The sequence below is a fragment of the Kryptolebias marmoratus genome, linkage group LG8 (assembly GCF_001649575.2).
Source record: "Kryptolebias marmoratus isolate JLee-2015 linkage group LG8, ASM164957v2, whole genome shotgun sequence".
Lineage (NCBI taxonomy): Eukaryota > Metazoa > Chordata > Actinopteri > Cyprinodontiformes > Rivulidae > Kryptolebias > Kryptolebias marmoratus.
The window spans coordinates 15,923,646-16,032,864 of NC_051437.1; the positions used below are offsets into that span (position 1 = coordinate 15,923,646).

The 109,219-nt window shown below is 40.8% G+C and overlaps 9 protein-coding genes and 1 long non-coding RNA gene across 17 annotated transcripts in view; 1 reads left to right on the top strand and 9 right to left on the bottom strand.

The window, feature by feature from the left end:
* cacna2d3a (calcium channel, voltage-dependent, alpha 2/delta subunit 3a) overlaps positions 1-15,341 on the bottom strand; it is a 114,648-nt gene extending 99,307 nt beyond the window's left edge. For both annotated transcript variants that reach the window (XM_017415113.3, XM_017415112.3), the window contains exons 1-2: positions 14,856-15,341; positions 14,449-14,530 (exon numbers count right to left, since the gene is read on the bottom strand). In XM_017415113.3, coding sequence (XP_017270602.1) covers positions 14,449-14,530; positions 14,856-14,977 — 204 coding nt within the window. In that variant the 5' untranslated portion in view covers positions 14,978-15,341. The remainder of the gene's footprint in view (positions 1-14,448; positions 14,531-14,855) is intronic.
* Positions 15,342-26,679: 11,338 nt separating this feature from the next.
* LOC108235297 (V-type proton ATPase subunit S1-like protein) lies at positions 26,680-40,107 on the bottom strand. Of its 2 annotated transcripts, XM_017415220.3 has the most exons (7): positions 39,902-40,107; positions 32,308-32,345; positions 31,680-31,762; positions 29,649-29,887; positions 29,356-29,406; positions 28,967-29,210; positions 26,680-28,612 (listed from the first exon to the last, which is right to left on the bottom strand). In XM_017415220.3, exons 1-7 carry the CDS (start codon positions 40,033-40,035, stop codon positions 28,376-28,378), a joined length of 1,026 nt encoding a protein of 341 aa, XP_017270709.1. In that variant the 5' UTR covers positions 40,036-40,107; the 3' UTR covers positions 26,680-28,375. The 2 variants fall into 2 exon arrangements, with proteins under 2 accessions (XP_017270709.1, XP_024861502.1); XM_025005734.2 differs by lacking the exons at positions 31,680-31,762; positions 32,308-32,345; positions 39,902-40,107 and adding an exon at positions 30,547-30,676.
* A 3,197-nt stretch (positions 40,108-43,304) lies between these two features.
* On the bottom strand, positions 43,305-52,672 carry b4galt3 (UDP-Gal:betaGlcNAc beta 1,4- galactosyltransferase, polypeptide 3). 2 transcript variants are annotated; one of them, XM_037976999.1, is made up of 8 exons: positions 52,358-52,672; positions 51,737-51,828; positions 50,341-50,849; positions 50,004-50,239; positions 49,156-49,346; positions 48,947-49,069; positions 47,985-48,089; positions 43,305-46,937 (listed from the first exon to the last, which is right to left on the bottom strand). In XM_037976999.1, the coding sequence occupies exons 3-8, from the start codon at positions 50,624-50,626 to the stop codon at positions 46,589-46,591; spliced, it is 1,290 nt and encodes a 429-aa protein (XP_037832927.1). In that variant the 5' UTR covers positions 50,627-50,849; positions 51,737-51,828; positions 52,358-52,672; the 3' UTR covers positions 43,305-46,588. The 2 variants fall into 2 exon arrangements, with proteins under 2 accessions (XP_037832927.1, XP_017270618.1); XM_017415129.3 differs by having other exon boundaries at positions 51,737-51,832.
* Positions 52,673-54,746: 2,074 nt separating this feature from the next.
* Positions 54,747-70,428, bottom strand: bgnb (biglycan b). Its single transcript, XM_017415130.3, has 8 exons — positions 70,177-70,428; positions 62,478-62,742; positions 59,353-59,465; positions 58,113-58,326; positions 57,865-57,975; positions 57,462-57,555; positions 56,097-56,235; positions 54,747-56,009 (listed from the first exon to the last, which is right to left on the bottom strand). Exons 2-8 carry the CDS (start codon positions 62,725-62,727, stop codon positions 55,812-55,814), a joined length of 1,119 nt encoding a protein of 372 aa, XP_017270619.1. The 5' UTR covers positions 62,728-62,742; positions 70,177-70,428; the 3' UTR covers positions 54,747-55,811.
* LOC112450474 lies at positions 55,908-58,231 on the top strand. Its single transcript, XR_003039117.2, has 2 exons — positions 55,908-56,040; positions 58,045-58,231. It is a non-coding gene; the product is annotated as an uncharacterized LOC112450474 (long non-coding RNA).
* A 6,127-nt stretch (positions 70,429-76,555) lies between the features above and the next one.
* si:dkey-32e6.6 (extracellular matrix protein 2) lies at positions 76,556-85,955 on the bottom strand. The gene is made up of 7 exons (XM_017415056.3): positions 85,806-85,955; positions 85,390-85,505; positions 84,459-84,591; positions 84,229-84,386; positions 83,745-83,884; positions 77,696-78,022; positions 76,556-76,916 (listed from the first exon to the last, which is right to left on the bottom strand). The coding sequence occupies exons 1-7, from the start codon at positions 85,858-85,860 to the stop codon at positions 76,745-76,747; spliced, it is 1,101 nt and encodes a 366-aa protein (XP_017270545.1). The 5' UTR covers positions 85,861-85,955; the 3' UTR covers positions 76,556-76,744.
* A 46-nt stretch (positions 85,956-86,001) lies between these two features.
* Positions 86,002-87,298, bottom strand: LOC119617292 (mitotic apparatus protein p62-like). Of its 2 annotated transcripts, none has more exons than XM_037977127.1 (3): positions 86,751-87,298; positions 86,479-86,621; positions 86,002-86,320 (listed from the first exon to the last, which is right to left on the bottom strand). In XM_037977127.1, the coding sequence occupies exons 1-3, from the start codon at positions 86,941-86,943 to the stop codon at positions 86,057-86,059; spliced, it is 600 nt and encodes a 199-aa protein (XP_037833055.1). In that variant the 5' UTR covers positions 86,944-87,298; the 3' UTR covers positions 86,002-86,056. The 2 variants fall into 2 exon arrangements, with proteins under 2 accessions (XP_037833055.1, XP_037833056.1); XM_037977128.1 differs by having other exon boundaries at positions 86,479-86,618; positions 86,751-87,285.
* A 1,462-nt stretch (positions 87,299-88,760) lies between these two features.
* tktb (transketolase b) lies at positions 88,761-95,519 on the bottom strand. Its single transcript, XM_017415196.3, has 14 exons — positions 95,294-95,519; positions 93,309-93,426; positions 93,078-93,191; positions 92,869-92,966; positions 92,037-92,228; positions 91,670-91,797; positions 91,372-91,568; positions 90,962-91,126; positions 90,539-90,695; positions 90,321-90,451; positions 90,153-90,236; positions 89,973-90,069; positions 89,729-89,848; positions 88,761-89,476 (listed from the first exon to the last, which is right to left on the bottom strand). Exons 1-14 carry the CDS (start codon positions 95,398-95,400, stop codon positions 89,304-89,306), a joined length of 1,881 nt encoding a protein of 626 aa, XP_017270685.1. The 5' UTR covers positions 95,401-95,519; the 3' UTR covers positions 88,761-89,303.
* A 522-nt stretch (positions 95,520-96,041) lies between these two features.
* On the bottom strand, positions 96,042-99,120 carry lrrc23 (leucine rich repeat containing 23). 2 transcript variants are annotated; one of them, XM_017415054.3, is made up of 8 exons: positions 98,713-99,120; positions 98,111-98,220; positions 97,866-97,986; positions 97,624-97,765; positions 97,319-97,449; positions 97,094-97,230; positions 96,582-96,786; positions 96,042-96,448 (listed from the first exon to the last, which is right to left on the bottom strand). In XM_017415054.3, exons 1-8 carry the CDS (start codon positions 98,791-98,793, stop codon positions 96,416-96,418), a joined length of 960 nt encoding a protein of 319 aa, XP_017270543.1. In that variant the 5' UTR covers positions 98,794-99,120; the 3' UTR covers positions 96,042-96,415. The 2 variants fall into 2 exon arrangements, with proteins under 2 accessions (XP_017270543.1, XP_017270544.1); XM_017415055.3 differs by lacking the exon at positions 96,582-96,786.
* Positions 99,121-99,255: 135 nt separating this feature from the next.
* On the bottom strand, positions 99,256-108,306 carry rbm10 (RNA binding motif protein 10). Of its 3 annotated transcripts, none has more exons than XM_017415068.3 (23): positions 108,150-108,306; positions 107,699-107,792; positions 107,095-107,617; positions 106,836-107,006; positions 106,671-106,740; positions 105,250-105,323; positions 104,236-104,322; positions 104,078-104,138; positions 103,824-103,982; positions 103,439-103,599; positions 103,079-103,176; positions 102,861-102,948; positions 102,543-102,732; positions 102,348-102,454; positions 102,159-102,240; positions 101,911-102,002; positions 101,604-101,795; positions 101,314-101,499; positions 101,123-101,179; positions 100,796-100,987; positions 100,291-100,338; positions 100,127-100,179; positions 99,256-100,004 (listed from the first exon to the last, which is right to left on the bottom strand). In XM_017415068.3, the coding sequence occupies exons 2-23, from the start codon at positions 107,713-107,715 to the stop codon at positions 99,914-99,916; spliced, it is 2,799 nt and encodes a 932-aa protein (XP_017270557.1). In that variant the 5' UTR covers positions 107,716-107,792; positions 108,150-108,306; the 3' UTR covers positions 99,256-99,913. The 3 variants fall into 3 exon arrangements, with proteins under 3 accessions (XP_017270557.1, XP_017270558.1, XP_017270559.1); XM_017415069.3 differs by having other exon boundaries at positions 107,699-107,766; positions 108,150-108,283; XM_017415070.3 differs by having other exon boundaries at positions 107,699-107,763; positions 108,150-108,278.
* Positions 108,307-109,219: the final 913 nt, after the last annotated feature.

The window sequence follows — 109,219 nt, forward strand, 5'->3', positions numbered from 1 at the left end:
AGGCGATCATGTAATTGCCCGTGTGTGTCCAATTGTTTGTTGGTCTGTTAGCAAAATATGAACCAGTGGATGGATTTTAATGAAACGCTTAGAAAGTATTAATTGAAAAACTAACTAACTGCTGTAGTCAACCTCATTCGAGATGGCTGCCACAGCTAGTCAGCCTTAGAAAGCACAAATAAATGGCTATAACTCTGTCACTTTTAAAGATATTAAGCTAAAATTGGGTGTGGTAGTAGCTGACAGTTATTTCCGAGTGCTAACAAATTGCTTGAGATTTTTGTTTTATACTTTGGCTTGCAGGGTGGTGGGTGATATGCATTCTTTCATCAAATGCTAGTTTTGTTACCTATGTTCCAAAATATTTCAGATGTCTTTTTTTTAAAAGGCATCTAAAATAAATTTATTCAAGCAAGATGACATTAAAAATGCTGCACATGATCGTACCTTGAAGTGTGTGAAGTTTCTGAATCAAATCACAAGTTCAACCAATTCTCTCCTGCTGAATTTTAAAATAAGCCACACTGTGTTTGTGTTGAAATTATAGGCAGGCAGTGCTAACATACACATTCAGACGAGACAGAACCTCTCCTTTCATTTCCTTTCATCTGTTTGCATGAATGAGCCTCAGCTGATACTCTGCTCTGGCTCTGTGACAGTAGAGGCTGCAATTTTTAAATGAAGGTTTCGATTCAGTGCACACAAACAGAGAAATACAAGCATACATATGCAGACATGTGCTCTTATATTTCAAGAAAGTTATTTAATTAATTATTGATTATGCCTTAGACAGTCGCTATTATACTATTTGACTTTCTTGTTTTTCTTCTTTTGTTGTTGTTGGCTTTGTCTTTTCACAAGTTTTTGCTTTTTTTTTCTCTCAAAGCTGCGGGCTATTGAAAGCCTTTTTCTTGGAAATTCAACGATAAAGTAAATACTGAAGAGGAAAGCCTCCATTTCCCAAACTTTAAGTTCTAAAGCTGTTTTCATGCTCCATAAGAAGTCACGAATTCGGCTCTCATTCTCGTTGTTGCGTGACGAAAATTCTGCCATTTTGTTCTTGTAGCAGCTTCGTCCGCAGCTTCACGACACGAGGCCCTGGCCAAACTGTTTCATTCAGGCGTTTGCGCCAAGTGTTGTGTGATTGGTCAGAAGTTGTTGTGGGCGTGTTTATGCGGAAAAGCCGGTGAGCTTTAATGGAGTCGTTTTGCTTCTGCTGTTCCGCTGAGAAGCAGCTGGCCGAGGCTGTTAGAAAATACAGCCGTCTTTAAGACTGTTCCAGCAAAACTTATAAACCTATGAACTTTAAAAGACAGTCAGCTGACAAGGAACTTGTGAAAGGAGCTATCGCAGTTATGGTGCATGGAGGAGACCGCAAAGACACACACAGCTCTTTGTGGCAGTGGTTATACGGTATTAGTGTCTCATTCAAACTGCACTGCTAAGTTTTTGTCATTCACAAAAAGAAAACACTTAGAACAAACAAAAAAATTACTTGAGAACTCCAATAAGATCACTTAACAGACTATCAGATGTGCTGAGGTCTTCAAATAAGCAAACATCTGGATAACAAAATGAAAAACTATAGCTGGAAAAAAACATTCTATTATTCAAGATGAAAGATAAAGAGAAGAAGAAAAAAAATAGCAAAAGAAAAATAAAGCAAACCTAGTGTCAGGGCTTCAGTTCAACTATTACTTTTTTGGTGTTCCATATTAAATTGAAATTAGAATTATTGCTTTAGAACAATATCCAAAAATCTCTCAAAAGTGCTAGTATAAAATGTCAAAATTTCACATGTTATTGAGAGCGGTTCTGTAAGGCATTATACTGTAATTAATGTATTAATAAATGTATTGTTTAAAAGAAATTGACTTACAATATAAACTATATATGTAAAAAAACAACAGGTGCTCTTGTTCTCTTTCCATTCAGTGTCACATACCAAAATGATCAGAGTGTATTATTTATAAAACATTGTAATGTATAAACCATGCATAGTTTATATCCATTTTACTCCTGCACTGTTGTTGTTGTGTCAAACAATAATATGGTATGACAACAACAGCAGACACATTTAACCCTGCTTCTCTACTCTCTTTAAAATGTGTTTTCATAAACTTTTAAATGTACATGTAAACATTTTAGTTGTCTTAGATTTTACTAAATTTACTGTATTTTAAAATACAAAACTGATATAGACCAGTATACACATTTGTGGTCTGAAAGCATATATATCTAATGTAATTAATTGTTAGAAACTGTATAAAAAAAACATTTAATTGTTTTATTAAATTGCAGGACAGAAACTGAAAATAGGGGGGCAATTTCTTTTTGAATAACTTGCACTGTTTAGTTTGTGAACTATGTTCTACCAGGTGCATGCATGAGTTCTTTAATTTAAAAAGCTTTTTGAAAAACATGTTCAGGGGAACAAACATCTTGCAGCTTCACGATTTAACATGAATAGTCACAGATTCCCCAAAGCCATGTTTGTAATTAAAGCGACTGCGACTCAGCGTGGAGTAGGAAACGGGGTGGACAGACAAATAGACATGAGGTGAGGCGAGGGAAAAAACAAGAGGAGACCTCAGGGAGACGAGCAGCTGAAGTTAATTCTGTTTTCTGCCACAATGTCAGTGGGTCAGTGCTGCAGGTTTCTATGTGTAGAAACGTGGAGAGAATGGAGGTTGTCTGAAGCCTTCTGAGCTTTGACTGATGTCACATTCTGCCTCCTGTGAGCATGCAGTTCATGTACTGGGATATAAGACAAGAAGTAACCAGCAAAATCCCCAGCAAGATATCACTACCGCCTCACAGAATCTACCAAGAACGTCAAATTGTTGCACTTCCACCTTTCTTTCTTTCTTCCCTGCCTTCTATGTGAGCCGACAAATTGTTCCTCTAAAAGAAGAGCGCTGGTCGGAGATGAAGTGGAACAATTCATTTCATGCTTGTCCTCCTCGCCTCAAAAACCCGTTGGTCTGAGTCATCTGTAAAACCGATTGTAAAACACATCCAGACAAAATATAAATGATTGTTAATCAAACATAAATAAGATAAAGACATCATTTAAAAAGCCAACAATCATAGATTGCTCTTGCCTGAATGACTACACTCTTAACCGCTGCCTCATTTACCATCCATCAGCAGGGGTGGATGAAGAATTAATCTTTATGTCTAGAAATTCAATTAATCCACAGTGGAAAGGGGAGTTGTGAGAACACATGCAGGCTGACAGAGATGTGACAGACCACTAAATCAAAATGCGCGAGGAGGGCAGATACCGACGGGAAATAGACTGTGTCGTATGGAGCAAGGTAGGAACATTTTCATGATGGTAAGACACTGGCCTCTTGACATGCACATGGCCAAACTTATTTTAAAAATCTTCAGGAGGTGTTGAGCTGCCAACCTACTCTCAGTTTCTATCATGTAAAAAAAACTCTGATCTGCATTACTGCTTACTTAAATCATGTTTCTGCAATTGTAAAAAAAAGCCCAAATTGATAATAACACACTTTAGCTCTGTAGTTAATAAAACATAAGTAAATTCTGCCGTATGTTGAGGGTTCATAATTATGTTTCAAACTGCGGAACCTCTTTGATTTGATTGATTATTGTTCTGTTAAATCTAGACAGATAAGAGCAGCAAAATAAGGATCTCACAAGTCTCTCTTTATCATCAATTCTACACACTGATTTGCTTTAGTGTGACAGCAGCTGCAAATGTATCATTTATAAACTTCCATCAGAATCGGCTGATGGAGACAGAAAACCATTTCAGTTAAAGCTTGAGTAAAATGTGTTCATTGTTTGGGAGATGTTGTGGTTTCCCAATCACGAGAGCCCTTCCAGTGCATTTACCTAAAAACAGAGCTGTAACAAAGCATGATCCTCAAAATCTATATTCTAATAATTTTTCTTGGTTTAAGAATGATTTAAGACACCACTTCACAAAAAAGTTAATTATCAAATTCTTCTTTATTCTTTATTTTGTTTATGTTTGTTTTTTTTTAATTTGGTTGATCTACATTAAAGTTTCCAATTCAAATGTGAAAACTGAAGAAGACAATGAACAGCTTTAAAAGGTGAGTTTAAGATTTATTATTATAATTGTGAACATTAAGCTCTGAAAAGCATAACACATTGTTTGTTAAAACTTGAGTTGAGTTGATTTTATACAAAATACTCTAAAATGACATGCAACATAAATCCACCAGATGATAAAAAAGTTTATGAGCATATATGCAACAAATTTTGCATTTTCATTCATTATGTGATTTATTTACTAGCTTGTGTCTGTAAAAGCTCACAGGAAGCTGGTGCCTGTCTCCAGCAGTTATTGGGTAAAGACACGGTACACTCTGAACAGGTCGCCAGAGTCACATTGAGACAAACGAGACAAGACAACCATTCACCCACCCACTCACTCCTACTGACAGTTTAGAGTAGGCAATTAATGCAACGTGCATTTTGGACTGTGGGAGGGAAACATGGTGTCCAGAGAAAACTTCCGCAAGCATAAGAAGAGCCTGCAAACTCCACAAAGAAAGTAGAACACGCAACCTTCTTGCTGCAGTGACACAAGGCAAACCAAATGCACCACCATGTAGAAAACAATTTCAAATTTACATTTGACTTAACCAAGCGAAACGTGATGGTAAATCTTGCAAAACTTACGTTAAATTAATGGCCTAGCATTACGATGAGAAAAGACAAAGTTACAACTATTTTAAACAAATCTTGCAAATTATATTATGTGTATTGCATTATGAAACTCAGATAGATATTGAAATTAAATGACCTTGCAAAATGTGTTTGTGCTCAGAGTACGTGTTGAGAATGATTCTCAGGTACTACCACATCAAACTTGTAGCTGTTTTTGTATTGGCTAAGGTTGATTAGCTGTGACAGCCAAAGTGAACTGGACTGTTTTCAATACCTAATCAGTTGTAGATGTACATCCAATCATTACTTTGTAAGGGTTTCATTAAAATCCATCCCGTTGTTCATGAGATATTTTCCTAACATGACAAATGAACACACACAAACACAGGTAAATACATTATATCCCTTTTGCCTTCAGCAGCGGGCAATAATTACAGCAAGTCCAAAAAGAAAAAACCCTGTCTTCTGCAGAGTCACCACTTTAACGTGTAGGTGAAATGAAATCTGGACAGGTCGTGTTCAAGGCCTCTGTTGCAATAGAGCTGTGGCCAGAAGGTCACTGGTGCTTGTTCCAGCAGCAACTGAAGGACCAGCTGGTGGACATCAGAGGTCATGGAAGCTATAAAGCTGAAAAAGGATGCCTTTAGGGCTTGGCTGCCACAGAGGACTCCTGAAGTAGTCTTCCAGAAAACATGAATGAAATTACTGTACTCATAATTCCTTTATGTAAGCAAGACAGGCGTGATTTTCCTTTTAGCTTTGCACAACTGAAACCACGTTCACACCTCATTCGTTTCTTTCGTCAATAAAAGTCATTCCCTCACAGCTCCTTCACATGTGCTTCTGCAGTGATAGTGCTGAAATACTGCCTGAAGTCTTTAGATTTGAACAGCAGAACAACAGCTGTAGACTAACACAAACACACACAAAAGACCTTATTGCATAGCTGGTGGCTTTGCTGAGGAGTCTGTCACAGGGGGCATGGCGTCTGTTAGGTATGCACCATTGCCCCTCTAAGAGGGTGCCAAATCCATGCTCCCCCTAATGATCGCAATCTTTCACTGTCCTCACATGGCGTGCCATCATGGCGTACACCCACCACCTATAGTGTTAACACACTTACAGAAGCTTCTAAAGGGCTTAGACTGTCATCATTTTTGCCAGCATGAAAACGTATTTATGCAAAAATAATTCATTTATGAGGCAAATGCAGATTCTCCCCCTCAATGCTGAAGAGCCGAGTTCAGGAAGTACCATCTTAAATTCGCTTTTTTTATTCTTTCACAAGCCATAATTCACATCAGCAAAAGCAGAACAGCAGCAAGAGCAGGTCTAATCTGATCACACAGAACTGATTAATAGTCCAGCATCTATCTGCAGCTGCTTCCATTGAGTTGGTTTCAGTGGAGTCTTGAAATACATTTTTCAAGCTTAGCAGCATGCACATTGTGCCCTGCTGCTTCCCTATTCCACTCCTTGCATTCTCACGGTCTCAAACTGATTCGAGCGTCAGTTGGCGTGAAAGTGGAATGAGAAAGCAAAACATTGTGGTGGATTTATAAAGGCAAAATTAATCCTGGCGAGGAGAGATTTAAAATGGGAAGTTACACTTTTTGAACCACAGTTTTATTTGAGTTTGCTTTGATGCATTCAAAGAAAAAGATGGGGGGAAATTTGCACCACACCTACAGTGGAGACCTTTGAAAACCACAAAGCATTTATCAGTAGACACCTTAAAGCTGGGATGTGCATATAAATATAAAGAACAAATTGAAACGAGTGTAGACTAGAAGCTAATGGTTATGTAATCCTAAAACTATAAGGTCATAGAGCATTTGCATAAAAACCCATAGGAACAGCATAAATGCAGCATTGTGTGGGATATCATGTGGGAACCAGTGAAAAATGCCTGGCAATCAGATACTAAGAAATGTTAATAGCTGAACATCCAAAACCAACCATAGAGGTTTCAAAACTACATTGACAAATTTCTTTGGTGGACATCTGTGAGGCTGGTTTAAAAAATCTGAAAGACGCTGGCATCGTGCCAGAGAAAAAACTCCTGTAGCAGTGATGATACAGATACATATTGTTACTTTGGAGCCTTGTGTCCTACAGTTTCAGCACGTGTAAAATGACACCATTTGATCAATGCTGCTCGATTGACCAATGCTGCTTTTCTGTTTCCTGTGTAAGTAATTGTTTCTCACTTTCTCACTGCTCAGCAATACCTCAGGGTTGTCAACACACTGGCCAGTGCAGGATCACGGCCAATAAATGTATTACATCAGTGTAGCAGTGAGTCAAGGAACAAATATGCACAGATAAAATACTTTTTTTTTATCAAATTTATTAAAGAAGTTCTTGACTGACTAATATAGGTTTTTACATTATATGGTTGAATTTATCCACATTGCGTTGGCTGGAGACTTGTTTATGTAAGATGGAGAAAGTGAAGGTCAGAAGGTGGGGCCACTGCTGTCCTACTGAGTTGGATTTGGCAGCAGCACTAAGAGAAATGTGTGTGTGTGAGTCAAGTTGATGTGGATGTATCATGAGTTACACGATGGCATGCCATTTTTTTTGTTGGCTAAAGTTAATCATTTGTAGATGTACATCCAGTGATTAGTTACTCCGAGTTTAATTAAAATCTGTCCAAAGGTTCATGAGATATTTTGCTGACAAACAAACACACGCACACAGAAACAGGCGATTATGGGATGGCATGCTTTGCTGTATATATTTTCACTCCTGAGTTGTTAACAGCAAGAGCAAACAAAAAGAAAACATTATTGATGAAATGTTTCTTGAAAAAATAAAAATCAGTTCAGCTTATCCTGATTTAATAAATCAAAGAATGATCAATTTTGAACTTGGGTGCCCAGACTACATGTGTGTGAATGAGAGGGAGGCAGGTGGAACAGTGAGGCTACAAGGAGGTCAGAGGTCATAAAGGTGCAGGACTTTCTTGTACTTAAGGTCAAAAATGGGGTATGTGGTAAAGAGGTGAAGAAGAGAGTCCAGGCAGGATGGAGTGGATGGAGTTTCAGGAGTGATTTGTGACAAAAGGGTGGCAGCAAAAGTCAAAGGAAAAGTTTATAAGACAGTGGTGAGAGCAGCTATGTTGTCTGGTTTGGAGACAAAAAGACAGGAGACAGAACCGGAAGTGGCAGAGCTGAAGATGTTGAGGTTCTCCTTGGGAGGGACGAGGATGGACAGGATTAGGAAGGAGGTCATCAGAGGTACAGCAAGAGTTAGAGAGGCCAGACTGAGATGGTTTTGACATGTGCAGAGGAGGGACAGTGGGTATATTGGTAAAAGGATGTTAGCGATGCAGCTGCCAGGAAAAAGACAAAGAGGAAGGTCAAAGAGGAGATATGAGGATGCAGTCACAGAGGACATGAAGGTAGTTGGAGTGAGGACAGAGGACAAAGAAGACAGAGTTAGATGAAGGAGGATGACTCACTGTGGCGACCCCTGAAAAGGGAACAGCTGAAAGACAAAGAAGAAGAACTGGGGTGCCCAGACTATTGCAAACCACTGCATAGTGAGGCAGGTGAAAAGTGCAGCGCCTGTAGGACATTGTGCTCTGCCAGCAGAGATATTTTCTGAGGGTTTTTTGGCACCAACACTTATCCCAAATACCGGTGAGTCCCAGCATCCCCCTCCATGTATTCTTTAGCACCTTAGCTGCATCTTATTTATTATTAAAGCAGAGAGAGAGAACTTACAAAGAGGAAACAGGGAAGGAGAGAAAGAGAACAATTAGATGATATGCAAAAACACAAGGGGGAAACATTGACAAAGAGAGGAGTTGACAAAAAGTTTATGACCAAAGTAAAAGTGAAAGAAAGCGAGTCAGTCTAAGGCCAGCATGAAGAATAAAACAAAATTATCTGGGCATGCAGGACTTTAGGACCCAAAAGTTGGACTTTGTGATTGATGGGGAATCTGTAATGAGACCTGATATTCTTCCATCACTTCACAGGTAAAATCATAACCTACAACAGAACAGGGTGGATCCAAACAAGTGGCCAGATGATTGATGTGGACAGCAGCAAGTCACAGACAGTCCTTCACACCATGCTGCACACAGTAATGTGCTTAATATTATTAGCCAAGCGCCCTCACCAGTTGGAGAATGTTTGCGGGAAAAGTCTGGAACAACAACAGGTGAACAATCTGTCATAATTACCTATATCTGAGCGAGGGTGTGTGTGTGTCATCACATTCATCATCCTAGGAAAAAGTGTCATGGAATATCCAAACACCATGTGAAATTTTAGGGAAAATACACAGGAAAATTTGTTTTTGCGTGAATCAAACCCTTTTCATTCCGAGCAAGTTAACTTGGAGTGGTTGAGGATAAATCAAGAAAATATAATAAGTCATCAAAACTCACTTACTTTATAAACCAACAAATACAGAGTCAGCAGTTGAGCTCTTTAGGAGTTTAAGTCATTTAATCCGGTTGCAAAGACCCCTCCCCATCCTGCTCCCTGCCTACTGAGCTCTCAGAAAATTCAGTGTTTGATTCACACAGGCTTTTCTCACCAACAAAGCACTAATTACACTAAGAGTGAGTGTATGTGGTGGTTAAAGCTGCCCGGTTAGTACATGAAAGGATGGCAGCACACGCTGCACTGCTAACGGTGTAATTAACTCTCTGACAAGACCTTCCTCGTTCTTTTTCCCATTCTTCCTACCTCTCTGTCTCTGTCTCTCTCTCTCACACACACAGCTTTTTCTCCCCTATCATTCTTTAAGCAGATCGAATTTAGCAAGATCATGCTTTTCTCAATGAGAACCCAATGAGGAGGGAGGGAGGGAGAGGGGAGCAGGAGAGGAGATGGGAGGGTGATGGGAGGGAAAGGAAAGAGTGAAAGTCAGTCAGAACACACCCCTCCACACACCCTCCTTCATTCACCTCATTGCCAGCCATCCTGAACCAAACCTGACAGCTATTCAATTTTCCCAAAGCTGAATCTAATCTGCGACTGTCCTCCGCTCACCACCACACTGTTACACTGGAAGGCTTCAGCCATCACCGAGCCTTTGCAGCAGATTGGTGCGATTACTGACACTTCCTTCCTTCCTCTGACACAAAAACACACACAAATCGCACACAGATCAATGCATAGAGAGCAAGTAAAGTCAAAGAGTGAAGTAAACAAAAGTGGTTCTTAATTTATACTTTAGACATTTGTTTTTTCATCTGCAAAATAAATTAATATACCAAACTTTATATGCTAAAATTGGAATTTTATCTAATATGTATTTGATACATCTATTTTATATTTTATGCTGATTTTTGTAATACTTCTATTATAAAAGTTTTTTCACTTGTCACATTTGGTGGAAAGTCAGGTGTTGGAAGAACCCAAATTCAGGCACAAAGGAGGCAGTTTCAGTCGCTCAGGAACTCTTCTCAAATCTTTTTTACGTGGAGTTCTGTGGAAATGTTTATGAACAACTACTAGCTTACCAGTTGTAGATAGCTGTATTGGAGATCAGCTTGGATAAAAATTTAGTCTGGACAGATGAATTAACAGCTAGTCTGCGTGAAGCCAAGAGCAAAGTGGTGTCTTAAAACAAATCAATCAAAATATTTCATAGTGTTTCATGCTCATTTCTTTTATAAACCAAACATTGCTGCCAATTTCTCATTAAACCGTTTATTTTCCTACTGGAAGAAACCAGGCTGTTCAAGACAAGCCACTAGCCTAGACCCAGCTGCTGCTGCCGCTATTCGCACTTGCAAATAATTATAGGCTTCCAAGTAGATAACCATAAAATAATGTAAAGGTTTATAAAACAGCATTTGCATGAACTGTTATGAAACTTTTGACATAGGAGTTTTTACAACAGCCAAATTCTTTTTAGTCTTATAGCTCCTTTTTATAAAAAGCGGTGTGTCATTCACAGGCATATCAGCTCTACACACTGGCACACAAGCAAGCAATGATTGCGACTCTCATCTATGAGCTCTTTTTGTTTTTTCTCCTTCCCTCCAATAGCTAATATAATGCTTGACACTGGTCTGAACTGTGTTGACATCAAGCAGCATGAAACCAATCAGGTACAATAACACGCAAGGATTATACCATTAATTTATAAAAGGGTGGGGAGGGTATAATGGTATAATCCTTTTGTGCTATTGCAACTGCATGATGACAACACAGTCCAGACCAATGTTTAGCACTGTATTGGTTAGGGGGAAAACGGCGTGCAGACAGGAGCTGGCTTTCATCACTCATGCAGAGCCGTACAGTACTAAATGAGGAACTGGATAAAGTACCCTGGATAAGAGTATGTGTTCAGGAGGATTCTCAGCTACTACCAAATCGGATTGTAGCTCAGTACCTGCAAATTCGCAAAAGGTGTCCCTTTTCTTCCCTCAGTCCCAGTTTCACTCAGTTCCACTCTTTCTTTAGGAATATTGACAACAGACATGTCAGTGGCTTGTGGCACAAAGCTGTTGGGTTGTAAAAGAAAATAGTATGGCTCCACTTGCACACACCACTCAACACGCACGCACACACTCTTCCTTTTTCCCACCAAAGCAAATCGATTCCAGCATAGTCTTGTCACACATCATTACACCTTCCTCCCATCTTCTGCTCTTTAGCTCTGTGTTTGTACGAGAGAGATGGTGAGAGATGGTGTGTGTGTGTGTGTGTGTGTGTGTGTGTGTGTGTGTGTGTGTGTGTGTGTGTGTGTGTGCGTGTGTGTGTAATTGAGTATGTTTTAAGTAGGCATGCAAACCTAACACATGCAGAGCAGGCATGTGCCAATTCTTCACCCCTCTCATCCAACTTATGCTTTTAAAAATAGACAAGCAAACATGTACGGACAGCCACAGCCACAATGAGTGATTGGTTTGCTTTTTTTTTTTTCATTAGGAAGATTAAAGAAGTTATTTCAGTGCACCAAAATATCTTTCCAGCTTGATTCCTGAGAAGTACAACATCATTTTAGAGGAAAGCGAGGCCGATCATTAGAGAACACACAGACTCAACCACTGCAGCCAGGCTGGCTCGTCTGGACAGGTTGCTCAATGATACATGAAATTAAAGATTTCAGCAGACTAGCAGTGAAGAGGCTAAAATACACAAAGCTAATTCTTTCTGCCATTTGTAGGCATTTAAAACAGATGTCTCCTTGGCTTTATAGGGATGTGTAAGTCTGTGAGTATTATGACACCACTGTATTTTGTTCTTCAGGATCACACTCAACAGTGTGGTTCTGACTGGTAGAACCCTGAATAAAGAGACGTTAACAACAGATGAAGGAAATAAGCAATGATTTGGATACATTCAACAGATCCACACAGGTAAGACAAAGTGTTATGTTAGTATAGTAAATATCATAATAATGTAAAAAATAATATATTCTATGATTCCGTTTCTTTCACAGTAAAATGATTAAAAGCAACTTTGTTGGCGAAATATCAATTTAAGTTTTTCTTTATTTTGATTAGGACTGCACCTCAATTAAAAAATAATTAAGATGTTTATTGGAAGAATTTGTGTTATCATTTATAATTAACAAGGCCTTTTGTGCTTGTTAAGAGTATGTTGTATTAAAGATAATTAAATCGGAAGTCAAGCATCAAATTAATTTAATGTCAACACAAAGGAAGAATCTAAATCAATTTGCCGTGTTTGAACTTTGTGCAAATGAAACAGCAAGAGCTGCAATCTGCTACTCTTTCATTCACCTAAATAACAAGTCTGTTGAGCCTTTTGTATTTAAGATACTTCTGTGAAACTTTCATAGAGATTTGAGTAATGTGTGTTTTGTACAAAAAGTTATGCAATTTATTCATCTAATTTTGACACTATGGTCTTTCCTAATTTTCCTAATGGTTAAATCAGAGTTCTATAAAGCAATAGCTTTGTGTGTGTGTGTGTGTGTGTGTGTGTGTGCAACTCATCCAGAGGTATTGCTATTACCACAGGAGTTTAGTTACACTAGGGTCAGAAAGATAACTGAGGAGAGACTGAGTCCATCTGTCCTGTGCCCAGGGGAAACCTGCACACAGGCTCACACTAACACACATGCCCACACACACACACACACACACTCAATAGTGCAGAGTCTTTTCTCCTCAGTAGTGGCCTCTCCTCCAAGTACAACAGTGTCTGTTGTCTATTTAAAAGCATATGTGCCCTTGGGTCAGCTGTTGGTCCCTCCTCAGCATTTCTGCCCTGTACCAGACTCACAATAAGGCAGAGCATAAAGGATGCTGCCGTGACACACTGTCATCGCTTTTGTTTTAAGCGCATATGTGCGTTCAGACAACCTGCACATCTGCGAAGAACCCCGCATTTACATGCCGACAATCTGGTGCAAAAGGATGCACTTAACCAACAAAGTGGTCCTCTGTCTTTTCTTCACTCAATTAACCCTGCGGCCTTCATTTGCATTTCATAAGGAGGTCGTCATTCTGTGGGAGGGTTATCTCTTTTTCGGAGGCGAACAAAAAAAAAAAAAAAAGATGAGGAGGGTGAACAGTTTTCATCCTGTCAAAAAGATAACACCACTCATCTGCCTTATCAGCGTCTGATGAAATGCACACTGTACAGGCTCCGGCATGTGTGTGTGACTGTGCCTCTGAGTATGTGGCGCCTGGTCGTGTTCATATGCAGTTTGATTCTATGTGGAGATAAATGTGACAGACAGATGTCTGTGAATCATGTCAAATCTCTTGTTTGTCATGTGTAACGCACACACCACAGCGAGTGTTCATTCACAAGAACCCTGAGCTAAACTGGCTCCCATGCCTGCGCCAAGATGTTTGTGTCATCTTGGCCTTTCATCCACCAATTATCCATTAGCCAGTTTTAACTCAAGCTTCATCAACTGACCCTCCATTAGGAAAATTTGCATTTCATCACACTCAAATCTTGCATTAAGGCTGTAAAGCAGTGAGGAAGAGTGTCGAGAGAAGGCTGCAAAGAGGTATAAAAGGAAGTAAGGGGGTGTTTTAAATGCAGGAAACACTCTGCTGGGTAGCAATAAAATTTGCTCTTTCCTTAACAGCCATTTGTGAACGTGGTTGTGCATATGTGCCAGAGTGCTTTAGAACCGACTTCTATTTAAATGGCACTGAATAAGCTTTTAAATCTGTGCCTACATGGTCGACAGGCATTACCAGTTCTCAAGTGGCTAAATAGCACAGGTCCTGAAGTTTAAGAGAAGAAAATATCAGAAATTATCCAACTCAAACCATTTCTGCTCATAAGCTGGTTTTTTTTACATCAACAGAACAGTTTTAATAGACTAAAAAATACTGTTGCGCTTTTAAATGATAGTTTTTTTTTTATCCAAAGTGTATAATTGTTTCTTTGCAAAATAATATTTATACAAATTACAAATGATTACATTTTGCGGCCACAATCTTGTAATTCTGAGGCTGCAGGTTCAAGCCCAGGTTGCGGCAAGAAGGGCATCTGAAATAAAACAATTACTAAATCTTTTGTGCAAGTATGCTTGATGTGGTGACCCCTTATGAAGGAAGCAGCCAAAAGTACAACAAATAAACACATCTGGATTATAGAGTGCTCTTATACTACTGTAACAGCAGCAACTAAATCAAACCCAGCACTGTTTTTCAAATATTTCAACAATCTTCGAGGTCCTATAATTGTCTAAACGTGGGGAATAAAGGGGCTCCAGCTAAGAAATCTGAGAACCTGTAGCGTTCAGCGTCTAAATATTCAAGATTCCTTGAGTTTATTTTACACCTGAAGAGTTCCTTGAACAGCTCCTCACCTTCTGCAGCAGCTGGGAGCCAGAGTACTTTGCAGAGATGGATTTCATTTCTCCTCCAAAGGCTGATGCCCATAACTTCACCCTGTCGACAGAACATGTGCATGCAAAAAAGAGAGCAAATAAAAAGAAAATGCAGTCTTACTGAGAAAATATAAACAAATCTGTCACAACTTTAAGAGGTAAAAACATCACTTTAATACCTGTTTAATAGTCTACTTTGGCTACTGCCCACAGGTTTGTCCTAGAACACGGCTGAAACTGACTTTTTTAAATAGGTAGAAATTTTGAAAAAAAAAGAATTCAGAAAACTTACTCTACAGCTAAGTTCTGTTTGGGAGATTCCCTTGAAAACTGAACACATTTGCGTAAAAAAAAAAAAAAAAAAAAAAAAAAGCAGCCATACTTACACGGACGCAGGGATGCTTTGGTGGCCTCCCACCAAGGTTGTCCCGATGCTTAGAGTTGAGAAAAGTAGGAGCAGCCAGGTAAACCGAGCACAAGGACCCGCGCAGCTCCGATCCACCTGCATCTTTGATACTGACACCCCTCCTTGAGCGCGCACAGTGCGAGTTCGTATTCTTATATTTTGGGGGCGTTTTTTGCTCCTTCAGAAAATCTCCAAATAACGAACAAACCAGAAGAAAGCGAGAGTCACCTGTGCTGAGTGACTGAACAAGTCATGACATCACGCTCGGCTCCTCAGCTGGTGCGGGACGCGTTTTGGGGGGCTCCGGCTGCTGTGGAACTTCTCCGGTGTTCCGCGGACGCTGTGGCTCCGCTCACCGGCGCGCTGCGCACTGCTGCCTGTGCCTCCAGACTACCTCCCCCCACCCTCTCCCCAAATAAAAGTCCACCTCCCGCGAGGAGAGTCTGAAAACCCACTGTGGAGGTTTCAGGGGGGGGGAGAAGAACATCAAACGATGCAGGCGCACAAGGCACGCCTATCCTCCTTCAGAGTGACGCGCCTGTAACCTTCGCTCCCTCGTTTTCCCTCTCCATCTCTAAACACTCAGGAACGCACCCAGTCTCCGTCTCCTCGCCCCTCTCCGGTTCTGCAGGATAGGCTGAAGGGTGTCGGTATTGTTGTTGAATTACGCCATGCTTGGGACTTGCCTGACTCATTTTCTCTCGCGCGCACCCCCCCTTCCACGCTCGTTCTCTAATATGGCAATAATAGCTAAAGCCTTCAGCTTTCAGGTCAGATCATGTCATACACTGTATGCCCAGTTCACTGAAGCAGGACGTACTAAGTGCTGGCAAAAGAGGAGGAAGAGAAATAAAAGTGTAAAAAAAAAAGAAAGAAAGAAAGAAACACTGATAGGTAGGAGGGAGGGTGGTGGGGGTGGTGGTGTCCAGCCTCGTGGTGGAACGGGGGGAAGGACCAGATGACAAGTCAGTTCTGCTGCATTAAAGCATGCCAAATGCACTTTGCAGCAGTGATGTGGCACTGGCAGCGTGTGGGCATCTGGGTGGTGGAAGAGGATGAGAGCCCCCAGGCGACAGAACCCTGTGTGATGGATTGCATTTCACAAAGAAGGAGGGATTCTGGCAAGGAGCTAGAAGGGGATCAACTTTGAATAGCCAGTGTCTAACCCAGCCTTTTTGCTTTTTTCAATGTTTGTAAACCTAGAAATAACAGCTGACATTTTTCTTTAACAGCTGGTTTGGGCTAATCAGACCCTCATGAAAACATAAACAGGAGTGAGAAAAAGGTCACATTTAGTGTCTTTGGGTTTTCAAAATTTTAAAACGTGCATGATTTCAGTAAATTCAGGTCAAAGAATTATACCAAAAGTCTGTTTTCCTAATAAGAAATTAAAAATTCACTCATATAAAAGGGAACAAAATGCAAATCAAAGTGTTTCCATTACTTCATTTAGCAAAACAGTTATTGCCTTTTTAAAAACGGCCTGTGCGTAGACGCTCGAAATAGTGTTGTGATTCCCATACTATAAAACAGAAACGTTTCTAATTACAGTTTAATAGAGATTAAAAAGCCAACATGAAGAAATGCACTTAAGGTTGCCAGGTTTCATTTCTCCTGATCGACCAAGTGACAAGCTGTTTTTCTTTTTAAAAAAAACACTTTCTGTTCAAGTGGTATCTGGGAAAAAAATGCACTGATTAAAGATGACAACCAACAGAGTGCTGAAGTGAATAATTAATTAATTAATCACCCTTTCACAAGCCAACGCTTTGCTGGGAAACTTGGATCCTGACAATAGATGTTACTCACTTTAAACTGGGGCACACTTTTGAATTGTAGAAAGTTACCCAGAGAAATCCCACTCGGGCACAGGATGAGGATGAAAACTTTACTTCTTGCTGTGAAGGGCTGTTCTGACCACCACTACACTCATTCATCCCATGATTCATTCAGTCATGAACAAAATGCACCGAACTCAAGGGATGAATCAGAGTCGTATTTACACATAACAGACAAAAAACTTTGGTGTTAGTATCCTCTAAAGACACAATTTCAACTCATTATTCAACTCACTAATGAGATTACAACTCATTAGTTGTATCTAAAAAAATGCAAAATAAATAAAAACAGTCTGAGAATCATAAAAAGTATTTTTATATCAACATGTGATTCAGCTATTTGCCGTAAAAAAAAGAGGTAAATAGGAAAATGTGTGCACATCATGAAGTAAAATGAGCAAACATCCTTTTATTGTAACAAGTGCTTCTGCACAAACCTGATCTAATCTTATTTTAGTGACAGATAATTGTTTCCAGTTGTTCTCAAATGGTGAATTTAAATGTGGAAATAAATAGTGACTATAAATCCAAAATTACACAGTAAATACTTGTGTGCCTGACGTCCACACTAATGTAATCAGTGTTGTTTTAAAAAAAGTATTTTTATGAAATAGGCTTTAAAAATTTAGATTACAAATTATACGTCAGGCATCCTGACATAGCTCCATAATCTGAAGAAACAAACAAACAAAGAGAAAAAGTCCTTTAGCTGCAGTTAAATAATTCATTCTGATCATTCTAAACTATTTGGAATCATTTTTTTCTTCATTTATTAAAAAGTCTTCATCTACACAGTTATAACAAAAATGTCATACAACTAGGTGGCAAAAACGACACGTAAAACTTTCTGAGCATGGCTAAAAATGATCCAAAAACAGTTGTAAATCTCTTTATGTTGTTGTTGTTTGCAAAGTTTGCAGTTTCCTCTCAATTATTAATCCTTTCAGCACGCCATCGTAGGTAAATGGAAGGAACAAGGAGGCGCAAACGCATCCGAAAATCTCTGTTTTTAATAACAACTCTACATGCTAAAATTCCCATTTCATATAGGAAGAACAACATTGTAGAAATGGCCTCATATACTAATCTACAAAAATACCTGCTTTAATAACTGGCTTGGAGACGAGCAGATTTTTCATTCAGTTCTTTACGTCTCAGCAGAAGGCAAGTCCTGAGAGATTTTCTGGATGAACTGAAAAGCAATGTAGGAGGTCAAAGTGATTTGTTCATGTAGTCAACCTTAAATCCAATAAAGAGCTTACAACTGCTGTTACAGGGTTGGCTATTTATGTGGCAAGCAGGGGGTATTATTAGACGATAAAAACTATGCATCGATGCCAAAGAAGTCCTGTAGACAACTTCACGTGAAAAACAATAAGAAATGTTAAAGAGACATATAGTGGGTTACGTCAGACAGCCTTAAAACTTAAGCATAATTATACAAAGACTCCCTTCCCATCTCCAGTCACCCATTACAGCTCTTGTTTTCTTTATCTTCTGTTCTCAAGGCTGTAATCACATCCAATTTCAAACAGCAGAGTATACCAGAGATACTGATAATCAAGCTGTTCTTGACATTACAGCAAAAAAGACATTAGGGTGTCAGCAACGGTGAAATATCTATGGATTAAAACCTTGCCTTGTCTTTTATTTGGATTCTTGCTTAACGGATTGAAGAGTAATGGGACGGCAAGATGTGCTTTCTCTTTCATTTATTAAAAAAAAAAAAACAATCTAAGTACAAATAGTGTTTTTCATTTGTCTTATTTTCATCCGACTTAGTTTTGTTGCCACTGTTGAACTAATTTGCTTCTGAGCAGTCGGTGGAAGCTTCATCCCACATATTGTGTCACTTCTGTGGGTACATACAGTACGGCTGTTGATGAGCCATATTTGTTTTCAGATCCCGGAACAAGATAAACTAAAGAGATGCCACAGACCAATTATTAAAATAAATCATAGCAGAAAAAAAAAGAATTCAATCAAATAAATGAATAAAAGCATGATAAAACATTTCAACGGTGTACAATCTGCTCGTGTTTATGTTTTTTTTCCAGACATGTCCCTGTAGTTTAACTTGAGGGCTAACTCCTATTTTGCTTCTCTGCAACAGCTCATTAGCCCCAAAGTCAATTCTGCATGTCATTACGGACTCACAGATCATTGGAACAAAGATAGGAAAACGCTCACGACTGAGCAGTCCCGGACACGGTGATGTTTCAGTGAATTTCACCTGCAACCCAAACACATTTGCTTTTCCAAGAGGCAGCAAACTGTGTCTGTGTTTGAGCATTATCGGGGAGGGGGGAGGGAATTTGTTGCTTTTTTTTATCAGTAAAAAGCATTGAGTTCTTCCCCATTTGTGCTTGGAAATTTCAAATTATAAATAATTCTGTCGCCTGGATCAAAACGCACCAAATATCTTTCTTAAATTTAATCACCAATGACCTGAAGAGAGCCTTCTTCCTTAAAGAGAGCACGGCCACTCCTCAGCCACGGATCATGGATCACACATGGAAGATTTGTAGCTTTGGAAAACAAGATAGAAGTGAGGAAGCGTGTGTCCCGTCAGCTGTGAAACCAGCACCGAGAAAAATAAATGAATAATGTGGGCATTTCTACCATACTGGCAAGCTGTGCTTATAGCATCTTTTATCTTTTTGCTTTGTTTTTTAATACATGTTAAAGTAGATGGGAAATAAGTAGACAAATGTCATTAGTGAAATAATCTCAAGTTACTGCTTTTCACACATAATACAAGTTCAATATAGACAAAATGGTTGGAGTCTTACAGATTCACCTCTATGTTAGCCTAACATTGTCAACTAGTATCTAATATTCAAGGAAAGACTTTGAACGTTTAGATGACATTCTAATTAGCAGTAGAAAAATATTTACATTTTCTCACCTTTTATTTAGATATTTTACATAAAACTTAAGACTGAGACCTTAAAGACAAACACAGCTCAAAAAATATACCCAGAGTAGCAAGGTCAGGCTACTACTTTTGTCATTTAAAGGGGAAATTTATTTATTTATTTTGTGCTTGCGCATGTATGTTAAGGTTTTTAAAGTGCATAACAATGTGAGAACTTTGCCGTAACACAAACCTGTCACTTTATGTCAGGGTCTCTATAAAAATATAGTTGTTGGGGTTTGCAGCCAACTCAGATGTCACAGCCAGACCTTATTATACCTGCCTGCCCAGTCAAACCTGGCAGAAAGACATATTTGTCTTCAAAGTTGGAAGTAAACTTCTTTTTTTTTTACCTCTGTTTATTCAGTGTAGGGTATGTGCAGCAGTGTATGCTCTTGCACAGGATATGACGTGCTTTGATAATTACTGAGTGTGATGGCGTTCGGCGTTCAGTTCAGCGTGTGAACAGCTCCACCTAAAACAGGACGTCAAAAACAGGGCTGTTAAAGTCTGTTGGGAAGGCTGCTGTACTGCAGTCTTGTTGTTTTGACTGGTCAGACATTTCATTAACGTCTGAGAAACTTGAGTAAAATAGCAAAAAAAATTGTCTTCAATTGACAATAAGCCACCGGTGATGAAAAAAAATAGAAAGATTGTACTTTGATTATTATTTCAAAGCCAATGTTTCTTTTTTTTCTTTTTTTACTTTTCATTTCAAAATATCTGCAGAGGTGGCCTGAGGCATCAATGAACAGTCATAAACTCTGTATAATTTTGAATTAATAAAAAAACAAATATTAGAGGAATTTAATTTTTGTTATCGCTTTCATTTTACTCTTTTATGTTTGAGTATATATATTTTTTTACTTTACTCAACAGGTGTAGTTTGACAAACTCATTTTCTGCAAGAACCTTTGAACAGCGGGCAAATGGAAAAGGAGAGGAACTCTTGACAGCGAAGACTGAAAGACAGAAACAGCTTGTTCAGCGTGGAAAAGAAATAGAATGGGAAGTAAGAAGGCAAAGATGTTCTTCTAAAAGGAGAAAAGAGATAAATTAGTGCTTCAGGCTCTCTTAGAGGACACCAAGAATGAATTTGAATTACATAATGGGATGCATATTAGTGAAAGTAATTTTGTTTAAAAGCAGTTATGCCCCAGTCATTTTCTTTGCTCAGAGATAAGAATCAGAACGCTGATTGGACCATTTATGACAGAGAAAGGAGCTGATGGAAGACAAGGTCCCACAATAACCAACCTGTAATATTAACCATAGTTAAAATTGGTGGGGGGTGGGGGGATCATGCATATGTATGCAATCAAATATTTTATGTATATTCAACAGAATAGTTCAGATTTTCTGAAGTGATTTTATGGTAATTATAAAATCAATATCAATAACATAAGTAAATATTATGTCTTACAAGCAGTAGAAATTGCTCAGTTTGCCATATTAGGCAGATGTTCTCTCAGGGAGATGAGCAGTTCCAACAAGATTTCTGTACCCTTATAACAAGTTTGGTCTCAAAAGTTTCACAGTGGTTTATTTAGCCATCTTTTTTTAGATCTTTATGCTTAACACTTAATAAAAGACAATTTAGAAGTCTATGATTGAAGTCAATCTGTGTCTTGCCCAAGGACACGGTGGCTGAGATGGATGGAGCGGGGGGTTCGAACCTGCAACCTTCCGGTTACAGAACGAACCCCTACCTCCTGAGCCGCTGCATGCCATTAAAAAGAAAAAAAAAGTTTTAAAAAATGTTGGTTTTTGTATTCATAATTTTGTGTTGGTTCAGGGCAGAGAAGAGGCAGCTGAAGTGAGTCACTTTACCTCTCACCTTATAGTGTCTGTCAAATATAAACACAGTTGGTTTGAAGATATTAGCAAAGGTCACACTAAATCAGTGTTGACTCCAACAGCTAACGCTCAGGTTTTAAGCAAAGATGTTGCTCCACAGTGAGTTGCACTTGGAGCTCGTGTTGTGGACAAACTTCAGCTACAACCACACCTAATATTAGCACAATACCTGTAAAACTGACTGAAACATTGACATTTTTGTGTGTGGTGGCCATCTTGAATTGTGCAGGTTCCGAAAGTTAATCAGTTGTGTAGGTACATCCAATGACTATTTCCTGAAAGTTTCATTCAAATACATCCATTCATGATATATTTTGCTACACGCACACCCATGACACAGGCAAAAACCTTATCATCCTTCTTGTGGGTGATCATAAAGGACCAGGACAGAGAAAGTATAGAAACAAGAGAAGGAGGACAAAATGAGAGGGTTTATGCAGGAGGTGTGAAGCAAGTCTGAGGGATTTATGAATAAAAACATCACAATGTACAAACTGTGTGAATAGTCTGGCTATTTTTATTAGAATCAACTTGTCAATTTTCTTTTCTATCTTCAAACAAACCGTGAAATGCCTCAAGCAGCCGGCTGATTGCTATAAAAGCAAAAGAAAGAATTGATGGGAGAGGCGACTTCATTACTTGGAGGAATAACAGGCAGCCAGACGAGAGGACTGTGATATTTGCATTGTTTGGTACACCGGACTCAAAATCACGCTAAAGTGATGCATTACATTCAAAGCATGTTCACAACTAATTTGCCCAGAGCATTCAATTTCATTTTACATTCCCTAGCCACTTCAATTAAAGAAAAAAAATGTGGAAACACCTTGCTGTTACAAGCGCTTTTTATTCTCTTTTTTTTTCTCCCTCCTCCAGTCAACAGCTTTTTTTTCAGATATGCAATCTCCTTTTTATCTTTCTCTTGAGCCTCATTGGCCCTTCCTCAGTGCACTTTATTAAAATGTATATTTTCCAAGTATTCTTCAAAGACGAACTGTTTGCGCGTAGAACTAAAGCAATGCACCATGTTACAGGAAATTACCGTGTGAAGGGGGCATAACTAGAAAGTTCACATCTCCCTTGCTGTTTGCTTTTCCTGCTCTGATTTGCAGCACTGCGTTACAAAATAAAATTATTACATATTGTAGTTTATCATTATCGCCTCCCGCCAAAAGGTGAAGCAGGACAATAATGTTTTTGTCCGTGTCTGTGTGTTTTGATTTTGTATGTACTGTCAGCAAAATACCTTCTGAATCATTGAACAGATTTAAATGAAACTCTCATAAAGTAATCATTACATGTTCATCTACAGATGATTAACTTTTTGAGTCAACTCAATTCAAGGTGGCCACGACAGCTAACTGATCTTAGCCAACACAAAAACAGCCGTAACTCAGCCAGGTTTATAAATATTAGACTAAAATTTGGTGTGGTAGTAACTGAGCGTCATTCCCAACACATACAACAAGAGCTAACAGATCACGTAAGATCATGGAAAATTGCATGAGATCGCCCATAATGTTATTTTTAAGGTTTTACCAAAATGGCTGCACCTCTGTCATTTCTTATCATAGGATGATCTAAGCTTAAAGCTCTGGCATGAAAGGCAGTGAGTAACATACCAATAAATTCTAGGTCTTTAATTTCTTTCTGAAATGAAGTCCAGACACATAGCGCATCAGATATGGCAATCTATTTTCAGGCTTTTCTAACAGCAAATATCCATGCTTTTAGCAATCAGTCTGTCCAAGACAAAATAAAGATTTCTATTTAACAATCTGTCACATTTTTGTATGAAATGTGTGTGCTACAGTAGAGCTGCAGACTTTTTCTGATCCACCCTTGAACAGTTTATTTGTTTAAGCTCCATAGCCTCCGCGTTCTCGTTGATAACCAACTCATTTGCAATGATAACGTGCCCAAGAGGCTCAAATGAGGCCATCCACTGCGGCTGTGCTGGTAGAGGATGGGGAGCTCAGACGCCGTGATTGGCTTAATTGTGATGTTCAATTAAGAGTCAACTCACTGAGTTTCTGACGTACATCACAGAGCCACATTGGGCCAAGCCAGTGATTGATGGCCCAGGGTAAATTCACACATGAAGTGCTGTGAAAGAGACACATCACCTAAAACAAAATAATAAAATAACATAAAACAAAACATAAAGTGCTCATTTACAGGAGGAGGTAAAATTGTGTTGTATTGTTTGCCACCCTCCTGTTCATCTGTGTAACAAACACATTATCAGAGATTCATTAAACAGGCAGACTTAACCTTACCGCTATCCCGGGTGTCTTTTTGATCTCTCGTGCATCCAGAACGAAAAACGGCTCAGACAGTACAGGACCCTCGCCACAAAGGAGTTGTGCAGAGTACCCTGTGGACTGTGCTTTCTGACGGGAAGCTTTACATATAAAACAGGCGTGCCTATCTGTCTCTGCACAGGCTGCGGCCACAAAGTCAGAATTCCCAGCTTTGAGCACTCTGAGGATTCTCGCTCCGGAGTTCTGCAAAGGAAGAGATTAACGCCAAACACCAAACGTGATTCTACTGTTCGTGCTACAGACAGGAAGAGAAAGAAAAAGTATGAATCACTGAAAAGTTTGGTCAAATAAAGTCTACAAAATTACTAGCAAGGCTTTAAAGGATATTTGCCTCATTTGTTCAGTAAAATATGTCATGCAGTGAGATAGACCAATTTAAGTTAGTTGTTTTATCGTTAATTAATCGTTTTCCTGTTTATTGTTTTTACTTATTAATTATTTGGACCAAATACTTCAGCATTCTTTCAGCTAGTCCAGTATCAAAACATTCATTCATTCAGGACATTAAATCTAAGACTTTCAATTTGTAACTTTTATACTTTTTGATTCACTTGTCTTTTTTTTCTCATAGAAATTAATTGAGCTCTCTTCAAATCCTTTAAAAACTTTATACTCTTTGAAAGCTTCTTGAAAGCTTCGTGCTTGCCATATTTTAGCTTTTAGTTATAGTTCTGCTAATTTAGGTTTTTAGCTTCTGTTCTGCAGGTTTTAGATTGTTGTATTCATTTTTTTAGCTTTTGCTAATTTTAGCTTTGATCTGATAGTTTTCACTTTAAAGATTTAGTTTGAGCTTATTTAACAAATTCAAGCAAATCAGCACTAGTTACTAATTCGTTTTAAGTCCACTGTTTACATTGGACTTTATAGAGAGCTTTATTGGGTATTTTGTGTAAAAATGTAATGTTTCAGAAGTATTTGTTTAGAAATTACAGAAGATAGAACCAAAAAAAAAATCTTGACACAAGTATATACTGACACCTAGAGCATGCCTTTTGAAGTTACACTTCAAATATAAAGATAAATACACAGTTAGTTAAATTATTGACTTTTCTGACAGAAGAAGCAAACTTTTAATTACTGTCTGCCCCCAAAGCCGAAGCAGCCATAATGTTTTTGTTTGTATCTGTGTGTGTGTGTGTTTGTCTGAAGCATTAGCAATATATTTCATAAACCACTATACAGACTTGAATGAAATTCTCAAAAAGTAGCTTTTGTAATAGGAATAGTAACTTCTGGAGTTGGCCCAGTTCACCACAGCTAATAGCTATAGGAGTAGTAAAACCCTACGTGTGTGCCTACAAACTGAGATTTCATTCAGTACTAATTTAAATGTAATTCATGTGCTGCAACCACCAGATGTCCCCATTCACCACTAAACAAAAGGGCATGTGTCACAATGCAGACCACCTTAGTAACCACAGAGATGGGTGCTATAATCTCAGCACTGAGAGAGCAGAGTCAGTTTCACATTGTTATTTTAGTTTTTACATGTGGAAAATACCTGGCACATGATGTTCATTGGTGAGAGAAGTAGTCAAGTAGTGTTTTAGGTCAGGATATGCAAGTACTACCAGCATACATTATTAAAAGATGAAAATTTCCTGCAGAAAAATTACCCTCGTTGTCCCTAAACTATTACATTATAATATTTTAGTTGAAAGAGAAACACTGATAGCTTATAATTGCTGAAGATGAAACCCAATCATGCTTTAAATAATTATTTGTACTATGAACTGAACTCCTAATTTTCTCTTTTGAATAATTGGCTTGTTGAAATTCAGAGCACAGAGCTCCAAATGGCAAGATCAACACTAATATTACATCAAAACACAATCACGTTCCATTATTTGGATCACGTTCATTGGATCAGAAGGTGGAATGCTCCCTCCGGATTAGCAATGAGTCTCTAACTCAAACAAAGAAGTTTAAATATCTGGGAGTCTTGTTCAAGAGTGATGGTAGGATGAAGCAGATCAGGGCCTCATCTGCAGTCATGCAGGTGCAAAGAAAGAGCTTCGTATTTCGGCCCAGCTCTCAATTTATTGGTTTATGTTTCATTTATGTTCCTCACCTATTGTCATGAGGCCTGTATCATGACTGAAAGAAGAAGATCCCGCATACCAGTGGCTGAAAAGAGTTTCCCTCTCAGGAATCTGTCATCCGGGGGGAGTTTAAAAGAGAGCCGCTGCTCTTTTGCATTGAAAGGAGTCAGTTGAGGTGAATCAGGCATCTGATCAGGATGCCTCCTGGGTGACTCGCTTTGAAGGTTTTCCAGGCACCTCCCACTGGTAGAAGACCCTGGGGCAGACCCAGAACTTGCTGGAGAGATTATATATTCACTCTGGTCTGGGAACACCTTGGGATCCCTCTGAAGGAGCTGGAGAGTGTCACTGGGGAGACATATTTCTGAATTTCCTTCCTGAACCTGTTGCCTCTGTGACCTGACAACGAATAAGCGTTAGAAGATGGATACATGGACTGAGAGAGAGATAAGACTGAAATTCTTGTTTAAAATTAGACATTCTTACAAATGTCTGCTCCTGATTGAGATGTTTTATAATGTCAACTGTTCCAGGTTGACAAAGACAATAACGTGTCTGCTCAGAGAAAGCTCTGACAAAATTCATTTGGAGCAAAAAAATAAATAAAAATATGATTATACAAATACAATGCCAGTGTGTATAGATAGCAACAAAGTGTTTGACACAAAAGCACAACAGACCTTTCCCTCAGAATATCATTTATTGTTCATTTTACATCAGTTAGTCCTGGGACAAACTGCCTCCAATCAATTCAAAGTTTTTGGATACATTTATGACCAAAGAACACATTTCACACTGCTACAGACTGACAGAACTGCCATATCGAATGTTAAGATATCTATTTACTGTCATGCTGAGTGTTTTTTTTTTTATCAGTAGTAATGACTTACTGATGCTGTTACTGCTGCTAGTGTGGCTTCTGGCATAATAATGGAGTTTATAGGTCCCGGTGGGTAAACAGCATTCCATAGTATCTTTTGTCTATGGTAAAAATTTGTACTGTAATTTACAGTTAAAGGAAACTGAACCTTACATTGTCTGGCCCAGCTTAAATAGAAAGAAGGTGTAACGTGTTAATCCTTGTAGAAAAAAATTGTATGCATTGATACGTTAACCAATCCCCATAGCACAATTGTTCCTATATTTATTAGTTGTGCAGTTACTGAAGATAGTTAACAGCTAGGATCAAAGAGATCTTTATATATTTACAGTTTTGTTATTTTGTTTATGAGATTTAGCATTTTCAACCTGTACCTAACAGTTTTTCATGATAACACTGAATATAAAAAAAAGACCTCCGCAGAGTGAAATGTCTGTACATGAATGTGTGATGGTTTTTGTTGTTTGTTTGTTTATTTTGTTTTGTTTTTTACATAGCTGTGATGGTTAGCGTTCATTTTCACATTGGCTCACTCTGTCTCTCACCATATGTTATGGCAACTCAGTTATATCTTTACTTTGGCAGTCAGTTCCAGTGGTCTAGATGGAAGACCTAATTCCTTCCACGTTCGAACGATTGACCCGAACAGGGTGTGGCATCTCAAAACTTCACTGCCATGCCCTTAGACGGGCCGTCGTATGCAGCATAGTTCCTCGGAAATAGTCTTTTACAGTCTGTTGTTAGTGCTTTTTGCTACTAACAAATGTTGTGCTAGTTTGTAGAATCCCCTTTGTCTGTTTGGTCTGTTGAAGGCCATTTCACAGTTAAGTTCCAAGCAGCAGTCCTGTTCAAGGGTGGGGTGAGAAAAGCCAGTGGCTCTGAAGGGCCAATTGTGTTGGTCCATTCACTCCAGGCAGATGTTAGACCAGTGGTTCCCAAAACTCCCCACTGCTTACGCTCTTAGGCTTTTCCGTCTTCTTTTACTTTGTGCCATATTTGATTTTTTTAAGCTGAAACTCAAGCAAGTAACTCTCCATATCCCTGTTAATAGGAATCTCTACTAGACCTGGCTATTATTATGACATGCAGCTAATAAGGCTATCTCAGCTATAAAATTGACTATTTGAAGTTTAAAATTCTTGCAGCATTGGTAGACAAAGTATACTCTAATGAAAGCTAGAAAGACAATGTCCATGATTGATGCTTGTAATATGACACTTGTAAGCCATGTGATACATACATTTAAGCTGGAGCGTCTGAGTTAGCTGTATTAGCTACACTTGTAAGCCTCTTGGTTGGATTGGACAAAAACCTGTAGATGTTGTTACCCTTCAGGACCCTGGACAGTCGCTGATCTTGGACATCAGGCAATGAGCCGTTTCTAGGAGAAGTTTGGACATCCAAAGGAGATGCAGGTCAATGAGGAAAGAAGAAAAAGTATCCAGCCACATGTTGTTTTTCTTAAAGTGGTTAAGACTTGAGATCATAAAATGTCACATGAACAGGCAAATGTGTCATTTTGTTGAATAAATTAAGTGGAGGATACTTTTTCAATCTTGTAGTCATTTGCCCTCTCTGGAGCCTTGCTTTTTTTCCTCTTTTTCCATTTTTTCTCAGTCATCCTCAGGCTCCTCGTTCTCCTTCACAGGCTGTTTTTGTCTGGTAACTCTGCCTCTGGACTACGGGGAAAGTAGACGGTGGCTTTGTGCTCCTCGTAGCGATCAATGTGCTTGAGATGTACCACCATGTGCAGGGCATAGGCTAGGACAAGGAGCAGGATTAAAGATGTCACCAAGCCCATCAGGATGGCTGGCGTCAAGAAAGTAGCACAGTCACTGGCCGACGCAAACTTGTCAGACTGCACATTGAAGGCCTGGATCTGAAAGAGCAAAGGGCGAGCGGAAAGATGAGATTAGGATGAGGTAAATAGGACAACTGGCTCTTACTGGGCTTACCAAGCACAGAGACACTGGACAGATGGACAAGTTGAGACATCCTAGCAGATGGCTAAATAGACAGCGTAAAGACAAATTGACCGACTGCCAAACAGACGGCAAACTGACTGACTGACCGTCGGCCAAACACATGACGCACAAAAGGAAATAACTGGCAGATATACAAGTGCATGCGCACATGTAGGAAAACGGGGGCAAACAATACAGCAACAGTGAGCATGCTGACATTAACATGGGAGTGACACAACAAAAGCTGTGCCCCTTGTGCGACAGTGTACCTGGAAATCTGTGAAAGTTATGTGCCAGTTAGCGGATGTGTCAGTGTGGGAGCTGGGCACTAGCAGGGTGTCATATTTGTGCAGGCTGCTGACGTGCTGGCAATGGTAGGATGAGGTGGCAGGAGCGTAGACCTCACTGGCGTTGAACGTAGCCTCCTGGGTCCAGTTGTACTGGATGTGAACGCTGTCTAACGTGAACCAGTTTTGACCCGCTGCTTCATAAAAAGTGTTGGACATCTGAAGCCTGGTGGAGTAGACAGTGCAGTTAGTTAGCCTGTCTAGGTACGCTTTTAATGTGTTCAAATTTGGTAGAAGGAGAATTTATGAGTTGATACCCATTTTTTAAAGATGTTTTAACCAGTAAAAGTATTTGATTTAGGCTTATTTACCTGATTACAAGACCTCGCAAGTCCTCCACATCACCAAACTTTAAGGAAAGTCTATGACAAAAGAAAACCAACATGTCAAAAATTTATCACACCTTAAAATGGAAAATAATGCTAGAATGGAATTAGGTATATCTTAATATCATTTTAGTTCTTTGGCTGGCAAGAAATAACTGAATTGTCAATATACTCTACTGTAAATGCATGAACTGTTGCACACCAGATTTGTCCATCGTATCACACAGTGTATGAGCATTCAAAAATTCCTTCAGCATAACTGGTTTGTTGGGACTTACGTAGCTTTATCCTTGGTGCAGATAGAGCCCTTGGTGTCCACAGGTGAGTTGGGACTGAAGACCTTCTCAGTCAGATCTATGAACGTGTGGTTCCTGTAGCGGATTGCCAGGCGTTTCGCCTTAAACAGAATGCAAGGCTTCCCATTGTAAGACACACTAAGTGGGCCATAGGGCCCCATCAGCGACTGGAGAAGCTTCCTTTTACTGAGAGCCATCCCAGACTGGTGCCATTTAAAAGGCTGCAAATGTATGAAGAAATGGTATTCAGTCAGAAAGAGGGAAGAAACTGCAATGATCTTGCATACATTGTTTGAGGTACAACAGTTTTGCATTCTTTGACTGCCATCTAGAGGACATCTAGGTTTGTCTCAATCAGGGACTTCTTCCTGACTTGCTTATTCCTCTTCAGGGTCAAAGGGAGGGATTTCTATTTACTAGCAGCAGACAGGACAACACAGACAACCAAGACAACCATGACAACCACAACACACTCACACAAATTGCCAATTAGCCTAACATGTATGTTTCTGGACTGAAGAAGGTAACAGGACAACCTGAAGAAAACCAATGCATGAAAAGGAAGAACATATCAGCTCCACCCAGAAAGGCGTGGATGAGCTGACTGATAACCTTGTTGTAATGCAACAGTGTTAACCACTACACCATCTGCACATTGTATGTAATTTGTGCAAAATGTTCATACCCTGAAGAAAGGTCATCATGCTATGCATCACAATCCAGGATATTACACAAGAGCCACAGAATGGCTACTTCAGATATTTTGTCTTAGTAATTGTTAGTGATAATAAGTTTCATATATAGATGATCAGAAATGTCAAATACTAACTCACGGTGCTGAAACACACACAGCTCAAAGCGGATAATGTCAATTGCTCACCAAAATTTGAGCAAGTTCCACATAAATGCTCACAGAATCTAATGGTATTAAAATAAAAGTTATCTCAGAAGACTGTGGGGCAGTGGTCTGCAATCTTAGTCCTCGAGGGCCACTATCCTGCATATTTTACTTGTTTCTCTGCTCCAACACACCTGATTTGAATCAGTGGGTGATTAACAGGCTTCTGCAGAACATGAAGAGGTCCTTTAACCACTGAATCAGGTGTGTTGGAGCAGGAAAACAAGTAACACATGCAGGATAGTGGCCCTCGAAGACCAGCATTGGACACCCCTGCCATGGGGGACTGTGTTCATGGTATTCTACAGTACACATTGGTATGTGGATATGAATACCTTCCTACTCTTGTTTTATCCTCCTATATATGCAGTAAGTTTGCTTAGTTGCACATCCCAGAGTACCTCAATCACCTTCATGCTGTGATATTTAATTTCAAAGATCATTTTAGGAAAACAGATTCAGCTGTCTTTTCAGCTCGCCCGCATGTGTGATCATAAAATGTCAGCAGTGTGTAAAGTTCAGTGTTTCAGCCACCCCTTGAATCTCAAATGAGGAGAGAGCAGTATGTGGAGAGCAGGAGCTTTCTGAATTTGCGTATAATGGTGTGTAGTGGCTGAGTTGCTCTGATGGTAGAGATTGCATTAGAGGGCAGAGAAAGAATGCATCCTGTAGTTTTTCAAATCATTTACTCAAAGTCTACATTCACTGAAAGGTATTAAGTTGCTTCACATGTTAACGTTTATTCATAATCGCTGTTACAATGTGATAATTTTTCAGTACAAAATATCCAAAGAACACTTAGATTCTATGGTAACATTACAAATACACAATTCAGTAGTTTTAAAAAAACATAAATTAAAAGTATTTAAAACTAAAATAAAAGCCTGTAAGCCCCAGCTAATAAACCATTTTCTAGGATTTTATTGAATTTTCAGTCCTGTGTGTGGGCGGTAATGATGTTTTTACCTCTGGTGAATATGAGACCAACATTATTCCTTCGTCCAAGGTCATGCAGTGTGGCTGAGTGAGCATGCTCGGGCTTTGCTTGTGTGTTTCAGAGCATGTGCATTTGTATGTGCTGGAGCTAGGGAGGGAAGAACATCGAGGCTGTATACCTGCAGTATTCTCCTGAGTGGGTTTTCATCCTCAGGCGTCAAAAAGACCTCTTCGCTTTCTAAGCCGTACTCTCCATCTTGACCTGAAAATGCAAACACACCACCTCATTAGTACAGATTAGATCAACATATATGTTAAGCCAGTTGACATAGTGTAATGCAGATTACAATAAAATATCAGGGAGGTTCGGGCGATTTCAAAGAACAAAGAGAACCTGCATGCACCTTAGTACTCAGGCTCATATCTATTTCCAGTAGTTTGCGTCATTGCACTGACTCATCAGCAGTTTTTTGGTTTTTTTAACTTCAAAATAACAGTGTTTCAGTGTTTACAAATACAGCCCATCTTGTTCTTTTTTTTTCTATCACACAACTTAAACATATTCTCATTCTTCTCCTTTTGTGACAAAGTGTGCAAATATAGCCAGACAGTATGCCACTGAGGCGCTCGAGTTACAAATGAGCCAGACCTAAAAAAGAAAATCTGATTAAATTGCTATTTAGCAGAGATGTTTCCAGATTTAAGAAGAAAAGGCCTTGGTCAGATCTCTCCAATACATCAGTGTCAAAATTACTGTGGTGAGCTAGATGAAATCAGACCTGGTGCCACAATAGATTTGTTACTTACTTGATGAAACTCTTGTGGCTTGATGGGGGTTCTCTTTGCTGTGGAAAAACAGAAAACAGGAGGTGTTACCATGATAAGATGCAAGTAAAGGCTTTTTCTGAAAAAGTCTGCACAGTGTGCACAGGAAACTTGATTCTGGATTGGAAAGTTTACAGTTAATCAAAACACACAGGGACCAAAAACGTCTATGAAATATATCTGACTCAGTGTCTTTTATATTATGGTTTATCCTCTCTGTTTATGTTTTTAAAGATTATTATACGCAATATTGCAAAGTGTTGCAGTTGTCAGCACCACTTCCTGTGGACACAAACCTGCCAGCACATTACAAAATAAAAGTGAAAAATCTATTGCGTACAGTACACATTGTGTACTGTATTTGCTATTTGGGCAGTGTTTAAAAAATGTATAACTTGAGAGCATACTAAAACATGTAGATGTTGCAGTCTATAAGTTATGTATAAAAATAATGGTAAAATGAGTGTGGCCGGTTAAACAAACTGAATCACAAAAATGCTGTTACTAACAGTAATTAAAAAAGACTAGAAAAGGATTAGGGCTCTCTAAGTATTATAGAATTACTATAAAGATTGTTGTCTTTCAGGAAAGTAGAAAATGTGAAAAACTGAGATTACTTCTAATCTAATCAGGTCTCAGTGTTTAGACGTAGATTGTTTGGACTGTCTAGCATCTAATTACTATTAGAAAATAATAAAATAAGTCTCTATTTTTTTCTCTTAACAAGAACAATAAAATAAATGGTAAGAACAGGAAAAAGACAGCTGATTTAAAACTTAGGGTTTTATAAAGACTTTGACTCATTAAAGCTTGTTTTAAGATTTAGCAGCAGTGTGAAAATTAACTGATGACCACAAGAGAAGGCCATAAGAACAGCATTGAACTTTCTACATTGTTACAAACTTCTGAATAGTTGTTTCTTTCTCACTTTGTGTTGAAATGTAAAAAGAAATGACAGAAGTTATGTGTAATAATAACTTTGCTGCTTTATGACAGATTGGCAGAAAAGCTCTTTAAACCTCGTGTTCAAAACAATGTGAATTTCCCTGCTTAGGGGTGAACAAAGATTTATGGTATTTTAATTCTGTTTTATTCTCTTCTATTCTATTATATATTTGACTGCAGAAAACCTTCAGAAAGATTCATCAGATTCTGAATTATTGATGCACAGTTCTACTGTGGAGCCACATGTGTACGAATGCAACTTCATGATGGATCAGAAGAACATCTGTTCTTCATCTTCACAACAAAAATTGATGCTAAAAGTTTGCAAATGAACAACAGTAAATAAGCTTGGTGTCTCATGGACTCCTGAAGTTTAAATAGAAATTTCTGGCCTCACTGAGTATTATTTTAACAAAATAAAAAGCACACATTTTATGTGAATGACATAAATGAATGACAATATTACCTCTTCATCCATTTAAGCTCAGGGGTGCATTAATTATGTTTTCTTGTTGTCTCACAAATACCAAATCAAGAAATGTCTAAAGGAAGACACTGTAAATTCAGTCTAAGTCCAGATCTAGGTTTGACCAGAGGTCCAGAATCATTGACCCAAATTTGCCAGTGTCCAAACAATTTAAGTCCAAGTCTAATCAAAATCTATAGCCTTTTTGGGACATAATTTACAAATTAAGTCAAATTGTTTGTGCATGTTTACTTCAGTCTTTGTTTACTCTGACTTTCAATAATGGCTGCACTTTGACCAGGGACTGACCTGAATCATGCACATACGACAGAGAACAACCCGTTACCTTGTCGTTCACATGTTTGTCTCAACTGTCCTGCTCTATGTCTAAGACTAAACCACAGGTAGCGTGGACTTCTTAGGACTAATCCTAATCCCTCTTTAATTGTCTAATCACAAACATATTGTGCCAACGTGCTTACTGGGCAGCACTGACATTGGCCATTTGGGCTTTTTGTGGTGGTCCATTCAATGCTCTGATCAAATCGTCTGTCCTGAACTGACCTTTGTGATCATCTGGGCTGGCTTCCTAATCTCAAACACAATAGCCAGTTATAATGAGCTTGTGAAAGGTAAACCCTAAGACCTGTGGGAGAAGGAATGACAATTGTCTGTCTGTTGTGTCACCAGGAATCAGCTCTGTCTGGTTTTTTTTTTTTTTTTGGTTTTGACAAACAGTTTTATGAATTCCAGGAACCAAACTAAGCAGTAAAGAGCTGTTTCTTTCATATTGGAATGGTGTGTTTTTAGAAAGTAGCCTGAAAAAGACTGTCTACATATTAGTTAATGGTTCCTATAACTGTTGTTCAGGACTTAGCACATAAAGTTTCTCTGAAATGGTAAACCAAGACTGTGTTATGATGGTCAACAATGCTAACTTAGCTCCATCCATTTCATTTTTTTATTATTCAGAAATTACCTGATCTAAATTTACAGCAGAACTGTCTGATTTTGTGCTGATAACCCTGGAAGTTGCAATTTGAAAGTAGGCTGCCAGAGCATGACAGTACTTGCAGCCTGGAGCAGTTATCCACCCGTATGCTGCAGTTTCCATCTGGGCAATATTATGCTGTTTAGTGCCAGATGGATTAGGATTAGTGGTAAGAACAGGCCAGGTCCATTTTAGTCCAAATATGGAGAGACATTGGCCCTGGGACAAGGTGAACAGATTAAAGCATGATGTCAGAACCAGCAACAGTCTGGACTGTTTGAGTGCTAAGTACTGAATCTCTGCTGACCTCTGAAACACAATGGAAGCATCTCACTTCTATTCACTTTAGGCCTTTTATATGCTCAACATTTTGACTATGTCTAAGCTTACGCCATTTCTTTTTTTTTTACATTCAGTTATGGCTGTTTATATAAAAGGCAGCTCTTTGTGTACATCAAAACCTGTTTGAAAAAAAGCTGATGTCTTTATACATTGAATTAAACTCACAAAAAGACAACATCATAAGTTGTTCTTTCATTGCATGATCCCACATGACATGTCTATGAAAGCGATCAGATGGCCCTTTACAGGAAATCAATGATTAGAAGTAAGCCTAAGCCCATTTGCGCAGCTAACAATGGCTGCGTGATGACATCAGAAGAATGTGAACGAGCAAGTGATCAGCTGGAAGGTACCGTCATGCCATTTCCTGCAAATAGCCTCTCCAGCCCACATTCCAGAGTGTATGTGCCAAGTTCAACGTCAGCATCATGATCGGCTAAACGCAAGAGTGCCTGTCTGTGTCTATGTTCCCATGAACACATGCTAATCCACATGTGTGGTGTGTGTGTGTGTATATATATCCCAAAGCTCTCTATGCATAATATGCTGTTCAAGGAGTAACAATATAAGAGTTTATTTATATAGTAAATGCAAATATTTGTATTTTTGAGTCTGGATGCTGGGTAAGCATAGATATTTAAAAGAGCTGCCAAGTTCAGTAAACCTTTGGCAGCTAGTGGGTGTGACTGAAACCTCAGCTGCGAGGTGGATACTTGGACACTACGCACTCCCTCCAGCACTGATATGTGAGACATTAGAGTCGCACAAAGGTTTTGAAAACTCCGTAGCTGCTTTCTAGGTTTCATATCGGACACAAACATTTGGTCACAACAGTGAATGACAGATTCACAAACTGAAACAATCACGAGGGAATAAGCACTTCTTCTTGTGCACCTGCAGGGGCCTCAGCTGGCTGTTGGCGACCTCAGGAGAGTGTGAGTATATGAGTGATAACCAAAGCCCGGCCATTTGTTCCTGTGGCAGTTTCGCGAGGTCAGCAAGCCAACGCTGTTGCAGCCTCATCATTGGTTCAGCCTGTCACACAGAGCTTGGGTGCTGAGCAGGCCCTTTACATAATCAAAGCTGGAGCCACTCCTTGGCTCACCTCCCTTCCGCCACATATACCCACTGATATGTGTGCACGCAACTGAGCAAACATAGCAAATATGCGTAGGGTACCAGAATTAAATGAAACTTCAGACAGCAGGCTGATACCAATGATAGTACCGGGGTGATGATGTTATTACTGCAGTTATTTATAAATGCTTGGTTTTAAATATTAACAACAGTGCTTCTATTGGTATCGCAATCAATACATTCATACAACGCTGGACGTCCTTCTTAAAGCAGATGTAAAGCTGATCCCTTATTTGAGCCTCGGTTGTGCACGGCTGAGCAGAGAAAGGTGTGGTGCCTGCTCCCAGAACTTGTAAACAAGTCCTGTCTGCCTCTGTAACAAAGAGCGCTGAGCCACTGCATTCAGTCACTCAGTGTACTAGAATCCATCACAACTCCTACATCCTACAGCAGGGGGTGCTTAGGACAAATTTAATCCTCTATGGAAGATAGTTGTCATTTCACAGTAGATTACCCTTATTGTAGATTTTAGGTTGTCTCAGTGTGTATCAGTTGTACATTTGTCTGATGTTGTTGTACTCCTATTTCCTTGTTATGTCTGCATGAAATTCTAAACCCAACTTTGACAATACTTTTTGAGAATACATGAATTTAGCTTAGTTGTGTTGATCTGCATTTAGCATCACTCTTGAATAATGTGTGATACATACTTTAATTTAATTATTTGCTGAATAAGTGACTGTGCTTCTGATATGACTGGACAGCTTGGTATAATCCCACACAGCACAGGTGCTGTCCTATTGATAGATTTTTGTACAGATTAAGATTTAACTGTATACTGAGAAACCAGTCTGTGCCTTGCTGCCAATTTCAGTGTAGCCTTGATTGTCAAATTAGACCTCAGGTCAAGAGCTCGACTTTTAAATCTTCCTACACAGTAGAGATAAAAGGGTTAAGATTAGGGCACCTTAGCCAGGAGCTTTACATTACAGCCATACCCAGACAGTGAGTTGCACATATTATAACTCACATACATGTGTTTTTGACTTGATCTTTACATTATTAGATCAATTTAACAATGTGTCACTCAAAAATAAAGTTGCTTCAAAGAAAAGTAATGCTTAGAATAAACTGTTAGTCTTTAAACCCTTTGGTCCTTCTTAAAATAACTATCACTGGTCAGTTATCTAAAAGACAGAACAAGATCTGATACCACAACCCTTTTTGTTTTGCCTTGAGTTCAGATTGTCAATAATCAAATAAATCTGTGCTTATTATCACAACTGAATCAGAATATTGAGTTTCACAGCTTTATATCTTTGATATTTCAAGTTTCACAGGATTTTCTTTCTGAAACAGACATATTTCAACTTAGAAAATATGCAGACAGGGCTAAAAAAAAACTGCTGGTCTTATAACCTTTTTAGGTTTCTTTAAATAGAGCTCAATGATTGATCTCCCTCTTTAAATCCCATGCCTTGACCTGAAATCTGTGCCTCTGTTTGACACAGTTTAACCTTTTTAAAATGCATTTAGGTACTACTTGTTGACTGTGTAATGTGTCAAATGAAACTGCGGCCAAATAAACTTTGACACATCTGCTGAACCAATACAAAGACGTACGCAGGAGGGAGTGGACCAAAGTGCTTTTTGCTTCTCATGCGATCGTTTCAAACTCCATTACATTTTGGAGAATGAATGAGGCTGTGTTCACATGCAGTTGGATTTCATTTCATTAACTTGTCAGTTTGAATGCATTCTGAGTTTGTTGCAGCACATTGAAGAATTGGGTCAGATCTAAGTGACTTTAATTGTTTTTGAGGTTTAGTGGGGCAGTTTAACTTCACTCCGATTTTCACTGATAATTAAATGAAATTAGGTGTAATTAAAATGCGCGACTCGCTTCCTTGAAGTAAAATGTTGCCGTTGATGGGGTCTGTCTGGATGCGTGACGAAGTAGTTTCTAAAATTGCAGCTTAGTCTCTTGGTCTCTAATCTGTACCCATTTATGAAACCTCTTTCATCTTCCTTGGAAACATGTTATCCTTAAAATGCTTTATAAATGCTGTACCTGTGGTTTTAAAGTCACTACATACTATGTCCTTAGTTTTTTATTTTTATTTTAATCCATCCTGACTTGATGCTAAAATTTATTTTAATGAAATGCGAGCTTTGAATCATCATTTGTACAACAGATAACAGTAATCGTATTTATAGCAATGAACATAAGAGTGATACTGATCATTTATATAAAAGCTGAAGGTTTCACCTCTTATTCAATACAAGCTAATAAAAACTTTAAATAGTCAAGATTTCCAAAAATATCTAAGAGTCCTAACTGGCAAAATGTACTGCAGAGATATTTCTGAAATGCACCATCCTGCAGAGTAAATACTTACTTGACGATGATGTCACTGAACCACACAGAACTACTACAGAAAATGTCTCTGCTGACTGTTTTCTTCCTGCGAGTTTCCTGCCGCTCTGTGAGCCCTTTCAGCTGTGGAAGCCTCGAACTTACTGCAGTTTTTTAGATTTCCAACAGATATTCAGCTCCCTTCGAGGCGTCTGATATATTGAAGGCATAAAAAGTTGTTGTTGTTATATAACAACATCTTTGTGTGAGTCAGAGCTGAGATCGGAGTGTTGACCTATGACTGGAACTGTTAGATACAGTGTTTGATCTGGGAAATAGGCTAAAAACAAGCAGAGAAATGAATTTTGTTTCTCTTTGTCAGGGGGAAATGTGGTCAGAAGTTGAAAGAGAAATCGGTGAACTTTTCCCCAACTGAAATTAAGCTGAATGAAAGGTCTGAATGTTTAATTCAAGCTACTGGTGACCCAGAAATGTAAATGTGTGACTGTGTTAGAAATAAGAGGATCACAGAAGTGTCCATACATTTCCTTGAAATTGTAAGTTCTAGCAAAGAATAAGGAGTGTTCAGTCGGACACTGCAGCATAACATGGATTAGAAGCGCGCATGCATGGAGGATTGTGTGAGCCATCCTGCGTGGCATAGTTTCAAGAGCCTTACATGTCTTTGGCACAGTTTGACAGAGTTCTTTGCTGTGATGTCTCTGCAGGAACTTGGTGCTAAAGGCCTTGGCTGTCTGCTCAGCGCTGTTCCTGGGACACAGCTGTGTTCCTTGAATCTTATTTGTCCACATTTGACCTGCAAGTCTGCATGTGCTCTATGGTGACATGGCCGGCTAGGATTCCGTTCTAATGGCTGCATCAGTAAACAGACCCCAGCAGATGCGTCTTCTTCTCCTCCCCACAATCTCCCACACTTATTTATCATTCCTCGCTGCTGCTCCCCTTTTCTTCCCCCTTCTCTCCTTCCCTTCCTCTGTACAGCTCTCCTGCAGGCCCGCTGCTCCAGCCCTATTTAGCTCCTTATTGCCAGACCAGCACTACTGTAGAGACAACGGCCCCATCTGTGATCGATGAACAGCGTCTGATGCGGTCCCCCTGTACTGAGACAAACAAAGCCTTGAAGCTTGGCCCTCTCTGACACAGCAGCGCTGCTTGAATTCAAAATCTGAGATAGACCCCAAGGTGAGCTGTAAGGGAAGAAAGGGTGGCAGAGGAGAGAAAGACAGCCCCCACCCTCGTACCCCCCTTAGAGAATACAAACACATCAGCATCCCAGCATCCCTGCGCGCATCTCCCTGTACCCCTCCCCCCTCATCCCCCTCCTTCTCTCTTCCCTGCACCCCTCCACTGTTCACAGTCATACAGAGGATGGACTTACCTTCTGTCCAGGATCACAGGCACTTCGTCATAGATGAGTCCCGGCTGATAGTCGTCGTCAGAGAAGGAGAGCCCAGGCCGGCTGAGAGCGGACAGCAAAGCGAGCGAGCAGAGGAGGAATGCGTGTGCAGCCATTGAGACAATGAGAGGAGACTGCCGCTGGTTGAGCACCGCTTCATAATCTGCTCTCCTAGCAGTGCCTGAATCCCAGCTCTTCTGACTAGCAGCCGCCGTGGCCAATCAGCAGCCGGCAAAGCCGACGAGCGTGCGTCACCATCCCCACCACCTCTAGACTTCTCCCTCTCCTCCCCNCCCCACCCCCCTTCTCTGTTATCCTGCTCACCCTCCCACATCCACTCCTGTCTGTGCCGCTCTCTGTGCTCTCCTCTTCTCTTTCATAGCTGCAGGCGAGCCTCAAGTATGGGCATCAAAAATCATTAAAAATCTCATCATACCTGCACTGTCCACAACAAAAGCTACACTTAAATGGCTGCACATGTGCAAACAGCCTAGACACCCAGAGCAGGCGTTTTCAACAAACGTGCACTCATACCTCTGTGGAAAATCACCTGGTGATGTCAAGGTCAGGTTCAGTGGGAGAGGATGTTTGTGAGAGACATGTCTTTAGGTGGCCAGAAAAAAAAACAGAGCAATGACTGCATGACCTAGATCTCCACAGTGCTGCCACAGTAGCAGAATTAATTCACTTGATGTGTTGTTGTGAGCACTGAAAAGGGCCCACGGCTGAGGAAATTGTCCACTGAGGCTGCAAATATGGATGACAGCTGAGCAGGCGGAGGATAAGATGAGAACGAGGGTCCAACGCTTACGACCCTGACAGATGATCCTGCTTCCTCCTCATTGTTTGGGCTCAGGATTTTTGAGTTTGTCCTAATATCTGTTATTTCCATATCCGATGACGTGATGATTTTCAGAGCAGAGCGTGAAGAGAGCTTATATAACTAAATGTTGTGACCTACTATCATGGGAGGTTTTCACATGAATGTGTGGTAACGGGTTACGCTGAAAGAGTGACTGCAGTGCAAAACTGCAGCTAACTTATAATCCCCTGTTGATTTTTACCAGGAAGCAGGCATTCAATCTGATGCCTCCCTCTAGAATTAAACCTCTGTCATGACATAATAGACAATAAGATTTTGTCTGTCGATATAAAACAGAGAGATTAATGATTAGTACAAAATGTTGTTTTTTTTTTTCATTTGTAACCCTTCATCTTAATTTACAACATTTAATATTGTACCTTACAGGTGTTTCCTATTGAATCCTCTTGGATTTTTTAAAAGGTAATAATAAGGAATAACCATAAGCATTCAAAAGAAAAAAAAGTAAAATAGGGTCAAAAGTAGTTAAGAAAGAGCACAGTCTGAGAGTCTAAAAACTACAGATTTCAGTGAAGACATGCAGAAAATATTATAGCAAATTTCTGCTTTTTTTTTCTTATAACTATTGAACAAAAATAAGGACAAGGGCTTAAAAAAAACTGCTGAAAAAAGATGCTTGTTTTTGATACATTATATATATATATATATATATATATATAGAGAGAGAGAGAGAGAGAGAGTTAAAAACATAATATTCAAAGGAGATAAGTGAATAAATGAACTACTGTTATTATGCTCAGGGGTCAGAATTTAGATATTTGAAGTTATAAACTAAAAAATTCAGAAAAAACAACGCAGGAAATCAGTTTGTTGACACAAAATGACACAGTAACTAATACTTATATAATTTGCAATGAATGAGTAATTTTGTATCTTGTGCTGTTTGTGGTAACCAATCAGAATTACAATCATTTTCTACTTTTAGGCGCGCATTCTTCTGCAGCCCTTGTGGGATGTGATTCAGCGTGCACTAGTTTGTGAAAGTGTCATGTGAGTTTGTGCTGAGGCTACGGTATTGTTGTGTGTGAAAGAGGTCAGAGCTAACAGGAGGTGACTAAAGGCTGTCTCAGCCCGCTACATTACGTCTGCTCACCACGGTCACTTCAGCAGGCCAGTGTGTCAGTCCACTGGAACGAAGGCGCAAACTGCTAGCATCACCAAAAACATACATACAATATATGTCATGCTAACACTGGTGTTTTCTTTGTGGCACACTGTGATGAAAGCAGAAACATCAATTAAGTGTAGAATTTATACAGACACTAGACCAACTACTTTATTTTGGCTGTCATAGCAACAACAAAGCACACTCTTCTGAGAGGAAAATAAAAGAGACTGGGAATACCCAAATTATATTTTTATTTCTTCAAACCAGAGTTTAATGACGAGGCCTTCAAAAGGAAGCAGAGATCTTTATTCAATTTTGAGGAAACGGGTACAAGGCTTACAGCTGTTCTCCAAAGACACAAGCCAACATCTGAGGACCTGTTTCGACCTGGAAGTTGTATCAGAGATAGAACAATTTGACCTCAGCCAAGTTCAGCCTCTTCGTGGTGTTCCTAAATGATACCACACCCTGAATCCAAGAACCTGAAGCTATACAAATACTTCAAGCACATTTTGAATCAAATAAGCCAGAATGTAATATTTATATTTTGGCTGCTCAGAAAACTAGACATTATCAGTATGCTCCCTTTTCAGGTATTTCTACACTGCCACCATCCTTACTTTCACCTTGATGTCTATTGTAGCTGTTGTTAAACATGTTTGCATCAATCTTATTACTGAGTCGGTTCAGTAAATTCATATAAAGTGGAGGATATTGTGAAAAAATCCTGCCATTCAGGGAAGAGACAAATATAAGAAAAAGAAATTCAGGGTTATGTGATACAACCGTACTACATCAACAACGCATACCGTATGTGCTTGAAAGCTTGTAATAATCCCATTTTGTTGAGAAGTTCATGTCTGTTATTCACCTCTTCATTCAGTCCTGAGGTTGCCGCTTGTGCTGCCGCTGGGATGACGTAAGCTGCGACGTGCCCTGCTGGTCCACCTATTTCATAAGTTTTGTTTTGCCCTCTCTCGGTGACTCATACAGCGTTTTAGATTATGAAACAGATCGAACCGAGAGCCAGGGGGGTTACCGTCTATTTATAGGGAAGAGCTCATATCCAAGTTTTTAATCCAGCTCTTTATGCCCACATGGGCTCGCAATACACAGCGTGATGTAACGTGTTTGTTCGGTTAAATTGCTGTGGAGCATGTGTTTCTTCCTGCTGCTGTTGAAGTGCCACTCTGTCAGCCTGGTATGAGCATCTGATCTCTGCAGTGTTCGAGCTAAAGCAGCGCTAATTGAAATGCTAACCCAGATTCATTAAGATGCCTTGAGTGTTGTAGGAAGCAGATCACTATAAGCCCTCTGTGCAAACAGCCTGCTATACGGTGCATAAGTGTAGGGTTGATACATGAATGGTGATCACAAAAAAACATGATACGAGATACATTTTTGATTATGTGTTTTTATTGGTTTATATATTTGCTTTCTATCACAACGATGTCCATGAAATGTCATTGTTTCTGTTGCCTTTTTGTTTTGTTTTGTTTATTTTCTCTGTACAAACACACATATAAATGCACATTTGTCATCTTCAAGATATGGTCAGTAAATAAGGCAACCTAAAACAAAAAAAAAAAGGAATTAACACATTATAAGTGATGTTATGGATCAATAGTATTTCATTTACCATGAATGCATACATATCCCAGCCTCGGTTTTCCAACTTTCCCACACTTCTAGAAAAAAAAAAATCTAATATAATCTTTTAAATAAAACCTAATGTTACCATGAAATGCCAATCCAGTTTACTGGCTGTGCATTCATCTGCACAATATGTATGTCCACCACTTATACAAAAGCATCCTTTATAAAAACTAGCCTATTTTTAATAAATATAGAACAATCTTAAGGTAAGCACACAGTTTGCTGATTAATCTGCTGGGATTCTATAATGTCCTTAAAAGCTCTCACTTTGTCACTGAAACATGGCGTATAGTCTCAGGAAATATAATAATGGGAGGATATTTGTGAGCAATTAAATATTCATATCGCATAATAATGAGAAATTAGGCCTCATTGTCTCCCAGTTTATACCGTCAACACAGTCTGTTTGCACGTTGCTCTTTGTTCAAAACAATAATTTATTGTAGACATAAATCTCTTCTATAAAACAATATTCATTCATAAAACATCTGGGGTTGTTTTTTATTAGTGATTAAAAATCTACGAAGCTCTACTCCTTTAAGATGATGCGAGACTGCGTTCCTGACAGCACAGTGCAAGGATTTGATTGGCTGCAACCCCCGTGAATGGCGAACGCTCATGATTAACATTCAAGTCACAACACTGCAGTTTTCATTCAGTCCTTGGGTGCTCTCGACTGCGGCTCCTGCCAGACTTCGCCACACGAGAGCGCTCACGTCTGACTGCGCAGTAGGCCTTCATGTGTGGGCTTATGTCATGAGGCACAACGTTAACAAAAAGGAAATGCAGACGCGTGATATACGTGTAAAAGGATATCAGTCTGACATGCACCGAAGGATCACTTCAGAAGTCTTCCAACCTAGTTCTAGCAGTGACACGATTAGCAAGTCAACGAATAAAATACATTCAGTTTAGCCTAAACTCTTACAATACCTGTTAGTGTGAGAGCAAAATTCCACACCAAGTGTTACAGTACTTCATTTGAAGCGAGAATTACAGTTTTAAATAGCAGCGAAAAAATCCTAATGCCTTTAAGGTTCAAGTCCTCATCCACTGAGCTAATTTAACACGGCTTATTAACCCTGGCACAAAACAGAAACTGGGATGAACAACAAAAGAATAATACATTCCAAATAAGTGATAAGTTAAAGGGATAGCTCAGGTCATTTTGAAGTGGGGTTGTGAACAAGTAATATCTTACCTGTTGTAGATAGCTGTTTGAGCGGTCCAAGTTTGGAAAAATAGTTTAATTCTGACCTTATAGATAAGCTATTGACTAGTCTGGGGGCCAAGACCGTCCTAAAACTATCTTAGTGGTTCGTGTGAATGCTATTTTATAAATCTTTACTCTGCTGCCAGTTTAGGACTATAGAATTGAATTATTCTGGAAGTATAATGCAAAACTCACCTCACTGTAAATATTTATAAAATAGCATTTGCACCATGAGAACTTAGTGATTGGAGATGTTTAAAGACAGGAGCAATCCACTTTAGGCTTGTCCCATCTTGGACTAGCCATTAGCACATCAATCTGGTCGGAATTAAACAATTTCTCCAGACTGAGGACTTTTCAAATAGCCATCTACAAAATGAATATTGTTCTTAGCCTTTCAATAGAACCCCACTTCAACGCAGCTGAACTACCACTTTAACAAATGACTGCCAGAGAAATAAAGTTGCTGTTAGCCTCCACAACTCTGACAACAAATCAACAAAATACATGTGAGTTCCCAATGCGGCTGGCTTCTACAAAAAGTAATTTTTTGCTTCCTTCTTTTTCTCTCGTCTCCGTCCCTTCACGGCACAAAAGCTTCACTGCAGCAAATGAAGACACACAAACGGAGGCGAACACTCATTCGCAGCTTTGAGATGCGCAGAGGCTGTCTAGGTAAAAAGCTGGCCTAAATCTATGCACAGTGCTTTGTTCTAACCTCAATCACGTTAGACAATAAAACACCATCCTAACCTGGCAACAGTGTGGTCACACGTCTCACAATACTGTCTCCTTTCATACCTGATTAGTCTGAAATAATAATATTATTAATAACAAAAAGCACAGATAATATTTGGAGCACATGTCTACCCATGTATCGAGATTATAGTCAAACTAGACAACAACTATCATGCCACGTCTATGTTCATCTGACAGCCACTTTTGTTACGTGTTTGGATACAGTTATATTCTCGTTTTGTTTGATTGTCTATAAACTAAATGTCATAGAGAGAGGCACCAGACAGTAATGAAGGACAGTAAAATAAAGCAGTACACAAATAAACGTCTCTCTATAGAAATATAAACTCTAGTGTTGTCCAGTAACTATGAAGTTGGTCGGTGATTGATCAATGCAAGCAAATACAAAACAGCAGTCCTGGAACAAATGATTTGTTCTGATCCAGGATCAGCTTTATCCTCCCAGTCTTTTATTTTATTTATTTTTTTTTCTCTTTATTCTTCCAACATGGCAGGAGAGGAAAAACTTACCCCGGCTCAGCGCCTAAAAGCATCTATGTCCGTCTATAAAACGCGCAGAAAAGGGAGAAGGCACAGAAACACGAACCCACTGTAGGAGTGAGGTGGACAGACAGCAGCAGCTCTTCTTTGTTGTTGTTGTTTTTTGGAGGCAGGCTGGTTGAAGCTGCCGGTCTGCTTGCAGCTTGCAGAGCCTGACTTGCTGAGGTCTGTATAATCACTGCCTCGTTTTCGGCGAGTTTGTTTTGGACCTCTACTTGGACACGACTGAGTTGTTTGTCCTGCTCCTGGTCTGGCTGTGGACACAACCACAGGTCTCTGTCAGTCAGTAGCGTCTGTGTCACATTCAGCGGATCGTAAACGCAGATGATGTGACTCATCGGTGTTCCTGAATCCACTTCTGTAAACAAAACAGGCTTTGTCTTTTGATCCAGTGTAGAACTACTCTCAGATCTAAGCTGCTTTCCATCATTTTGTCTCTCAGATCAAAATGAACGGGGAAGCCACTTTTTTTTTGCTACTAATGCAAAGCTCTTTTTTTTTATATACCCCTTATTTCACCACTCCAGTCTGCTCCTGTGTTGTCTGATTTGCTGTCTTTGACCGGACAGGGTTTCTCTTTTCCTCAGACAGCTTGGCCACAGTGTTGTTCGTCGATGGGCTTCCTACTAGCCTCTTTTCTTCTTTAGCTGGGCCTCTGATATTGCTGGTGCTACGTGGGTGGACAGGCGTCGTTTTCACGGCCGTGGGAGCTTTGCTCAGGGTTAGACGGGGGTCTTCTCCGATGTTGACAGTCAGGTTGGTGTAGAGCGGCTCCAGCTCTTTGGAAAGCAGCTCGTAGGTCAGAGAACTGAGGCCATCGGCGTGCCAGTTGAGTCTGGTCCTTTTGAGAAGGTCAAATCTAGAATAAAAAAACAAAAAACAAACATCATAAATATGTTAATGTGCGCTATTTACTCAAGCTTTACAAATATAGTGCAAAATTGTGTGAGTTCCCTATTAATCTCCAGTTTATTTTCTGCTATAAAGCGAGTCAGCATAATTTCTGAAATGTCAGGGTTTTTTTTCTCTCTCTCTCTAAACAGGCCTTTCCATAAAAGTTAATCAACTCCTGCAGGCTTTTAAAGAACAAGGTTGTTCTAAAAGGCCTGCAAGACTTTTAAGTTAGATTAAAGCAGAAAAATAAGAGAATGATGCCAAGAGGCAGTATCTTTAGTTGGTACCAGGAAGCGGTTGTTTGTGTGAGCCAGAGTTATAAACTATGCTCGTCTTATCTTGAAATAGGATGCAGACATAGGCCTTCTGGTCAAATCCTTAAAATACTGTTATGGATAAATGCACACAATATCACAAGCTCACGTGCGATCTGTCAGCACTCACAATATGTGTTGGGATGACTCTCAGCTACTTCCACAGCAGATTTTAGCTTGATGTCTGTAAAGTTGACTGTTTTTGACCTTTTTTGTGTTTTCTAGCTGTAACAAATATGTTGACTTTAAAGGTGAATGTGTTATTTTCTGAGGGTTTCATTAAAAACTGTCCAGTGGTTCATGAGAAATTTTGCTAACAGCCAGAAAGAGTTGATGTCAAACTTTAAAAAAAAAAAAAAAGTCACACAATCTGTAGCGTTCCAAATATGTGCTGGAGATGAGTTTCAGCGACTACAACACCAGATATTAAAACTGACTGAGACATTTGCTGTGCTGAAAAGGTCAGTTAGCCGTGGCAGCCATCTTGAATCAGGCTGCCTCTAAAAGTTAATCAGCTGCAGATGTACATCCAATAATTACTTTAGGGCTTTTATTCTAATCCGCCCTCTAGGTATGAGATAGTTTGCAAACCGACAGACAAATACACACGCAAAAGAAGGCAATTACATGATCACCCGCCTTTCAGTGCCGAGCAATAAAATGAAGGAAAGTGTGTCTGTGGCTCTGTCCTTACGTACCTGCGTGGATTTTGCTCGTTGCCCTTGTCTCCTTTGTGCTTGATCATCTTGTAATGACCGATGGCCACTGGGGGGCGCACAATCTTCATGCCCGACAGCCGCACTCTGGATTGGCAGCAATCAGCAGTAATCAGAAAAAAAACAGGAAACTCTCAGTCAAACACTTCCAAGAAAATGAAAAGTCTTCTAAAATAACAAATCTGATCTCTAAGTAATAACAGTTCCTTCTGTTACATCTACAAAGGAAACTATTCAGTCTAAGGGTACCTAAGGACTACTTTCAGGAAGAAAACAGCCAGAATAAGAATGGAGTTTTGTGGGGACAAAAACATATTTCTGTTGGCAATGAAAAGCTGAATGGATCCCTTTTTCCATCTCCTGCATGTGTAGCCATCCAGTTATCCAAGTCAATACAAATATGATGCAGCGAAACTTGTAAATATCTTGGATTTGTTTAAGTTTGACAAAGTGCTTTGAAGAGTAAGCTAAAAAAAATGTTTCTAATTCTTGTGATAACTGCATTCAGTGCCAGCCATAACACACTGACAAAAGCTAGAGGAGCAAGGAGAGAGAAGAGAGGGTACCACAGCCTAGACATGGGAAGAGTCTGAGTACTGCAAGCCATCCAGTTCAAATCTCTGCGAGGTAATCTGTGCAAACATACCCACTGAGCCCACTCCAAGAGATATAAAGAAAAGCGGTGCCAATGGGGAGAGACGTGAAGATGAAAGACGACGTTAGAACACACAAATAAAAGGAAAAGAAAAGGAATATGCGTGGTCATGACACTTTAAAAATGAGGAAAAAAAACCTAAGATGAATGAGTAGAGCAAAAGGAAATTAAAAAGTAGAGGAAGACAGAGGCTGAAATGTCTGCGCTGAACATCTGTACACGTCTCACATTTCCACTCGCACAATTTACAGTTCATTCTGACACCTCGGCTTCATTCATCCAGCTTTACCTGGCAGCAATGTCGTCATCCTCTCCGCCCCAGCCCCAGTACTGGTTAGGGAAGCCGTTCATCTTCATGTACTGATCTGGAGTCACTGCAGAAACCCCTCCAAAATACTGTGGGTACGGCAGCCTGAGAGAGACACACCGCGCGCAATCGTAAACACGTTGTCTCAGGGCAACGCGCTGACACTGAAGCCCACAAATGTGCTCGGTTACCTGTATCTGAACTTGTCCATGGCCACTGACAGGTGTGTGGGGAACTGCTTGTGGCAGGTGTAGGTGTTGTGGTCATTCTCAGGCAGCAGGTCGACGTCGTGAAGGAAAATACAGCTCCAGTCTTCATCTTTGAGAGCCTCTCGCACCCCAACATTCAGCAGTTTGGCCCGGTTGAAGGTACCATTTCCCCACTTAAAGCCAGGAACATAGCAGTTACTTATTAAAAGGCACATATTCATAATTAAAAATAAATCTTTATTTGTGCACAGGATCATCTATTCAAGTTTCTAAACTTCAAATCATGCTGCGTTCACTGCATCTTATGGTTGATAAGATAACTGTAGATTACCCCTACTGTTTTCTGCTATTATCCATCCAGTTACATAGCTTACAGGATTCAAGAAAAAAATCAAATAATGCTCTACCAGAACTTTTGTTCTGTTAGAAATTCCAAATAGAAAAATCCAACTTTAAATTAATTTCAACATTCATCTTTCCTGTTTGTTACTGACTGCAGCATCAGTAGCAAAGCACACTTTAAATTACTAAATTGAGTCCAATTTATATTTGCGTGAATTTGTTGGAACAGTCCTAAAAGACACCGCAGAAGATGGGGATGAAGTGGAGAACAGAGCCCTAAAGACATGGTTGTACTATATTTATGTGGTCATTTGATCAGCATATCTTAAATTTCATAAATCTCATGAAACTCATCAGCTTTATATTAGCATTTAAACATTATTTATCATGAATCAGACCAGCAATACTGCTCCGGAATAGTGATTTTCTGCTCATAGGCACAGTGATGTAGAAACCAGGACAACGTGAACACTACAACACAGCCTGACCTGCTGTACAATGTAGATGCTGTAGTGGATCTGTTGTCTCTGCAGGAAGGGGTGGAGGTGGTAAAGAAGGGCACGAAGGTGGCCTAGTCGATTCCGATACGGTACCACTATTGCAGTGTGGTGACGGGGTTCACAGTCCGGAGGCCGATAGCGCCCGCCGGGCAACACTAACGGGTTTCTCTGTCTGATCTCCTCCAAAGACAGAGGAGAGGAAAGATGGGCAGACACGGGTCCAACTGGAAGGAAAGGCAACAAACAGCACAGAAGAAAAGAACGACGGCCATCAGTCACCGTGTGTTTTACTGAGTAAATGCTCATTCGTTTCTTTCAACCTCACCCAACAGGGGGGACGGGATCGGGCAGTCTCTCAGTGGTTGTCCCGAAGCTGGAAGTCCAGCGCTGGAGTTCCGAGGCGGAGGAGGCGGTGCTCCCAGGTGACTGAGGTTGGTGTAGACATCGTGAGGTCGAGAATAATCAAACTCGGGCTCCGCAGTGTGCACCAGGACAGACACCAGGCCCCTGAAGCCCCCCAGGGAGAAGTAGAGCACAAAGGCAAACTGGAAGCCCACGAGCAGGGCTAGCGTGCACGGAGAGTCCAGAGAGCGCCCGCAGCAAGCCATCATGGAGAAGAAGACTGTGGAGAAGCACTGAGAACTCCAGGCGGTGGAAGTGGGTGAAAAGGAGGAGGGGGAGAGGGTGGGGGTGGGCCAAAGGAGGAGAGGCAGAAGGAGGGGAAGGGGTGATGGCAGCTTATAGTGCACGATCAGGCGCGTAGGAGGAGGGCACCCATCAGCTGGAGTAGGTAGTAGTGGTAAAGCTCAGCCAGCGCTGCCATCACCGAAGACACTGAGAGGAAATGTAAAAAAGCATTGATAGCTCATTTTTACAGCTGCTTAATATTTTCACATAGATTTATTGTATTTCTTAACAGTTACAGCACAGCTTGAGTTACTTTTATTAGCATATAGAAGTGTGTAGGAATGCTAAAACACAAATTCTTTACACCATTTTGCAAAACATCTTCAGGGTTATTGTTACACGAACCATATTCGCGTATACCTGGCAACAGCTACCCTTATTGTTGCGACTTCCTGGTTACAATGTTTCTTCCGTGTTCACGTATTCTTCTTTTCCGAAGCTTCTATAAGTCCAACATCCCACGTCAGATTCTTCACAATAAACCATAAATCACTCACAAAAACCAAAACACTCTTCAGTTTTTTTGGGGTTTTTTTAAGAAAAGAGGAGTAAGTCAACACAACTTCAAAATACACTCAAAGTACTATTCAGCGCTGGCGAGAAACTCCTCAGCATTACCATGATGCTACCTTCACAAACTAGTTTTCTGAGGCCCAGCTTTGTAATGCAGCAAGCCAATGTCCTAAAGTGCACCTGTAGGCCGTTCAGAGCACTTGGACTGAGAAGGCTGAAGTGCCATCAGTCACACCATGGCCACTTCAGTCATCCAACCTCAACCTTTTAGAGCTGGAAGACGACGGCTGAAAGGCCTGGAGCATAAACAACGTCAACTGCCTGGGCAGAAACCGGAGCAATCTACCATAACTAAAGATCATCATCAGAGTTTGTGACAGTGGGCTTCATGATGTGTCGCATTCTTATTTCTACAATTTGTTGTTTTTTGTCAAGAAAATTCATTGGCACAAAAGCTGTGTTATCAAAAAAAAAAGCTGAGAATGTTTTGCTGCATTTGGTTGTTTGCACATGCAGGCTACCTTGTTTTGCAATAATCTGATTAAAACCAGTCCAGGACCAGGAAGAACACGCCCCGCTTTTTTCTCCTTCTCTTCCTCCTCTCATCATCCGGCTTTCTGAAATCAAACAAAAAACAAGAAAGAAGAAAAAGGAAGAAACTGAGTGCAGCAGCAGACTGGTGTCAGTGTAAAGTCCTCTCCTGGAGACTAAAATAAGCTGGGCTATGACAAGCAGCAACAAACGGATGTCATGTTTGCCTCTTTATTTAGAAGGGCTTATTTTCAGCTGTGGCATGAAAGCCAAACAGACGACTGGGAATCAAATTATTCCAAAAATAAATAAATTGCACCTCACTGTTTGTCTAAACATGATACAGTCGGGCTGAGGCTGGGGTTTGACGCTGGGAATCGTACTTCCTGAAGCAGAATTTAGAGCAGGGGAAAGATAAATGAACAGCGTCAGCCCCCATTGTTTCCACACAGCCCCTCCATTCAGGTGATTAGCCTCTTTATTCCCACCGCTTGGCCTTCATGTGTAGGTTATTTTTATTTTTTTTACAACCGAGTGCGCATGCATGTCTCCCTTCGTGTCCACGCTTAGAGGCTGCTTGTCCCCCTGCATGTCCCCCCCAGCCGACTCACCAGCGCATCCCTCCGGCTCGTCAAATCCAGCCCCCGGCTTCCTGCGCTGCCCCGACAGGCCGCCGCCGCTGCCGCCGCCCCCCTCTTCCTCCTCCTCCTCCTCCTCCCCCCGGACAGGACGCCCAGATCCCGGCGCTCCTCACTGCCGCTGCCCGCTCCTCCTCTCGCTCATGTCGCTTCCGAAGACAAGCCTCTCCGCCGCTGCTCGGGGACCGCTCGCGCTCCCGCTCGCTTGCGAGGGCATCGCCCGCACGTCGCTGTGGGACAAGAGCCGCTCCGCCTCATCCGAGCACGGCTCCCCGTCCGTCCGTCCGTCTGTCTGTCTGCGGAGGGGAGGGGAGCGGAGGCGCAGCGCGGTGACGCACAGAGCGCCACGTTTGAAACATCCAAAGCCTTTTGTGTTTGCTTGGTTGTTTGTTTGTTTGTTTGTCTTACCTCTGCTGCTTCAATAAAAAAAACGTGCATCCGCGTTCATAAAGCGGCGGATCAGATCTGATCTGAAAGCTGCAACAGAGCAGAACCCGTTCATAATATATGCGCCAGGATGTATTACAGTCTCCCTTGGCCTCAGCAAATGAAAAATTGGACACAGTAAAATGTTATGGCTTTTGGTTTTTGTAACCCTTACACTTTACAAAATATTTATAAAGTGTAAGCTTTACAAAAAAAATGTCATAGCACTTATATATTTTCAAGAACTTCGGGCCGACTGTCCAGGAAAACAGGGGGAAATGGGGTATGTCGTAAAGAGGTGAAGAAGAGAGTCCAGGCAGGATGCAGCAGGTGGAGAAAAGTTTCAGGAGTGATTTGAGACAAAAGGGTGGCAGCAAAGGTCAAAGGAAAGGTTTATAAGACAGTGGTGAGAGCAGCCATGTTGTACGGTTTGGAGACAAAAAGACAGGAGACAGAACAGGAAGTGGCAGAGCTGAAGATGTTGAGACAAGGATGGACAGGATTAGGAATGAGGTCATCAGAGGTACAGCACAGGTTGAATGGCTGAGAGATAAAGTTAGAGAGGCCAGACTGAGATGGTTTGGACATGTGCAGAGGAGGGACAGTGGGTATATTGGTAGAAGGATGTTAGAGATGCAGCTGCCAGGAAAAAAGACAAAGAGGAGATATATGGATGTAGTCAGAGAGGACATGGAGGTAGTTTGAGTGAGGACAGAGGACGCAGAAGACAGAGTTAGATGGAAGAGAATGACACCCTGTCGCGACTCCTGAAAAGGGGACGACCAAAAGAAAAAGACGAAGAGTAAGACACTTTACAAAATATTTACTTTACAAATATTTTCCCCATTGAAATATGTTGAGATCTCTTCAATTCCTTCAACATATTCAAATCTACGTCAACAGATGTAATGTCTTTGTGTCTACTTTTTTTATATATTGTTCTGCTACTTTTAGCTTTTTTCTATTTTTAACTAGCATTTGGCCACTTTTAGCTTTAGCTAATGTTCTGCTTCTTTTAGCTTCAACTCAGGTACATTTTGTCAGCAAATTTCAGCAGTCATTCAGCTCTCTGCATTCTGAGAAAATGCAGTTTATTTAGTTATTAATGTATATATTAATAACAGAAAATCATTTAAATCCTGGTGAACACCACAGAACAAACCAATCAGCAACAAGCAGCTTAACGATCATGTCTGGGAATCAAACAGCATCCAGAGGAGCCAGGTACTTCTAGGCTGATGTGGATCAGTTCACTACTATTTGGGAAAGTGCACATAGCTCAGAAATATAAAAATGAGCCACTCTGGGCTTCTCAAGTTAATTTGGGACTGACTAATCATATCAGTCATCTGTTACACAAAAAACATATTTTGGTGTAGATTTTTAGTTATCCAGGACATGTTAATCATGAGAGTTAAATAGAAAGCAAAACTAAATAAAGTCCAGTTGGCATCAATTCACTACAATGAAGGGAGAAGGTGAATTTTCTTACTGTGTTATAAGGACAAAGTTCCTAAACCAAACTTTGTGATAATGTGTGGTTGTTGGTGGCATGGATAATTCAGTGTGTTAGTGTGTTATACTTACATTTACAGAATCTAGAGTCTGGTTTAAATCAGTGGAAAGGGGCTGTAAGAAACATTTAGCTCTTCTATCTTTAGATTTAGATTCATTATCTGCATGATTCTCCTGTCTGTTATCTTTATCAGTGAAAATTCTTCTCAAACTGCAGCATAGATATAAAGCCACCAGTTTTCTTTAAATGCTTATTGAAAATAACTAAATTACCACATGTATAAATGATAAATATGCACCCTTTTTTCCCTCATGAATCCTGACTGAACTTAACTCACTTGAGCGTTGACTTATTTTTGTGAATTAATTTTTTTTTTTCAGTTTAAATCATTTTAAGATTCACTCATCGACTGTTTTCAGCTTTTCTTTGGCATTTCTTCTTTATTTCTCACACACAACAAAACCCAGGGCCGGGCCAACCAGTTGTTTTCTCACTGAATGCAGCAGGCTAAAAAAAGTCTTTATTCACATGCAGCAGTAGGTTGTCAGATTACAGAACAGAGACAGGACATAATACTTATGGTTAAAGTAGCTCCACAAAGGTCTACAGCTGTAAACGGGTCACTACTCACCAGCCTAACCACCTATTGTACCATAAAGTAAATAAAGCATGACAGAAAATCTGTGCAAAACAATGCATCGACACTACTATTGTATGTTACACCATGCAAACACACTGCTCTTGTTATCTCAAAGTCAAGCAGGTGTGTTTATTCAGTCTTTATTAAGTCTGGGGCAGACCCCCAACTCGGTGTCCTCCTAAGACGTACTGTATTAAGGTATTGCTCAGATAACTTAGGAAAGATACAGAGATTTCAACAAATCAGTGAAACAGGGACAAAGCAATGTGTTTATCAAATCAGCACACACAGGAAGTCATAAAGCACCTTTAACATGTATAAAAAAAAACATTCTAAAATGCACTGCTTTTCTATATTTACTTATAATTTTCATCAAAAATAATAATAACAGAAGAATGACCTCTATCACAATAGCAACTGTTGTGAAAAACTGGAATGAAATGCTTCACAATTTTCAGAACTTTTACATAGACATAGGCTTGTGGGGGACAAACATTCTCCTCGTTTTTATCGGCTTCAGATGGATTCATGGATTCATTTACAAAAGGTGTGTCACCAGACGCAGTACTGCTCACTTCAAGTTAAGGGGTTGGATATTTCACTCCTCTTTCTGTTCATCTGTTCATCTGTTCATCGAGTTTTTTTCCCATCTTCTCCGTCACAAAAATATCATTAAAGAAATTGTTTTTAAAAAAAATATCAAATATGAACTCCTTTTCTGCTATGTCTCAAGTTTTATTCAAGATTTAAATTATTTTCTTCTGTCCCCCCCCCCCCCCCCCCCCCCCCCCNAATCACCTTTTTTCCTCCCTCGCTGTTTTTAACCGCTCGGCATCTCCCTGTCTTTATTTTTTGTAGTTCCCGAACTGGATGGCGAACCGGTCGCCCACGCAGCGGAACGTTGCCGGCTGCACCTCCCAGTAGTTGACGGGGTTATCGAACAGGCTGATGCCATTATAGAACGTCCTCTTCATCCCAAACCCTCGAGGGCAGAAGTCATCCACGCCCACGCGACTGATGTTGTTGGAGTGGAGGTACACCACCTGAAGACGAGCGAGCAGCAGAGATCGGAAGGTGAGAGGCGGGACGTGTTAAGCGTTCGCAATGGTTTGAAGATGAAGCGAACTGACCTGCAGGTACTTCATGTTCGGAAGGCCGTGGGGGACGTGTTTGAGGCGGTTGTTGTCCAGGTGCAACTCTCTCAGCATGGGCAGATATGACAGGCTGCCGTTCTCTATGTTACGGATGTGGTTGAAGCCGAGGCCCAGTCTGGAAAAAAAAAGACAAAAGGACAGATTTCTAGATGATTATTAAAGCATTCAGATGTGAACTATAAGTGTCCTGTAATTTCAGTGTAACGTGTGTCAAACAGAGGAAAAGAAGATCAGGAAATGCTGGAGATTAAGACATTTTTTCACAAAGGACAGCTTGACATTTTATAATTATTAAAGCACATGCAAATGATTAAATGAATATTTGACATTTGAGAAGGAAGATGAGAGTCATTAATAGTAACGACACAGTTTTTCATTTCTCTCACATGAGCTAATGAGAGGGGTTTATTTTAGATTGGTTGGAGTAGCATATAAAAGCACAAATATTTACATAAATCAAACATCTTTTAGGGGGAACATATAACATAATAAGTATTTCTTTGGAAACATCTCATTCAGTCAGGTGCTATGATTTGGACCCACTGGTCACTGTCACACTTAGATCTCAAATTAAAGAAAATTAAAATAAATTTCTGTATCATTTAACCCACTTCCTGCTAGACCTTTGAGTCTTCGTTGTTTGTTTGTTTTTCCATCCTGCTGCGTTCACTGTACCTCAGAAAAGGAAAATCTTAACTGTTTTTGCTTTTTTCCAACCTCTGCTATAAAATGGGAAAAAAAATCATAAACTTTAGATCTATTTTGGTTCAATGTTTTATTATTGCAAAAAATAAATGTAAATTTTTACTCATTCATTCACTTGCTGAATGTTGGAAATTCAGATTTTTTTATATCATATAATTAAATGCCCCATTAAAGGAAGCAGACATAAACTGATGTTGTTGTTTTAAATTAGCCCAGATAAGCAACGTTTTTTTAAAGTTAGCATCTAAACGCTTTTAAAAAAAAAAGAAACAAATCAGTCCAAAACTGCTCTCCAGACAGTTTTCTTATTTCCTGTCAGTCTGTTGTTTTTAATTGTGTGAACCGTTTAACTGGTTACTGCCGCTTCTCTAAGGTTTTAAGTCAAGACAACTCTTGCACATATAACCATTTTAAACCCTGGTAGACAAGAAGCTAATCTAGCCTAAATATTGTATAATCATCTGTAAAGAAGATAGTTTGAAAGCTATGCACAAGGCTTTTGTACCATATTGTGCATTTTGTTCAATGCATGTCACTAATTTCACCACAACTTAATGAAACTGTCAGTGTTTTTGTAATTCTTTGAAGGGATTCATACGACGGTGAAACAGTGTTGAGTCTAAATATGAAGCAGACCTGAAGAGGTTTTTGTAGCGGCTCAGGTCCTCCAGTTCCACAGCCTGGATCTGATTGTGGTCCAGATGAAGCTCATGGAGACTCTCTGGGAGATCTAAAAACCAGACACCAAACCTGTGAGCCTTCCCTTCATGGTGAAACTTCACAAACTGCTTCCTAACCTGTTAAGATCTTTCATGCCTCGTAAAGTTGTGTGATTACTGTGTGGTTGCCAGGCAACTGGCAAAATAACCCCAAATAGAACAAACAAAGTACAACTTAATGGTATTATGAGATTTGTCTGCTGACTTTTTGGTGTGTAAACAAATGACAATTTCCCCCAAAATGATAGATCAGATCTTTAAACAATCTATAAATATTTCAATGTAATTTCAGCCCTTTAGCTCCACAGGCAAGTTCCTACCTTTTGGGACTCCAGTTAGTTTGGCTTCTGATATGCGCAGATAGTTCAGTTTAAGGCCCCTAAAGGCTCCTGGCTCAAAACCACTGTTCTGGATGGGGTTTGCTCCCATTTCTGCAAGATAAAAAGAGTATTTGTGGCATGACGTAAAAATATATTCCTTTTAATCTTCTAAACCTGCAGAGTGGCACAGGCGGCGTTGAGTACCACAGACTATTGCCTGAGTTGGTGAAGTCATCAGCATTTCTGACCTATGCAGTTCATGTTGCCCAGTCCGGAGAAGGTTCCAGCTGCCACCTTCTTGATGTGGTTCTCGTGGATCCTCAGCTCAACCAGAGAGGCAGGCAAGTTTTTGGGGATAGCGGTCAGGTAATTCTTTGAAAAGTAGAGCTTCTGCATGTGCTTCAGAGGGGCAAAGGCTTTGGGATGAACTTTGGAAATCCTGTTATTCCTCACAGATAGAGCCTGAAAACACAGCAACCAAGGGGAGAATGAAGTCAATGGAGCCTATTGAATATGCATGGTTTAAAAAATGTGGTGAATAAAGAGAAACACAGATTTTTACAGAAAATGCACAAGAGCTTGTATTTGTACCATATGCTTTTACTAAACTGACTTGTAGATCCTAGCCACCCCTCAGTGAGTTAAGTAGTGACAGTGCTGGTCTCAATTAGTAATATCAATGATAAAATACATTCCTTAATTCTCATAATGCTGTATTTTTTAAATAGATTATATATGAAAACCATATAATAAAAGTCCCAAAATTATGTTGCGACTTTTGATTTAGGGGCGCCACTCTAAGATTATCTGTTGCCCCCGTTTGGCCACCCATTTGAAAACATTTTGGAGGCGCCCCAGCCCAAAGCTGCATCAGAATGCTAAGCTACCTGGTGCTGCCAATGTTTGCAAGTAAGCTTAGAATTTTACCTAAAGCTTAAATAAAACCTGTCAATGCAAAACTGATGGTGGTGTAACAGTTCAGAAAATAACATTCACACGAACCAACCTAATTCTTTTGAGACTGGAGTTGTTTCAAACAGGCAGCAATCCACATTTGTATTGGTCCAGCTCCACCTAGCTTGTCAGTTTGATCAGAATTGAACTTGATTTCTCTAAAGTGAAACCGATTAAAAAGCCATCTATCACAGGCGAGATGTGAACTGCTCGCAACTTTCACACAGAACCGTGCTTCAAAAGTTCTAAACTATCCCTTTAATCACACTTTTATTCGGCGTTCTTTAATGTGGGTTAGGAGTGAGTAAGGTCTTATTGCAAAAAAGCACTTAGCTTCAGGCAAAAACTTTAACGCAATTTAGGCCCTCAGTGAAATTCAGCAGAGTGGGAAAAGAGAGGAAATGAACTTCTAAATCCCAAAATCACACTATTTCTCACCACTGAAGCCAATACAAACGGCAGCTGCACATCGTTTAGATATGTGAAGGTGATGAGGAGTGGGGCGGTATGAATTTAACTCTGTGTGTCTCTTACATATAAGTTACTAAGGCCTCTGAAGTCACTCTCCTTAAGCTCAGTGATACGGTTGTTTTGCAGATCCAGGAACTTGGTGTCTGGAGGAATATTCTTTGGCACCTCAGTCAAACCTGAAAACAAGACCCAACAAAAACACAGAAGGGAGTCATCATCTATTAAATGCTTTCTTGGGAGACTGTCAACCAACACCATGAAACCAGTTTGTTTTCAAAAGGCAAGCTCTTAGGAAGTCTCACTCAGACAGACTTTGGAAAATAAATAGCCACACCAATCGCGTTGCCACAGAGTCCTAAATGAGCACTTTGGTGCTCCTGGGCTATTATTTTAATGGAAGGTGGACATGGATGCAAACATGGAGGTCACACAGACATCACAGCAGTGTGAGAAGTAGAACACACACAAACACAAATTTCCCTTGCTCCAGATGGGAAAACCAGATTTTTCCATCTGGTTTTTATTTGACAAAAGTCACCAAGGATGGGACTTAAATACCATCAGCAAAGTCACACATCAAAAAAAGAGGGGAGGAGATGGGTGCAACTCTGGCACTTATAAAGTAATACAAGCTGTCTGTCTTAATGTGTGAGTGGTAAAGCTGTGTTGCGTTCAGAATAATGTCTTCATTTTGACCAAAACGAGTCCCGAAAAGGAATAAAAATCAAAAGCAGTTACATTTACTCATTTTGGAATATTGTTTATTGCATTATAAAGTCATGCACACTGACAAAAGACTGCAAGTAGTTTGCAGTCAAGTGGCATTCAGAAATACACCTGCAATATTTCAAAGAAATGACTCAGTCCGCACACAAACACAGAACCCAACCAGTGATTATTAAGAAGACTGCAACACACAGCCACGTGGACGAGTGTTTCAGATGTGGTCGGAGGATGTGTACGCAAGTCCCGACAAGCTTCATCTGCTTCAAGACCATGATGCAACCAGACCCACTGGTGAGAGAATGGCAGTGGTCCCACTGGGACCCAGTCAGCCACCGACCACATCTGACCCACCGGACTCTGCCCAGAACTGTCCAGCTACAGTTTAACTTTAGATATATGGTTTTGGCGGTCCTGTGCCACACCCTCTGTGACACCACACAGCACCAAACCATCAGCTGCTCTCTCTGAATGTCTCTCCAAACCACACCCACGCAATGCAGCGAGAGCAGCGGCTTTATTCTGGAAATGATCAAGGCTTCTGAGGGCAAATTAAATCCTTAAAGTCCTGTGGAATGACGGCTGAAATGGTCCCGTCTGCAACTAAATAGAAAAGAATCCTCCAATAAGATACATGGAGTTAATGTAGAAGAACAAAACTCTCTGTTCTTCAGCAGGATGTACTGAATGCCTCTTCTGGGTTTGCCAGGAGAACTGGCACCATTATTCCAGGAAACGCAATCGTGTTCACCAAACCTTAGGCAAGTTATTTATAAAGTCTAAAGCTAAAGTAGCTTGTAATGTGTGAAAAAATCAACTGAAAATGCTTGAAAACTGTACGTGAAACCATATGTCATTTCAATGCAGAGTTATTTAAAACATCAACAATTTGGACAGAACTCAAAATAGGTTCTTCTGGAAAAGTTGCATGTAGATCCAGCTCCAACCAAAGTTTGTCACCCGGTAAATTTGATGCTATGATTCATTATTTGTGCTATTTGTGCAGATGTGCATGATTTGCTGTGTTGTTTCTTTTTGACTTACTTGTCTTCATACAAAGGAGGAAGGGAAGACAGTTGTGTAAATCTCTGTGTGGAGAAAGTTACACAGCTGCTTCACGTGTAGGACTTGTTACTATCCAGTCAACACCTGCAGCTTTTAGGTTTTTTTTTTCCAAAGCAGAAAACTCCAAATTTGTACTGCACACCTGCGTCATATCTTGCAGACATAAACAAACTTGAGAAAAATGGGAAACACTTTTCCCAAGACCCTGATTAAGTAGTCTTTTAACCCTCGAAACCTCAAACCACAGTTTCCACCCATATCTGCCACAAATCTCAGCATGTCAGACGCAGAGTGACAACACCAGCACCCAATAAAACCCCTGCTGCCCTCAACACAAACGCTCTACATCACGGCGGGATGTGCGCTGAGAGGAGACAGACGCCACCACCAAAATACATCTGTTCTAAATAAGCACTTGACATCTCGGAAATTATACGCTTCCACATTTACCCCACTGCAGAAAGACTGAGGACAGTAAATACATAGAGCTTGTAAAATGATGATTTGACAAAACCATTATGTCTAAACACAGACATCTTGTAGGAGTTTTATGGCAAGTGGAGTGAGGCAAATCTTTAGATCCATAAATAATGGGGAATTTAGGAGTTCGGTCCTTTGAGATTAGACGAAGAGAGCACTTTAAAGACCTACATAATGCTTTTAAGGAAACAACTTAAATACAGTTTCTTCATATGAGCATTTTGAAACTTTTCAAGAAGGTAATTATTGATTATACTAACTTTTTTGTCACTTTTGATCAATTTTTGTTTACCTAAAGGTCACTGTGACAATGAATAATCCTTCATATTGATCTCAAAGCTTTCTCATTGAAAAAGTTCAATATTTTATTTGTTTCTTCTAATCATCCTTTCTTTGCTAATTTACTGTTTCTTCAGTCCTGGTTTCAATCCTGGCCATTTTATACGTGGCCCAAAAACTAGACCAATAAAAAGTTCTCCAAAAACAGTGGGTAAATGAAGAACTCTCCTTCTGTCAAAAAGACTCTTTTTATGCTTCAATATTTTCCCCTTTTTTATTTTCTTGCTCCATCTGTTCCACTTTTCTTTCCTTTTTATTTTTTGCTTTTTTTCCTCCCCTTTCCGCAATCTTCTCCCACTCAGTATGTACACACAAAGTCGGGAACACAAAATCCCTCAAAGAGATGCCTTTCCTTCTCAAAATACACTAGCGTTACCTCAGGGAAGAACTTCCCCCCCCTCTAGATAACAGCAAAATGAGAAAAAGGGGGCTTTACTCTCTGACGTTGTGAGGCTCGAGACTCCTGGGTCAAGTTCAATCATTCAAATCATTTATTTTTTTGTCTGATCCTCAAACACCACCCGTTGATAAAGCAACTCTCAGACCACCGCTTTGTTTTCCTCGCATGCACTCTCACTAACCGAGGTCGGAGCACTGGACGACCCTGAGCTGGCAGTGGCAGCCGAAGGGGCACATGTGCATGTCGGGAGTTGGCGTCTCGTCGATGCCCGAACTCTCTTCCTGATCCCTCATCATGCTCATCATGTTGCCAGTCTCCAGACTGTCCAGGGCAAAGTCCCAAAAGCCTCTTTGTTCGAAGGGCAGAGCAGAGGAGGGCGAGACCAGCCGGGTCACACACAGCAGCAGCAGAAGGGAGCAATGTGGCGACATGCTGGATGCAAACACCTGGGGAAACACAAAGAAGGGGGTGACATGTTAGTCCACTTGAAATCTAGTGTGCTTTATCTTATCCATTCTACTACTAAAGCCCAATTTATCTTATTAATTTAAAGTACATCCACAGCATACACAGCAGGCACAATGAAGAAACAGTGAGAGAGGTTTTTGCACTATAAATGGAGGAAGAATATAAAAGAGATCCAAAGAAAACTGCATACACATATCCAGGTAACTTTTAGCATATGACCTTGAGCCAGAAACCTTGAAAGCCAAGTTTAGAAATAGTAACTAGAGGGGTTTTTTTCACATCTAAATGTGTCCTTTTAGACTATTTGAGCTAGCATGCACATCTGAATGATAAAAATCAAAGAAACAAACCATTTAAAACAAATTAAAAAATTGGCGTTTGTATTTGTATTCCAGCAGTTATGCTGAGCTGCTGGGACAGCTTTTACTTTCTTGTCCATTTGTCTTTAAACAAGTATCTGATTGCAATTTTTTTTTTGTTCCAAGAGCTTCAAACTAGCTATTCCTGCCATGAGAATGTAGTCAGTGTTAGTGGTCAAAAAATATTATGAAATGGTCTGCCTATCCCTAATTACAAGGCCCTACTGTTTATACCACACCTAACAGGGAGGTGGTGAGGGGAAACACACTCATCCCCGTCACACTTACCAGAAAATGACCCTCTTAAACCACAGCAGAATGTCACCGTCTGCCACCTACACACCAGGGTTTCTATTAGATCGTGTCCTGCTTTGCGATCCAATCAGATAGGAAAGAAGACATCACCTGAAGGACGGAAAAGTTTATAACTGCAAACCAGTGTTGCAACAAAGTCCCCATTCACTTGCAGGGGAAACGGGCTGTGCAAGTGTTTGTCATGAAACACAGTCTCCATGATGTCATAGAGTTGTGCACGCACACACACACACTCACTAATCAAGGTGGCCAGACATGGGAGAGTGTGTTTGCCAGTTTTATCCTCCCTGCACTGACCTGACCCGCACGCACGGGCACTATCACTCTTAACTGCTCGACCTGAAAACAAATTCGTAGAGAAGCAAATTATTACCAGGCCAACTGACTTGTACAACACATATTATGACCCCCGGGGATAATCTTGTAAAGTAAAACCCACTCCCACACAAGACCAAGGGGTGACCTAAAACCCTGTAATCTCTAACCATGTCATGTTAATTCCTCCTCTGATCCCCAGGACTGTAATTCTACTGAGTGATGAAAAGTCTTAAAGCTCATGGTTAGCACAGAACTTCAATGAAGTTTAGAAACTGTGCAGCGAAATGATAAGCCTTTTGATTGAAGCGAAATGGAAAAGCATAATTTGGCCTCCTACACTATTAAGGCCAAGTGGGAAGGGATGATGGATGGGAAAGAAGAATGATGCAAGAAGGTTCACAGAGACTTCACAGCATTTACTGTTGGATGTCTAATGGTAACTAAAAAAAAAAAAAAAAAATCTTTTAGGAGTTTATTGTGCCTCAACTGTGTTTTACAATCATCCGAAAACCTGCCTGATCTTTGCCTGCCTATTCAAAGCACTCTTCACAAAATGGACTAGAATTAAATGGACTGTACTTATATGGCGCCTTTCTAGCCAAGCAGGCCACTCAAAGCACTTTACAGCACAATCTGTGCCCTCGTTTACTCATCCACGCAGCACTCTAGTACATCACTACAAAGCTCATCTGAATAAATCATTCTGCGGAGTCTAATCAGTGCTTTGAATCCCATTCGTACACTGACGGGCCACACATCGGAGACAATGAGGGGTTCAGTGTCTTACCCAGGGACACTTTGACATGTGACTGCATATTGGCGGAATCGGACCTTTGACTCGCCTGTTGGAGGACGACTACTATAACCACTGAGCCACAGCCACCCTAGTTAATTATTGCTTGTAGGGTAGTTTATAATGTTTTCTAATCTCGTTGAATGCTTCGCAAAAATGTCTTTAAATATAACAGATTTTCTTTTTCTTTTACAAAAGTATAACATTTACAGCAATGTTTTCCACAGAAATCTATGGTTATAATCGACATGCTCATTAAAATCAGTTCACCATATTCATAGCCTCATTTGAACTCTATTTCAGTAGAAATTATCCATGTGGATTTATTTATTTTTAGTCTCTTACACTGTGGCTTAAAGCTGCTTATGCAACCTTCTGCAACTGGTAATTTCTCTCTCTCTCTCTCTCTCTCTATCTCTCTCTCTCTCTATCTCTCTCTCTCTCTCTCTCTCTCTATCTCTCTCTCTCTCTCTCTCTCTCTATCTATCTCTCTCTCTCTCTCTCTCTCTCTCACTGTTCAAAAAAAATGGTGCTATTATTTTGGAGCATTAAAAGGCAGTGAAACAAAGAACTTGTGCATGATGTGGACCTGGCCTAGAAGCATGAATAACTGGTCCCTGCAGTCTGCTCTTTGCAGCATAAATATAGCTGCCAAATTACACCATTTTACAGAAAAGAGGAAAAAAAAAATAAACACCACTGGCCTTGGCTTGACCAGAAGAATGCAGGCTAAAGAGCACAGAAACTCACACAAAGAGCTAGATTTTGTTTAGAACGCAGCACCAGATTTGTCCTTATTCTCCTGCACTTTTTGCAGTTCATTTTTCTGCAGCATGGTGGTAAGCATGCTCTGGAAATCTAGAAATATCGATGCCAGTGGAGCAGTTTATGCCTTCCCTATACAGAGATGTGATAGCAGATACAGAATTACTGAGTACTGATGGAGGCAAGATAAAAGGCGACAGGAACTAGTTCAGTCTGTCATCAGAGCAACTTATGTGTAAGGCTACTCTAAACACAACACGGCGATAAGCCTAAACTACATCCCACAATCAAGCAGCCTTTCTAGCCCTAATAACCACCTTTATCCGCCTCTGGTGTTTGCACATGAATTCCTCCTCTCCCACCAGCTGAGCTGCGAGCTGTCAAACATCCGGGGACGAGACGAAAACAAACCAAAGGGCTGCGATCTTAATTGTTGTTGCTTCAGCTCCCTTCCCACCCAAAGGCCAAGAGTGGTTTAATGGATGGATGGAAGGAAGGCTGAATGCATGGGCAGCTATTTCTGCCCTGCTTTAATGTGTGGTGAAGTGTGTGTGTGTCTGTGTGTGTTCGAAGGGGTAGGAGTGTGAGACAACAACAACAACAAACAAAAAAAATAAATAAAAAAACTGAGCACAGAGTGACAACTTTTAACCAGAGGAAAAAAAAAAGAGTGGGAGTTGTGTCAGTAGTGGTCAGGAGGATGTAAAATATGACAGCTGCTGGAGTAGTGTTCTGTGCTGAAATATATGACCAAAACACGAAGGAATTCGCTTAGCAAGTCTTTACATTTTGCTTTTTTTTTTACCCCCAAGCTTTATAGTAAACCAGGCCTTCTCGGTTAATTAAAAATATAGGGTGTACTGGAAAGTCTCCAACTTTTCCAACAAATTAAAATACCAGAGATAAGGCTTGCCTTAGCATCAACAAACCCTACTGAAATGTTTCCATGTCTATGTGATTTTGGGCATAATGTTGTTGTTGAGCCTTCACAATCATCTAAGCATTCACTGAAGCTGAGGATTCTCTGCCCTTTTAAGTAATTGTCAATTTTCTTCAGTGAAAAAGGGAAAATTCCCAAAGCATAAGTAGGTCAGGATTCACCATTTTTTGGATTACTACCAAAGGTTGTTTCAGTGCACTACATCACAGTGCAGATGCAGTGCAATGTGATGTGATATAATACGATATGATGCAGTATGTATGTTATAATACGACTTGATAAAATGCAAAACAACACAATTCAATACAATACGACAATATGATATGACAAAAAAATGATACGATACAATATGACACGACCCAAAATGATATGATATGGCATGATATGATACAGTACAACACAATATGATATGATTTGATATAATACGATATGATATGGCGCAATAATATACAATATAACATGTAACATCGAAATACGACGCTCAGTATGATTCAACATGGCACAATATATTATGATACGACACGATACAATATGACATGTAGCTTTTTGTAACTAATCAGTTTTAACAGGCCGTAGACAACAAACCATTTATTTAAGTGTACAAACTTCCTTGGTTTATTGTTGTACACAATAAGTACATTATGTGGTGCGCAGATATTTCATTTGCATTTTTTGCCTGTACCCAATAAGTGAAAGAAATAGAACATCAGAGAAGACCAGAGAAATGACAAAAAATAAATAAATAAAAGAGAATTTTGGTGTGGTTGATTGATGTCGACTGATAGTAAAACATACCAGTGCCTGTGAAGGCACCATTAAAAATAATCCTCCCTCAAGTGTTTAAATTCCCCACACTCAGTGTCTAAAATTAGCTTTGCATTTCCAATATGGAAGCTATCAATCCTGTGCTAAATACTTTACTTCCAATCTATATCATATAATATTGTTTATATATATCCTACCTTAACAAATATGGATAGATAGATAGATATTCTTTGTTCTCAAAGTGACCTTAATTTTGTTCTAACCAGGCTGCAGACAGAAGAAAAATTAAAACCATCACAGTTTAATGTGTTGAGAGTGAAACCATTCATTGATATGTGTGAAAGATTATCATATTCCACGTTAGTGCTGCCCTTTTGGTCCTCGCACGTCTTTTATTCCGATGAGCACATGCCCCTGAAAGCAAGATGTGCCAAAATCCATCACAGCTAACAAAATCGCCGAACACACGCAACGCCGCTTTGTCTTATTCTTCCCCCGGAACGCACGCTTCTTTTTAGACTGCGCTGGCAGCCGAGGGAGCGGAGTTAAGGTGAGGCAGGGCGCTCTAACCAAGTGCCAGCTGGCGCTACAACACTGGTGTTCTGGCAGCTGCCACGTCAACACTCAGTGCCCATTAAAATCACACGGTGGCTCAAAATGATCACAGTGCTGACTGAGCACACAGCGTCGGCCATAGCTGGGTGTAGTGCTGCAAAGAGTAAATCAGTGTTTGCACGGAGTCACACAATGGGATATTTTTGTTCCTCTGAACTCGATCCAAGCTGCAGTAAACTCTGACACAAAAGCCCAAATGCAAAACTCACACAAATGTTTGCATTTGGGTAAGCCATGCTGGCCCGGATACGCTCCCTCATATACATAAACAGATTCAGAGTAGAAATAATCTCTGGAAAACGATCTGCCTGTTTGACTGAGAGGCCCGCGCCTCCTTGTGCCAAGTCTTCTTCCTAATGACACACGAGCATCCCCCCAGTTCCTGCACCCTTCAGACACGCGGGCCCTTTCTGCTAGGCGGGTCCGGTAAGCGCACTTGGGTGGGGTTAACTGCGCCAGCGGCTGTAATTTGGTGACTTCTGTCCCTAAAAAAAGGAACTCTTTGGCAGCTACTCTGGTGCCGCCAGGCTTCGATGTGGTGGCAGGCTGTGCAGGGCTGCAGAGATGGAGCCCAAGCCAAGCTGAACACAGAGCAGAGGAACAAAAGGAGGCTCACATTTCTCAGCAGCAGAAGGGACAGCTGACCTGAAATCCATGCCTGTGGGCAGATGGGCCGCATTCAAAGAATGTGGATAGTTCCAGAGTTTATGCAAGTTAAAAGTCGGCTACGAAGGAGGCTTTTCTTTTTTTTTAAATAGCTCTTCTTTTCAAACAAGTGACCAGTGACAACATAAAAAAGCTTTACCAGAATGCTTGCATGGGAAAATATCCACAATTTTAGCTACACACTAAAATTGAGCAATACCACTAAAGACCTAGCATTCCTTTAAGGAATGCATACAGTCCACTGCCTTTTATGTCAGAGTTTTACATTAAGTTCATGTAATGTTGAGAAATGATGGAGTTGTAGCCATTTTGGTCAAACCTTGAAAACATTGTTATGTGTAATCTTGTACGATATCACAAGATGCCACAATCAGAGTATTTGTTGTGAGGGACTCTCAGCTTTATCACACCACTCAATATCTCTAAAACTGATAAAACTAGAGCCATTTTTGTGTTGGCTAAGGTCGATTAGCTGTGGCGGCCATCTTGAATTGAAATGACCCCAAGAGTTTATCAGTAATAAATGTCTATTGAGTGATAACTTTCTGAAAGTTTCATTAAAATCCATCCAGGTTCATGAAATATATTTCACTAACAGACGAACAGGGTTGACTCTAAGAGCCGATGGTAATGTTCTAAGCTAAGATGTTGCGCAGTGAGTAGCACTTGGAGTATGTACCGTGAATGACTCTCAGCTACTACCACACTAAAGTTTAGTGCAATATATGTAAAACTGACTGAATTAAAACCCTTCATGTGTTATCCAAGGTCGGCTGGTTGTGGTGACCATCTTGAATTTGACTGGCTCCAACATGTCATTAATTGTAGATGTACACCCACTCATTATTGCCTGAAAGTTTCTTTAAAATCTGACAAGTGGTTCATGAGACAGACAAACACACACACACACACAAGCAAAAACCTTATTGTCCGCCTTCGCCTTCCAGCTGTGGACATTAATAAATGTACAGAGAGTTTTGCTTAAAGCAACTAGGAGAAGTTTTAGTAACTTAAAGCATCAAATACTGAAAAGGTGAGCTGAAAGTTGAGACGAGGAGAGCCACAGGGCAGGGAGACTGGCAGGTGTACGGTGGTCAGCCCACAGGCTGCTAACATGGCAGGCAGACAGGAAGGTCAGGAAACACACACACACACACACACACACACACACACCAACCATCAATTTGAACTGTCTGACCATTTTCCAGTCAGCTCCACACAGAGAGCTTTGTCCTTGCGGATTCGCTTTCATGCCAAAGGGGTTCTGGGTGTAAAAGCCAAGAACAGAACCAGAAGAGCTTCATCCTACGGGGCTGGTGCTTGCAGTATTATGGGATCAAATAAAAGAGATTTAATTTTTTTTTTTTACAGATAAAAGATTTAACAAAAACACAAGTTGAACACAACAGCTACATTTTCCCTGTGCGGCTCCTTTGCAGCAGACGCCTTGAGCTGCACTTTTCAGTATCATTTCACTGAAGTGGTCATTCAGACACACAGGTAAAAAGCCTAATGATTGACCCCACCTAAGTAAATTGTTGCTACCTCCTGGGTTGGTGCTGAAACCTGGAGATTTGTAGCGCCATCTAGTGTCCGCTTGAAATCACAGCATGCAGCAAACGGTGTAACAGGTTGCGTGAAATGGCCATGTGATTAGACATGTATTACTTCACTTAGGGGCATATTAAATAAACAAAATAGCTCTTTTGATGACATTGTAATTAATTTGTGGTTATAACCATATATATCAAAGTAAACACTTCTAAAAAAACACTCTTGAAAGTGTAAAAACTATCATAACAAAGTAACTGCACCGTTAGTTTAGCCATTAGGGAATCTGCCTAGATGGATGCAATAAAATAAACAATTTCCATACCTTTGTGTCAGAAATGGGATATTATCTCCAAAACGAAAACCAGTGTTGGAAGTGCTTTTCTCCCACTGCGCGTCAGTCTTCCCTGAGGCTTCAAAGAGAGGTGGGGGGGTCTTATATTTGCATCACATTCAGGGATAAACGCGGAGCCTCCCGGTGGTCCTCGGACATCCAGCTGCAGCCCCTGAGCTCCTCTGAGAGACGTGTCCCTCCACCGCGTGTGCGTCCCAGCCAGGAAAGACTGCGTGTCTGCACGGCCGAGCCCATAAAGTTAACAAGCCAGCCTCCTTTTCCCCCCTCTCTTTGGGTGGAGGAGGAAGGGAAGGGGGGGAGGAGGAGGAGGAGGTGGTGGCAGGGGAATGAGGATGGAGAAGCTGATTTAGTCACCAAAAAAAAAAGTGTTTTTATAACTGTGACGTCAGAGTTATTTATTTATATAAAAAGAGAAAGTACAGACTTTATTCCTTGGACTAAAATAACAGCCAGATCTCCAATAGGTGAAGCACCATGACGCAGTTCCATTCTGTTATAGGATATTTAGCCTTTGTTGCTCTTAATCCATAAAAACTTCAACTGGAAAAAGAAAAAAAGAGAGGGAGAGAAAGAGAGAGAGAATTGCCCGAGATTTGGAAATAACCTTTTTTTTTGTAATCTGGAAGACATTTAAGATATAAATCAGAAGTGAAACTGTCATGCAGTAGCACCATATGAGGATCTTAAAGTCTAACCAAAAAGAAGCGTATTCTCACACTTATCGCACAGATTTGTCATGTTTGGTGGATGAGGAGGACCCAAACGCCGGCTCAAAGGAGGCAGTTCAATAAGAAAACTAAGGTAGCAGAGAAATGAAAACCACCAAGATGCACGGAGCTTAAAGGTGAACTCTGTTATAACAAAACATAGAATGAACAATTAAAACTGTATTCAAATGATCAAGGGATAGTTTTTTTTTTTTTAATGAGGCTCTGTAAAAAAGTTATTTAAAAAAACTCTCACTTGTTGTTGATAGCTGTTTGAATAAGACCTGTTTGGAGAAACAGAGTTTAATTCTGACCGGACTGATGAGCTAGCAGCTAGTCGGAGCGGGGCTGAGACTAACGTGGATTGTTGTCGTCTTAAAACGACTCCAGTTTCAGAAATGTAGTCGTTTTTATCCGAATGCTGTTTTCTAAACCTTTATGTTGCAGTCAGTTTTTCTTGACACTGTAATTCTAACAGAGGAATTCAGAAAATTCTACCAGTTTTATGCTCCAGGTTGCACAAGAAGTGCTACAGCTAGCTGCTGCTGCCTGCAAGTAACCTTAGAATTCTATGGAAATGCCTAAGTAATGCAAAATGTATTATTTAAAGGCGTTCACATGAATGCTATAAGATTTTTTTTTAGATTGGAGTTTTAAGACAGCAGTAATCCACTTTGGCCATGCTTGGACTAGCCTTTAGCTCGTCAGTCCAGTCAGAACGTCGCAAACTGAACCTGACATGAGACATCCAGCTCATCCAGCTGTTAGCCCACGCAGTTCAAAGCTAGGAACTCCACAATCTCCGGCTCTGAATTGAGAAAGGCCAAACGCCTTCAAATACAGAACAGAAGCCCAGTTGTTGATTTTTGGTTGTTTGTTTGGTCCTTTTATTTTTTGGAAATTAAAGCTGATCAAAAAGCCGTCTACAACGGGTAAGGTATTATTTTGTTGATAATCTTTCCATAGAAACCAAAGATCTGACCTATTTCTTGAACAAAGAACTGCCAAAAACCAGGAAATATGACCTCAGAAGGGTAATTACTGAGTGTGCCGATTACTAATGGAATACAGGTGGTATGAGAGAAGCTGAATACAAGGAGTACGGAGGGCATCTTGTATAACCATGAGCGCAGAACGCGACTCAACTGCCAAAACTCAAAGCGAAACAAAGGAACGCCAAACACAAATTTGTACAAACCAGAATCAAAGAACAGAACAAAGAGCCAAACCATGACAAGATATTTTCTCCCCATAATCTTCTTAGTGCCAATCATTTGTTGAGGATAACATACATTTGTTTGACAACATATATCTTTTTTATTATATTGTTAACTTGTAATGAAAAAAACAAAGAAACATTTACCAGAAAGTCTGAGGACTAATTTCCAAGGAGGTAACACCCTAAAACCTTCTCCTTTGCTGTTTCTTTTTATATTTTTTAAATGATTATGAAACATATGATTTTGTGCCTTTTCACAGTTTTCTATTAAAATCTTTTTTGGCAGGACGCGAGGCTCCTTCTCCGAGACTCTCTGATTTCCTCCCCGTGCTGCCAGCGCCCGGCGCGAGCCAGTGAGCTTGGCGAGCCGCTCCATCTGGGAACTTTTCCGACCTCATGCAGACACTGTCACACAGACGTGTGAGGATATTTATTCATTAGCTCTGCCGTTCCATGGAATATAACTGCTTTCGCAAACATCCACATTAACGAACGCAGATAAAGACATAACTAGCTGTTTGGTTTACGGTCTTTTTTTTTTGGCAAAGGAGACATCCAGATCAGTGCCCTGAAAGGGGCCAGTTGGCAGGAACCGGCGTTTTGATAAACTCTATTCAGTGGATCACATTCCGTCTGCTTCCTGTCTTTCTCTCCTGTTTGGGAGAGTCAGTCTTTCTCTCAGAGTCTATCCTCCTATCGCTGTGGTTCACTTGATTATGGTGTTGGTCTGTAGCTCAAGGGCTTGGCATCCAAATTAAACTCATTTGCCCTCGGTAACGTGTCTGCAGAGATCAGAGCACCCACTTGCCTCGCTGCTGCTGCTGTGCCTTTATAAGAGGCAAAGAGAAAACGGCACATTATCGCCCGCTAGGCGATAATGAGGCGAAGGCTGGAGTGATAGCCCTTTCGCTCTTTTGCGTACGTTTGTTTGTCTGTACCATTCACTAAACATGTTTTACGGAAATTTACAGAAGGTAATCATTGGGTTGATGTCTACAACTGATTAACTTTTAGTTTCAGTCTAATTTAAAATGGCCGTCACAACCAGCTGGCCTAAGAAAACACAAAAATGGCAAAAATATTGAGCTAAAATGCAGTGTGGTAGTAGCTGAGCATTGTCCCCAACACATATGTTGGTTCCAACACATTGCATAAGATTACTTTGCTTAAAACCTTGTCATTAACTGTTGTAGTTCCTGTTGTCTGTTAGCAAAATATCTCATATCCACTGGACAGAATCTATTGAAACTCTTAGAAATGAATTACTGACCGTACGTCTATGACTGAATAATGTTTGGAGGCTACCCAATTCAAGATGGCTGCCACAGCTAATTGACTTTAGCCTACATAAAAATGGCTCTACCTTCATTAAGTTTTGCAGAGACTGAGCTAAATTTTGGTGTGGTAGTAGCTGACGGTCTTTCTCAACACGTACTCGAAGCGCAATCATGCAAGATCAGATGAGACAGTGAGACTGATCAAAATGGCTACAACCCTGTGATTTCTTAACATAAAAACGATCGTTCAAAATGAGAACGATGCATCCGTTGGGTGAATTCTAAGCCTTTAATCTTCTTTCAAAGTAACTCCTTTCACTCTTGCGTGCTTCAGCTATTCCCCTTCTTTCTTCACATTGTTTTATTTTATCAGTCTCCATCAGGATGAGAATTCTTTAGCTGCTTTTCTATTTAATCAACTAACCCCCCACTACCCCCTCCAGTCCGAGAACAAACACAGGAAGCTGCTGTCTCGGGGTAGAACACACAGTACACTGAAGAAGAAAAGCCTGACACCATTTCTTCGGTCAACCGCTTACAAATGGGATCTGGCTTGTGCTGGACGTGATGCGAAACATCTGTTGCGTGTGGTGGGATGTCAGTTTAACAGTTTACCCGCGTCACAAACATTATGATGGATGGCCTATAGGTCTGTCAGATTATACCCCCTGTGGCCTGCTAACCTTCTTCACAAGATTAATTCTGTGCAGAAACCAGAGGAATGGGAAACGAGAAGTTGCTTTTTTGTGCAAAAGCTTCGGCTCAACAACGAAGGCACTGCACTGGAAATGCAAACGTGCAGTTTCTTCGACAGTTATGTGCTATTTACAAAATGACTGTACAATTACAGAGACTGGAGACTGCACCACATGCACAAGGCTAAAGCTGAAAGCTAACGTGTTATTACATGCCCAAGCACAGGGAGTGAAAAGACCGAATGCGTCTCTTCATCGTATAATATAGTCAAACTATACATGTCCCGTGTTCTCATAACATTGTTCACTTTGTCATCCGCTTTTCTCCTAATAACCTGACTTCATTCATGGTTTCCCTCATTCGTTATGAGTCTGTAGCTCAAACATCTGCAGGAGACCTTCTGTTCTTCATTTAGAGCTGCAGAAACATCTCGGTGCCGAACCCCTAACATACAACGCAACATGCACCGTCTGTACATGATGATGTCACTTTTTGAACATGGCTCAACCATTAATCATTTCTCTGTTTATTACCTTAACTGATTTGCTGCAAAAATGAGTGTTTTCTTTCTGCAAGTATGCTGGCACGTTTAAAAAAGAGCCCTCGAGCAGCAAATGAACTCAAGCTCAGATGTCAAAATATAGGTTGTTTTATCGTTTTATTGAGCAAGACAGTCACAGAAAACATCCCTTGAAGTAATGTATATCTTCTCCTGCCTCAGTTAGGGCTCAGAGCAGATATTGGAAATGACTCTCAGCTACTACCACAACTCATTTTAGCTCAATATCTGTAATTTGACCGAGTTAAAGCTATTTTTCCTAAGGTCAGCTGGCTGTGGAGGCCAGTTTGAATCAAGTTGACTTCAAAAGTTAATCAGTTGTAGATGTACATCTATAAACTAGTTTCTGAGAGTTTCATTAAAATCTGCCCACTGGTTCATGAGATATTTTGCGGAACAGACAGATAAAGTTGACTTCAAGAGTTAATGCCAAAGTTTGAAACAAGATCTTGTGCAATCTGTTGGCGCTCAGGGTATGTGTTGTGAATGACTCTCAGCTTCCATCGCACCAATTTTCTACATCTGTAAAATCGACAGAGCTAGAGTAATTTTTGTGTTTGCTTAGACTGATTAGCTGTGGTGGCCATCATGAATGGCTCCAAAAGGTAATCGTTTGTAGATAGAAGTCCAATGACTGCGTTGAAAGGGTTTCATTAACGTCTGCCCACTGGTTCATGAGATATTTTGCTAACAGACAGACAAACAAACAGTCGCACGTAGACACCCACCTTTCATAGCAGCAGGCAATAACAGGGCTTGTTGAAAAGCAGTTTGAAACAGTCAGAATGTCCCTTTATGTCATCTTCAGTTCACATTATTTGATGTCAACACTGGGATTTGTCCACAACCTTTTTTTTGTTGTTGTTGTTTTTGTCCCAACTTTCTGCCTCGACACAGGTCAAACTCACCTGAAGCCTAAAGCATCTTTGACTCAGCTGAGCCCATTATTCTCCTCTGACAGGCGGCGCATGTGGGGGGTGAGGTGGGGGGGACCGGCAGCAGTGAAACACAACAATGCGTCGAGTCAACGCACAGAGAGCGAGAGAGGACAGAGAACATCGGGCTCTGGGAATTAATCTTGTGAAGAAGGTTAGCAGGCCACGGGAGCGCAGGTGGCTCCCATTTCCACCCGGGGAAGCAAAGCTCTCTGCCTACTTTCTCTGTTTGAAATCGTCTCCTTCTCCTTCCTGGCCATGTCTAGATATGATCACGTGATCATGATCAGCAGAAACAAAGTGGACTCATCACGTTTTCTCTGTTTGTAGAACAATGGCCGAATTGTGGTCCTCGAAGTTCTGCTTCTTGTTTGTCCTTTCCTTCCACCCCTTGCCCGAGCATGATCCTCACCTTTTTCTCATTTCCTCCTCTGCGAGGCAAAACACTGTAATTGGCAGCCCCGCTCCTCTAATCCCTGCATACTTTCACCCCAATTACAGTCTTATAGCGACTGACGTCATCTGTGCATGCGTCAAGGCTTGGGGTCAGAGTGACCCTGAGCTGGGGTGTTTGTGTTGGAGCTCCTCTGGCGATAGAGCACCAACGCGATGTTTATATGCCTCCTCCTCCTCCCCGTGGGCCTTTTAGTTCCACTGTGTCACCAGGCATTTTCTCCCGTCTTCAGAGATGCCTAAGATTAGATGCATATCTGTGTCACACCCAAACTTTATATCGACCTGATTAAAGGCTCCCCCTGCGAGAACCTCCGAATTAGACGAGATGCACGTTAATCCTCTTTAGTCGTAAAATTCCCAAAGGATCACATAGCCCGACGGGAAGACGGAGTGAACCCGGTGTTTTGCGCACATCCAGGTTTCAAAGCAACACCATATCCTCACACGTCCCAAAAGATATAATAATTACTTCAATCACTTTAAATTACATGTTTTATTGCATATCAGAATATTACAGCTTCCTGCTCAAAGAGGAGCCAGGGACAATAAAAGGGTCGGATCGAGGGGTTTCGGAAATGAAAGCTCTGACTGACTGACGGAGCGACACGGTGAAGGTATTTTCCTGCAAACTTTCTCTGATAGCAGTGTGTTTGTGGAAGCAGCATAGACCTAGGCCATCCCAGGGGCGTTCATGTGTGAGCGTCCCGCTGCGGATGCAGGACCAGTCCCTGGGCGTCGGCAACGCAGGAGAAAGCATTCGGGGGAATCGCCTCCACCTCCAGGAGATTATTTTCCAGGTGGACTGACGCCAAGGTGGAGCCAGAATTACTGGGGTGACACACTCCCCATTGCCTCACCTCCCTGTAGCCACAACACACACACACACATTTAAACATACATTATACATAGAAAGACTTAATTCCTAAAAGAAACCCTGATCTAAACCAAATAAGAGTTAAAAACTATTTATGATAAGACTTTTCATTTATTCTCATTTTCAAAGAAAGTCACAGCAGTCGGCTCAAATCAGTTTAAATGATTAGTTTTTGAAGTGATATTCTGTGGAAAAGTTATAAACAATCAGTCTCTTGCCTGTAGATAGCTCTTTGTGTCTTCAGTTTGGAGAAAAAGAGGTTAATTCCTACAAGCCAATAGCTAGTCCAAGTGGGAACAAGACTAAATTCATCCAAACACTATTGTATAAACCTTACATCCTAATCAGGTTTTCTTTATATGGTTGTTTACATGAGAGTATGTGACTAGTTGCCAGCACAAACAGCAACATCAGGAGCTAGCTGGCAGAAATACCATAACATAATATCTGCCAGTATAGCTGTGTAATGCAAACCTGACTGTGGTGGAAGGGTTTATAAAACAGTGTTTGCACGAACTGCTTTGAAATTATTTGAGACTGAATTTATTCTGAAATGACAGCAATTCTTTTTGGTTTTGGTTCCACTTGAAACAGCCTTTAGCTCATGGATTTGGTCAAAATTGAACTCTATTTTTCTGATGTAAGGTCATTCAAAGAGCTATCGACAACAGGTAAGATACTGACTGTTCTGTTCATTTCCACTGAAGCCCACCTTGGATGAGCTGAACTATCCCTTTGAATCCCCTCCGACTAAATGCCTCTGTACCTGATGTGATTGTTGTCCAGCCTCAGCGCCTGCAGGTTCTTAAACTGCCGCACACATCGAGGGATCTCCTGCAGGTCGTTATTGTCCAGACGGAGCTCTCCGAGCGAGCGGTAGGTCCCGACAAAAGCCACCCGCTCTAAAGCGTCGTGGCTCAGTGCATTGTGGGACAGGCAGAGGGCCTGCAGGCCCGGTCGCATGTGACGAAACGTGAAGGCAGGGATGTGACTGATGTAGTTGTGCTGGAGGGTGAGATTGCGGAGAGTGCGCGGCAGATTCGCAGGTACGGAGTTGAAGCGGTTGTGGGAAAGGTCCAAGTCTTCCAGAGATCTTAGGAAAAAAAGAAATATCTTGAATAACATCCCTGACATGGAAAATTAAACAAGCCAGTGTTACTTTGGTCCAGACTGATATGTCTCAACAGCTATACAATGGATTGTATGAAGCCTCTGATATTCATTATCACAATTAAACAGCCTTAGCAGCAGAAACAAAGTAGACTTTTAGAGTTTTCAACTAAATCAGTTGCATATTGACTAAGCAGTCCGAGTAATGATGCATGTAGTGTTTTATAGTTCTCTGGGTTAATAATTGCATTATTTGCCCAAAAGTTTTCAGTGCTGACCTCATGTTTTACACTTATTGGACTCATGTGGGCCAAACTGGGAAGGCTGTGAAGGCAAAGCTGCAGAGGAACAGCGAGGAACATCAGAGCAGAAAGCAACGGGCCACAGTGGGGCGGCGGCGCAACATGACACTGTTTCGAGGGAAAATGCGAGCGTCTCGGGGATTAGAACGTATAAAACTGTTTGGTTCGCAGGAAACGCAGTGAGTGATGGCGGAGGTGGGAGCAGAGTTCGGGGGAAGAAGATGCAGCACAGGGGGGTTCAGTGTTTTTGTGGAAAAGATCCCAAACAGCTGTGGTGAGTTTACGGCCCAGTTCACAGCAGGAGGGAGGGGGGGTTCTGTCCATCAGCAAAAAAAGGAAGAAAGTAAAAAAGGTGTCTAACCAGTGACCACACAGGCAAGTGAAATGGGAGCCAATCAGCTAAAACACACTTCCATTATCTATAACGTCTTAAAATTTATGTTCTTTTTTCTTTTTTTTTATCAAACTTAAAGTCAAAGTTAGCAGTTGGCTTTTTTTTTCTTTTCTGCCTGTCAGATTTCAGGGAACTTGAGAATGAATAAACTACTCTCTGGTGATCAAATGTGCAATAAAAGATCCCATTGTTGCAATCATAAATGTTTTACTAGAGCGAACCTCAAGGGGGAGAGGGGGGAGGGGGCGCTGTGATCAAAACATTAAGGCCTGCGCTCACTGAAAGCAAGACTTTTACTTTAACCTGCATATGAATCATTGCAGATACGAGCTTTTGGTTCAAACCCTCACATAAATCAACTTTTTTTTCCTCCCATTTCTGCACCAGTTAAAACCAGTTGCACGCTGCTCATTTGCCAGGAAGCTCAGCAGCAGTCCGCCACTGCTCAGAGCTCCACATGATATTAATGAGCAGAGGGACACGCAGCCCCGTTTCCTCGGTCCTTTACCATCTGCACCCCCCCAGTTACTGGCACCTACACACCAACAAACACACACACACATACATACATTTCTAGGAGTCCAAATGGGCAGATGTATGTTGTGTGTTCACACAAACAAACACAAATAAACTCAGAGTGCAGGATTAATATAAATTACGTCATGTCCCAAATATTCATCAAGAGGCAGGAGCATTACCAGCAAGCTAAAGCTTTTGGGTGGGTGACTGCAGTTTGATTCAAAGCATGTCCGGTACACGCTCGCACACAAAAACACGACCACAGAAATCCCATTTTCTGCAACGCTCCAGTGTGAGCGCTGAGTGCTGAACAACTTTGCTGAAATTGATTGAGTTGTTAAAGCTAAAAGTAGCAAAACACCAGCTAAAAGTAGCAAAAGGATAGCTAAAAGGAGCAAAACAATAGATAAAAGCCAAAGGTAGATAAATAGTAGATAAAAGCTAAAAGTAGCAAAACGCTGGTTAAAAGCTAAAAAGAGTGAAATGCTAGTGAAACTCTAGTTGTTAAAGCTAAAAGTAGCAGACCACTAGCTAAAAGCTAAATGTAGCAAAAGACTGGATTAAAAAAACTAAAGATAAAAGCAAAAAAAAAGCAAAACACCAGCTAAAAGTAGCAAAATGATAGCTAAAAGGAACAAAACAATAGATAAAAGCCAAAAGTAGCAAAATAATAGATAAAAGCTAAATGTAGCAAAAGAGTAGCTAAGAGCTAAAAGTAGCTAAAAACTAGCTAAAAGCCAAAAAGAGTGAAATGCTCTTTTTAGCATAGAACTGGTTAGACTGCAAAGAATCTACAGAAAAATAAAATAATTTAAAAAAAAAACAGACAAACAAAAGTGTGAATGCTCAATCCTCTTCCACGCAGTAAAAAGCACACCGTTCCACTTTGCCAACATTAGACATTCTGGTTAAAGAGAATTGGAGTCCAGGCCAGGAAAAGCCAGACGGGGCAGTGGTGCCAGGTAAACAAGAGAGACGAAGTGTACACCTAAAAATGCTGTGATGGATGGAAAACGGCAGGACGTGATTACAGATTACATCCGCACTTCTGTGCGCGCTGACTGGATTTATTGACACAGGCTGAAATCTTTAAGCCCTTTGGACGATTTGTCAAATCTCTTGAAATCAAACTGAAACATTTTTGGACCCGTAGAACTATTTACTGCAGCTGTACTTGCAGCTGTCCCGGTTTTTGTGCCGGGAATCCCCGTGCCGAGTGTTTGTATTCTGCTGTTTTCAAAATCAAATAAACATTTTGCAGCCGAAACTCTGGAGGAAACCCATAAATCGGAACAGATAATTTCATTAGTTTCACTTGAGAGCAGGGTGATGTTTCAGCAGAACTGGAGTGAGCATGTGCAATGAGGTGTGTAAGTCTGCTTGTTTCCCTCTTTATGTAAGCACATTACAAAACCAATGAGTGCCGGGCCAGATACACAAAGAGCTCTGGTTATGAGTCCTATTAGAGACACAAATGTCGCAACAAAATGCACCCTTTTGCCGTGATGAATGATAAAAGCTGCTCGTCTGAAAGCAAAGTGACAACAAATCTCCCTCGACGGTTTCCCTGTGAAAACGATAGATTGACCGAGAGCCAATGAGACAAAAACACACCTCCTGTTCTATCAAAGTGCCATCTGTTTAAAGACAAAATAAAACACAACAAGGCGTGATTTATGTGAAATAACTGTTCGTGTTGAAGTGCTGAAAACACCAAAGTATTTTAACGTCATGCAATGCTCCTCTTACAATGAAGATGTCTGCCTGCGTAAATTCAAACAGCAACTGGAAATCCATTATCTGTGACATTCTGCAGGAGATTCTGTCATTTCAGACATTCGAAGACGGGGTGTTTATGTGACCTTCACGAGGGGAAGGGCTTTATTTAAACAGGCTCTGATATTTTCTGATGAGGAGTTGAGTCAGAGCGGTCAGCAGGGAGGTCGGGATTGACTGAGGAAGGGGCACATATGAAGAGCTCTGTGACAATAATTAGCTGTGACATTTTTATTAATAACCTTGAGCGTTAAACAGCCGGACGTGCGTCTATAATATATGTTCTTGTGAGGCTGTGAGACGGTGGTCTCCAACCCTGGTCCTCAAGGGCCAACATCCTGCATGTTTTACTTGTTCCTCTGCTCTAACACACTTAATTTGAATCAATGGGTGATTAACAGGCTTCTGCAGAACATGAAGAGGTGATTTAACCACTGAATCAGGTGTGTTGGAGCAGGAAAACAAGTAACACATGCAGGATAGTGGCCCTCAAGGACCAGGGTTGGAGACGCCTGCTGTGAGATTTAAAAGGAAAGTTGTGCCTCCAAGGAGAATCGGCTCCTGATTCATAAAAACAAAATGGGTAAACACACACGACGGCAGGCAGAAATGCTAACAGAGGCAGAAACAGCTTTTCAGTAATAAAATTAGCCACGCTGCAGTAAAAGATACGGAATCTCTGCAAATAAGATAAAAGCAGACGTTCTGTCTCCTCTGCAGGTTTTCGAGTTTGTTCACGAAAGATCTCAGCATCGATTTTAGAGGAGCAGTATTTGCTGCTCCTCAGTCAGGGACGGGTTAAAGTGTTCAGTGAAAAAAAAAAAGACCAAGATGAGCTCAGACTCTACAGGCCGTGGGCCGCACGGTAAATGTTCAAGTACTGTTGAGATTTGTTCTTAGAAAAAGCCTTTTCTTCATAAAAAGGTACATGATACATTAAGCACTGGAATAAAATGCACCTCTTTTTTTACTCTAATTATACATCATGTGTGTAATGCATGATAACATGCTGTCACAGCAGTTCTAAAAAACACATCCAATAACCCTCCAGCCACCATCTAGGCTCTGTGGAACCTGCACACATCAAATGCTTTTTAAAAGGGCTGAAAATGTGAAGACAATAGGCCGCTACAACAGTGCGAACACTCCCAAAAATACTCCCAGTATTCTGCAATTAAAAAGTCACCCGAGCTCAAACTTTATGTCCTGGCTCTTATTGAAACGGGAGCAGTGCATGCTTGACAAACTGAAAAATCTTCCCGAGGTAGAACAAAAAAATCTCTCAAACAAAATCTAATAAAGTCATGAATGGTGGCAAATTATTATTGCCATAAAAAATATTGTTAAATTACTGACTGTGCCAGACCTTTCCTAAAATGTTCTGTAAAAATAATCTGAAAATGTAAATGATAGAAAAGAATAAACAACATTTTCTGAAATATTTTCTTTTCTTATGGAACTTTCAGCCTTTTGGGCACTTATAATAAAATGTTTGCCGGTCACAACAAAGAGTGATAAGAATTGTACATAAAGAGGACAAATCCCCCCCAGTCCCAGTCCCAAACTCCCTGTAACCTCCCGTGTCCTCCAGCTGCACCTCCTGCAGGAGGCAACAACAACAACGACTCCATCACAAGAGAAAAGAGGCCCTGCATCAGCTGGAAACGGCATTCTGCACCCGTGCTTCAGCGTGCATTTGTTATTGTAAGCCTGAAGAATAAATAGCCGCGGCACCACAAAGAAACCTGCTGGATTTGGTGTTTTAGTGTTAGCAGAGTTCAGATGAAGGAGAATTATCTTGGCTTTCATGCAGAGCTTTGTAAACACAGGACCAGCTAATAAGCCAGAGGTGCCAGTGGGAAAAGTTCCTGCTTTCACTAATAATGAGGTCAAGGGTAAGTATTAAGTATAAGAAGACTGAGAAGCCAGTTTTGTTGTTGTTTACAGTCAATAAATGCAGGATCTGATGATTTCTTAAGTTAAATATTTTCTGATTTTATCGTCCTGACTTCACAACTTTCTTAGAATTACAGTTCCCACAAAGTTTTTATCTCCTGCGCTCCCTTTCACATTCTCTCTTCTGCAGTTTTCCCCAGAGCTTCCACTGTGGTTCACAAGGATCCCAGGGAGCAGAGTAAAAAAAAAAAAAAAAAAAAAAACCCACCAGAATTCACTATATTTAAACACACACTCGCTGAGCCACACGGTTGCCCTCGAGCTCTCAATCACACATCTGCTCCTCTGAGTACACAAAGTCAGCTGTCATAACTTGTGTGATAACTGCTTGTGTCTGTCTGTGGAAGAAAGTGAGGACAATAAAAGAGGAAAAAATATGGGGTTTTTTTGCTTTAAAAAAAGTGTGTCGTGTGAGACACAGTTATAGTTGAAACTGAAAACGTCAGCGTCACATATTGAAGAGGAGAAATGTCTATTATTACTGTAAAAGCATTAAAAAGTAAATAAATAAAATTAATTTGTTAGTAGGATTTTTTTTTTAATCTTCATCCACTATGTAGGTTCACTAAAAGTAGCCTGGCTGCCCTCTAGTGGTCTATTAAAGAACTACACAAGGATGAATGGTTGGATGGATGGATGGATGGATGGATGGATGGATGGATGGATGGATGGATGGATGGATGGATGGATGGATGGATGGATGGATGGATGGATGGATGGATGGATGGATGGATGGATGGATGGATGGGTTTATGTACTTCAGATGGATCCAGGTGTTGGTGGCGATGCGTAGCTCGTGGATGTAGTTGTGACTCAGGTCCAGAACTCTCAGATGTCTGCAGCCTCTCAGTGGCTCCTCTGTCAGCTCTTCAATCAGATTTTCTCTCATTTTTAGCTTCTGCAAAAAAAAAAAAAAAAAGAAACAGTAAAAGAGGCTGTTTAGAATCATCATCTCCGACTTAACGCAGTTCTAGTGTCATTTCAGAATTATAAATCATTTGATCTGGAAAATTACAGAAGTAAACTTTCAACTTTCAATATAGGTCCCAGCCTTACTTTGGAGAGCCCTGCGTTACACCGATATCACTTCAAGTGTTTCTTTCTGTATTAAAGTTTGAAAATTGTTTCTTTATTTGAATGACATTGCCTGCTAGTGTTGCAACGTTTTTAGAGGACACTCTGAACATCTTCTATCACCTCTCCAAACATTTTAGGGATTCTCCTCACAGAAGAAAACCCCACCTGGAGGGAGGAGGGAAGGCCCGGCGGGAGCAAGTGGAAGTGGTTGTTGTCCAGCTGCAGGTCCAGAAGCGCCTGAAGAGGTCTGAAAGCTAAAGGCGACACGCTGGCTTCACGAAGGGTGTTCTTCCTCAGCTCCAGCTTCAGCAGGTTTGTCAGACCTAAAAGGGAACAGTAGATATTAATTTATAATATATACGTTTCTCTGTTTTCTGCAGAGATCTAAGTTGTACCTTTAAAGGAGAGGTGAGTGAGAGTCCTCAGATCATTGTTGTTCATCTTCAGCTCCTCCAGAGATAGAGGCAGCGCAGGAACCCTGCTGATCTGGTTGCCATCCAGGTTGAGTTTCTTCAGAAAGGTCAGGTTCTGCATGAAGCACAGGAATAAACGTAATGAACCGTGATGACTCAGACAAAATGGCTACTTGTCGCATGGAGTCCATAATTTTCTGTTCCAGTTTGAGATTGCAGAGATGCACCAAATGAAAGAATTTCCATTCTGAGCATCTTTTCCGTGGCATTTGTCATGTTTTATTTTTGGTAAAACCACTCTGGGAGGTTCTTCAGTGGGAGCTACTGGTGGTTTGTGTGTGTGTGTGTAGGTGTGTGTGTGTGTGTGTGTGTGTGTGTGTGTGTGTGTGTGTGTGTGTGTGTGTGTGTGTGTGTGTGTGTAAAAGCAGAGGACATGATCCCTGCCAGTTCACCAGCCCCCTGTCATTATGGTAAGGTGAGGAGAAAATGAAGCAAAATATTCTTCCAAAAATAATTTCCTTTTGTTCTCTGAACCGTTCGGCTGCCACTGTTTTCCTACTGATTTTATCCAGCCAATAGGGCGGCAGTAAATCAGAGGAGGGGTGTGTTGATTGGCCAGAATGGAGCGGTTTCCTTGCTGTGGTTGAAATCTGGTCACAGCTTGTGATCACTCAGAGGTTAGAGCAAGGTTGTACTTAGAAAGCATCTGGTGATCCAACTCTATTACTCGTGCCGAGTTAGGTCTGGGTTTTGTTTTAATAGATGCGCAGTGATTCATAAAAACCTGCTCAGAGGCTCTGCAAGAGGGGAAAATTAAATCCGTATTGAAGTTTTCTGTTTCAAATCCCAGCTGCAACTCTATTCCAGTGGACATTTAATCTGCAGGGGAAGTAAAACCACCAGTAAAACTTACAAACAGGGAGTTCTGGATGAAAGACTCGTCGTCCAGCTTGTTCTGACTCAGGTCCAGCGTGTCCAGGTTGGGCAGGCCAAAGAAGGTTTGTGGGGCGACGATTAAGATGCTGTTTTCTTTAGTAAAGACAAATCACACACACAAAGAGTGCTTAGTTATTACACATTAAAATTCTGCCTTTTTCTTAAATAAGTTAAATAAATAGTCCATGTGTTGTTTAGTTTAAACCATATTTACTTCAGGACAGACCATTTTTATCATAACCTGAAAGAAAACACTTTAGAGTAGAAATTAGGTGGGCTTTATTTTCCTTTTTGTGTGTGTATTATATTATCAGTGTGTTATTTTGAACCATCACATTAGGCACAAATGAGTTGTTTTCTTCTGTTTTTGAGAATGACGGCTGAAACACACACCTGACACGTCCAGTTTTGTGGCCTCCTGGTTCTGGAAGACGGGCAGCTGGATCATGCCGAGCCCCCTGCAGCTGATTTCTCTGTCCTCAGTCTGACAGTCAGAAAGAGTGAAGTTAGACCAACTTTCTGTTTGATTGTTGGGAGACTCAGTTGCTTCCTCCTCCTCCTCCTCCTCCTCCTCCTCTTCTTCCTCTTCCTAACATGTAAACAAATAAACCCGGCTTATCACACGTCCTGAATAGTACCATGAACTAAATAGTTTTATTTTTACAATGAAATGAAACCTCTTCTTCTTCTTCATCATCATCATCATCATCATCATCATCATCGTCATCATCATCATCATCATCTTCTTCTTCTTCCTCCTCCTCCTCTTCTTTTTCTTGTGTTTTCCCATAATCCATCAGCCTTTTTTTGTCTTCATGAAGTTCCTTCAGCGCAGCCATCAGAGTGCTGCTCTTCATCTCTCCCTTCTCTGGCTTTCTCCAGCCCAGCAGGGGTCGGCCTAACCCTGCCTACAACAACAACAACAACAACAACAACAACAACAACAACAATAATAATAATAATAATAATAATAATAATAATAATAATAATAATAAAGTAAAACAGGGTGAAATTAATAAGAATTTTCACATCCACAGGACAGATTTCAGTGATTGTCTGCTCTTACAATTCTGTAAGCGGTGGACTCGACTGTAGCTGCATGTTTCCTGCGGCCCCAGGCACTTCTCCTCCTTCTACCAGCCTCCAAGGTTTGGAAAGCAGCTTCTTTCTGCTCTGTTCTTTCCTGTGGCTGAACATCGCCGCTTTCTTCTTGAACAAACAGCAGAAGGAAAGCTCTCAGACCCCTGGATCGTCCCTCCGACAAACTGAACGACTTGAAAAGTTGCCCGACTCAAACCAGCTTTAGCAGACAGACACATAGAAGACTCACAAGCTTACCAGCAGCGTGTGCATCCGGCGGCTTCGCTCCTGCATCGACTCCCGATGGATGAGTGGCAGGGACCTCTAACTCAGCTGTCTCTGAAGAGATTTCTGAGACTGCGTTCATGTCGTACAGTGAATCCAGGCTTGTTCCCAACCAAGCTGTGCCAACCAGACAAACAACACCAATCCATATCCTGGGTATCTGCATGACTGGACGTTTTGCCCACTCCGAGCTATTCTAGTTAAAGAAAACTGTCCAAAGCTTTCCCTCAGAGCTTCAGGGCTGGGGCAAAAAAGAATTAAAATCCTCAGAGTGCAGCTGGTTCTTATCCCAAAGGAGGAATCTTTGCAAGCAGCAGTCAGTTTAAGATCCTCCTAAACAAGCAGCTCTGGACCCTGAAAGTCTTTGGGATATTGAGCACTGAGAGCAAAAGTGCCAAGCGACAAACTCTACTCAGAGAGAAAAGTGAAAAGAGGATGGAAGGAATAGGAGGAGGACAGGTTGACTAAATAAACTCCCACAGCGCTAATAAGGGCCTTCAATCCTACCGTGAAATACACAGACACACCCCTGCTCCTCCTCGTCTCCTCGCTCGGAACTGTCTGCCAGCTGAAAGTGGAAACTTCTATCTTTTTTTTGTTTTGGAGACAATAGAAACGATGGGGATAAAGACACAGAGATCAAAGAGTTTGATACCCCAGGAAGGCGAGTCTGTAACATTTTGTCTGAAGCATTTTTAATCCTTCTGTCTTTTGAGTCAGAATGGGATGAGGGTCGTTGGACCCTCGTCTTGGAGCTCGTCCAATCAGGAACAGGGATGACAGACAGTTCAAGTCGGAGCCCGTCTTGTTTGGCTGAGCTCCAGTAGCATCTCCATATGAATGCAAACATCACCTCCGAGGAGGCCATCTTTACATTCTGTCCATCCATGCTGTTCATGGACTGTGGAGCGTGTTCATCCTCACACTCACCCTGCAGCTGCTGGCTGAAAGTGGAGCCATGATGGCATTTTCACCGTGGGGTGAAACATGCTGACACCACCGGGGTTTTTTGGTTTTAATAGTAACCTAATACAAGATTAAATATATCCCACATGTGCTGCTGGACACAGACATGTTCCAAATGGCTCACGGACAACCTCACACTAAACACAGAAACACTCAGGTGCTGACGCTCTCCTCCAAGGTAAACAGCCATGTGTCCAGAGGTGATTCGTTTAAACCCTGACAGGAACATGCAGGAACCCACAGCACACATTCAACACCTTCTGTAACCTCAGCCTGACAGCAGCCTCCTCGAACAGTTTCCACCAGCAGGAATGACGCTGGCCCTGGGTTCTCACACCTACTAATACCTCTGCTCGGCCTGTAGGATGCACATGTTGCATATTTTAATACTGACTTTTTAAAAATCACTTTCCTGGCGCCTCAGAGCGTAACCATATGCAGGTCTTTAACCTCTACTGAGACAGTTCATGTCATGTTTCATGGCACAAATATAAGTGATTTACAGAAAGAGACAATTAAAAGTCCATTATTTCTTTGTGTACATTCTAAACATTACAAATACCTGGAGTTTTTCAAACACTTATATTAACTGTTTGCATACAAATAGTAATTTAGAAAAACATCATCGCAATTACAACATTTTTAAAGTTTAAAACAATCTGATTGATTTGATCTTTACGAGTTCTGGCACTTTTAACCACAAAAGGAAAGGGAAACTGATAAAAAGTTCCTTTAGTAAGAAGTTATACCTGGAAACGTCTAATAAACCCAGTTAGTGTCTGAGGCTGTATATGGTGTTTTAAATTTAATACTATCCACTTTATAATTCATGCATTGTAGAATATTACATACTAAATTAACTTTTTGGGTCCACAAATGTCCTCAACCAAACTGGACAGTGAGATTCTGGCATCATTTTGAAGGATTACGTTTTAAAGTTTGACTTTTCCGTAGAAATGAAACATTTAAATAACACACCGATCAGATGAACTGCAACAGAAAACCACAAGAACAAACTGCAGTGAGCTAATATCTTTTTATTCAGCACATCACAGCAATAACAGGAGGAGCTTAAACAGCAGTAAAACTGACACCTGCATGATGAGGAGTCATTGTAGAATGTTTGAAGTTTTAAATCAACTCTGTGGAAAATTAAACATCTGTCAAAGCTTCAGCATTAAAAGGCCATCACTGCAAGACTACAGATGTGAACTAGTACAATGAACAAATAGTAACAGAGCTTTCAAAGACAAAAGAGGAATAATTCATTGAATGTTAGAAGTCATGATCTGACAGTTACCTGACCGAAATGTTGCCAAAACCTTTTACAGTATTTAGTGACTGTTTACTCCGTGCATCTATCTGGACTTTAAAATACAGGAAGGACTGGGGAAATGTGGACCAGAAGGTACATAATGAGTCAGGCGCCGACCGCTCTGCCCTCCAACATGAATAGCAATGAAGGGTTAGTGAAGTGCAGCTTCACAGCCACAAGATGGCAGCAGAGAGGCTAACGGGTTGTGAAGGAAGCACAAAAAAAAAAAAAGGAGAGGCGGTTGTTTAGTTTGCGAACGTCTGGCGGACAGCGCGGGCGATGTGCTTGGCACTGATGCCAAAGAGGTCCAGGAGCTCCTGGGGCTTTCCGCTGCGGGGAACGCCAGAAACTGCCAGCCGGGTCACGACGATCCCAGGCTCGCCTCCCACTGCAGACAGAACCGCTTCGCCGAGACCACCTGGGAGACAGAATGTGGACCAAAAATATCTCAACACTCAAGTATCCCACGTAGGCAATTTAAGATCGCATATCTAAGTGACTGACGGTTAGCATCCAAGTTTAAAACCAAAATGATAACCCAAAAAAAAAAAAAAAAAAAAGCATTAAGTCTAAATTTTCAGTTGTGATTTAGAAAAATCCAACTAGTTTTAAACAACTGATTTTAGAAATACAATGAAACAGTTTAAGTAAAAAAAGAGAAAAGCCTTACCCTCCTTGTAGTGGTCCTCCACCGTGATGATCTGCCCCCCTGTGGCTCTGGCGTGGCTCAAAATGGTGGCAGCATCCAGAGGCTTGATGGTGAATGGATCAATTACACAGATGTTCTTTCCTGTAGGAGGAAAATGGTTTTTTATCTTGTATATTAAAGTCATACTGGTTAAATAACCGTGCAGTGATCCAGTACTTCATGTTGTAAAATACAGGCAGATAACTCCTGGACAGCTCGAGTCTACCTTCACTTTTGAGAGTCTCATAAGCAGCCAGGGCTTCATGTAGAGTAACACCAGCTCCAATCACAGTCGCCACATCACTGTCGGACTCTCGCACCACCTGGAGAACAATACGATGTAGGTTCATTCTTATTTTGTATACATGAAATATTTTAAGTGGAAAAAAAACTTAATATAGATTACCTTAGCAACACCTAATTCAAACTTCTCTTCAGGAGAGTAGATGACTGCAGTGTCTGGTCTGCTGGTGCGGATGAAACAGATTCCCTGAGAAAAGAAAAAAATGAGTAGAGTGTTACTAACACGGGTTGTGAGGATATATGCTGGAATGTGTTGAGGAAACCTTCCCACCTTTGTGTTAGCGGACAGCTCAACGGCCCTCTCTGTTGACACAGCATCACTAGGATAAAACACTGTACACGTTGGAATGGCTCGGAACATGGCCAAGTCCTCGAGGGCCATCTGGGATGGACCGTCCTCACCTGAAGGCAGGGAAAAGGATCAGTACAGTACAGGCTGGCCGCGTTTCTAATCATGTAACAGATGAGATGTTTCAGCTCGATGTTTACCAATGGAGACGCCGCAGTGAGATCCTACGAGGTTGACGTTGGTCTGGGAGATGGCTCCCATACGGATCTGATCATAGGCTCTGGAGAGGAAGGCAGCAAACGTGCTGGCAAACGCAACCGTGCGGTCACGGGTGGCGCAGCCAATGGCCACTCCTACCTGTAATTGTTAAATACATTTCCATAGGTTAGTCTAAATGATAACAGGTGAGATTAAGAAAAGATCCAAACACAGATGGCTCAGGTAGACTGGTCCTAAGTGAAGCTGGGATCATCAGGTCCAAGAATGAAGAGTGACAGATTAGAAAAATTCTAACAGATTATAGTGGTGAAGGGTATAATGAAAGAAAAAGAAAAGCAAATCAGAAAAAACAGCATCAAGAGTATTAACAAAAAGACACACCCAGGGTCTGCGATGTTATTTACCATGTTCTGCTCAGCGATGAAACATTCAATGTAGCGTTCAGGGAAGGCCTTCTTGAAGAGTTCAGCGAAAGTAGAGTTCTTAGTGTCTCCATCAAGAGCTACCACCCTCTGGCTCGTCTGGCCCAGCTTGGCCAGGGCAACGCCATATGCTCGCCGTGTTGCCATCTGAAGTAAAGAAAAGGTTGAGGTTCAGGTAGAAACCGACAGACGAGCAGCATGAAAGAGATTAAACAGGTCATAATGAAGATAAGACATGAACTGAAACCAGATTATCTGTAAACTTAAAACTCAATCCAGTGATCATCTCTGAGTCTGAACTCATTAAAGAAGTTACCAATGCCTCTAAAAGCCCTTTGTTGCTTAAAAAAAAAACCAAACAAAAAAAAAAAACTTAAGGTAACTTAAGGTACCTTATCTCCTTTCTTGTAAGCTGGCGGTGAAGGCAGGGAGATGAGGCTCAGGTCAGCTGGTGCTGTGGCATCACTGGGCAGCTCAGGGCACAGGGTCTTATTGGGGACCTGAATCTGAGACTGCAGGTCCTTCAGGATAGCGTCCAACTTGTCCTTTGGAATGGGCTTTCCGTGCCAGTTATCTTGATCTTCAATGTCTAGGGTAAAAAGTGAACAAGACCCGCGTTTTAAATGAGGAAAAATATTTTTAGGAAAAATGTCAACAACATTTAAAAGAAAAAAGTTCATATGCACATACTTTTGAGTCCTTTGCCCTTAAATGTCTTGGCAACGATACAGGTGGGTTTATCCTTGACCTGCTGAGCCTGCCAGAAAGCTTTGCACAGCTCCTCCACGTCATGACCGTCCACTACATACGTGTTCCACCTACAGAAAATTTAACAGAATACCAGTCATTACTACAAAAATAACCACTGAGGTGGAACTTCATTCTGAAGGAGACAAAGGCCAAAAAAAAAAAAACAGGAATTCATGCATGCAGAGTGAAAGCTCCTGACTGCAGTATGGCCCCATTTATTAAAATATCAATGCATTTACAGATATTTTAAAAAATGTATTTAATTCTATCATAGATTACAGGTGTAGAATATCAGTTTGCTCCTGACCCAAAGGCTTCGCAGCGCTTGCGGTAGGTCTCCATGTCGTGCTGCAGGGGCGCAGCCTGACTCTGACCCAGCCGGTTTATATCCAGGATGGCCACCAGGTTGTCCAGCTTGTAGTAGGAGGCAAAAGCCATGGCCTCCCAGACCGAGCCCTCCGAACACTCTCCGTCACCCATCATGCAGTACACACGGTAACTGCAGGGTCAAAGCAAAAAGGGGAAGGAGGAAGTGAGGAACCCGTTTCACTTTCCACAAAGAGTCATTACATAATTCATGTTTAGGACAGGGATTCAGACCTGATGCTCAGAAAACACAAAAATGTACTTTTCCAAATCAACATTAACAGCTGTAAATTCACTCTTTGGAAGGATTGTAATGAAATCCCCCAAATTGTGGACAAACTAAATACTATAAACAATTATCTAAACAAGGAAGTAGCAGGAAATGAAGAAGAGCATGCTACAGGAGGGGCAAACAAAACTAATTGGTCATGAAATACACCTTTAAAAAGGCCACAGAGAAGAGCCAAAGCAAAGATTTGTATGATTCTGTTGCAGAACTGCTGACTCACTTTGGCCTTTAATAGATCGAAAGTACTCAATGAATTACACAGAACAAAAAAATGCTCTTTGATAAGCAATGCTGTTGTGAAACTAAGTTGACGTCGTAGTATTGATTTAACATGAGTGAGAACTGTCAAACTCTTTTTAATGCTGGAATCTTAATTCAAAGACCTTTTAAAAGATTTCAGACTAATGCTGAGTGATGTTTCAGACTATTACAAAGCACAAATGTACTTCTTTTGAACATCGCATCACTTTGGATCCACGCTGACCTGGATTTGTCGAAGTATTTGCCGGTGTAGGCCATCCCACAGGCAGCTCCAAGACCCTGACCGAGAGAGCCTGTAGCCACGTCAACAAACTCCAGTTTCTGCATTGCATTAGAATAGATTGGAAAGAAAGAAAGGAAAAAAAAAAAAATGCAGTTTATGTCTTCGTCAAAGAAGCAGAAATTGGAACTAAATCAGGACTTCAGACTCACTGGTGTGGGGTGCCCTTCCAGGTCACTGTCGAGCTTGCGCAGGTTCAGAAGATCAGATTCTTTCACAAACCCTGCCTCTGCCCAGGCAGCATACAGGACGGGTGCTGCGTGACCCTGATAAGGAGAAGCAACGTTTCATAGCATGATCTTTATATAAAAAAAAAAAAAAAAAAAAAAAAAAAAAAAAAAAAAAAGAAAACCCCTGAGTTTTCAAAGAAACAGAGCACTAACCTTTGAGAGGACAAAGCGGTCATTGCACTGGTTACGAGGATCATCTGCCTTGTAGCGCATGGTGTTGAAGAAGAGCACCGACATGAGCTCCGCTGCACTGCAGCATGATGTGGGGTGGCTGAGGAGCAAGAATCAAAGAGCCCTTTATTCAAAACGTAGCAGATCAAATGAGATTTCATTAGTACCAAACAACAAAATGCACACATACATGCATGTGCTGTTAAATCCAGAACTTGTGTTGGGATTTTAGAGTGCATGAAAACTTGAAACAGCCTTACAAAAAAACAATACATTTGACAGATAACCTCCTTTTGGGGGGGATTAGAAACGTCACCCGCAGTCAATAGTTAATGTTTAACAAGACTACCTCAGGTTACCACACTTGGACTCTTTAAAAAAAATGGAAGCAAGCTTGTGAACTGTTAGTTGTTGCAAATAGTTTGGAGTCTTGTAATCAACACTTAGAAATCCAAAGTTACCCAACAGACCAAAGCTTCCCTTTGTGGTTAAATTTCAGCTAATAACATTTCAACCACTCTGCAAACATCTACAGGTACTACACAAGTAAACAGCCAGTGTTAAGTTTTATACAAAATGTAAACAAAAATAAAATAAAAGATCCATTTGCCGATTTACCCCTTGTGCTCATGTTGAGAGACAACCTGGTGAAAAATAAAGCAAGGTAAATTCAGAAAAACCAGGAAAATCAGATTCTTCAGTGGATTGGTGTAGTCTTCCAGACCGGGCAAAGAATGAGGAACAATGTAAAGTGTTGGGCACGGACACTGAAAAGGCTTGTTTTTAACCGTTTGTGTGAGCAATCAAACATCAAAATACCATCATTTCCTTGTTGAAAAACAAAAGGTAGAGCGCAAAACTGGTTCATCAACTAGCCTTTTGTTCCAGAGACTGGATAAACTGCACAGTGCCGAGTCCATCCACTGCAAATCCAATCAAAACAGAAAGTCATATTTATGTTGAAAACAACACAGCACTTGGCAAAGTGACTTACATGCTTTCGTCGTGTTGTAAAAATCTGTTTTGGCCTGACAAACGGGCTCTAAACTAACAACCCTGATTTGCCCCAGAAGGTTTAGGCATGATTGTACATGTGACATCAACCACATCATGATGAGCCGAGAAGCTCCCCACAAACAGGAGGCATTTTGTCATTCATTACAATTTTTCCTCACTTTGACTTTCTGTGTGCGGACAGCCGAGCAGGACACGACTGTTGTCCTCAAAAAGAAAACCAGGAGGGCGAAGGTGACTGATAAAAGCTGCACCCTGTCGATCCGACTATTCCCGCTTAGGCTTCCAGGAGTTTTGCTCCTTGCTTGGTGGGAAGGAATGAAAGGAGAAATGTTACAACCCTTCAGGCAAAGGCATAGTTTAGGTGTCAAGAACACTGGTGCTCTTCTCACTCATTGAGCAGATTTGATTTTATTCACCTACTGGCAGGGAAACTTGACACAGCCAGTTTGAATGAAGTTAAAATTTGTATTCAAATAGACCAGAAAGACAAGAACTCTTCAATATTTGGGTCAAACTCGAATAAAATAGAACAGAACTTAGCATGTCCCCTTAAGAGGGATATTGCATTATTATTATTATTGTTATTATTATTAAACTGACCATAAGAGTTTATAACTATCATTATCACCTTGCTATTTGTTTTTTAGCATGCAAAAGCAGCTCAGTACCTGTTTCAGGTGACCCCTTCCATAATTGTGCATTTGCACCTTTATACATGTTTAAAAAAACACCTAAAACTAGAACACGTTCTTGCTAGCTATGATGCTAGGACTACACAAATACTATTAACTTGACGCTCGCGCTATAGTCTAAATTACATCGCGTGAACGTAATCCGCAGCACGTGCCTGCAGGCCCCGCGGGTATCGCGAGCCTCGGCCGCACGCTACGATGATCATTAATGATTTCCGAGTTATTTTGAAGACTTTCAAGCGAGTCTGGACGACTTACCCGGAGTTGGAGGCGCACGTTGCCTTGATGGAGTTGATCCTCAGCTTGTTGGCGATGTCTTTCAGACCCTGCAAAGTCTTCTCGTCGGGTTTGTGGTAGCTAGCCATGGTCTCTGCGGGCGGAGAGCTCGAGTCGGGTCGGCTTGAAGAGTTTAACGGAGGTTATTCGAACCCACACGGATGCTAGCCGGAGCGGAAGGCCGTCGCTGGTGGAGGTAACCAGTTAAGTAACCCTGGTATAGTCCCCCCGCCTCCTGAGAGGGAGATGACGCCAGGGTTGCCAGATACGGAATGACGAAACATCGTGCTGTCGCTTCAAAACGACCGACCCAAACTGGCGCGCAAATGCGATAATTATCGCATATCTGGCAACACGGAATGACACGTTGAGGTGGGTAGAGTCGTCTGCCACTCCCACCCAATCAGAGCACAGGGGATGAAGAAGAAGAAGTGGCGCCTGTTGCGTAGATGATGGCGATGATTTCACGCCAACTCTTTTCAGTTGGATATCAGATCTGAGTTTGTCTTATCTCCCGCTTCCTTGTACAGTTCACAACCTCCCCAAAATACCTGAACTCCTATTGCGCTCTAGGGCAAAAAAACGGGTATTAGCACTGATGAAATCTGGACTCTGTAGTCTATTTATCAGGAAATAAGATATAAATCTTACCATTGCTGACAGGTGCATTCTTTAACAAATAGGTAGAAAGATAAATTACTAGTTGCATAAACAGTAAGAAGGCGTTGTGTGTGATTTTATCCAGAAAGATTTATTTTTCATGCAAGTGTTGATTCTCCATATTCAAACATATTGGAACTGTCACTTTAAAGGCTGCAGCTGGGTGGCTGCCAACAAGGAAGTGCGGGTAGATTTTGCTTTCTCATCCAAACAGGGAAAAAAAAAAAAGTCAAACATTGCAAGGTTCACAGACACAGGCACTTTTCTCCCTGCGGTCAGCCTTTTTATTGTTTAAAGTTGGCGTGAGGATAAAAATGAATTAAGATAAATAATTAAGCAGACAGAGGTTCAATCACAGTTCCTCATTTATACACAAAAAGTCTGCCTCTTCAAGAAAGTCAACTAAGTCCAACACTTCCCTTTTCTCACACATATTTTGAAATCTTACGGCTCAGGTATTTCCTCTTCGTCCACTTCCTGAAACGAGATGCATGCATTTTATTTATTTTTGTTACCATTTCACATAAAAAACTATATATGAGACTTATTATATATATATTTTTTTTTAAACAACCATATATATTTAATATAAATATATATTTTGTTTTACTCTGATTAATCTCCGAGCTTCACTTCTCTCGTCAGCGGAGACAGGATCTTTGTCAAGTCGCTCCAGCTGTGGCAATACCATTAGCACACTGAGGCGGTAGTCTGAGGTTTCCACCAGCAAATTCTCAGAAAGGACCAAAACCCGCAGGGTTTGTGACACATGGACAAGGCTTTGTAAGGCCTTTACATCCGTGATCAAATTGCCTCTGGAGAGGAGATACAGAGACATGAATCATCATTTTATTTGGTGTTTTATAACACCAATGTTGAAATTCCAGACTTCCCCATACTTTTTATAAATGATAAATGGACTGTACTTGTATAGCACCTTTACAGCCACTCTAAGGGCTTTACCCATTCGCACTTTAACATGTGGCATACTGGTGGAATTGGACCTCCAGCTGTTTTGTTGCAGGGCAACTGCGCTAACCTCTGATCCACAGCCGCCCTGTATAACTGCATAAGAACCGTGACAGCAGATGTATGGCTGTGGTTCTTTGTGTTTATGTGTACCTGGCATTGAGGTACAGAAGACACTTCATGCTGGGGCTGAAACCATCCAGAGATTCTAGCTGGTTGTCTCGAAGATGAAGGACGGTGAGGCGCTCCAACTTCTCCAGACCCTCAAGACGGTTGATAACATTTTTGGCCTTTGGAAGAAGCAAACACGATTTCCTTTTTAGCCACTAGCATAAAGCTTGATGGTACTGGGTGAATCCTATCCATCCTGTGTCTTACCAGATATAATTTTCGCAAATTCGGGAGGTCAATGCCATCTGTGGTATCCAAGTGGCTTCCCCTTAGCTCCAGGGTCACCAGGTTTGCAAAACTGCTACTCTGAAATTCGTTCAGTCGCTGAATGCTGTTTCCTGAGAGGAAAGTTTCAAAATGACACATCTGCTTTTTAAGAAAAACGACAAACGAAGCTTCTGATATTTGAATAAAGAACGAGAACAAAACGAAAATGCTAACGTTCGAACGAACAACAAAACAAAAATAACTCTTTGCTCTATTTTTTTGGGACGTATCTTCAAATGAAAGACCTGTAAGGTTGAGGCTCTCTAAGGCGGGCCCAACCAGACCATCCAGGTCCGTTATCCTGTTTGCTGTCATACTCAGCCACTGCAGGAAGGGAAGCTCGGAAAAGGGTTGTCCTTTGAAGGATGCCACGGCATTATTGTTGACCTGCAAAAGAGTTGCACTGAAGATTTACAAACAGTAAAACGGATCACTACCAACATACGCATAGAGGTCTTTTTTTTTTTGAACAATGTTCCTTTCTTGCCTTCAGCCAAAGTAAATGAGTCAAAGTTGCCAGAGGAGACAGATCAGTAATGTAGTTGTTGGATAAGTCCAGGAAACGTATGTGAATATAACTGCTGATCGCACCTATGCCATCCAGCCCTCTGAGGAGTACAGAAGTGAGAAAAAAACACAAGGAAAAAATGGTATCTCAATTTCACAAGCTGCAAACTCAGTGCAAACATGACGTTAAATTCACTTGCTCTGCCTGCATCTTTGACTCCTTACTTGTTATTGAGGTCCAGTTTGATAAAAGCGTGTCCCAATCTATTTCCCGTCCGGCACAGCAATGACAGCCCCTCACGGATAGTTTCTTTTGTCAGGTGGAGAGCTTGTATCTGTGGAGGATGGAGAAGAAACTGAAATGAGGTACAGACGACTGTGTATGTTGTGGGATATACTGTACGTGAAGCTGCATAAGGTACTGGCCTTCAGTCTCTGAATCTGGTCTAGCTTCAAGAGAAGCAGCCAACTAAATGATTTTTAAACTTGGATCTGATGGCACACCCTTTCATTTTTGTTAAATAAGTTGAGCATCCACTGTGACTGCTTGTAAAATGTCTTAACTAGTTTAGTTAGCTTCAAAAGTGGCCTATCAATGCCTGGCTTCAACTTTAGTTTTATCTTCTATCTATCTCCAGTTTGCATAATAAACACTGTCAACAAACAAACTTTAAAACAAAAACAAAACAAAACAAAACATATCCTCAACATCCGGTTCTCCCATATCACCTACTTTTGTTGCAGAATCGCGGACTAGCTTTGTTAGCTTGTACAGTAGAAAATTTAATTTATGCCATTTTTTATTTGTCAAGTCTTCAGTACAGTACCTTCTCGCTTTCTCCGACTCCTTTTGGACTCTCTAATCCCTCCACATCCGACAGTTCTACATCCTCATCCACATCAGACATTCTGGCTAATGAGCCTTTTGACCAAAAGTGGCTGAGTCGGTAGCAGCTAGCTAGCTAACTAAATTAACTACAGACGCGCTACAGTATTTATCAGTTACCAAAACAAAGCTCCAAACGTACCAAATTACAACCGACTATGTCTCGAACAATTTAAGTAAAACGAGCCAAGGCTTTCTCAATAAGTTAAACTTTTGTTTTCTGTATATGACGGGTCTCCAAGTGTAAACACCTGGAACCAAGTTTGCTACCGTTACCATGGAAACCACACATCCGCTGTCCGTCGAGCGGCAGGAAAGAAAATACGAACAAAATTATGCTTTTCTACAACTAAATTACTTCTTATTGGTTGAATGTTGTATTACAAACCTACTGAGTTATATTTCTTTTTTTCACCCAAGTTTAAAAAAAAACATTTAAAGGCTGAAACATCAGCTATCATTTTTTTCATACAAGATAACAAACTAGATGAAAGTGTTTTTTTATTCATTTACATTAGCTTGATGAAACACAGTCACATTCATAGACAAATACATAAACAAAAAATAATTTCCAAACAAAAGTATCTATTACAATGTTAATTTCAATCATCTAGTTAATAATGAGACACTTCTCATCAACACAATAATGTCAGTGAATGTGACCATATCCACTTCCAAAGGCCACAGTCTGTTTAGCCTTGTCTGTTGTATAAAAGTGCTCGTTCTAAAATATACACAGTTTATGCCCCGATCAGTCATTCATTGAATGGCAAGGCATACAGCATGAACTTAAAATTCTATGGTGCATAGACAGTAATATTAGAAATTCTCATTTGCTGACATCATCGATCTTTCGTTTCCAAACAGCAAATGTTTGTCCAAACCACGTAAAATTTGATTACTACACAGAAGCGTGTAAGATGAAAAACTGCATCATTCAGAAAGCAAGCAAACAAACAATGTGCAATATTCCAATATCTACTGCTACAGGATAAGTCCATAGGATTACCACCACCAAGAATTACCACTGCTGAGGTAATTATGTCTACCCAAAAATAGGAAGTTTCAATTAAGATGTCAACAGTAAAGAATTGTACGCAGGTTATGGTCTTTTCTGGGTCAGGAAGTTTAAGGGGAAGTGGTCACTCCACTTGCATGTTGCGCATCAAAAGTCCTTTTTTTATGCCTCCTTGCAGCATCCTTGCCCCAAGACTACTGCCTGTGATTCCATCACTGCAGAGAAAAGGAAGGACATCAACAGCAGAAAAAAGATCAAATTAAATAATAATAAATAAATAAATATCAAACTAAAATTTCACCATTTGATAAACATTTTTGATATCACTACAGCTTACATTGGGCTAAACTTTCTCTTCTTAGTTTCAGGTTCTGATCCATCTGCTGATCTCTGCATGAAGATAAAATAGGACACATTTTTAAAAAGTGCTTTGTGACTTATATAAATCTCAGAAAAGCTGCGAACAGTGCTGCTCAACCCAGCCTTTGACACTTGACTAACCTCTTTGCCAAGAGCTTCCAGCTGACTTTTTCTCTGCTCTAAGTTTTGCTGGGAACACAGACAGAGAGGGGAAAGAAACAATAAGGTTAAAAATAACCTTCAAATACAACAAACATTTTGTTTTATGGTGCTGCTTATACAGAGTTTCCATGCTGAATAGAATCAGCTGTTGACTAAATCAGTTATAATAGCTACATTAATAGATCAGCACAGTTTCTTTGCTCTAATTAATGCATGGTGACTATTGCAGTGAGTGTTTGCTGTCAGAATGCTTGTTGCTTGAAGAGACAAGCACTGAAAGTCTCCATTTTGTTTTGGATTTTTTCTTCAAATAGTTAGATTTCTGTTCAGCAGCTCACATAAATCCAACGGTGTACCTTCAAAACCTGTAAACAAACCTTCCAATCTATGTATATGGGGTTTCAACTATGGCAGAGAACATACCCATTACCATTTGCAAAGTGTTTATCATTTAAAAAAAAAAACAACTCAAAATTAAAATCACCTTATGTAGTTCAGAGAGCTGCTGATGCCTGATAAGAGCTTCCTTGCTTGGGAACTGCCTTCTGCAAAGCAGACAAGCCAGTTTAACCCAGTCTGTCATTCTCCCTTCCTTCTCTTCTTTGTCGCCTCCTTCGTCGTCACTGTCACTTTCTGCACTGTAGGCCGGAACGAGACCAGGCTGCCGAGGAGGCGACTGTGGCACATGACAAGATAAATCAAGAAGCGATAATGACAACATGCTATAGGGGGGGGAAAGTAACACGTCTACACTTGTTATTGACAGAAAAAATTAGAAAGTTAAAAAAAAAACTAAACCATATGTCCTTACTTCTGTACTTTGTCGGATCTGGTCTAGGAAACTCTGTGGCCTTTCAGACAGGGCGCCCTGCAGAACAGAGAGAGAACACAGTTTATAAAAACATTCAGTTCATAAAAATCTGTACATTGTTGTTGACCAGTCTTCCAATTAAGCTATAATGCCCTAACACATTAAAGTGTTTTATTTTGAGGGTCACTCGCCTTTTTCTCTAGAACTGCGTAGCCTGCATCGGCGCTTGCAGACTCTCTGTATTCATCCAAGCGACTGTGGCCAGGAGCCCGTGTGGTACCAGGAGAAGAGCCGACGGCAGGGGACGAAGAGACAGAACGCATGTTTTCCTTTTGTCTGTTGAGACTCTTGGCCCAGCGCTCCATATCTTTGGCAATCTAAATGAATACCACAAGAAATACAGTTAAAAAAACCCTGAAAGATGTCTGTTTTCTGCACGTGTGTGGCGGTATTTGAATTTCTTATCCAGTGTGTGGAGCACCTGTTGAGCAGTTTTACTCTTCGGTTTGTCCTTTTTCTCCTTGCTTCCAGTGGTGGACAGCGCAGAGTCTGAAGAGGCTGCACTATCCTTCATTGGAGCACCTTCAGAGTTTGACTGGCTGGCGGCAGGAATGTAAGTGTGCTTCTCTCCATCCCAGTACATGTACTGCTGAGTGTGAGAGTTGTAGTAATACTGCCCAGGGAAGAAATGCACAAAAACCAGAATGGAAAGTTGAGGAAGGACACACTCACAAACAAAATGTACGGGTTTAATTTCTGCCTGAACAGAATCCTAACGGATGATTTACCTGAGAATTTGCGTCATAGTACAGTCCTGTGAATGGGTCATAATAATAGCCAGAACTTTCATCATACTGGTATGTAGACACATCGGGAACAGCTGCAAAGAGAAAAAAAAAAAAAAAAAAAAATCACCTTTTTAGATTTTTAACTTGGTAATAAAAGGATAGCTAAGCAGTTATTCAGCTTCAGACAACCTCATACTGTTTCTTAGTTTATTTATTTGCGGTCATAAGAAATGCGAGGAAACACTTACGGTACTGCTTGAGCTCCTGTTCAGTGCCCGGAGTGGCAGGTTGGCTGGAAGCAGTTGGCTGTGGTTTTCCAACTATCTCAACCTGTAATGAAACAGAGTTCTTAAAGCAACATAACAGCACTGAATGGAGCATAGACATGAAATTAAAACAAAAAAATTTAAGAGGTAAAGCAAACCGTACTGTTGTACCTGTGTGGCTGGTGTTGTGGAGGCTGGGGTGACAAGAGCCTCCTGTGGATGAGTGAGAGGCTGCTGCACAGCTGCTGGACCAGATGAAGCTCCCAATGAAGTGACAGCTGTCGACGAGCGAATGAGCACAATCAGAAACAAATGTGTTCGGCTGTGTGGATCATAAAAGAATATTGATCTGGTGTTGATCGGAACCTGTGGTCCCTCCTCCTGCGTATGCCCCGTTTAGGGACGCTCCTGCACTTGGCAAGGCAGCAACCCTGGAGTCTGCCGTGCAGTCTGCTCCAGCATACTTGAGTCCTTCCTGACTGTAGGTTACTGCTGCCCCCTGCTGACAGACCGCTGCATCTACACCCTGCCCTACACCTGATCCCAGCTGAGTGTTCTGAGAATAGAGGTTAAAAAAAAGTAACTTTTAAAAAGATGCTCAAACAAGAAAATACAAATTCATGTACAATTTTATTTTTAAAGCATCTGCTTTGCAGCAATGTGAGGTTGAGTCAGACATGTTACCTGTGTGACGGCCCACTGCGCAGCAGCTATGGCTGTGCTGGCCACCGTAGCAGCGCTCACTCTGCTGCTGTCCGTCACAAAGACGTCACTAACGCAAACAAGAAAAGTGATTTTAGATCTTACGGGTGTTGAATTTCATTTAATAACATCTGAATTTCAGCAGCAATCTTCACAACTATCCTTTGCAGCCAAATTTGAGTGAGCGAGTGAGTTTTTACCGCTTAGAGCCTTTGGCAAACTCCACCACGATAGCTTTCCCATCAATAGACAGAGGTGGCTGAAGAGCCTGCAGAATCTGGAGCAGCTGAGAAGCCTCCTGTTCATAAAGCACACAGACAACTTTCAATTAGGCATGGGTGAATGCATTTTTTTCCCCAAACATCATCTGTACAAAATAAAAAATATATACATCTCCAATAAGGTTATGCTTATAGATTCACCAAATCTGAAAACAGTTATTGCAAGAAATAGATTAGTATTTGTCCAGTTATTTATTTTTAAATGAGTATGTATGCCAAGCCTTTAGTTGGAGTTGTATTTGCAGCAACTATGTGAATGTGTGTGTTTTAAATGCGTACCACTATTGTAGAGAGTTGCAGAAAGGCAAAGCCTCTGTTGAGGTGTGTGTGCTTGTCTTTGATCAGACGAACGTTGGAAGGGGAGAGGGTGGCAAACGGAGCCAATGCCGACAAAATGGCTTCCACTGAGGTATGAGGACCAAGGTTTCGAAGAATCAGGGCTGTTGAAAGAGGAGTTTAGAGATGATATATTATTAATATATTATATATATTATATTATATATTATAATATATTATTAAACATTATTATATTATTTCTACAAAACACAAAATGTCCCTTATGTAACAAAAATCAAAACATCATCACATAATGGTTATAAAGAAAAGCTGCTCTTTTCTGCTCTAACAAGAAACAGAAGCAAGAACAAAAACCTGTTAGGCTTACTGTCATTAGCAACATCTGCCTGCTGGGCAGCCTGGCCCGGCGTGACACTGGGACCAGCTGTGTGGTATGACGTCGGGAGAGGCAGCAGGCCCTGGGTTCCTTCCTTCTGAAGACCGACAGGCAAATCCCTCTGAACCTGTGGCAACTTCAGCTCAGCCTCTACAGAAAGCCAACATCACATTCATGCATTTATGTCATTACTGTAAAAAAGAAAGATGAGCTCAGATATTTGTAACCGCTCCATTAAACTTTACCTGATTTAGGCACGCTGCATTTGAAGCATTTCTCTCTTCTTTTAAAGTTTTGCACACCACACTGTTAAAATGTTACATGAGCTATTGTTAGAAAACTTCCTAAATGAGTCGCTACGGTAAGAGCTGAGATTTCACGTCAGGCAATGAAAACACAGAACCTTGTTGCAGAGCCAGTCCTCGTTGGCCCGCGGTTTGGGGTCGCTGTAGTGCATTGACACCCTCTGTTCCAGAATCAGCAGCGTTCCCTGAAGGGGGAAGAAAGAGAAGCGGGAAGAACAAAGAATGAATATCTGCAACGATCTGGCCAGACATGCCACAGAGAGGCCTCATCTCTCAAGAGATGAGAAAGAAATGAAACAAAAAGGGAGGAAATAAAGGCAAGAAATGGAGAGAGACAGAGGAAAAGGACAGCTGAGGTTGAAAGAAAGAAGAAACCAGAGAACTGCAACCTTCAGCTTTAGAAAATTCGGACGGACTGAGATGGTGTGCATGTAGTGTTGTGGACGTCCATTTTTAAGGACACAGCGTGTTTCGATCAATTGTGTTATCCCTCCCCCCTTAAGGGGAAACCTTCCACAGTAAACAACAAGTCATACAAATGTCACCACCTTCACCCCTCAGAGACAATAGCTTTGACCTAATGTTATATAGCTGAAAGAAAAACTCTTTAAAAATTTTTTTAAAAAAGTAAGAAAAGAAAATTAAACACTGGTTCGGTTTTTATATCAAATAGACCTTGTGAGAAGTTGGCATACTATCCCAGAGGTGGTACTGTAAAATCAGGACACAGACTGAAACAAGTCAAAGAAAGTGAGGTCCTCTGTTAAAAGAGGAGGTTATACTGAACAAATGAGACTGGGGGGGGGGGGGATAAATGAAAACTGAATAGTTGGGACAGACAAGCTTAAGCACAATGCAACATAAATTTGCCTGTTTGTGGAACTTATGTAAATGTAAAACAAAACAAACAAAAAAAAAGATAAATATCTCTATATATAGATACCCTAAAATATGAAAGACAACCTACCTGAGGCAGAGTTATCATTTTCCAGTGTGAGTTTCTACATTTCACTGAATATCATTATGGCGTGACGTGACTTGTGTATCATAGCTAAAGTCCCACTGAATGAATCTATTATATGTGTATTTGTGTCTGTGTTGGAGAGAGTGACCTGGTTGGTCTCCATCCAGCGCGTGGCCTCCTGTATGAGATTAAACTCGACGAAGGCGAATCCTCGGCTCTGACCTGGACACCGCCCAGCGCCACAGCAACCGAACAACAACAACATGACAACAACGCAGTGTTTGGGTTAGTGCTTCATGTACAGAGGAGAGAGAGAGAGAGAGAGAGAGAGAGAGAGAGAGAGAGAGAGAGAGAGAGAGAGAGAGAGAGAGAGAGAGAGAGAGAGAGAGAGAGAGAGAGAGAGACCCTACATCAGCTTTAACAAAATTGATCATTACATCTCCTCTCTCTCAAATAGTCTGCACAGGGTGGGAGGATGCAACGTCACGTATCTCATTCGGGTCAAGGAGTGAGAAAGAGAAGTCTACCCTCTCATCAGTTCGGGTCTGAGCTCTTTGGATTTGAATGGTGAAGCACCCAGGCACCAACAAAACATGCACACACGCACACAAACAAAAACACACATACAAATCATTCTACTTTTCTGAAAAACAGTTTGCCGGTCAACAACTGTGATGAAAACTCTCTAATCCTAAACATCCATTTGCTGTTCATGTATTGCTTTACATGACTGATAACACATGGTACAACATATTCAATTAGCATCTTTCATTAAGCAGTAAAAGCAAAAGAGAACTAATGAAGGAAAACAATAAAAAAAAAGGAGTGTCGTTTTGGGGAGTGTAAGTGTGCCAGTGTCAGAGAAGCACAACTTACAGACAACCAGGAAGTTAGCAAAGTGAGAGGCCAGTAACACAATGATCTTTAATGGAAAAACATTAGGTGGAGAAAATCTGAATAGCATGACACCTGTGTAGCCAAGCATTAGCTGCAATGTTGAAATTCTGCTGCCCACACACTCAAAAGTAACTACAATGACACAAACACACGCTGCTTGAAATCGCTAATATCTCTTCTGACACATTTAGTTTGTGAACAAGTTTAACAATCACACATTAATGTCTTCAGGATGGATGAAGCAGAACCACAAAAGGGTAGAGACGATATGTGAGCCACAAAGAAAAGGAAAATCAAAGCCATGAAATGAACTTGGTTATGTGCCGGCATTCTGGCATTAAAATCAAAATGAACAGGACGCTTCTTTTAAAACTGCATGGATGTTGCCCTGGTAACATTAGCACAGGTGCAGAGACCAGAAAACCACCGTAAGAAAACAGGAATCTTAAGGAACAGGCTACTCTGTATATTTTAACAAGCTGTTAGGCCAGCCGCTCAAGTTCGGTGACAGACTGTAACAACAAGAGTACGACACAAAGGAGATTTAATAGACAGGGCAAAGTCATCAAAAGGAGCAATAAAAATAGCAGAGCAGTCAATGACACTGACACAAGGAGGGAAAAACAAAGTAAAGACCAGAACGAAACTCTCAGCCCGTGGACACGTCCTCACCTGAAGATTTGTTCCTCATAAGGCGAACCTCTCTTGGCTGGATTCCCTGCTCCTGAAGTTGTGCCCGGATCTTTGAACAAAAAATAAATACATTTCAATCTAACAACAACAACAAGGGAAAAAAAAATTCAAGTGTCATCACGGTCTTGTTTAGATAAAATGCACCTCATTGGCTGTGGCACTGGGTGGGAGCATGCGAAGCATGATAATGTTACTGGGCCTCTGGTTATGATCCGCATCCGCACGGTAGTCTTGGTCCCTTGGATCCAGCTCCTCAGCTGACTGGTCTGGGCCCATATTTCCACACCCGTATTCCTCTGATGTCACTGGAAAAGTCTGCATAAAGTGGTCGTATAACTATCAATGATCAAACAAACAAACAATGACTAAGAAAGACGTTGCTGGTCATGGATCTATGACCTACCCTCCTCCGTCCAGCTCCATGTGAGAACCTGTCCTCCTCCCTCTGTCTGCCTGCACCAAACTCCATCTGCTCAGGATGAGCACCAGCATGATCCCAGTTGCTCTCCCTACTTTCTGAGTGCGGGGCACTTTTCTCCAGAAAGCCTCTTCCACCTTTTTGCCGACCCCTTTCCTGAAAACAAGCGTGCGGCAGTTCAGACTCTCTCCTTGGTCCATTCTCACGCTGGTGGATGGGATGGGCAACGTCAGGGTGCGGATGAGGGAAAGGGGGCCACAGGAGGCCTTTCCCATCTCGCCCAATGTTGCTTCTACCGTTCCCTCTGTGGGGAAAACATGCACCATCTTGTGGGAAACCTGCTGAGAAGTCATGTGCACCCAGTGGCCTCTCGTGGAGGCTGTAGGATCCATCATCCTCTGCTCCTGCCTCCTCATCCTCTTGCTCATAGCCTCGGTAGTCCATGTCCTGAAAGTTGTGATCAGTGTTGTTGTTGCCATAGCGACCTATGCGATCACCTCGCCCACCCCTGTTGATCAAAGAACACGGTGAGATCATTTTGTGCGACTAAAAACAAAAAAGAAACTTTTGAATTGAAACTTTTACTCACCTCCGCTCATAGTCCATGTCGACCCAATAATTCAGCTCCAAGTTTTTGTCCTTTTTCTGTTTACACTGCTAAATGAGAAACAATTATGGAGCCCCTGTAGAAACGGGATGCACAGTAGTGATGTGCAATGTGGTCACTGTATTACCGCTGCACGATGTACACTTTTCCAACTATCGTTGCTATACAAATTATTAAACAAAACTTAGCAAAAAGTGCCGTAAAACAGCGTTAATAATCCATAAGATGTGCGTACGCAATGTATACGTAGACCTTTTACTCCCTAAGTAGGAGTTTTTAACAATGACGTGTGGCGGTCATCTCTGTTAGCTGCTAAGCTAACCATCTTAGCCCGAGGTTAGCTAGCAAGTCAGAGCAAAATAAACAGTACGCACGCGGCTGTCATCGTTAAAACACAAAAAACAGTCTCATGCAGAATCGGAGAAACGCTTACCAGCGCCTCATGAAACCAAGAATCCTTCCTGGAATGTCACGTTGAAGACCAGGTGAGTGGGGCGTTTTATTTTCAGTAAATTTAGTGTAAAATGGCCACAGTAAAACATATAAGTGGGCGGGACCAAAACGTCGGATCTGAAGACTGATTGGTTGGCTGTAGAAGCGATCGTTTTTTAATGTGGATGATGATTGGACAGGAGCAACACATCAAACAGAGGACTGAAACTGGATTTTCTCTGTTAAAGTATTTTGGTTTCAAACATTGGAAATGTATTTTGTACACTAAGTCTGGTCCAGATCAACCAGGCTTAGTTCAAGCGTGTTTTCATTGCCCAGTCAGGAACTACCCACTAAACCTAAATTAATCTGCGATCATTATTATTTTCATAATAATATGCAATACCTGTTCCCTAAGCTTTTGCACTAAAATATTCCAGTTAATTATAAAACCACAGGAGCAAATGTTAGAAAGGGTTGCAAATATTTTTATTTGAAGAAAAAAAGTAAAACAAATAGTGCCAAAAAAGGCAAAAACATTGTTAGGTATGGTTACAAATGCATTTATTAAAAAAAAAAAAAAAGAAACAAACAAAAAAAAAACTAAAACCAGCCTTTTGTATAAAATAAAAGGCATGAAAGTTAAAAAAAAAAAAAAACCTAGCCTAGCACCCAAAACCAATCCAGCATCCTAACCTCCACCTCCTATGAATTGTTAGAAAATACACCAAATATATTTTTTGATTTATATAAAGATGATTACAACATGACTAAATAAAATATACTAAAGCAAATGTCACACAAAGATAAAAAGTTATAAAATACAACGATGACAGTGTCATTTAGGGAGTTATAATGAAATAAAAGGCAAACTTGTAATACACATTAAGAATATGTCTTTACAAGGCTTTGTACGCCATACAGTACATAACAGACATAAAAAATAAGATAAACCTTTCACCTGTATGACAGAACGTCAAACAAATCAACCTATCACCACTTGTGATTAAATCCACTGATTAATACAATCAAATCAATACATGGTATACACAAAAAGGTCCAAATACTTTA

Excerpts from the sequence above, each read along its gene's own strand:
- LOC108235297 (XM_017415220.3), bottom strand. The coding sequence starts at position 40,035 with ATGGCTGCACACGCATTCCTCCTCTGCTCGCTCGCTTTGCTGTCCGCT. Across the intron at positions 29,407-29,648 it reads TGCACCAAGGATAAAGCTAC|ACTTTCCTTAAAGTTTGGTG; the intron begins GTAAGTCCCAAC and ends CTTTTGTCATAG. Across the intron at positions 29,211-29,355 it reads TTGCGAGGTCTTGTAATCAG|GCTTCAGATGTCCAACACTT; the intron begins GTAAATAAGCCT and ends CTACTCCACCAG.
- b4galt3 (XM_037976999.1), bottom strand. The coding sequence starts at position 50,626 with ATGATGGCTTGCTGCGGGCGCTCTCTGGACTCTCCGTGCACGCTAGCC. Across the intron at positions 50,240-50,340 it reads GATCCCGTCCCCCCTGTTGG|TTGGACCCGTGTCTGCCCAT; the intron begins GTGAGGTTGAAA and ends CTTTCCTTCCAG. Across the intron at positions 49,347-50,003 it reads GCATCTACATTGTACAGCAG|TGGGGAAATGGTACCTTCAA; the intron begins GTCAGGCTGTGT and ends CCTGGCTTTAAG.
- bgnb (XM_017415130.3), bottom strand. The coding sequence starts at position 62,727 with ATGTCGCCACATTGCTCCCTTCTGCTGCTGCTGTGTGTGACCCGGCTG. Across the intron at positions 59,466-62,477 it reads CGTCCAGTGCTCCGACCTCG|GTTTGACTGAGGTGCCAAAG; the intron begins GTTAGTGAGAGT and ends TCTTGTTTTCAG. Across the intron at positions 57,976-58,112 it reads GGGCAACATGAACTGCATAG|AAATGGGAGCAAACCCCATC; the intron begins GTCAGAAATGCT and ends TTTATCTTGCAG.
- si:dkey-32e6.6 (XM_017415056.3), bottom strand. The coding sequence starts at position 85,860 with ATGATCCAGCTGCCCGTCTTCCAGAACCAGGAGGCCACAAAACTGGAC. Across the intron at positions 84,592-85,389 it reads TCATCCAGAACTCCCTGTTT|AACCTGACCTTTCTGAAGAA; the intron begins GTAAGTTTTACT and ends TGCTTCATGCAG. Across the intron at positions 78,023-83,744 it reads AACACCTGGATCCATCTGAA|ATCTCTGGAAGACTTGGACC; the intron begins GTACATAAACCC and ends TTTTTTCCTAAG.
- LOC119617292 (XM_037977127.1), bottom strand. The coding sequence starts at position 86,943 with ATGCAGATACCCAGGATATGGATTGGTGTTGTTTGTCTGGTTGGCACA. Across the intron at positions 86,622-86,750 it reads GCCGGATGCACACGCTGCTG|AAGAAAGCGGCGATGTTCAG; the intron begins GTAAGCTTGTGA and ends TGTTTGTTCAAG. Across the intron at positions 86,321-86,478 it reads AGTCCACCGCTTACAGAATT|GCAGGGTTAGGCCGACCCCT; the intron begins GTAAGAGCAGAC and ends TTGTTGTTGTAG.
- tktb (XM_017415196.3), bottom strand. The coding sequence starts at position 95,400 with ATGGCTAGCTACCACAAACCCGACGAGAAGACTTTGCAGGGTCTGAAA. Across the intron at positions 90,237-90,320 it reads AGCTGTCCGCTAACACAAAG|GGAATCTGTTTCATCCGCAC; the intron begins GTGGGAAGGTTT and ends TTCTTTTCTCAG. Across the intron at positions 90,070-90,152 it reads TTGAATTAGGTGTTGCTAAG|GTGGTGCGAGAGTCCGACAG; the intron begins GTAATCTATATT and ends ATTGTTCTCCAG.
- lrrc23 (XM_017415054.3), bottom strand. The coding sequence starts at position 98,793 with ATGTCTGATGTGGATGAGGATGTAGAACTGTCGGATGTGGAGGGATTA. Across the intron at positions 97,766-97,865 it reads CTCATTTACTTTGGCTGAAG|GTCAACAATAATGCCGTGGC; the intron begins GCAAGAAAGGAA and ends ACTCTTTTGCAG. Across the intron at positions 97,450-97,623 it reads AGAGAGCCTCAACCTTACAG|GAAACAGCATTCAGCGACTG; the intron begins GTCTTTCATTTG and ends CTTTCCTCTCAG.
- rbm10 (XM_017415068.3), bottom strand. Across the intron at positions 102,733-102,860 it reads CGCAGTGGGCCGTCACACAG|AACACTCAGCTGGGATCAGG; the intron begins GTAACATGTCTG and ends CTCTATTCTCAG. Across the intron at positions 101,500-101,603 it reads AGAGTAAAACTGCTCAACAG|ATTGCCAAAGATATGGAGCG; the intron begins GTGCTCCACACA and ends GTATTCATTTAG.